The sequence below is a fragment of the Nelumbo lutea genome, chromosome 6 (assembly GCF_056320005.1).
Source record: "Nelumbo lutea isolate HS-2025 chromosome 6, American lotus-T2T, whole genome shotgun sequence".
Lineage (NCBI taxonomy): Eukaryota > Viridiplantae > Streptophyta > Magnoliopsida > Proteales > Nelumbonaceae > Nelumbo > Nelumbo lutea.
In genome coordinates, this window is record NC_142689.1 from 23,333,964 (window position 1) to 23,444,095 (window position 110,132).

The window sequence follows — 110,132 nt, forward strand, 5'->3', positions numbered from 1 at the left end:
AACAACATAAAGCCAAGCTTAAAGGCAGGCGTATGAACACCAGAACATGTCTAATAAATATTATAGAAGGTTGCTTTGATCGGGCTAAGGGTGTCAATGGACTAGTTTTGGATTGGACTCCATCCAGTCCAAAATTAATTTGGATGGATTGGACGGAACAACAAGACATATTGGATTGGACCAGTTCGATCCAAATTGTTTTTTAGATTGGATTGGACCTGGTTCGTTCATAAAAAGTTTATATTGGATTGGGTTGGATTAAGCCAAATCCGGTCCATTAATATAAGATAAGAACATAGGTGTCAATGGACTAGGTTTGAGTTGAAAGAAATCTAATTCAAAACAAATTTGAACAGATTGGATGGTACTGATATTGAATTGGAACGGTCCAAAATAATCATTGGATTGGATTGGACCTGGTCCATTTATAAAGGACTCACATTGAACTGGATCGGATTGGACCAAATCAATCCAGTCCAATTGACACCCCTAGATCGGGCTACTAATGGAGGTCTCAACCCAAGCCCAACTCAAGTTGAGCTGAAGCCTGAGTTTCCAAACTAAAGCCCAATTCAAATTCAAGCCCAGTTGGTGCAAAAGCTTGGGTTGAGTCAGCTCTGCCTACCCATGTTGCAACCCTAGTAATGCATATTTAATTAATGGGTTTGACTATGCGGCTGTTTGGCATTATTGCCGTTTACTGGAGCAACGATGTCACATCAGCGCCACATCGAAAAAAGCGGTGCTCCAGGAAATAGGCATTTGTTTGGAACCATTTTTCCATAAAAAAACAATGCTCCAAGCCATAAAAACAGTACTCCAAGCCAAACAGAAAAACTTGTTGCTCCAGGAAACGTTCTATCTGGCAGCAATGATTCCAAACAAAAATAAAGTCAGAAAAGGGTGCTTTCAACTACACATCAGCAGATAAAATGGTGCTGCTGCAGTATCAATGCCAAACATATACTATAATGTCATAAAGATATGATACCAAAATAACTTATAACCAAATAATCAGCATTATAAAAGTGGTAATCAATCAGGTGGATTTTCATCAAAATTCACGGGGGTTTTGATTGCTCAAATCCTTTCCAGTGTTATATCATTCCACCGTTAGATATTTTTTCTTATTTAAATATTATTATTTTATATGTATCTATTAGAAAAATACAGATATTATCTACGTACATTCCTGTTAACACATGAATGAAATACTAATAATGCAGATATTATTGCTAAGATATATGTATACTTTGAACCTTGATTTAATAGAAATTTATTTAGAGGTTAGAAGATTGTATCCAAGAAAGAGATTTCTAAAGAGAGAGAAGATGGACTTTATTATGTTCTTAAGTGTCAGTAGGCTGAGAGAGAGAGAGAGAGATTTATGTGCATGGTGCAAGATATAGGGCGGGATCCAATTAGATATAGGTAAATTTAAATTTGATTCATTTATATTGAAATTAAAATCTTATCTTATACATTGGATTTGAATTAAATTTGGATTGCAAATGGATATTGAACAATATAAATTAATTAAAATAAAAGTTATCCAAATATTATATATTATTAATAAAATTGAGGAAAATAGAAAGGGTTTAGAATGAGAGAATAAGACTACTGTTCATTATTTGTTAAAAAATAGAACAGGTATGAATCCAATTATTTCCTTTTCCTTTTCCTTTTCTTTTGAAGAAAAACAATAAGTTCATTTATTATTTAACTCAGAGTATGCCCAAAAGCAAACAAAAAAAATACATGAAGAAGCTTCTCCAGCTAGATCATCTTTTATGTGAAGAATATAAGCTAAGATTATTCGTTTTCCTTTGCTTATAATCATTGAAACCTTAGCGTCTGTTTGGCATTGTTGTCGTTGTTCTAGAAAACGGCGTCATGTCGGAAAAAATAGTGTTTTAGAAAATGGTCATTTGTTTGGAACCGTTTTTCCATAAAAACAGTGTTCCAAGTCATGCATTCCCAATTTGGCGTTTCTTGTAACTGCAGCTCATTGCTGCCAATAGGGATGTGAGGTGGCACTAGATAATGGGTACCAGTGCTGAAAACATTTCCTGGAGCATTGGTACCAAACAGAAAAAGTTGTTGTTGTTCCAAAAAACGTCCTACCTGACAACAACGATTCTAAACAAAAAAAAGATACATTTTTCTCAGAAGAAAACAGTACTTCCAACCCACACATCAGTAGCATCTGCAGCACCAAAAAGAAAAGAAAAGGATGGAGGCATTCTCAGAATGCACATTGATTAAGCACTTCATAAATTTTAAGAGAGTTGACAAAATCTTTATCAAGTACTTACTCCGTGTGTACTCACAAGGATGTGCTCATAGGATCCAATCTCTCGTCCAAGTTCCTATTAATAGGGGTGTAAATGGACTAATTTTAGATTGAACCCTGTCCAAATCAAAATCAATTTGGACAGATTGGATGAACCAACAAGACATATTGGATTAGACCAATCCAGACTTAATGGTTCAAGGTATTTATTGGGTTGGATTGGACCTGGTCCATCCATAATAAATTTATATTGGATTGGGTTGACTGAGCCAATATCTGATCTGTTGATAGAGAATAGAATATGTCAATGGACTAGGTTTGAGTTAGAATTAATCTAAATTAAAATAAATTTGAACAGATTAGATGGTCCAAACATTGAATTAGACCAATCCAAAATGGTCCAAAATATTCATTAGATTAGATTGGAGCTCTTTTGTATATACGGACTCACACTGGATCAGATTTGACCAAATCCAGTCCAATTGACACCCCTACCTACTAATACATGCCTAACAAGTAACAATTAATTCTGCATTGAAAACAGTTCCCAGGTTGTTGGTAGTGTTGCCAACTTGCCATGATATCCGTCTATGCCAACTGATATAATTTGAATATGCGATTCGATTCGATGAAATTTATATTTTGTCAGTGATATAAAGAAGCAAAATGAGGCTGCAAATTGGATTGCTAAGGCCAGTACTCACATCCCCTGCACCAAAAACGACTTAAATTTTGAAATGGGGAAGGACAAATTGTTATTTGTCTGGCAGAAATTTTTCTGAGGATGTGAGTTCTTGCTAAGGGTCGAAGATAACATCGATCATAAATATGACAATTGGAGTCGGACTCCTTGTTTTGTTTAGCCCTTCTTCCAAATATAATATATGACCCAAAAAGAAACAAAGAATAAAAGCTGATCTTGCTTCACCCTTAAAATAGGATGATTCTATTACACCCAATTACATCAAAATTACTTAATTCGACCCAAGTAGTAAATCAGTAGCTATTCCTGACACGACCACAGCTTCATCTTTCCTAAACAATTGCACTAGCTCTGAGTCTCTGACCGATCATCTTTTTCAGTTTCAACTGGATTCTTCCATAGTCAGCCTCTCCCTTAGCATTCTCACACCCATGTATCTGCATATTACCAAATTAAATTTAGTGATCAGCAATCAATATAGTATAGTCACAGAGATCACAAGTAGTGATGTCCATGAAGATGAATACCTTCCAAGCATCATAACAGTGGCCTGAGGATTGGTACCAGGAGAGTAATTGAAGGTCGACCCATCAATGACTCTGAGTGCGTCCACACCCAGGACCTTGTAGTCATGGTCGACCACCCTACCAACCTGGCAGCCCCCATGGTAATGCCATATGGTCATCACAGTATCCTTGCAAAACTGCTCCATGGACGTAGAATCGTTGTCGTGCCTCGGCAGCAAGTTCACCGGGAAGTTCGCCGTCATGTTGATAAGGGCTCCCACGGAGATGTATGGGTACCTAAACCTGGAGAACGCTCTGGACTCAATCACCTTCCTGATTGTATTTATGCCATCAACGCACCTCTTCAGGTCCGTGGGGTGCTTGAAGTAGTTGAAGGTAACCGACGGGTTGTGTTCTGGGTTCCTGCTTCTGAGCTCAAGATGACCAGTTGAGATAGGACCCATTATTTTCTCAAGTAGGAACCCACCTCTGAAAGCTTCATCTGGAAGTGCATTCATGGCATCCACTGCCTTAGCTATGGCTTCCGGAGTCCTCTGCTTGGGGGGCACTGTCGCTAGCTGCCCAATCTGCTTCCATAAAAAGAACCCCAATTTGATTTAGTTACCTTAATTATTCAGAGAGAGAGAGAGAGAGAGAGAGAGAGAGAGAGATGAGATGAGATTTGCTTGATTAAATTAAGAACCTGAGGAGAAAACATTCCAAAGTTCCTTGGAATGGCGGAGCCCTGAGCAGCGAAGTTGGCACCACTGGCCGCTTCAATGTAGGTTCCAAAACGGGTAATGCCGACGACCTGTATGAGGGAGACCTCAACGGGGATGGGGGAGGGGACGTAGATGGCATTCATGGGATTGTCTGACATTCCTTGGCCAACCATGGGCCGATCAACCACCACCCTGATCTTATGGAACGTAAGATGTTCAGCTGGTCCTACCCCACTCAACATCAACAACTGTGGGCTTCCTAGAGCTCCAGCTGATAGCACGATCTCATTCTTTGATCCCTTGTTCAGGTATGCTCTGTGCTTGACTCCTGATTCATCTCTGAAGATCACGCCATGGGCAGTTGGTCTTGCTTTCCCTGAAAAGTTATTATGGTGACTGTAATTAACAGTCCGGCCGGCGTTCTTATAACAAATCGACTGGAACAACCTTATAATTAATCAGCATTTTGATGATTTTCATATACAGTAACTTAAGCATACATGATTGCATTCATGGACTGATGGACATTCATGCAAGCAAATTACGTAAACAGATTCTTGCCTTTGATTCTAAACGTGATCTTGTGCACGGTGCCACGTAGAAGAACGGTGAGCCTTCTGGGGTCGGCGTGCTTGAGCAAATCTGCGGCAGTGTGCCGATGGCCACGGCCATCGAAGATGGTTCCACCTACCTTGGTGCCGTAGATGTGATCGTATGTAAACCCATTATAAGGTGTGATGCCCGCTTCAAGCAGTCCACCTCTAACCGCCGATTGCCACTGCAACAACGGCGGCTCATTCGCGACCACCTTCTCGACCCAACGGTAGGACTGGTTGACAAGTTTGTCATCCCAACCTGCTTCCTTCACGTACTCGGTGTCGGCCCGCGTGTAGAACCCGGCATTCAAGCAGCTTCCTCCGCCCAAGACTCGGGCACGGGCGTTACGGACACCGTCCTCGGAGACAAAATGATGTGCCGGCGACGTGGGAGAGTAGTCGGAGAGTGTGTTGGCAAAGGAAGCTAAATTGCTTATGTTGTGGTTCCCGTAAGGAGAGCCTCCTCTCTCAATTAACAAGACACTAGCATTCAAGGACAGAGTGGCGGCCAGAGGACAGCCGGAAGTTCCTCCTCCGATAATTATGTAGTCGTAGTATGATACAGTAGGAGCTGAAGTTGCGTGCTGAACAAATCTGTAATATGGGTCTGGTCGTGAAGTTTATCAAATGCACACAGCGTTAGTCGATTTTTCTTAAAAGAACAAGAAATTCTCAGTGTGATTAAGACTGCTTTAAAAGAGAGAGAGAGAGAGAGAGAGAGAGAGAGAGAGAGAGAGAGAAATACCTTCTTGTGAATTGCAGAAGCCATGAAAGAAGAGAATCGCGGCAAGAAGAGCAAAAGTAAGTCTCGAGAACCCAAAACCCATCATTAATTAGGCACTCAGTTTCCAACTTCAAAATGAATATTCGATCTTATTGGATATGTGTTTGTTGTATACGAAGCAAAGCTAACAAGGAGGCAGTCTCCTATAAAAACATATTGTGGCGAAACTTCAGGGCGATGCAAAGATTCCCGTTTCGGTTTCTCGGCAGCACAAACCTAAAAAATGAACAGTTGACGCATAGCCACTCACACCCAAAGATTCCACCTTCTTCAAATGTCAAATGCAGGAAGCATGACGCCTCTCCCTAAACCAACGCCACACCACTTCTTAGTTCTCTTCCCTCATTTATCTCTACCTAAAAAGTAAAAACTAAAGCACAAGCCCATACGTCAACGGCCAACAAAAACAGAATTGGGCACTTCTGATCTGTGTCGGCTTGGATCACAGGTTGGCTTGGATCACAGTTGCTGATCTGTGTTGGCTTGGATCAATATACCTGGTAGCTGCTACTGCCTTTAATTAATTAATGGTAGCCCACTTATTATCATTTTAATTCAGGTTTATCACCATTCCTTCGTAATTAATTATTAGTTGATTTTTTTGCGCTTCTATTAACTCAAATCTCCTAACCACAACCAGAACAAGGTGAGATTTTGAAGGGCAAAATTTAGTTGATAATGAGACCCGGAAAATATTACGGATAATTTAGTAGTTCAACTCCCCCAAGTTCTCCCCTCCTCCCCCTCTACATGTTTTAATAGAAAAAAGCAGCCCAAGAGAGCCCAAGAGAGGCTGTTTTCAAGATTACCTGATCATCTAGGTTGTAATGGGATCAACCGAACCCTTGCAACCAAGGTACAGCCTCTCCCTACATGTTTAAATAAGGGCTCATAATCCAAGATTTGTTAATTGGGTTTTTAACGACCAATTATTTGAATAAATGACTCGATTAATAAAAATTGCCAACTATGAAGGTTTGGATTCAGCGGGAACAGGATCCATAAACTTTTTTCTGATCAGGCTTGAATTTACACCATGGATATATTAAAATTAGATTAAGGTTCAAAGTATCGACACATATCGGCCCGTATCATGCCAATTGCTTCTCGATACACCCATATTAGGGTTGTATCGAGTCAGACCATGGTTCAGAAGGTAGCTGGGTCTTAAACCGACCCCTCTAAACCGATTTTAAAAAAATAAAACATAAAAAAAGCATTGATACATCCTACTGGCATATCAGCCTGTATTGATACTTTGAACCTTAAATTATATCGGCACATCACTAAATGGAGTCCGGATCTGCTAACCACAACACATTGTTGGCCACGCTCATCCAGCCACATATATGAAACATCAGTTGTGCTGTGTTCACCGGTACTCTTAAAACACGACAGAAAGAGTGTGGCCAGCAATGTGTTGTGGTCAGCAGACGAACTCCACTAAATGAGCCCTACCAATAGATATTTGGTCATAATTCAGCTTGAAATTTGATCACAACTATTTACTTTAACTGGTCAATTATCTATGCATACACTGAATAGTTAGAAAGAAGCTCTTTAACAGCTCTCACTCATTGGGGGTAGACTACTTGCTATCCAATGTCTTTTTTGTCCTTTTTTAGGTGTCCTTTGGCATGTCTTTTTCAACAGTCTAAATGACCAAAACATGTAAAGAGCTTTTGGGTCTTAAATGAAATATTTAAGTCCAGAAGGATAGGAAGCTTCATTTGAAACTTAATATGAAAAATCAAAATTTGGTCTTCCAAACTTAAGATGAAAAATCACCTGATTGTAATTCATCAGTTTCTAATTGCTTTTAATTTCTAATCATATCAACATAGAATACATATGATTTTAGTAAAAATAGAAGTAATGATAGCTCAATTAAAATTGACAACTACGAATACTCTAAATTAACCACTTGTGGTTCGGTGGAGGTTTGTACCTGTGCCCTCTTGTATTTCTTTCTCCTATCTCTGTCCCTTCTCTCTTTTTATTTTAATAAACTTTTTTCTTTTACTATAAAAAAAAAGAAACTTTTTTCCTTCCTTGTTTTAAAGCATTCTCAATTGTTCTAACTTTGCATTCAGCCCATCTCAAATCTCGTTAATCAATGCTGTCATCAAAAAACAGTATCCACTATAAAATCTCCTCTTTAAATGTCTGGAAGATGGTTCATTCATAATTAATGCAAATTAAGAGACAATTAAGAATAATGATGAACTAAAAAAGGTTTTCAGGCATGCTGTATATGTAGCTCACTAGCAAGAAATGCCAAAATGGAGCGTCAAGTGAGGAGATTTCAGAAAAGAAAAAAAATAAGGTGTTGGTCATGTACTAACTACTACAATTTGTATACTTCAAGCTAAGAGGATGCAAATGGACAAAACTTCTCTAAACAAGTATAACATTTCATTTTCTTAGTAAAAGAAATGATTTATTAAAAAAGAAGATAGGAGAAAGAAATACAAGAGGGCCAGAAACACACCTCAACAAGTATAACAACGCATAAAAATACTTTTGTTCTCTATACTGCTACAAATACATTGGATATTTGGAAGTGAATGATACAAATCTTTGCTCACCAATAAGTGGCTACATTCATTGAGTTGTCCTTTGGTGGACTGTAGCGCAGAAATCAAATCAGCTTCCTTATCGAGGCCTTCCAATAACGACCTTTCTTTTGGACTGTCCAAACAACACCGCCATCAAGAGAAGTAAAAAGCACATGCTAACAATTGTTCAGTGTAACTTCAAGTCCTAGAAAACTTAAGACCCTGAAAATAAATTCCTAGATGAATAGAGAGCCACAATTCTCTCCTCTGTGATATGTGCTTAAGCTCTCAAAAGCACGCAACATCTTCTTCCATGGATACCCAAACGTATGACAGGTGGACATATTAGTCGCACATGATTGATGGCAGAATTTGCAATCAATGGGACCTCCATAAATAAGATTGAGAGCACTTGTTACTGAGCCAACCAATGAACTAGCTTTGTGTACACCATTGACAATGACAAAATAGGCTAGGTCCCTTGATGGGAAAAAATCGGATAGAGATCTGGAGACGCTAGGTGATCAAGGGCAGTTTTGTGCAAGTGGGAATTTATCAATAGAGAGAGTTGTAGGTGAAGAAGGTGGCAATTATGGAGCTTATGCAGATGAAGAGGGAAGGGAGTAAGGTGACATTCAAGAGCTTGCTTTCACCCAAGTACCCAGCCAGTGTAATAGTGCCATCAGCGACCACCCGAGCCAAGGTCCCTGCTTCTGTTGAAAGTAGTCCACCATTGTAGGTCCCACGAGAGAGCCTGGATGACATGACCCGAGATAACAGAGATAGGTTGACACCTGCATCAGTCAAGCAAATGAGAGTGGAAGATTAAAAACATGCTCAAACGGGACAACATCAAACCTGATTGCAGAAATAAGATCAATATTAACATACTGATCAAAACAAAAATATCAATAAAACACCTTACACTTTAATTCTGGATAATGTAAATACGATGCCATTAAGGAAACCAAAATAGTAAAAGTAGAGATATTATCAAATTGCACAGAACAAGTTAACACCTAGATCAAGTAATCACCATTCAATATCAGAGTATTTTCAGATGGGGTATGGATAATTTGGGTATAGGTGCATTATTTAGATGCTTGCTCTTGAACTCTTGTATCTTTATTTTATTTTCTTGGTCTTCTGCATTCAAAAGCGTTTCTATTATGTTTCTGCCATCATAGCCTGGCCAAAGGAATGGGGAATTCCTACTGTCAGGGAACAACATTGTTTCAGCGTTATATCATTACATCTATAGGAGCAGGTTTGCTAGCTGGGTCATTTAGTAGATTCATGGAAAAGAATTTGGCCCAAAAGACCTTGCCAGGTGTTCTAGATAAGCTCTCTTTTATGGATGTAGGTGTTCAAGACTGCTATCAGTCTTGACCACTAAGAAATTTCAGGTTCGATGAGAAGAGAAAGTGAAGAAGAAGTAGAAGAAAGAGTGGTGAGAGAGCAGTAGAACACAGATTTTGAGGAGAACAGAATGTCAATATTCTGCCACCACCACTTTAATTTAATATATATATGTTATGCTAGTTACATGAAAGGATATATCTGCCCTTGGTGTTTACATCATAACTGCTAACACATAACAAACAATATAAAACTGAAAAGTAAATAGCAACTAGGAATAACAGAATAACAAATTGACCACAGCTGTGACTAGATACATTCTACACTACGGACAGAGAGGGACCACAGCTGTGGGGCCCACATCAATGTTCTCTACAATGGACAACTTTTAAATTAAAACATAGAACCATCAGAGAGATTATTTATAGAAAAACTTGAATCAGAATTCAGAATAGGGTTGACTTGGATTGCAGATTTCAAAGCATTACCAATCCAAAGGAACCCCCACCTGATGAATGGTCTGGATTGGGCACAAGATCCATCCATGTGGCTAGTAAATCTCCTAGTCGAGTTAAATACAGAGATTCCCTACACGACCAACTCTATTTCAACCACATGGAGAAATTTTGTGACCAATTTATACTGTTCATCAGACGACATTTTTAGATTGTCTGTTGAATCTTGCAGTCTAGGTCAGCCCTATTCACTTGGGGTTAGAGTTTTGTTCAATTTAACCATAGCCCTCTAATTTTTTGATTTTTTATTACCAACATTGGACCTCAACTTGCTACTGAGTATAAACAGAAGAGAACTCCATCTTGCCTACAAACCTCTAAGTCCAAGGGTTCTCTGTCCAGATGAGGTCAACCTTGGATGACCTATCTCAATAGAGACTTACTAACAGATAGCAGCCAACATCCTATATCCTCTATATACCTTTTGAAATTTTATTTCATTGGGTTGCCTGTTTGTAAACAAGATTCTTTCCTAAAGTAACCCGCTTTCCAGAAAAAAAGTGGGAGCACTCCTATTTTAGCACTGAAACTCCATTACCCCTTCATTTGAGTTGGTGAGACTCCATTCCACAGTTTAGGATCATAAGTGCCAACACTCTACACACTGTTCTTTTCTTCACTCTGTTTTCTAGTTTTGTGCAAAATAAACATTAAAGCTCCCACTATCTAGATACCAAATGTAGCAACTTTGTTCTCTTATAGCTATACAGCATCAAATGGTTTCTACACACACTGTTCTTTTCTTCACTCTGTTTTCTAGTTTTGTGCAAAATAAACATTAAATCTCCCACTATCTTGCAATAATACTATTTTCTGTATTTTTTTCTTCTATTCTTTAGCTTTTTAATTTTATTTATTTGAGACAGTATTAATAAGTTAGATTAAGGAGTACAAATGTCAACCACCCACAGCAAGAGTCTTGATCCCAGAGTTTATCTCAAAGATTACAACACAGCCCAAAACAGATTAGTAACTTGGAGTGTTGGGCTTCCTGCTTTGCCAAGGTATCAGATAAACCATTGGCTAACCTGGTCCATGTAAAGAGTGCACCAAACTTTTTCTGTCAGGCAAGAAATTTCCCTCATTTTCTGTCTAAGCCCAAACCCCCAAACTTTTCATCTGCAGCCATCCTACTGGTAACTTGGAGTCTCCTTCCACCTCAAAATTGTGGAATCCACACTGCTTATCCAACCTCAAGCCTTGAAGCAAGGGCATAACCTCAGCTCGTAGTGAGTCACCCACACCCATTGGACCAGAATATAGTGCAACCAGTCTACCCTCCCCATCTCTGAATGCTCCCCCAACTCTAGAGGGTCCCGGTTTACCCAATGAGCTCCCATCAAAATTCAACTTCACCCTTTGTGCTGCAGGGATCCATTGAACCTGAACTACATTCTTTATAGTTGAAGAACTTGCTACCTCTGACTACCCTCTAAAAATGTCCTCAATTGAATAGTTTTTGAATAATTCAATCGATTTCAACCAATGAATGACCTTAATAGTTATGCAGTCAATGACGTGCTCCTTAGATCTTTCAATCCCTTGAAAAATTCTATTATTCCTTTCTTCCCAGATTGACCAGATGATAGTTGCTCTTGTAGCTCTCCACATTACTCTTCCTCTTTTCTTCAATAGTCAAAAAAAAAAAACAAACTTGGGCTAAAAAGGCCTACCACATCTGAAGGAGGATTTGACCTGCAACCAAAGAGAGACAAAAACCAATTCCAAATTTTCTCAAAGAAAAATGCAAGGCATCTCCCTAGTTCATACATCTATAACACTCAACTACAAATATGCATCCCGTCATCACATTCTTCTTGGCTGAACCATCGATTCTCATTTAATCAAATTATAATTTATAGTAACAAAAAAAACAGAAAATAAAATAAAGATCCAAAAAAACAAGAAGAAAAAAAGAATTCCGGAGTAGTACAAGTGACCTCAATACAATGTAGAATTGAATGTTTCGATGTTGGGTGGAACGGTGGAAGAAATTTCGGATCGGGAGGCAAGAGGAAGATTAGAAGAGGGAAGGTAAAGCCATACAACGCAACACAAAAGAGGGACAAGTAGCAGTGAGCTTTGGTCCTGTCGATTTTGGCTGCCATGGCATATTTTAAAATTTGAAGAATAAATAAAGGCCAAAGAGTCTTCCCATCTGTTCCATCCATCTTAACAGCCTCATGTTAGTGAAAATTGAATATCCAAAAGTGCAGGGGCACTTTAAGTAATTAACCCTAATAATAATAACAGCAACAATGACAATAACAGTAACAGTAAAAATAAATAAATAATAATAATAATAATAAATAAATGGTTATATATTTACCTTCAAGAACTTCAGCAGCTACAAATGTGATGAGTGCCGAGCAGACATATTGGGGCACAGAATATGGAATTATTATATGGAAGCTTAGCAGTATTCCTATGCACACTATAATTTCAGATGCCAGCAAAATTTGCCTGCAATTAGTAATACAAAGAAAAAATGATCAACTGATTACAGCAGAAACCACCCCCAGACCTGAAGCATGCCATGCATGAATTACATATATCATAACTTGAATTTCAACCATAGGAGAAGAATTCACAGGTCTCATTGACTGCAATAACCAAACAAAATAAACATATCTTCATTAGTACTTTTACAGCCTAACTTTTATATCTTTTTTACCTCAAATCCTTTTAATTTTGTTTTATATAATTCTTTAATACTATTATATTGGAGGCTTCTTATTCCAGGTCTATTTTAGTCCTTCACAATGATCACCTCAGCACCATGCATGAGTAAAACAACTGGAAAATAAATTCCCTTCCCATTTTTCATAAAAGGCAAATTACAATTACAGAAGATTTTTCAATTGTTTATTGCATCAGTTTGTTTTGCAAGGATACTCCAAAGGTTTCCAATAAAAAGAAAGAAACGAAACCGTGAAAGCACAATCACTCTTCACTTTCACCTGGCATGTTCCATTTTTACTCAATGGTCGTGGTGATATAAACACACACACACGCAAAAGAAACAGCATAAAATAGCAATAAGAAATTTAAAATGAATGGTTATATTAAAAGCAAGGATCAAAATTTCAATACAATAACCCTGTGCCAAGCATATTGCATCATATCAGCAAGCCCCCAATACACCTTATACTGGGCTTTTGGGGATTTGACCATTTTCAGGGAGTAGGCAGGCATAAGACTGACACCCTGACCGTTTTTGAAAAAAATAAAATTATGTGGGTTCAAAACATTCGATGCACATGTTCGTGACTTCATGTGTATTGGGATATCGATACTTAGAGCCTTGATTAAAAGGAATAAGAACATGGATGGAAAAATAAAAACAAAGTAGAAATAACAAAGAAAATCATAGAATCAACAAAAAACAGGGAGCTTTTTTTTTTGTAAATGATCTATTGTCTGACATTATTAAATGACCTTGTGGCAAATTATACTCAATCCTAATAAATAATAAAGAGGTGCTATTCTTCTAGAAGTAATTATAAACACTGATGAAAAAGAAAAATTTTTAAAACATTATTCTTATTTCTAGACTTCTTATGCCAATTAAAAACTGAACAATTAATTCATGGACCTTGGGAGCCCATCCTTCACATTTGAATGATTAGAAAGAATTCCTCTTATTGCACAGTTAGCCTCATTGCATTAGAGACATGCATTGATCTCAATGAATATCAAATAAAATGGCAGAATCAAAAGTTAGGGCTATATATTCAATTACAGATTCTTTCTTGAGTCTCATCAATGTACACCAAAGAACATAACAGAACCAACTAAAAATAGGGAGATTGAAATGGAATTTTAGTTCAGAACACAAACATAAAAGCAAGCATCAATAGAGGAGAGAAAGGAGATGCACCTATTTCCTTTTCTTGTTAACGGAGTAGATATAGAAGAGTTGTGTTTGTTCAATGGTATCAAAACATACACAAGATTGCTCCTGAGAAGAAAGCTGGAGAAAAGTCCTTCCACTCGATTGGAGAATAATTGCCACAGGTGAGAAAAGAAAACAGGAGGTAATATGTTTCTTCAGTGGGTTTGGGGATTTTAATGTGAGGAAAATAAAAGAATAATACCATTTTATTGAGGGTATCTTTGGTCCGGGAAATTCTAAAATTACATTTGACTGCATTTGGAGGTGGAGTGATCTCAGAATTTTAGAGCTGATATACCAGCATTCAGATGAGGATTCCATGGCAACACTGAATGACCCCCAACAGCTGAACAGACATTTTCACTGGTCAGAGGTTCGTTCAGTGCTCTCAAATGCCCCCTTTGTGGACCTAGTTTATCTGTTTCTGCTTCACAAGGTGGCTCCTTGATATCTGCTGTGTAGGCAGACCCAGGTATTTTGTTTGTGAGCTTGTTGGAGATCTGGGAGCTGGTATATATTTCTATGTATTGCTAATGGCTGTTTTTTACTTGAGCCACAGCTTTCACATCTCATGTTTTGCTGGTTTTCATTAATACAATTTTCTTTATTTGTTATAAAAAACGTAAGGCAATAAAGGCATAGTAATGCTTAGAAATGATATATTAATATCTTCTCTATTCATTATACCTAAAAACCAATGCAAGTACTATATCAAAACAATGCCCCATCTAAAATTTTACCTGTCTTCAAACATGTTGCTGATATAGTTGCCAACAACGATATTTACCGGAAGAACTGTTAGACCAAGGCATGCAAGAAAAATTGCCACTGAGCTAGTTGACCAACTAAAGTAGTATGATGTAATGACACTAGATTCAGAAAGTAAAATCTCCATTGCATATTTGAGCATGAAATATATCAATAGCTGGACCTGATGGGAAAAAAAAAGATAGTCAAATTATTTTTTGTTCAACAATAATAACATTTATAAGAAATGAGCGGTAAAAACACAACAAAAGGTGTTCTATAGGAAAAGGCCCCTGAACCCAAAACAAACAACCAAAAAACAACAAGAAAGACCAGAAAAAATACAGAAAAAGGATCTTCCACACAAAGAATAAACTTGGAAAAGATTAGCCCCAATACAGGTCCGACCTCCCAACCCGCTCCAAGCCATCATGGGCTAGGCTGGGCAAGGGCCAAGCTTTCCAGCTTTCTAGGCCTGCATAATCATATGTTATAATAAATATTATGCAACAATATACATGTCAATATTATCATAATCATCATCCAAGCCTTATCCCAACTATATGGGGTCAGCTACATGAATCCTGTTTCGCCATTCCATTTTCTTTAATGCTATATCCATTGTTAAATTATGGACACTTGAAGTCATTTCTAACTATATCCATTGTAATATAACACACACACACATATCCAGGCCAGACTAAGAATGGTTAACCCTAATGCTGATGTGGGACAACGATTCATGGATTTCATCTAGAAAGAATAGGTAAATAAGAAAGTTGAAAAAAAAGTGGATTGCTAATATGCTGCCTTTATACAAGTACAGATTTATATTCCCAAGTTTAGGATAATAAAAATATACTTAGCACATACTCAAACATGAAAATTAGGGCCATTAACAAATGTTGGTCCCAACTATCTGGTCTTGGGAAGGGTGAACTGGATACAGAATTATAGATGTAACCTTCAGATTTTCTTCCGCAAAGAGGCCATTCTCAGACTTAAACCCATTTTCTCCCAAGTTATTTTACCATTGCATCATGTAATGAAACATAGAACATTTCAAGTACATTGAAAAAATGGAATGAACTTCACACCTTAACAGATGGTGTAAGCAAGCGATATGCAGATTTAATTGAAGCAGCAGGTCTGTGTGATTCCTCCGAAGCTTCTTCACTACCATCGCATTCTTGGTCATCATCTTCATCTTGTTCCTTCTCTTCGGAACGTAAAAGCAAAGGCTTTGTGAGGCCATTTTCTACTGTATCTTCAACTTGCCCTGACATTAGAAAGATGATTTTTTTATTATAAGTATTTCCCATTACATATCGTATCATTAATTTTTATGCAGTAGTTAAAGCAAAGGCTTTGTGAGGCCATTTTCTACTGTATCTTCAACTTGCCCTGACATTAGAAAGATGATTTTTTTATTATAAGTATTTCCCATTACATATCGTATCATTAATTTTTATGCAGTAGTTAAATTGTCAATTTTCTGAAATGGCACAAAAAGTGGCATATTAGCATAGAGCTTCACTAGACAGCTTTTCTAGGATTTTTTCCTACTTACTTATCTATTTTGCTGTGGTAAAAATTAAGATTAATTGATAAAGAAGCAAAAATGAAATGCATTCAGAGAAAAGGGTGTGTCATATGGAGTGGACATCTAAATAAAACAACGTGAGTCTATCCAAAGTTGTACAAAGATTACAGCATATAGAAAACGTTTATAACAGTTTAGTTCCAGCTGTATACCACCACCTTATTAACCCCTGATCTAGCTAGCCTTATTAACCCCTGATCTAGCTAGATTTCAAGGTATGGCTCAGATGTAATGAAACCTGAGTTTAAAACCCACCCCAATCTCAATTTTACTTGGAGCCAGGTGCAAAGTAAAGTGGAGATGTAAATTCATGCAACTCTGTGAAGAATATGCAGAAAGAAGAATGCTGGAACAATCCAAAGCAAGATGATATCAGGCAACAACTGAGTTTGTTACTATCACAGTGGTATGGGCACATATATTGGAGATCTTCTCAGTCATGGTAAAGTCAATCATTGAGGAAGTGAGTTACAAATCAAGCTGAAGCAATTCCGTTGTGGTCAAATCATAGTTAGAACTCCATCAACCTAAATTTTGATTATTCCATACTAGGTGTTATAATTCAGGTCTGCCTTAGAGTTCAGCCTGACTGAGTTCAGTTATGTAGAAGAAGAAAAAGTGATAAAGAAAGAGAGAAAGAGAGAGAGAGAAAAGAGAATTCTGGTTCGAACTGAAAGAGTCAACTTGACTTCTCCCAGTCGGCTAGTAAGTATTTATATTATTATTAAAACATAACTGAAAAGACCTATGTGCCCTTACTTAAGTTAAGAGCACATGTTTCAACACAACATTATAGATCAACAACATCATTCAAGGTATAAAGACAGAAATACCCCTACGCTAACACTCCCCCTCAAGTTGTACTCACCAGCATGTTACATATGTAGTCCACTCTTCCCCGACTCAAGCCTTTTGTAAATAAGTCAGCCCACTGATTTCTTGTATTAACACGTGTAGTGTCTAGCTCTCCATTCAGCACCTTCTCCCTCACAAAGTGACAGCCAACCTCAATGTGCTTGGTTCTTTCATGAAACACTGGATTAGAGGAGATATGAACTGCAGACTGATTATCACAATAGAGCTTCATTGGAGTGTTAATGTTGTACCCTACTTCCTGTAGAAGGTTCCTTAGCCACACTAATTCACAAGCGGTATGCGCCATAGCCCTACATTCTGCTTCTACACTGCTTCTTGCCACAACCGTCTGCTTCTTACTTTTCCATGTCACCACCTAGAAACGTGCAATAGCCTGTAGTAGACCGACTATCAGACATAGAATCGGTCCAATCAGCATCAGAATACCCTTCTATTTCAAGTTTTCACCCACTCTTGTATATCAGACCGCAACCCAGGGCCCCTTTTAGATACTTCGCAATTCTCAGAACCGCATTCCAATGAGAAATCAAAGGTTTTTGCATGAACTGGCTTACCACACTAACTGCAAATGAGATGTCTGGTCTGGTAATGGTTAGGTAGTTCTGTTTGCCCACAAGTCGCCGGTATCTGCCAAGGTCTTCAAACACTTCACCCATATCACTGCTTAGCTTGGTATTTGTGTCCATGGGTGTTTCAACTGATTTGGCACCCAACAAGCATGTTTCTTCCAGCAAATCAAGTACACACTTCCTCTGGCACAGGTTAATCCCATACTTGGATCTCGCTACCTCTATCCCCAAGAAGTATTTTAGTTTACCCAAATCCTTGGTCTGAAAGTGATCCTGCAGATAAGTCTTCAGCCCGTCAATACCAATGTTATCATTCCCAGTAATAACAATATCATCTACATACACCACCAACAGTATTTTTCCTCCCGGAGAGACATGACTAAATACAAAATGGTCAACTTTGCACTGTTTCATGCCAAATTTCTTTACCACCTCACTGAACCTACCAAACCATGCTCGATGAGACTATTTAAGCCCATATATAGCCTTCCTTAGTCAGCACACCTTACCATCCTCCCCCTGAGCAACAAACCCTGGAGGTTGCTCCATGTAGACCTCCTCGAGTAAGTTACCATGCAAAAAGGCATTCTTGATATCAAGCTGATATAGTGGCCACTCATACATGGCTGCAAAAGAGATCACAACACGAACTGACCCTATCTTAGCAACCGGTGAGAAGGTCTCTGTGTAGTCAATGCCATAGGTTTGGGAGTACCCTTTGCAACTAATCGCGCTTTCAGGCGTTCAACACTACCATCAAGCAGATACTTAACCGTATAAACCCACTTACGACCAACAGCTTGCTTCCCAGGAGGAAGAGCAGTGAGGTCCCAAGTATGATTATGATGAAGAGCTGAGAGTTCTTCTATGGCACGGCACCACCCTGGAGAGGCAAGGGCTTCCTGGACATCTTTAGGAACAATAACTGATGATAACAAGGTAACAAACTGGCGATGGGAAGCGGAAAGGTGAGTAAGAGAAACATAATTAGAAATGGGATGAAGGGTGCAAGTACGTTTACCTTTCCGCAAAGCAATGGGTGGATCAATCTCAGATGCTAAGTGGGGGTCTGGTGCCGGATCCGTCGACAAAGATGTAGCCGGGGGAGTAGTAGCCAGTGCACGTGGGCGATGTGTATACACATGACGGATAGGTGGGCGTTCAACAGGTGGTGGCACCGGAGGCAAGGATTTGGTCACGACTGGAACAAAGGAAGGAGGATCGATAGCGGGAAGTGGAAAAGAAGGAGGTGATGAGGAAAAGCATCACCAGACCCCAAAAAGAACGGAGTAGACTCAAAGAAACTGACATCAGCACACACAAAGGACCGTCGAGAACCAGGATGGTAACACCTATACCCTTTCTGGGTCCGAGAATAGCCAAGGAAGATGCACTTCAGAGAACGGGCATCAAACTTGTCGTTCCCGGGACCCAGATTATGGACAAAACAAACACACCCAAAAACTCTCGGCGTAAGAGGGAACGGAGACAAAGTGGGAAACAAGACCTGAAACGGAGACTGACCATCAAGGATGAACGTGGGCATCCGATTAATCAGAAAACAAGAGGTAAGCATTGCATCACTCCAAAAAGGTTTGGGAACATGCATGTGATGCATTAGGGATCTTGCTGTTTCAAGGAGATGGCGATTCTTTCTCTTAGTCACCCCGTTTTGTTGTGGGGTGTAGGTACACGAGGTCTGATGTATAATGCCGTGTTGGTCCAGGTATTCCTGAAATGATGAGGATAAATATTCGCAGCCATTATCAGAACAAAAAACTTTGATGTGAGTACCAAATTGGTTACGAATTTCAACATAAAATTTTTGAAAAATGGTAAACAATTCACTTCTTTCTTTCATTAAATAGAGCCACGTCATCCTTGAAAAATCATCCACAAAAATGACAAAATATTTGTATCCATTATATGACATTACTTTATAAGGACCCCAAACATCTGAATGAACTAAAGAAAAAGTACTCGACACACAGTTATCAACCCTAGAACTAAAGAGAACACGATGGTGTTTCCCAAACTGACACGACTCACAATCCAAAACAGAAAGCTGACTCCAGGACGGAACCAAGGACTTCAAGACTTTGAGCGACGGATGACCAAGTCGGCAGTGCCACTGGAGAGGAGAAAGAGATGACTGGAGAGCTTTGAAGTTCTACCACCACCACCGTCAAGATAATACAATCCACCTGCTTCATGCCCTCCACCAATCTTCATCCCCGTCTTGAGATCCTGAAAAACACACAGAAGGATAAGAGGTAATGGAGCAGTTAAGTGATTTGGTCAGCTTACTAATAGACATAAGATTAAAAAGGAAATTTAGGAACATACAGAACTGATGAGAGGGATACAAGATCTAGGTCAACATTACCAACACCACAAATTGAGGATGTGGAACCATTAGCAAGGGTGACAGATTGTGATGTTGAGCAATGAGATAAGGAGGAAAACACACCTGGAGTTCCAGTCAGGTGATCGGAGGCTCCAGAGTCAATGATCTAGGGATTGGGTGTAGATGCCAGACAAGCCATACCTGAGTGAGCAAAAGTCATCGTGTTCTGCTGTGATTGGATAAACCTCTCATATTCATCATGGGGAACACTCACCATCTCCTTCATGGGACCATCTGTGGATGTAGGAGGCATCTGATCAGATGAATGATTCTCCTGTCGAAAGCTGGAACTTGAGTCATCGATCACGGCATGATTGGCCCAGGTTGAGGGAGGACCATGTAGATCATAACAATAGTTGATGGTATGTCCATCATACCACAATGAGTGCACTTCCTCGGGCCAGAGCTACGTCCTCTACCACGGGCTCCCCCTGAATCTCTGCTCCCAGTACGACCACAACCACAATGATAAGTAGACCCACCATTGCCACTTTGGCCATATGCAGAACCACTACCAACACCATGGCCAGACTGAGCTCCCCGAGCTCCACCTCTACCACCACGGCCTCTCGATGCAGCAAAGGCAGATCTATCTGAGATATTAGAGTTCTCAATAGATCCGATAGAAATCCTCCGAAGTCGAGCAAATACCTCTTCTAGGGACGGAAGAGCTGATCCCCCTAATATCTGAGCCCGTACTGGTTCATATTCCGACTTTAGTCCCACCAAAAATCTAGTCACATCAAACTGCTCTCTTTGTTGTTGTTGAATCTTGACATCAGAAGTGAGAGGATGATAGACATTCAACTCATTACGTATGTTCCTCATGTTGGCATAGTACTCCTCAAGACTCTGATTGCCCTGTTGCAGATTAAAGTACTCTTGATAAAGCTGATAAACTCTGGTTGTATTGTCCTGCCCTGAATACAATTTCTTCGCATGGTCCCACACATCTTTGGCAGTATCAAGGAACATGAAGTTCACACTAATCCTGGGTTCCATACTGTTCCACAACCATGTGATGATCTGAGCGTCCTCTTGCTCCCAGTCTTCATACTCGTGAGAGTCAGAGGAGGGTTTCTCCTCTCTTATGTGTTTTACCTTCTTCTTTGCCTTTAGAAAGACTTCAACGGATTTAGCCCAAGGCACATAATTCTCTCCATTTAACTTAATGGAGGTCATCTGAACATTCAGGTAGTCTGTAAGCACCATCACACTTGATTTATAATCATTATTGTCTCCCATTATGTTATCACCAATTCTGCACACTTGCTGAATTCTATTATCACTGAGATCTGCACACTACACACCACTAGGTCACACCTGTCACACTGACTGCAGCACTAATTGTTGCTGGATTGTGTGCTCTTTATACCACAAACCCTAAATCACACCTGTCACACTGATTTCAGCACTTGTTGTTGCTGAAAAGTGTGCTCACACCACAAACCCTACTCCTACAACTACCTGAAATCTCACCACTATATGATCATATCTCTTCCTTCAAAATGCACAAAGAAACCAGCATAAACCCTAGCACTTACTGGCCGAAACCCTAGCAAATGGTCTGAAACATACCTCCTATTTAATCCATAACAGATATCATGCACTGAAATCTCTTACCTTATCGCTGAAGTAACACCCATGCGAGCAGGAGAGCAGTCCACACACACAGTTCGACCCTCTATTCTTCCTCTTCCAAGAGAGGGCGACCTCAGAAATCACAGCAACCAACCACATACGACCTGACTGGAGGCATAGAGACCCCCAAGGAAAGAGGGCGATCACTCCTTTTCAGCCCTTTCCCTTATCTCCAATCGAACACAGAAAAAAAAAAAAAAAAAAGAGAAAAACCCTAGATAGGGTGCGCAGAGAATGAACCCTAGGCAAGCAGAAATCTAGGCAAATTTAACCTAGCTCTAATACCATGTTATAATTCAGGTCTGCCTTAGAGTTCGGCCTGACTGAGTACAGTTATGTAGAAGAAGAAAAAGTGATAAAGAAAGAGAGAAAGAGAGAAGAGAGAATTCTGGTTCGAACTGAAAGAGTCAACTTGACTTCTCCCAGTCGGCCAGTAAGTATTTATATTATTATTAAAACATAACTGAAAAGACCTATGTGCCCTTACTTAAGTTAAGAGCACATGTTTCAACACAGCATTACAGATCAGCAACATTAATCAAGGTATAAAGACAGAAATACCCCTACGCTAACACTAGGAAATCCTGAAGAATCCAGCATGGACGGAGGCTTGAAAGACAATGACGAAATCATAATAGTTCTAGCATATGCTGGCCCAATCAGCATGTATGATCAGTGAGAGCTGATGATTATCCTATGGCCTTGCCCATGGATTCTGATCATCATTATCTATGGTCATCAGAGAACAACAATCAAGGACAACTCTCAGCTTATGATATGATGGATGAGCTGAGATATTACCCCTCCTGACCTTACCCATGGACTCAGATCATCAAATATCTATGGCCACTAGAGAAAAATAATACTTGAAAGAAGAACTGTTTACTGTATTACAAGCTTGAAGAGAAGAAAAGAGAGAGAAAGAGAGAGAGAAAGAGAGAAGAGAGGAGAAAAGAAAGAAGGGTTCAGTGGTGAATGATCTGCTACCCCATACACTCCTTTATTTATAGCTTTTAGGATCCTTAGAGGAATAGGAAATAAACTAAAATTAGAAACAATAAGGCCAGCCAGCCCAACTTAACAGAAATTAGAAACAACTAGGTGTGGATATGAAACCACACACACTAGAGCCTGAATGTGAGTATGGAACCCACACTTGTGGCTAATCAACTATTTCTTCACTCCCCCCTCAAGTTGGGAGTAGATATTTGTCATGCCCAACTTGCACAGATCTGTCTCCAATTTTCCTTTTGTGACTGTTTTGGTGAAGAGATCAATTAACTGCATGTCTAAGGCAATGTAAGGAAGGCATACTTCTTGAGATGCGACTTGCTCTCGAATAAAATGTCTGTTAACCTCGATATGCTTAGTCCTATCATGCTATATTGGGTTGTGGGCAATATTCATTGCAGCTTGATTATCACAATAAAGAATCAGAGCCTTCTCATAATCAACCTCTAACTCATAAAGCAAGGATCTCAGCCATAACATTTCTACAACACCATTGGCCATGGATCTGTATTTCGCTTCTACATTGGAGAGAGCAATAACATTTTGTTTCTTGCTTCTCCAGGAAACAAGATTTCCCCACACAAATGCACAATATCCAAAGGTGGACTTCCTATCATCAACACATCTAGCTTAATCCGCATCTGTATACACTTTTATTTTCATATGACCATTATTCTTGAAGAGTATACCTCTCCCTGGACATCTCTTTAAGTAGGCAAGGATCCTTTCTACTACAAGGAGATGGGTGGTCCTAGGAGAATGCATACATTGACTGACAACACTGATAGCATAAGAAATATCTGGTCAGGTTAGACAGAGATAAAGAAGTTTCCCAAGCAGCCTTTGATACATAGCCCTGTCCTCGAGGAGTTTTCGACTTTCTGCACTTATCTTATGGTTAGGCTCAATGGGCGTATCAACAGGTTTCACTCCTAACTTGCCAGTTTCTTCCAATAAGTCCAGAACATACTTCCTTTGGGAGATGAAAATGCCATGCTTAGATCGAGCGACCTCAATTCCTAGGAAATAGTGTAACTTTCCTAGGTCTTTCACTTCAAATTCCTTGTGAAGGTGCTGTTTAAGGGTTTCAATTTCACCAATGTCACTTCCTGTTATCACAATGACATCTACATAGATTACAAGTAGAATCAGGGAATGACCTATCTTCTTAAAGAAGATGATGTGATCTGACTAAGCCTATATGTATCCGAATTTGTCCAAAGCCAGTCTAAACCTATCAAACCAAGCTCTCAGGGATTGTTTCAATCCGTACAAGGCCTTCTTTAAAAGGCAAACTTTCTTTCCTGCTTCTGTACTATAAAAACCAGGGGTAACTCCATGTATACTTCCTCCTGCAAGTCTCCGTTGAGGAAGGCATTCTTAGCATCCGGATGAAATAGTGGCCATGAGAAGTTTGCAGCAATGGATAGAACTCTAATGGTGTTCATTTTTGCAACAGGTGTAAAGGTTTCTGTATAGTCTATGCCATAAGTTTGTGTGAATCCCTTTGCAACCAATCTAGCCTTATACCTCTCTACAGTACCATCAACATTATATTTCACAATAAACACCCATCTGCATCCAACAGGTTTCTTCCCTCAATTCAGGTATCAAAAGAGCTTCTTGCACTTTTTTTGGTATAGGAATAGCAGAAATAGATGCCAAGTAAGATCTGTAGGATTTTGAGAGACAATTATAGGAAAGGAACTTGGAAATGCAATAGGCAGTGGATGAGGTGCAACGGTGCTTCCCTTTACGAATAGCAATTGGAAGATTAAGGTCATCTGTTGGTGAAGGTTGAACATCCGTAACAGTGGGAGCAGTAGTAGTGTCTGGATTTGGAGCTGTAGAAGATGTTGGAAATGGCCTGGATTGCTGTTGAATACGAGAATCAACCTGCCTCCACCAATTTCTGTGATACACTCACAACTCCCTGCATTTTTGACAACCTTCTTCGCAACTCCCCCCCTCAGTAACCAGGACAGGTAAAGGAACTCTTGGAGCTGAAATTAAAATCCCTTCCTCACTATTCTCCCCTCAAGGAGAAGCCTTATGATAGTAGGGCATATCCCCAAAGAAGGTGACATCCATAGACACAACGCTTCCCTGAAACTGGCTCATAACAGTAATATCCCTTTTGATTTTGTGCATACCCAAGGAAAGTACACCCAAAAGTTTTGAGGGGAATAGTGAATAGGTCCTTATCTGGATATAGAAGACTGAACGGGGTTTGCATGTTTAGGACCCATGAAGGAACCCTGTTAATGAGGTATATGGTTGTACGGATTGCATCACCCCATAAGTGTATGGGAACATTGGAGATGAGCATGATGCTTTTGGCTACCTCTAAAATATGTCTGTTTTTTCTCTCAGCAACCCCATTTTGCTAAGGTGTGTGAGGACAGGTGCTCTGATGAATGATCCCATGATCAAGGAGTTAAGATGCCAAGGGTTTTGCAAAGTATTCCTTGGCAATATCAGATCTAAGAATCTTGATCTTGGTTTCAAATTGAGTTAGGATCATTTGATGGAAAGCTTGGGTCAAGGAAGGGAACTCATCTCGATATTGCATAAGATAGACCCATGAAAAACGGGTATAGTCATCAACAAAAGGAATGTTATTTCTTTTATTACTTAAAGGATAAGGCGATCTACTATGTTTTGTAAGTTCACAACTTTCACATTTTAACCCAAACACTTCTACTGACTCAAACAAGTTTGGAAAAAGACTCTTTAAAGACCCAAAAGATAAATGAACTAAGCGGTTGTGCCAAAGCTTAATCTTACTCCATTCATCTCACGGCCAATCCCAATTACCTTCTTCGTTTTCAGATCCCGAAAAATACACCAATCAGGGAAAAAAGTTACCTAACAGTTTTGGTTTTTAGTAATACTACTAGCTGAAAGTAAGTTAGCAATAAGCTTGGGAGCATGCAAAGCTGAGGATAGGGTGATGGTATTTGATAATATGATGTCTCCCTTGCCAGAAATTGGTACAAGAGAGCCATCAACAAATAGAAACTTTGTCTCTCCCAGAGGATAAACAATAGGTGCTAAATAGAGTAGATATGCTGGTCATATGATCTAAAGCACCTGAATCTATTACCCAAGAAGGTCTAGTATTACCTAGGACAAAAGCATATTAAGCAGTAGCTCTTGTACCTATATGAGCAAGGGCTGAAGTAGGCTGTTGAGCTGATGTAGGCTGAGCTGAATTACTAAATTCATTTTCTAGCTCAGTCAGAGCAGCTCGGACTGCAACTAGGGTATCTAGAGGAGTGTCTCTTGTGCCTAATGAAATTGTATTATCAGTGTTGACAGCCATATTAGCATTCCCTTTCTTATTTCTGAGCTTTGTTGGAACTAGACGATGGTGCAACTTCCAACAGGTGTCCTTAGTATGTTTAGGTTTCTTGCAGTATTCACATATTAAGTCCTTAGCTTCCTTCTTCTCCTTACCCCCCCCCCTCCCCAGATTTAGGTCTAACTGCTACCAAGGCTGATTCGGAGGGTTGTTGCTACAACATAACCTTTCTCCTAGTTTCTTCACTATGCACTAGGGAATAGGCTTGTGATAAATAAAGTCACACTATCTCTTGTCAACAACTGTTGTCTTACAATGTCATATTAGAGTTCAAAACAGCTAGGAACTCAATAACTCTGTTAGTTTCAACTTGCTTTCTATATGTTGTGCATCTTTCTGACTCTCCCACTCAATTGTTTCAAGATGGTCAAACAAATACCTGCTTCTCTCCTTGCCTCAAATTTTAACTCATAAGCCCTAGCAACACTAAGAGGCTAAGAGTAAGTTTCCTTCATAACATCCCATATTTCCTTAGCTATTTTGGCCCACAAGTAGTTTCGGCTAATGTGTGGATGCATAGAGTTGCACAGCCATGTCATCACCAAAAAATTTTCTTGAACCCACCTAGCATAAGTAGGGTCCTCCTTGGAGGGTTCCTTCACATCCCCTAGCAAGAAGTTCAATTTTCCTATAATACCCCCAATAGCCATCATGGCTGATTGGGCCCATTCCAAGTAGATTGATCCATCAAACTTAACAGTTGTAATATGAAAGGTGTTTTCAGTCATGTTACCTGAACCACTAGTCCCAAAAGCACCTTCCCCTTGGTTCTTGTACTCCATTCTAAGTTAAGATGAGGCTTTAAACTAATGTGACAAGAAAAAAACTGTATTTCAAGGCTGATAACAGCCGACCTGGGACAATGATTTTGTAGTTAGATAACAGTCAACTATTGTCCTGGGATTGATATCAATCCTGAGATTTTCTATTCGTACCTCTCTGAATGAATAACAAAGTCCTTCTGAGTATCAATCTCAAGAAAATGTACTTACTTTATGAAGAAAAAAGCCCAGAAAACTGATTGCTACCTTCAGCCTTTAGACTTGATCAATCGATTACTGTCAGCACCTTGAATCTTGATCAAAGAACCAAGAAAAAAAAACTGATCAACACCTCCAATCTTGATCAAGAATCGATCTTGATCACTCAATTCCTGCCTAATTCTTCCTGATTACAAGAAGCTCTCTCCAATCTTAGGACAGCTGCTAAAGCCTTCTTGCAACCTCCAAGAATCAATCAAAATGAGGATCTTTCTGAACTTTCAGCCCTAAACAATTCTCGTGTGGTCGGCAGAATTAAATCCACATGAGAAACCCTAGACCTAAGGCTCTGATACCAACTTGAAAGAAGAAGAAAAACTGTTTACTGTATTACAGGTTTGAAGAGAAGAAAAGAGAGAAAGAGAAAGAGAGAGAGAGAGAGAGAAAGAATGAAGAGAGGAGAAAAGAAAGAAGGGGTTCAGTGGTGAATGATCTGCTGCCCCATACACTCCTTTATTTATAGCTTTTAGGATCCTTACAAGAATAGGAAATAAACAAAAATTAGAAACAATAAGGCCAGCCAGCCCAACTTAACAGAAATTAAAAACTAAAGAAATTAGAAACTACTAAAAAGAAATTAGAACTACTAATAAAAGAAATTAGAAACAACTAGGTGTGGGTATGAAACCACAGACACCAGAGCCTGAGTGTGGGTATGGAACCCCCTACTCGTGGCTAACCAACTATTTCTTCAATAATCAAGGAAGACTGTCAGCTTGATAGGGCAGATGATGGATATATCAAGGAGACCTTGGTACCTTTTCTATTAGAAAAGATAGATGAGTACTTTGACATCTAGGGTAGGCCCTTCATTCCATTGGATTCTTAGATTGACCAGTTCAACAGTCCATAGCAATGTGAGAGAATTGCTATCGAGGAGTGAGAGTTATTCTGAGTATTATCATTACCAAGTTGAGGTTTCTTTTTCCTTTTTGCACGCTCTGAATGAAGAATGCCTATGGACTACGATAGATACTTGTGCAAGGGCTCCATATATAGCCACTTTGCCAGATACTTCAATCTTTAGTTTAAGTTTTGTATCTGAAACACTGTCCAACCATGTCCTTTATGTATCTGGATAACAACGCTTTTGCTTTATTAATGGATGCTGATTTAGGTTAGAAATGGGTCCAGAATAATCAGAGCATTAAAACAACCAGGGAATAAGGGCTTAACCCAGTCTAATCATCATCATAATATCTAAGCCTTATCCCAACTATATGGAGCCAGCTACATGAATCCCGTTTTTCCATTCCATTCTGTTTAGTGCCAAATCCATTGTTAAATTATTAGAGTTTAAATCACTTCTTACGACTTCAACCCTTTTTGGTCTGCCCCTAGCCCTTCCAGCCTTCAACTTGCAACAGATCTGTTAGATTCAACTAAAGAGGGGTATTTTGGTCTTTTCCCCTAAGTAAGGTGTTAGCTGTATGTCTCCTCATATGCAGGGCATTTCAATCTTTGTAATTTTATTTTTGTAATGTTTAAGCATATGGTCAACTGGGTTAGACGAACAGTCTTCTCAGTTCGACACTATTCTTCCTCTTCTCCCTCTTCTCTTCTTTCTTTCCCTTTTCCACAGTTCGGCTGAACAGCACAAACATGGTATCAGAGCGCCATTGACAGCAGTCGATTACAGCTTCCTCAACTAACATTTCTCAGTTCTTCTTTTTGTTCGTTTTTTCTGGTGCAAGAAATCTGGGGTAGAAGACTGCGGCACAACCCAGATTCCTACAGCAACCACTAGGGTTTCAGATGCTTGACTTCTGGTGACAATGAAAGAGTACAGCAGTCGAGTGAACAGGAAAAAAAGGGTTTTTTTTCGTGTGGACTGCTGTCACCATGTGTGTGACAGCTGTGGTGGTCGAATAGGTGCAGTTGTGGTGGTTTGAACCCTCTAATGAGCAGTTTCAAGAGGGATTCTTTGTGGTTTTAAATCTGCATGTTAGCAGTACAGTGGTGTTTGCAGTGGCCAAATGTATGCTAAGGCAAGTACGTGGTGATTGCAAGTGTTTGTGTGGTAGCTGACGAACTGTAGTGCAGTGGTTGGAACTGCTTTTTTGTGTGTGACAGGCAGAACCGACTTTGTAGACTGAAATGGCTTCGATGGGTGATGTGAGTGGTGACCAAAAATCGAGTGTCTAGATGGCCTCCATCAAGCTTAATGGTAAAACTATGTTCCGTGGGCCAAGTCGGTGGAGGTGTTTCTGAAGGCTAGAAAGAAGAAAGAGGATGCTCAAATTATGACATGGTTGTGGAACAGTATGTAGCCTAGAATCAGTGTTAATTTCGTTCTTTTAAATATAGCTAGGGATATATGGGAACATGCCAAGAAACTCAATTATGGACAAGACAACACCACAAGGGCTTATCAGCTTTATCAGGTATACTTTAGTTTGCAGCAGGGAAATCAGACTCTTGAAGAATATTACACCAGTATGAAGAATCTTCGAAATGAACTTAATGTTATCATCCCTTGACTCCAGACGTCAAAGTTCAGCAGCAACAAAGAGAACAGCTAGATATTACTCGGTTCTTGGTGGGACCGAAAGCAGAATATGAACTTGTCAGAGCATAGATATTGGATGGGTCTGCTCTCCCTACTCTAGAATAAGTGTTTGACCATCTCCGTAGGATATCTCTCACCCCCACAGAGTGTAACATACCTTCCAACAGATCAGCACTTGTTGGCACTCAAGGTGGCTCTCATGGACACAAAGGAGGTGGTCGTACAGTTAAGGGAGGCCGTGGTAACCCTATGGGTGGTCGTGGTAGTGGAGGAGGTCGTGATTCAGGGGGAGGCCATGACAGAGGAAGAGGGAGCACTACTAGGAAATGCACACATTGTGGGAGAGAAGGACACAGTTAACTTCTGCTATGATTTGCATGGCCCACCATCAACATGGGCTAAAGATGCAGCTATTGGTGGTAGTGAAGTCAGTGAAATTCAACCAGTTGATCCAGGCTACCTCACATCAGAATACCAGTTGTTGGTGGTAGTGAAGGAGATGATGAGTATTCCAAGAGAGAAGTATGAGAGATTTACTCAGACCACCTCACATCAGAATACTGCCAGCCTTGCTCATTCAAGTATAGCTTGCCTAGCATCCAAACCTTCACCTTGGATAATCGACTTTGCAACCTCTAATCACATGACTGGGACTCCAGGTGTGTTTTCCTTTTCTCCAACCTTTACATCAAATAATGTTACCCTTGCCAATGGATCTACTTCCCCCATCTATGGTGTTGGTAATGTTAACACAACATCTCTTTATTTGACTTCTGTTTTATACGTTCCGAAGTTTCCTTTCAATCTTATGTTTGTTAGTAAACTAACCAAATCCCTCAATTGTTCTATCACATTTTACCCTTCCTCTTGTGTTTTTCAGGATCTAACGACAGGGAAAAGATTAGAGGAGGGCATGAAGCTGACGGATTGTATTATCTTGACGATGGTGGATCTATGATTGCACTTCAAACCTCCTTGACTCCTCTTCAGTGGCATTATAGACTCAGCCATCCACCTCTTAAAGCTCTCAAGCTTCTTGTTCCGTCATTGAGTCGTCTGTCATCTTTATAGTGTAGGTTGTGTCAGTATGGGAAACACCATCGGGTTTCCTTCAGTCTTAGAGTTGATAGTCGTATGTTGAGTCCTTTTGATTTAGTTCATTCAAATGTTTGGGGTCCAATCAGAATTGAGTCTTATAATGGTTACAAGTATTTTGTTTTCTTTGTTGATGGCTGTTCAAGAATGACATGGCTTTATTTAATGAAAGAAAGAAGTGAATTATTTTTCACTTTCCAAAAGTTTCATGTTGAAGTGCATACACAATTTGATGTTTCACTTAAAATTCTTCGTTTCGACAATGGTAGAGAGTATTTTCTTCATTCCAGCAATACTTGGAACAACATGGTATTATTCATCAGACATCTTTTGCTCACACCCCTCAGCAAAATGGGGCAGCTGAGAGGAAGAACCGACATCTACTTGAAACAGCTCGGTCTCTCCTTCATCATATAAATGCTCCTAAATGTTTCTGGAATAATGCAGTCCTGACTGCTTGTTTTCTCATTAATCACATGCCCTCATTTATTTTGGATGGTCATTCTCCGTTTCTATCTTATTTCCCACTTTGTCTCCATATCCTCTGACTCCTAGGATCTTTAGGTGTGTGTGCTTTGTTCAGAATCTTGGTCCTGGGCTAGAGAAGTTGGATGCTCGTTCCATTAAATGTATCTTCCTTGTGTGTTTTGATGTTATATTTTTTGAATCGGTTCCATACTTCTCTCCCTCTGATACCCCTTCTCCTCCTACAGAGGTTCCTCTTCCTCTTCTGGTTGATAATTCCATCCCGGTGGTTCCCATTATGCCTAAGTCTACACCTTCCCCAATGCAAGAGAGTACTGAAAGACCACCAATTCATCAAGTGTAGAGGCCAGCACCTCCACCACCTTCTACTCCGGTGGGTGATCCAACTCTTTCCATAACTAAATTGCCTTATGATCTTGACCTTCCTATTGTGGTGCGGAAAGGTAAACGTAGTTGCACACTACATCCTATATCCAATTGTGTTTCTGTATCATACCTTTTTGCTTCCCATCATGAGTTTATTACCATGTTATCCTCTATATCCACACCTAAGGATGTTCAGGAGACTCTTACCTCACCAGGGTGGCAAAAAGCTGTGGAAGAAGAACTCTCTGCTCTTCATCACAATCATCCATGGGAACTTATCAATCTTCCCCCAGGAAAACATGTTGCTAGTTGTAAGTGGGTGTATATTGTTAGGTGTCTACCAGATGGGAGAGTGGAATGGCTGAAAGCTCGTTTAATTGCAAAAGGGTACTCTCAACTTTATGGTGTAGACTATGTCGAAACCTTTTCTCCAATTGCAAAGATTGGCTCAGTACATGTGTTGATTTCCTTAATTGCATTGCATGATTGGCCTTTCTTTCAGTTTGATATTAAAAATGCCTTTCTCCATGGTGATCTTCTAGAGGAAATGTACATGGAGCAACCACCAGGGTTTGTTGCTCAGGGGGAGGATGGTAAGGTGTGTAAGATCAAGAAGGTGATCTATGGGCTCAAATAGTCTCCCCGTACTAGATTTGGCAAATTCAATGAAGTGGTGTAGGAGTTTGGAATGAGACAATGTCAAGTTGACCATTCAGTATTTAGCTATGACTCGGTGGCCGGGAAGATCTTGTTAGTAGTGTATGTGGATGACATAGTCATAACTGGCAGTGATAGAGTTGGGATTGATATATTGAAGACATTCCTACAAGATCACTTTCAGATAAAAGATCTTGGGAAGTTGAAGTATTTTCTGGGTATAGAAGTTGCTAGATCAAGGAAGGCATCAACCTCTATCAACGGAAATATGTTCTTGACCTATTGGAAGAAACTGGCTTGCTAGGTGCTAAACCAGCTGAAACTCCCATGGAACTAAATGTGAAGTTGGGAAGTGACACAGGTGAATTGTTTGATAATCCTGGAAGGTATAGAAGGCTAGTGGGAAAACTGAATTATCTATCACTAGGCCCAACATCTCTTTTGCTGTTAGTGTGGTAAGCCTGTTTATGCAGAAACCTCGAGTGCCTCACTAGGATGCAGTTCTTAGAATTATGCAGTATTTGAAGGGGGGCCCTAGGTCATTGGTTACTATACAAGCCAGGAGGTGATTTTGAAGTAGTTGGATACACCAACGCAGATTGGGCTAGCTTTGTATTAGACAGGAGATCCACTACAGGTTATTGCACCTTTCTGGGAGGAAATCTAGTGACATGAAGAGCAAGAAGCAAGTTATTGTAGCAAGGAGCAGTGCAGAAGCAGAATACAGGGCCATGGCACATACTACATGTGAACTAGTATGGTTGAAGAATCTACTGTAGGAAATCGGTTTTTCAATAAGCAAACTCATGAAGCTACATTGTGACAACCAGGCTGCAATTCACATCTCATCCAACCCAGTTTTTCATGAGAGAACTAAACACATAGAGGTAGATTTCCACTTTGTAAGGGAAAAGTTCATCAATGGTGAGATAAGTACTGAGCATGTGAGAACAGGTGATCAATGGGAAGATTTGTTCACAAAAGGGTCGAGTTCGGGAAGAGTGAGCTATATATGTAACAAGCTGGGATTATATGATATATACTCTCCAGCTTGAGGGGGAGTGTTAGAGTCGACTAAAGAGGGGTATTTTGGTCTTTTCCCCTAAGTAAGGTGTTAGTTGTATGTCTCCTCATATGCAGGGGCATTTCAGTCTATGTAATTTTATTTTTGTAATGTTTAAGCATATGGTTGACTGGGTTAGATGAACAGTCTTCTCAATTCGACACTATTCCTCCTCTTCTTCTTCTCTTCTTTCTTTCCCTTTTCTCAGTTCGGCTGAACAGCACAAACAAGATCTTTAAAGGTGCTGTAGATGATCAACTGTCAACAGATATTACAGGTGCTGTAGATGGTCTCCTATGTTAAGATGAAACCATCTTACAGGTCCCTACTTATTGACAGTACAATACCCAATCAGGCCAGTTACACATGCCTACTGACATGGATATACCCTGAAACAGGGTGGACCTGCATAATAAGTAAAAAAAATGAAAGAACTACCTAGGAATATGCATCTAGGGATTCTCTAGGAGTCAGCATCTAGAGATGCCATTAGAAATCAGCACTTCTTAAAAGCATCAATGACATCAAAAAAATTAATCACTGGCCAAGTCAACCCTTTGATAAGACTAACTGTTATCTTTGAAGTAGAAAAAGTTTGGAAGACCTGTTTTGATATAAAAACTAAAAAAGAAAGAGAAGAAAAGTTTCTGCTGAGAAAGAAAGAGAAGAGAGATAGAAGAGAATGGGAGCCAAAATTACGTCTGGCCACCCCTTTCATTAGATTATATTCACAAATAAAAGAGAGTACAAAGACAAGTATGCCCTTAGTAAGTTGGCTACTTGTAAGAACTGAATAAACATTCTTAACTTAAAAAAATAAACTAATGGGCCTAATGCCCAATAACTCCCTAACTATGCTATGTAAATAAAAAATAAATAAATAATATCAGCCCAAAACTCAACAATAACTAATCTTGGCTGCTCATTGCTAATTAATCTATATAGATGGTTCACCATGATCAGAGAGAATTTTGAGTTGTATGATATGTTTGTTTTCCCATTTTCACATTCCATGACATGATGCTGTAATATCCAGATTATTTTTTTCTCATATTTTATCAATAGTTTTTTTTTTCTCACTAGTCAGTTAAAAGACTAGTGAGAAACTCTTTTCAGGATACAACCAGGAAGCTTCTCTCTTCAGATTGTAGGAGACCCAGCCAATGTGATTGGCAAGGCAGCCGGTAGAGGCACTTGGAGGTTCTCCCATTTGATTAATGAGACAAGGCATCTTGCAAGGTTCAACACGTAAGTTCTGAAATGAATATCAAGGGATTTAACTTTTCCAGGCTACCTACAATAGCTCTCTTCTCTTTGGATTGAAACAGAATCAGAAATTGGTATAAGCAAGGGGTTTGGAACAGACCCTTTGAGGCTCTCTAATTTGTTTAACGAGGCAATGCATCTTTTAAGGTCCAGTACATATATTTTGAAATGAATATCAATAGAGTTAAAAGCTATAGCTGACAACTCTGGCAGGATCACAGGGAATTAAGAGATGTGTATGGTGAGTCCTAACTACCTCAGGAAGCTTGTACAGCTACAGACAAAAGTCACCATTTTGACTTATATGCATTTCATATATTTTATACTAGTTAATACAACATTTTTTGTTGTTGGCATTCCAGGAAAAAGAAACATATGCTTACAAAATTCCACTCACACCCCTAAAAGACTGAATTGGTGGAAATTAGAGTAGAAAATAGCATAACTTTCTGAGAACTATTAAATAACACTTGCAGCTACAACTGACCATAAAGCAGGACATGAATAAGTAGCACTTGAGAGATGTCATATAAGATAAAAAAAGCATTTCAAATATATGAAAAAATAATCATTTAATAGTTGAATACCAAAACATTAAAGAGCTCAAGGCTTAAAATTTGTGAAAAGTGATGGTAGGTCAAAATTATACCTAACCTCAGAATAGGCATGGTTAAAGTAGTGAGAGATCTAAGTTTACATACCAGAATTAGCATGCTGTGGCACATTGTTCTCATGACTCTCACAAGGAGGTTCTCTAAATGAAATCCACAACCACAGTAAATATATTAGCCATGCCAGAGCCATAACCCAACCAGGTAAAGTATCCTCATTAAATGTGATATTGAAAATCTTAAAATTAGTTTGAAGTAATCCAGCAAGAGCAGGACCACATGCCATCCCAAGAGCACTTGCACTAACAAAACCTGCTGAAGCCTGCATACGTATTTTAAGTGGAACACAATCACTGATATAACGGCGGTTAACAGCTCTTGCAGAACCCAATCTGAAACATTGAAAAATATTGTCTTGTCAAGTCACAGGAAATGAAATAAACATTTACTTACCAAAAATGCTAGCATAAATTTGATGCAACTTGAAAGAGATCTGCTATTACATTAAAATTATTTATCATTACAAATTTTCACAGCCAATGAAATGCCAATTTACATAGAAACCATGATACATTATAGAATTTCAAATGCAGTATGCGATTACGGAGAAGAATGTCGTGATCAGGTAATCTTATACCATCTTAGCTACAGAACCTCAACCATGCAATAGAAAGTTTTTATCCTTTATTTCAATCACCTTCCAACCCTGGTTCTGTTAGTAGAAAACTGATAAGGAAAATCCTACAAGATGCTAATCTAAGCAATCCTAAGTTCTGAACTAAGGTGTCGTTGGGCATTGTGGTGAAGTCCTTATTGTGCTTATTAATGCTATCTGTTGAGTTATTGGGCTGATTTTATTTATTTTATTTATAACTTAGTTAGGAAGTTATTGGGCCTTAGGCCCATTAGTTTATGTTAAGTTAAATGTGTTCTTTAGCTTCTTAAAGTAGCCAACTTGCTAAGGACATACTTTGTACACTCTTTTTTATGAGTATATAATTAAAAGGAAAGGGGCAGCCAGATCTGATTCATTGGCTTCCTCTCATTCTCTTCTATTTCTTCTTCGTTTCTTCTCTAGCAGAAACTTTTCCCTTCTTTTTTCTTTTCACAAAATTTATATCAAAACTTTTCTACTTGGTATTGACTCCTCAAAGACTCCAGGTTCGATTGATACTGATCCAAGTATGCCCCTTGCTTCATCTGATGGTTTAGTTCCTACTGATATTACTAACCCCATTGTAGATGACCTTGACCTTCCTACTGCACTCAGAAAAGGGAAGAGAAAGTGTACTACTCATTATATCTCACACTATCTCTCCTATAATGGACTATCTCCTTCCTAACAGGCCTTCCTTTCCTCCCTCGACTACATGTCCATACCCAAGGGTGTTAGTGAGACTCTCTCCAAACCTAAGTGGAAGACATCTATGCAAGAGGAAATGAAAGCTTTGGTTAAGAATCAGATGTAAGAGATTATGGATCTACCAGAAGGCAAGGAGACAGTTGGATGTAGTTGGGTTTATACAGTGAAATACAAGGCAGATGAGAGTATAGAAAGGTATAAAGCAAGGCTGGTTGCACAAAGATATACTCAAACTTATGGCATAGATTACTTAGAAACTTTAGCACCAATGGCAAAGATGAGCTCAATCCGGATTCTTCTATCACTAGCAGCTACATACCATTGGCCATATTGTAGAAACCAGCTGGAAGATCCATATATACCTCTTTTTGTAAGTCCCCATTGAGAAAAGCATTCTTCACATCAAGTTGGAAGAGCATTGGTTGATTTTGGCTATACTCAAACCCAATTAGATCATACTCTGTTTGTGAAGAGGAGGGGTCTTTGGTGTCAGTTTTGACGGTGTATGTGGATGACACTGTAGTTACAGGCAAGGTTCAAAGTATCGACACGTATTGGCCCGTATTGGTCGATACGTATCGTGTCGAAACCCCTCCGATACGCCCCTATAGTGGGTGAATCAGGGGTCTGACCAGTTCAAGGGGTGGAGGCGACCTACACTAGCCCCCAGAACTGGTTTCAGAAAAAATAAAAAAAATATATAAAAATAAAACTAAAAAAGCAGTATTGATTCGCCTGATACGCCCATACCAGTATATCAGGTGTATCGATATTTTGAACCTTGGTTATAAGAAATGATCTGAGTGAGATTGATACCCTGAAGAAGAATCTGCACAAAGAGTTTAGAATTAAGGATCTTGGGGAGGTGAAATACTTTCTGGACATTGAGGTGGCAAGGTCAAAGCATGGAATCTTCATCTCACAGAGGAAGTATCTTCTAGATCTATTATATGAGACGGGGAAACTTGGGGCAAGGGCAGCTAATGCACCTATTGACCAGAACCACAGGATAAATGCTTCAGAAGGTGAACTAGTGAAGGATGTTGGGAGGTATCAGAGATTAGCGGGGTGGTTGCTATACTTATGTATGACACGACCAGACATCTCTTATGCAGTGAGTGTGATAAGTCAATACATGCATGTCCCACGAGTTCAGCATTGGGAGGCTATTGACAAGATACTTTCTTATTTGAAGGGACACCTAGGTAGAGGCATATTGTTTGCTGACCATGGACAGTTGAAGCTAGAGGCTTACACAGATATTGATTGGGCAGGGTGTCTACTGTCTAGATGATACAAGATCTACATCAGGAGTTTGCACTCTTGTTGGAGGTAATCTAGTTTCATGGAAGAGTAAGAAATAGACAGTTGTGGCAAGGTCAAGTGCAGAAGTTGAATACAGAGCCATGGCACATGGTGTTTTAGAGCTCCTCTGGATCCGTGCCTTGTTAGGGGAGATTGGAATTGAGGCAGAAGAACCTATGATGCTATACTGTGACAATCAAGTAGCAATTAACATCGCCCACAACCTAGTTCAGCATAATAGGATGAAGCACATTGAAGTAGACATACACTTTATAAGAGAAACGGTGACTTTAGGGGAAGTTTGTTTGCCATATGTTGCATTTGATTTGCAGCTTGTTGATGTTCTTACAAAAGGTTGCAAGAAACAAGTTGGAGCATGATCTACGCAAGTTGGGAATGTGTGACATTTATTTCCAACTTGAGGGGGAGTGTTGAGTTATTGAGCATTAAGTTATTGGGCCGACTTTATTTATTTTTATTTACATAACTTAGTTAGGAAGTTATTGGGCCTTAGGCCCATTAGTTTATGTTAAGTTAAATGTGTTCTTTAGCTTCTTACAAGTAGTCGACTTACTAAGGGCATACTTGTACTTGTACCCTCTTTTCTGAGTATGAAATTAAAAGGAAAGGGGCGGCCAGATCTGATTCATTGGCTTCTTTTCATTCTCTTCTATTTCTTCTTCTTTTCTTCTCTAGCAGAAATTTTCCCTTCTTTTTTTCTTTTTCACAAAGTTTATATCAAAACAGCTATCAAAACTTTTATACTCTATCTCATTAATCTGTTTTTATTCTGATATGTAAAGTGTATTTGCCTCATCTTCCACTCTAGTATATTGATAATTACTTATAAAGGGGGAAATTGTACGCATCACTATGTTAGAACTTGCAACAGCAGGTCTAGTTATCCGAAGTCACCCTTGACTGAGCAAAAAAGATGCTAAGCAATGGATAGAGATTGAAACAATGATATATCGAATTGATAAAATATCATTCCTGAACTGGTAACCCTAGGCAAATAAAGCATAGTCCTCCTAGTGAGGGTGAGGCTGTCAATGAAGTAGTGAGCGCAATACATTTCATATCAATTTGCTAGGTTGTAGCAACCATACAAGATATGACATGAAGAAAAGATTTCCATACAGAAAAACCGTAAAGAGACTGGGCAGAATGGGTCCTAATATCTTCTCTTGTAATAATTTTTCTATTTTCCTGTTAGCTAATGGACCTGTTATTTCTTTTTGTTTGATCTCTTTATGTTACTGCCTAGCTGGCCGCCCACTTAAGGGCATACTTGTAATTATTTTAACATTAAGTTTTAGTAAATAGGATTAGAGAAGGGAGGGAAGGATAATTCGAACCATTCTTCTTCTTCCTCCTCTTTTCTCCATCTTCTTCTCTTGTATTGCTGCTCTTACTTTTCTTCCTCCTTTTTCTCTCTAATTTTTCAAGTTTACACCTATTTTTGAGGACTGATTTACATCTTGGTATCAGAGCAAGTTTCTTTCTTCCTTCTTTTCTTCTTCCTCTTTTCCCATACACCCTTCAATTAAGAGAGTGTATGGAGAGATAGGTTCTCTATAGCTCAGAGGATCTCTGGCCTAGTTGGTAGAGGGTTAGGAGAGTTTAAATCTGGTCGGATATTGCCAAGAAGTGGTGTTGTTCTGTTGCTGCCCAAAACCCTAGCCGACTAGAGATTTTCAAAGGTACAGGTAAAAGTGAAGCTTTGGGTGTGGTGCTCTGTGCTTGGGAGGTGTCTTTTGACTCCTAAAAGAGGGCGGTTCAGGTTTGGAAGAGATTGGGAAGCTCTGGTAGGAGCGGCTGCATCTTCTCTCTTCCTCCCCAACAGTCGAACGCAGTAAAACCCTAGTTTTCAAGCATCTGGGTTCTGGTTTGACTTCAAGTAAGTTTATATAGACCAAATTTCTGGTTCTTTGATTTTCGGTTAATTAATGGAGCCATACGGAAGTGGGTTCAAGCAAGTGCCGGTCTCCGACCTTGGCTCGATAGATTCCGTTTTGACTAGTGTGACCACAATCAAGCTAGATGGGACAAATTATCTTGCTTGGGCACAATCTATAAGAATTTGTCTGTAGTAGAGGAAAACTCGGGTATCTCACAGGTAGTAAAGTGAAACCCGAAGAGACGAACCCTGAATTTGAGAAATGGATGCAGGAGAGCTATACAGTCATTGGATGGTTGGTCAACTCTATGCAACCTCATATAAGTCAACATTATCTCTGGATGTCCTCGGCCAAGGAGATATGGGACAATGTTACCGAGACCTATTCAAAGAAGTTGAATGTAGCCAGAGTCTACAAGTTGAAAAGTGACGTGAAGAACCTAAGACAGCGGGAGAAGAGTGTAACAATCTACTATTCTATATTAAAATCCCTATGGAAAGAAATTGATGTTATGGAGACAGTTGTATGGGAGAGTAAGAATGATGCTAAAATGTATAGGAAATTCGTGGAGAGAAATAGGGTGTTTGAATTTCTTACTGGACTCAACCCTGAGTTTGACTTCATTAGGCAAAATATCCTGGCCAAAGAGGAGGTTACTCTTTCCTAGGCATGCGCTATGATAAGCAGTGAGGAGAGTAGGCGACAGGTTCGGTTATAGAGTCCACCTACACATGATGGAATAAAGCTAAAGGGTTCTACTGAGAAAAAGGAGCAAATATGTGAATATTGCAAAAAACTGAAGCATACAAAGGACATTTGCTGGAAGCTTCATCCTGAGCTTCTACCTGACAAGTTTAAGAATAACAACAATTCTAAGAAGGGCAGTCAGACAGGAAAGCCTAAGATAGCTAATGTTGCTACAGTACCTGAAGGAGGAAATAAGAAGAGTGAAGAAAAATCAACCATTAAGCAGTTGGTAGCAATGAAGGTGGATTTTGAAAAGTATGAGAGGCTGCTAAATCACTTGGAGGCTATTGTTTCTTCATCTCACTCTTCCGGCAATACATCATCATCATCAGCATTTGCTCACTCAGGTATTCGTGCTTCTACAAATCATGCTTCAATTTTAGGTAATCATAAAATCCCTTGGATTATTGATTTCGGTGCATCAGACCATATGACCAGCCTGTCTAATCTCTTCTGCTCATACCACCCTTCTCTCTGGTAAAGAAAGAAAATATCCCTTGCTGATGGATCTCTTGCTCCCATTTCTGGTAAAGGGGATATAAAGACCTCTAACACCCTTTATTTATCTTGTCCTTCATGTCCCTAAACTTAATACAAATATTTTATCTGTTAACAGCTTAACTAAATCCATGAATTGTAACATAACATTTTTTCCCACTCATTGTGTTTTTCAGGACCTGCAATCTCAGAGGATGATTGGGAGTGGCCATGAGGCGAACAGAATATACTTGCTGGACACACTGGATAGAGCTCTTCAACCACCTCATGGAATTGCCTTAGAGTCAGTCTTGTCAAAGTCTATTGATAAAGTCATGTTATGTCACTTTCGGTTTGGTCATTTGTCCATTTCTTCTTTGAGTCATTTGTTTCTAGATATGTTTAAGGGAGTGTATTTATCAAGTCTTCATTGTGAGTCATGTGAACTAGCAAAGCATTGTAGACAATCTTATTAAGCAAGCAATAAAATATCCATTTCTCCTTTTCATATTGTTCACTCGGATGTGTGGGGGCCATATCATTTGCCAACTATGGGGGGTTACAGGTACTTTATCCTTTTTATTGATGACTACTCTCGTTACACTTGGATTTATCTCATGAAATCCAAGGATGAAGCACCAACTATTGTGCAAAAATTTCATGAACTCATCCTCACCCAGTTTAACACTCGGATCAAAATATTCCGTTCTGATAATGCCGAGTATTTTGAGAAAACCCCTCTCCGCCTATCTTGAAACTTTTGGGGTTATTCATCAAAGTTCTTGTTCCTACACTCTACAGCAGAATGGAGTGGCGGAAAGGAAGAACCTACATGTGGTTGAAGTTGCCAGATCCCTCCTGTTTGCATCTCATGTTCCTATAAAATTTTGGGGAGATGTTCTTACTGCTACCTTTTTTATCAATCGTATGCCCTCCTGGGTTCTTAACTTCAAAACCCCATTTAGCCTTCTCTTCCCAGATGAGGATCTTTTTTCTCTTCCACTTCGTGTTTTTGGGCGCACTTGCTATGTGCATGTTCACAACCATCAAAGGCACAAATTTGAACCTAAGGCTCGTAAATGTGTTTTTCTAGGATATGCCTCCACACAAAAGGGATATTGTTATTTTGATCCAATTAGTGGCACCCACTTTGTATCTCGGGATGTCACATTTGCTGAGTCAACTCCTTTCTTTAGTATTTCTCCTGAGGGGGAGAAATCTGAAGAACCCTTTGCTATGTCTCCAGTTGTTCCTCTTCCCATTCCTCTTGAGTTTTCTCATGAGGTGCCCACTTCTCCCACTAGACCTATCTCCAATATTCCTATTCCTCCTCCACCTCATTCTCCTATAATTCCTCCTCATCCTGTTCTCCAAAGGTGGTACCAAAGGCACAAATTCAGACATGGGCAAGTTGTTTCCACTCCTACAGAAGAGCCTCTTGCTCCTCCCATCATTACTGAGGTAACAGGCCAGCCTTCCTCTGACCCATCTACATCTTTCCCAGACCTTGACCTTCCTATTGCTCTTCGCGAAGGCAGGAGGAAGTGTACAGCTCATTGTATCTCCAAACACCTGTCTTATAACCTTCTATCTCCTTCCTACTACTCTTTTCTTACTTTTGTTTCTTCCCATGTGATACCCAACCAGTGGGTTGTAAGTGGGTGTTTACCATTACATATCACCCTGATGGATCTATTGAGAGGTTTAAGGCTAGGCTGGTTGCTAAAGGCTACACTTAGATGTATGGTATTGACTATCTTGAGACATTTGCTCCTGTAGCTAAGATGACCTCAGTCCGGGTTTTGTTATCTAGCTGCTAATTTTGATTGGCCCCTACACCAGTTTGATGTTAAAATGCCTTATTGAATGGAGGCCTACATGAAGAGGTCTACATGTCTTTGCCTCCAGGGGTGCATGGGAAGGAAATGCAAGGCAAGGTGTGTAAATTGTCTATTAATGGTCTCAAACAATCTCCTCGGGCTTGGTTTGAGAGGTTCAGGGCTGCTCTTGTCTCCTTTGGTTACACACAAACTCAATCTGGTCATACTCTGTTCATGTAGAGAAATGACTCTGGTGACCTTTTTGATATTTTATGCTGATGATATTGTGGTCACGGGTAATGACACCCAAGAGGTCAGTAAACTCAAAAGATTTCTTTACTCTGAATTTGGGAGATCCTCGGTATTTTTTGGGCATTGAAGTTGCTAGATCTAAGTGTTGTTAGTCAATTTATGCATTCTCCCAAAGATACTCATTTAGCTGATGCAGAAAGGGTTCTGTGCTACTTGAAATTTACTCCAGGGAAAGGTATTCTATTTGCCAAACATGAACACATGAAGCCGGAAGCTTTCACTAGTGTTGATTGGGCAGGATGTATTGATGATAGGAAATCCACCTCGAGTTATTGTGCTCTGGTCGTTGGGAACATTGTTTCATGGAGGAGTTGCTAGATCTTCAGCTGAAGCAGAATACAAGGCAATGGCACATGGTGTGTCAGAATTACTGTGGCTACGATCCCTTTTAGAAGAATTGAGGGATAACTATGAGAAGCCAGTGATGCTCTACTGTGACAACCAAGCAGCTATCAATATTACACATAATCCTGTTCAACATGACAGAACTAAGCACATTGAGGTTGATAGATATTTTATAAGGGAAAGAATTTCCTCAGGAGAAGTTTGTTTGCCATTCATCACATCAGAAGAACGATTGGCTGACATCTTGACCAAGGGAATTCCAAGAGGGAAAATGACACACTATATAAGCAAGCTGGGCATGATTGGCATCTATGCTCAGCTTGAGGGAGAGTGTAAAGTGATTGAGCCAAATGGGTCCTAGTAAAAAGGATTAGAGAAGGGAGGGAAGGATAATTTGAACCATTCTTCTGCTTCCTCCTCTTTTCTCCATCTTCTTCTCTTATACTGTTGCTCTTACTTTTCTCCCTCCTTTTTCTCTCTAATTTTTCAAGTTCAAAACCTATTTTTGAGGACTGATTTACTTCTAAAACAACTACCTTTATCCAACCTCTTTCAGTTTAGCACTATGTTTTGGCCAATATAAGTAAATATTTTATTATTTATCTATGGAAGATACATTTTCCTCCATTTAAGGACAGGTTTCATCCACTCCACAATGCAATTAATTGATATTAATCAAAATAGTTGACCAAAGCTAAAATTTTCATTAAAGAAATTTTTTAAGAAAGTAAAACATCATGTACTATATATTATCAAAAAAAAACAATAAACAAAAAAGGTATTTTCATTAAAGAACTTTCTATGCACATCATGTACTATATATTATCAAAAAAAAAAACAATAAACAAAAAAGGTATTTTCATTAAAGAACTTTCTATGCATGTAGTATATAAAACTTTGGTCAAAAACTTATTTTGGAGGTTTCTATGGAATGTTGTTTAATTCTTTAATAAACTTCATATTTTTCCCAATCTTTCTCCAATCTACCCTGACCATTCAAACATCCGAGTGACATTTCCTAAATCTACCAGGTGATGTAGAACCAGTTCAATACCAATCCTTTGATAAAAATGTTATGGTTGTTGATGATTGCAGTGGCTTCATGAAGGAATAAGAAAGAAGAGAGAGAGAGAGAGAAAGAATACATGGAATCACTCACGAGGTACCTAGGCTGGCGCCGAGGCATTTCCTAGACGACTAAGCACTTTTTATTACTTGCCTCACCCAAATGCCAACTAGTTTTTGTATTATACTTTACATTATTTTACAATACTTTTATATTTTTATACTTTGAGCTCGTACTATTAAAATAGACAGTTATACACCATAACATTCTTTCTTCTCACTTCATACACCAATGTATATCTGTTTGGGTTTGAATGATACAAAGCAGTTCGAAGACTCGAAGAGTGAACACCTAGAGCAACCAGAATCGATGAAACGACAATTTCTTGTAAACAAGGAACACCAATTGATTGCAGGTATGTTCCTCCGTCATCACCTTATTTTTCTGAGATAGGAAATAACCCTCTCAGCTTCTTAAATTTTTTGTTCTTTTCCTTCCTTTTCTGGAACAAAAACAGGGGTTATGCCCCTTCTTCTCTTTCTTCATTTGATGTTTTTTTCCTATCTCTTTCCTGAAACAAGAACATGGGCTATGCCCAAACATCATTTTCGATTTTTTCTTGCATTCTTTTTTTTAGACAAGAAAATGGTCTTTGCCCCTTCTTCTCCATCATTTTTTAGGGTTTTTGCTAGATGTGATTCAAACCAATAAAAAAGGTAGAATAATTTAGATTATAGCAAAAGTAGAGAAGAAGAAGATAGCAAGAAGAAGATGGAAGAAGGGAGAAAGGAGGAGTTCGATGATCTCCTCTTTTCCCACACTAATCTTTTATTAATCTTACTTAAGTTACATAATTTACAAGTTTGCCCTTAAGTGGGTGTCCACCTTATCATCATACTTAGAAAACATAAATAAGAGTTAAAGGCCCATTAAGAACAAATAACAAAAAAGAAGTAATAAATAAGACACTAATGGGCTAGGGCCCATTCGACCCAGTCTCTCTACACTCCCCCTCAAACTGAGCATAAATATCAATCATGCCCAACTTGCATATATAATAAACTAGCTTTCCTTTAGGAACACCTTTTGTCAAAACATCAGCCAACTGTTATTAGAAGCAACAAATGGTAGACAGACTTCTCTTGAAGCAACTCTCTCTCATATAAAGTGTATCAAGTTCTATGTGCTTAGTTCTATCATGTTAAACAAGATTATGTGCAATGTTGATAGCGGCCTGGTTGTCACAATATAACATCATTGGCTTCTCATTGTCTATACCCAGTTCTTCTAAAAGTGATCTCAACCACAAGAGTTCTGAAACTCCATGTGCCATTGCCCTATACTCTACTTCAGCTGAGGATCTAGCCACTACAAACTGCTTCTTACTCGTCCATGATACAATGTTCCCTGCTATCATAGCACAATAACCTAAAGTGGACCTCCTATCATCAATACATCTAGCCTAGTCAGCATCATTGTATGCTTCCAGCTTCATGTGTCCATGCTTAGCAAAATGTATATCTCTGCGAGAATGCATGAACTGGCTAATTACGCTAACTGTATAGGAAATGTCTAGTCGAGTCATTCAAAGGTATAATAATTTCCCAACCAGTCTCTAGAACACTCCCCTATCAGTCAACAGTTCACCATCAGTAGCTAACAACTTATGATTTAGGTCTATAGGAGTAGAAGTTGGTCGAGAACCCAACTTGCCAGTCTCTGCAAGATCAAGAACATACTTCCGTTGAGAAATGAAGATGCCATCCTTAGACCTAGCAACTTCAATTCCCAAGAAGTATTTGAGCTCTCCCAAGTCTTTAATTTCAAACTCAGTCTTAAGAAAACTTTTGAGTTAATCAACTTCCTGAGTATCATTGCTAGTAACAACAATATCATCAACATAAAGAATAAGAAGGGTCACTAAGGAATCTTTCCTCTTAACGAACAGGGTATGATCCGACTGAATTTGTGTGTACCCAAAGGTAACAAAAGCAGCACGGAATCTATCAAACTAGGCTCTAGGAGATTGCTTAAGGCCATAAAGGACTTCTTCAGTTTATAGACCTTCCTTTGCATCTCCTTCCCATACACCCCTGGAGGTAAAGACATATAGACCTCTTCATGTAGGTCCCCATTCAAGAAAGCATTTTTTACATCAAACTGATGAAGTGGCCAATCAAAAGTAGCAACTAAAGATAGCGAAATTCGAACTAAAGTCATTTTGGCCACTGAGGCAAAACTAGGCTTTAAGAGATTGCTTAAGGCCATAAAGGACTTCTTCAGTTTATAGACCTTCCTTTGCATCTCCTTCCCATACACCCCTGGAGGTAAAGACATATAGACCTCTTCATGTAGGTCCCCATTCAAGAAAGCATTTTTTACATCAAACTGATGAAGTGGCCAATCAAAAGTAGCAGCTAAAGATAGCGAAATTCGAACTAAAGTCATTTTGGCCACTGAGGCAAAAGTTTCCAGATAGTAAATACCATACATCTGAGTGTATCCTTTAACAACCAAACAGGCCTTAAATCTCTCAATAGTACTATTTGAATAATACTTAATAGTGAATACCCACTTACAGCCAACCGGTACCTTTCCCTCAAGCAAATTCACAATTTCCTAGGTATTGTTCTTATGCAAAGCATCTAATTCAGTCATCATAGCATCCCTCCATTCTAGCTTGGACAAGGCTTCTGAACAGATCTAAGAGTTACATGTGTGGAAACAGGGGCAAGGAATAGTAGAAAGGGGAAAGAAGGTTGTAGGACAGGTGTTTGGAAATGCAATGAGCAATACATTTCCTTTTGCCTTTGCAAAGAGAAAGAGGGAGATCAAGGTTAGGGAAGATATCCAAAGTGGTAGAGGAAGGCTAACATGTTACCTCAGAAGTGATGGGAGGTGCAAGAGGCTCATCTGAAGGTGTGGAAACAACTTGCACGTCTCTAAGTCTTTGTCCCTAGTACCACCTTTGGATAATAGGATGGGAAGAAAATGTGGGAGGATGAGTAAGATGAGCAAGAGCAGGAGGGGGAGCAAGAACGTGAGAGGAAGAGCCAATAGAAGTCTCGATTGGTAGAGACTCAATAGAAGATTCGATGGGAATTGGAAGAGGGACAGATGGTGACAACGCAAACAACTCCTCTAAATGCTCCCCCTTAGGAGAAGTACCAAAGAAATGAACAAACTCCGCAAATGTGACATCTCTGGAAACAAAGTAAGTGCCACGAACCGGATCAAAACAACAATACCCCATTTGTGTGGAGACATATCCCAAAAAGACACTTGTGTGCTTTAGGCTCAAACTCATGTCTTTGATGACTATGAATATGAACATAGCAAATGCACCCAAAAACTCATAGAGGAAGAGAGAAGAGATACTCATTTGGAAATAGAAGGCTAAAGGGAGTTTTAAACCCCAAAACAAGAGAAGGCATCCGGTTTATCACATATGTAGTTGTAAGGACAACATCCCCCCAAAACTTAATAGGAACATGGGAAGCAAAAAGGAGGCTCCTCGCAACCTCAACCACATGTTAGCTCTTCCTTTCCACCACTCCATTTTGTTGTGTAGTGTAGGAACAAGAACTCTGATGAATAACTCCAAAGGTATCAAAGTAGGAGGATAGGTTCTTCTCAAAATATTCTTTTGCATTATTAGATCAGAATATTTTGATCCAAGTGTTAAACTGGATAAGAATAAGTGCATGAAATTTTTGTACAATATTTGGCACTTCATCCCGGGATTTCATAAGGTAAATCCAAGTGTAACAAGAGAAATCATCAATAAAAATGATGAAATATTTGTAACCCCCCATAGCAGGTAAATGATATAGCCCCTACACATCAGAGTGCACAATATGGAAAGGAGAAACTGATCTTTTATTACTCACTGAAAAAGATTGTCTACAATGTTTTGCAAGTTCACATAACTCATAATGAAAAGTCGATATGGATATTCCCTTGAACATTTCTAGAAATAAATGACTCCAAGCCGAAAAAGACAAATGACCAAATCTCAAATGACATATCATGACTATCAATTGACTCTGATGAAATAGACTCCAAGGCTACTCCACTAGGTGAACCAGTACTTTGATCAGAGACATCCAGCAAATATATCCCATTCGCCTCATGGCCACTCCCAATTGTCCTCTAAGATTTCAAGTCCTAAAAAACATAATAAGTAGGAAAGAAGGTTATGTTGCAATTCGTTGATTTTATTAAGTTACTAACAGATAAAAAGTTTGTTCTAAGTTTAGGAACATGAAAAACAGAGGATAATACAAGGGAGTCAAAGGCTCTAATATTCCCCTTGCCAGAAATGGGAGCAAGAGACCCATCGGTAAGAGAAATCTTCTCTCTACCGGAAAGGAGTTGGTATGAACAAAACAGGTTAGGTGTGCTAGTCATATGGTCTAATGCACCATAATATATAATCCAAGGAATTCTACGATTACCTGAGACTGTAGCATGATTTGCAAAAGCACAAATACTTAAATGGGCAAAAGCTGATATAGAGGGGTTGCCTGAGGAGGAAGCTGTAGTAGTAGTCTCCAAGTGATTGATTAACCGTCCATACCTCTCAAACTCTGCCTTCACTGCTGCCAACTGCTCCATAGTAGATTTTTCTTCACCTTCAGATGTCAGTGTTGTGGTAACATTTGCATTCTTGGGCTTTCCAGACTAACCACCTTTCTTAAAGTTGGTGTTGTTCTGAAGCCTCTCTGGAAGAAGATCTGGATGACGTTTCCAACAAGTATCCTTGGCATGTTTCGATTTCTTACAATATTCACATATCACCTCTTTTTTCTCATTTACCCTCTTTGGTTTTATTCCAACATGTGCAAAATGTTCTGAAGGTGGTGGAGCCTATAGCTTTACCTGTCTCATTCTCTCTTCACTACTCACCATAGAATATGCTTGATCAAGTGTTACTTCATCCTTGGCCAAAATATTCTGTCTCGTAATATCAAATTCATGGTTAAGTCCTATAAGGAATTCAAACTTTCAAACACCCTATTTCTTTCCACAAAATTCCTAAAAGTTTCTACATCTTTGGTGTTTTCCCATACAACCGCTTCCATAACATCAATCTCATGCCATAGTGACTTCAACATCGAGTAGTAAACATCTACACTCTTCTCCTCCTGTTTCAAATTTTTCACATCATTCTTCAATTTGTAAGCCCTTACAACATTCAATTTCTAAGAGTATGTTTCTGTAACACTACCCCAAATCTGCATAGAATTTATCAACCACCCAAACTATGTAGTTATCTTGCATCCATTTCTCATATGTAGGATCAGTCTCGTCCAGTTTCATATTACTACACGTGAGGAACCCTAGTTTACCTCTACTACAGACAAATTTTTATAAATTGTGCCCAAGCTAAGTAATATGTTCTTCCAAGTTTAATTGTAATCACCATATTAGAATGGAATCTATGGGACCAACCCCAAACACCGGGATCTGCTTCATCTCACTTCCAGATTGCTCCATCAATCAAACAAAAATCAAAAAACAATGTTTTCAACCTTTATAGACTTAATTGAGATTAGTCCAATATTTAAAAATCCCAAAACTAGAGTTTCACTGTACTTGGTCTTCAAGGAGAAAGAAAGATGTAGCCGCTCAAACCAAAGCTATCCAAACCACTTCCAACTGCAACCGCCTACTTTTGGAGATAAAAAAGAACACTCCAAGTCTTGAGCGCCACAACCAAACTCTCTTTATCCTATAACTAGAAACTCTCTAGTCGGCTAGGGTTTTGGGGAAAAAATTTGCAGTCTCACTTTCTTGGCAATCTACAACCAGACTCTGACTCTCCAAACCCTCTACCAACTAGGCAAACAAGTTCTCTGAATGATCAACAATTTATCTCTCCATACACCTTTCAATTAGGAAAAGTGTATGAGAAAAGAAAAGAAAAAAAGATAAAGGCAAATGAAGGCCTACTCTAATACCAAGATGTGATTCAAACCAATAAAAAAGGTAGAATAATTTGGATTATAGCAAAAGAAGTAGAGAAGAAGAAGAAGATGGAAGAATGGAGAAGGGAAAAAGGAGTTCAATGATCTCTTTTCCCACACTAACCTTTTATTAATCTTACTAAAGTTACATAATTTACAAGTTTGCCCTTAAGTGGGCATCCACCTCATCATCATACTTAGAAAAACTTAAACAAAACAAATAAAATATTGCAATGGTCTGATGTAATTTAAGAAAAGAAACATAGGTTCGAAGAGAAGAAGAAGAGAGAGAGAGAGAGAGAGAGAGAGAGAGAAGAGAGAAAGAAAGGAGAAGAGAGAAAGAAATAAGCAGTTCGGCTGTATATTACTGCCGCCCAATTAGTTGTTATTTATAAATGTTAATCTCCTTACAAGAGTAGGAGTTACTCTAATACCCTTACTAAAACTCCAACACAAATTGAAAAAAAAAAAGAAGATAAACAAGGCCCAAGCCGGCCCAACTATAAAAGGAAATAAAAACATAATAAATAAGTGTGGGGTTGGAACCACACACTATTAACTATCTCTACACCCCCCCTCAAGTTGGGAGTAGATGTTTGTCATTCCCAAATTGTGTAAATCTGTCTCTAGCTTGCTCTTTGTGACTACTTTAGTAAGGAGATCAGCTAACTGCATGTCTAAGGCAATGTAAAGAAGACATACTCCTTAAGATGCAACTCGCTCTCAGATAAAATGTTTGTCCACTTCGATATGCTTTGTCCTGTCATGCTGCATTGGGTTGTGGGCAATGTTAATTACAACTTGATTATTGCAAAACAGTACTAGAGGCTTCTCATAATCAATTTTCAGCTCAACAAGCAAGGATTTCAGCCATAACATTTCTGCAACACCATTGGCCATGGATCTATATTCAGCTTCTGCACTAAAGCGAGCAACAACATTATGTTTCTTGCTTCTCCAGGGAACAAGATTTCCCCCCACAAATGCACAATACCAGAGGTAGACCTCCTGTCATCAACACATCTAGCCCGATCTGCATTTGTATACACTTCTATTTTCATGTAACCACTATTCTTGAAGAGCATACCTCTCCCTAGACATCTCTTCAAGTAGGCAAGAATCCTTTCCACTGCAAGGGGGTGAGTGATCCTACGAGAATGCATGTATTGACTAACAACACTAACAACATATGAAATATTTGGCCGAGCTAGGCAGAGATAAAGAAGTTTCCCAACCAGCCTTTGGTACATAGCCCTGTCCCCTCAAGAGGTTCTCCGCTTTCTGCACTTATTTTATGGTTAAGCTCAATAGGTGTGTGCGTTGGTTTAACTCCTAACTTTCCAGTTTCCTCCAATAAGTCAAGAACATACTTCCTCTGAGAGAAAAATTCCATGCTTAGATCGAGCTACCTCAATTCCCATAAAGTAGTGCGATTCCCCTAAGTCCTTCGCTTCAAATTCCTTGTGAAGATGTTGTTTAAGAGATTCAGTCTCACTAATATCACTCCTTGTTATCACAATATCATCCACTAAGACTGCAAGTAGGGTCAGGGAAAAACCTTTCTTCTTAAAGAAGAGATTGCGGTCTGACTAAGCCTGTATGTAGCTGAATTTGTCCAAAGCCAGTCTAAACCTATCAAACCAATCTCTCAGAGATTGTTTCAGCCCATATAAAGCCTTCTTCAGTAGGCAAATTTTCTTTCTTGCTTCTATACTACAAAAACCAAGGGGTAACTCCATGTATACCCCTTCTTGCAAGTCTTCGTTGAGGAAAGCATTCTTAACATCCAACTGAAACAGTGGCCATGAGAAGTTCGCAACAATGGATAGGACTCTGATAATGTTCATCTTTGCAACAAGTGCAAAGGTTTCCATATAGTTTATGCCATAAGTTTGTGTGAATCCTTTTGCAACCAATCTAGCCTTATACCTCTCTACAGTACCATCAGCATTATATTTTTACAGTAAACACCCATCTGCATCCAATAGGTTTCTTCCCTTAAGGCTGGTTAACTAGTTCCCATGTGTTGTTCTTAACAAGAGCATCCATCTCTGCTTCCATTGCCTCCTTCCACTCAGGTATCAAAAGGGCTTCTTGCACTTTTCTAGGTATAGGAATAGTAGCAATAGATGCCAAGTAAGATCTATAGGATTCTGATAGACAACCACAGGAAAGGAACTTGGAGATACAATGGGCAATGAATGAGGTGCAACAGTGCTTCCCTTTACGAATTGCAATTGGAAGATCAAGGTCATTTGACGATGGAGGCTGAGCACCGGTAATAGTGGGTTCAACAATGGGAGCAGAGCAATGGTAGTGTCTGGATCTGGGGTTGTAGAAGATGTTGGGATTGACCCAGATTGCTGTTGAGCATGGGAATCAACCTGCCTCCACCACTTTCTATGATACACTCTCAACTCCCTGGACTTTTGACAACCCTTATCATGACACTCCCCCTCAGTAACCGGGACAAGTAAAAGGAACTTTTGGGGTTGAAACTGAAATCCCTTCCTCACCATTCTCCCCTTGAGGAAAAACCCTGTAGTAATAGGGCATCCTCAAAAAAAGTGACATCCATGGACACAAAACTTTTCCCTGAAACAGGCTCATAACAACAATATCCTTTTTGATTTTGTGCATACCCAGGGAAAATACATTTAGTAGCTTTGGGATCAAACTTGGAGCAATGACGTCCAAGGATTTGAACAATACAAGTACAACCAAAGTTTTCAGGGGAATAGTGAACAGGTCCTTATCTGGATACAGAAGGCAGAATGGTGTTTGTATGTTAAGAACCCGTAAAGGAACCCTATTAATAAGGTAAACGGTTGTACGGATTGCATCCCCCCAAAAACGTATGGGAACATTAGAGTTGAGCATGATGCTTCTGTCTACCTCTAAGATATGTTTATTCTCTCTCAACGAACACTTGTTGAGGTGTACGAGGACAGGTGATCTGATGAATGACCCCATGATCAAGGAGATAAGATGCCAAGGGTTTTGCAAAGTATTCCTTGGCATTATCGAATCTAAGAACTTTGATCTTGATTTCAAACTGAGTTAGAACCATCTAATGGAAAAGCCTGGGTTAGAGAAGGGACCTCATCTCGAGAGTGCATAAGGTAAACCCATGAGAAGCCAGTATAATCATCAACAAATAACAAGAAATATTTGTGCCCCCCCCCCGCCCCCATGGTGGGAGTATGATAATGGCCCCCAAACATCAGTATGTACAATTTCAAAAGGAATGTTGCTTCTTTTATTACTCAAAGAATAAGATCTATTGTGTTTTGCAAATTCACAACTTTCACACTTCAAACTAGACACTTCGACTGACTCAAATAAATTTGGAAAAAGACTCTTCAAAGACCTAAAAGACAAATGACATAATCGGTTATGCCAAAGCATAATCTTACTCCAAGACTGGGAGACAAACAATTTCCCCACTTCACCATGCTTCCCCTGTGGATGTGCAAGCAAGTAAACTCCATTCATCTCACAGCCAATCCCAATCACCTTCTTCGTTTCCAAATCCTGAAAAACACATCGATCAGGAAAAAAACTTACTAAACATTTTTTATTTTTAGTAATACTACTAATTGAAAGCAAGTTAGCACTAAGCTTAGGAACATGCAAAACTAAGGATAGGGAGATGGCATCAGACAATCTGATGTCTCCCTTGCCAAAAATTGGCACAAAGGAGCCATCAGCAATAAAAACTGTCTCTCCCAAAAGATAAACTATAGGTGGCAAACAAAGTAGATAAGCTGGTCATATGGTTTGAAGCACCTGAATCTATTACCCAGAAAGGCCTAGTATTACCTGGGACAGAAGCATGACATGCAGTAGCTCTTGTACCTGTATGAGCAAGGGCTGAAGTAGGATGAGCAAGTGTAGTAGTTGAAGACTAAGATGTAGATTCAAAAATACCAGCTTCATTCTCTAGTTGTGTCAGTGCAGCCCAGACAGCTGCTAAAGCATCCAAGGATGTGGTTCTTGTGCTAGAAGAAGATGCACTGTCAGTAGTAATTGCTATATTAGCACTCCCCTTCTTGTTTCCAAGTCTAGCTAGCATTAGGTGAGGATGCAACTTCCAACAGGTATCCCTTGTGTGTTTGGGCTTCTTGCAATGATCACAAAAAATATTCCTTCTTAATTTCCCTTTCCTTCTCCCCTCCAACCTTAGATTTTGTTGCTGCCAAAGCCGCTTCTATAGGCTGAAAAGATAACATAACCTTCCTCCTACTCTTTTCACTGTGGACTAATGAGTAAGCCTAAAGCCACACTCAGCCGATAGATCCTTTCCAAGAGTGCAAACACAATAAAAAAGGTCAAGTCCCTAGTAGACAAACCTGGACTATAATCAGCCGATAGATCCTTTCCAAGAGTGCAAACACAGTCAAAAGGTCAACTCCCTAGTAGACAAACCTGGACTGTAATCAGTCCAATATTTACAGTCAGGTTTTTTTTAGCCGCACCCTCCAAGAAAGGCTCACAGTATAAAAAAACAGTTCTTAGGGTTAAGAATAAACCCTAGAAAACTCAGATTTTCTCAGCCGCACCTTCTAGATAAATCTAACTTATTTCTTACTACTGCTGGCCTCAAGAAGAGATGAAAACTTACCCAGAAAACTCTGATCGCCACCTTCTTGATTCCTCTAACCTTCTCTGATTCTTCCTAATTACCAAAAAACACTCTCTAATCTTCAGACAGCTGCTAAAGATTTCTGGTAACCTCCAAGAATCAGGCAAAGAAAGCTCCTTTCTAATCTTCCAGCCCTAGGTAATTCTCATGTGGTCGGCTGGGTTAGACTCACATGAGAAACCCTAGATCTTGCTCTGATAACAACTTGAACAAAACAAATAGAATACTGCAGTGGTCTGATGTAACTTAAGAAAAGAAATACAGGTTCAAAGAGAAGAAGAAGAAGAAGAAGAAGAGAGAGAGAGAGAGAGAGAGAGAGAGAAAGAAGGGGTTCGATTGTATATTACTGCAGCCCCATTAGTTGTTATTTATAAATGTCCATCTCCTTACAAGAGTAGGAGTTACTCTAACACCCCTACTTAAACTCCAACACAAATTAAAAAAAGATAAACAAGGCCCAGCCGGCCCAACTATAAAAGGAAATAAAAACATAATAAATAAGTGTGGGGTTGGAACCACACACACTATCAACTATCTCTACAGAAAACATAAACAAGAGTTAAAGGCCCACTAAGAACAAATAACAAGAAAGAACTGATAAACAAGACACTAATGGGCTAGGGCCCATTCGGCCCAGTCTCTCTACATTGCTTTCACTTTTCTGAGACAAAAACAGGCGCTTCAGCTTTCCTTTTCTTTATTTTTCTGAAATTTTCTTCTTTTTTCTATGACAAAAACAAAGGTTTAGCTCCTTTTCCTAAGCAATGATATTTCTTAGACATTAGACTTGAAACATCAGGAAGAGAAGGATTGTTTTTGAGAAACAAACCTTGGACACTAGGAAAAGCAAGGTTATATTTGATACACTGACTAAGCGCTCCCCTGTCACCTAGGGTCACCTTGGTGCCTTGAAAACTATGCTCTAGGGTATGGGAACCACTCACCATAATTAGCATAAGCTCAAAACAACTCAATAAACTTCATTGATATTTGTATAAAACGTACATACATTGATAGACTTCGGACACATAAGAATCCTAGGGCTCAAAACAAAACTGTAGACTCGTAATAATCCTAGTAGGACTCTGGACACATACATTGATAGACTCTGGACACATAAGAATCCTAGGGCTCAAAACAAAACTGTAGACTCATAATAATCCTAGTAGGACTCAAACTGAATTGTCATTATTCTATTTCAATTCAAAGAAGACTCCATAACTCTAATCCTACTTATTCAATGACGTTGAAACTTCAAACATGAACAAACTATAAATAGACAATATTCCCATAAGCTCCTGCATCACCAGGACATCCCACTTTTGCATGGAAATAGTCCCATAAAGCTGAAATTTTGAATCATGTCTGGGATTGCTTGTTTAAAATCAGGTTGAGCAGATCTTCTAAATAATTCCAACTTGTAAATCTTGATATAGTAACAATATTAAGACAAATATTATGTTTGCAAAACCAATCAAAAAAGAATGTTCTGCAAAAATTTGACAAAGAGTGACCTGAAGTAGAAGTGTAGAACCTGATAAACATCAAGCACAACGAGCTAGGAAAAAAATAAAGAAAGAACAAAAGAAGTTCCATTAATCATGTCACAGGGAAAAATAGAGGATGCCCTTACCCACAGAAGAGACGACCAATTAGAAGAACTGCCAGAGAGTCGAGATCATAAGCCAATGCATACAAGATATTTCCCACAAAAAGAACAATACTGCTAAAAACAAGAGGTCTGAAGTATGATTTATTTGACCAAGCACTGAAATACACTGAAGAAAACACCTGAGCAACAGCCATTGACCCAATCACAATACCACAAACTGTGGCTGCAGCTCCAAGGCTGAGGGAGTAGTTGTCTGCTGTTGGGACTATAATATATGTGTTAACCATATAAAGGAATGTGTTTGCTAGATTCAAGAGAAGTGACATAAAATGATATCTCTGGTCATCTACTTGCTCCTCCACTTGAGTAGGCAATTCCTCTTGCATGATAAGAGCATGCTGTCCCAAAAATTGAAGGAAGTTTGTTGAATGTGTTAACCTGTCTACAGCTGCTTTTATTGAATCAATAACAGAATCCTGCAAAAACCAATTAAAGCACCATCCATGTAAATATGATTTAAATTCTCAAACAAATGTAAAGCAACAAAAAATATAGTGCTGGTGAAGTTTGAATAGGGGACAAAAGCACCAATTCAATCAATATAATAGAAAACAATACCTGAACAGGAAATGCAGGTTGATCATAAATTGATAAATAGCTTCCTTGACGTTCCTGAAGATCTGCAAGATTGCGAGATACGGCTCCAACAACAGCCCCAAGTCCCTACATGCTCCATTTTATTGGTCAATTAAACATTCATCCTAGGGAAGAGGCAACCCTTTCAGATGCTAATGCATGATTAACATTTACCATAGTTCTTTATATATCATAAGTAAAAATAAATAAGTCTACAAACAAAAGAAATCAGAGTTTTGAAGCCTTAGGGTCCTAACCAAGTATTTGGATCTTAAAAATTCTAGGTGATGAGAAGTACATAGGAGTTGGGCATATTACCACATGCTTGAACACTTGCTGCAGCTGAGAATAAGGATGATTAAAACGAGTTGTAACATAGTAACCTGTGAATCTATATCCAAAACGTTTATCAAACTTCTTCATTATCTTACGGATGCCAATAGCATTCATCTCAACAAAAAAGAGAAGCTTCAAAAGATCTTGTCCAACTGCCCTATACGCTTCTCGTAATTCAGATATTTGGGATATCTCTGGTTGCTCTAAAAGAGCAGCATGCTGCTCTCCAAGCTTAGCCAACCTGCTCGCAAGTCTCCCTTGTTCTTCCAACAGAAACAGAACAATCTTTTCAATCTGAAATTGTAAAAAATCTCAGTTAAGTGCCATTTATCCTTTTATCGATATAACAGAATAAACATTACATTAACCATGAAACAGCATATATACAATTATATTCTAACCATTGTGGGGGATTAACAGTATGACCTTGGGCCTGTTTTATTTCTTTCATGTACTTGCACCATTATTTGGAGTAATGGATCTGGGCTTATATTGATCTACTTATGCTTTATGTTTGTGTTTATGTATCTTGCTGCCACCTAAGCAGGGGCATACTTGTCCATTCATGTAATATTGTAAAGCTCTTATTTAAATACCAACAGTGGACTGTGAGAAGTGATTTCTTCTCATTCTTCTCTTCAAAAATTTTTCTTCCCTTTTCTTCTCTTCTCTCCTCTTTTCCAAACTAGGGCTAGGAATCTTCATGGTATCAGAGCACTAAATCCGCCCTAGGATCTGCACAGCTCTTTCCCTTTCTTTTTCTCTCTTTCAATTTGTTTTTCTTCCTTTCTCCTAAAACCCTAGTTCTAATCATAACTCTCTAGAGTTCCTTTTCTCTCTAGGGTTTTTCCTTGGGGTGTCAGACCAAGGATGCCCTAAGCTGGTTGGCTATGAGTTAGGGGAGCTTGTGCTGCAGGGAGTAGTCAAGCACAACCACTAGAGAGACCTATTGTTGCAGGTCTAGAAGCTGGATGGTCAGGCACAGCAATCAAAGAAGATTTCTGGGTTGCTGATAGAAGAAAAGCTGTGATTCAAGGCTCTTCAATCAGTTCTGGACTAGTTCAAAATCAGATTTTTGGGTTGCTGACAACAGTGCCCTTACAACACTAAATATAAAGAATACATCATTTTCAACACTCCCCCTCAAGTTGGAACATAGATGTCAATCATGCCCAACTTGTCACACAAATCATTATGCTGCAAGTGATGTAAACCCTTAGTGAAGATGTCAGCAACCTGCTCTTCAAAACTAACATAGGGTGTACATACTTCTCCACTAACAAGCTTCTCCCTAATAAAGTGCTTATCCACCTCGATATGCTTGGTCCTATCATGAAGCACAAGATTAGCTGCAATATTGATAGTTGTCTTGTTATCACAATATAAGGACATGGGACTATCCATAGTAAATCCCAATTCACCCAACTAATTCTTAATCAGCATGATCTCAGCCACTCCATGAGACATAGCCCGGTATTCAGCTTCAACACTAGGCCTAGGCACAGCACTGTGTAAGTGTGGTGGTGAGGCTACGTGTGGGGATCTCCTTGAATGACAAAAGAAGACTGGATATAAGAGGTAGGTTGAAGGCTAGGGAAAATGAGAATGATAGGATGATGATTTCATTATGAGATGGACCCCTATTTATAGGGAGAGATCCCGAGGTCCCGAAAGAAAGGAGCCAAAAGCATATGATTCCCACTAGGAAAGGGAATATTGGATTCATCGTCAGTTGTCAAGGAACACTGCTAGGGTTTGACAACGTGTCTTATGAGATATTTCTGGGAAGAACTTTCCTTTCGTCTGAGGATTCTCATAATCTGTGTGTGCTACTTCCTTTCGTGACCCATTTAACTGACGTGGCATGAATGACTTCATTATTTAGCTGGCACGCCTTTATTAGGCCCACAGAGCGTCCCATCACGCACATAAATTAAAGACGCACGTGTTTCTAGCATCTATCCCTAGTCTACAGTAGTCCTACACACACACAAAGGAGGATGTTCAAATGGAATTTCCTCCTGATCTTTCCCTCCTCTAGCCTTTATAGCTCAGGTAAGTTGCTTACAATTTGTCACAAGACTGTTACATTGCTTTAACAGCCTACCCACTTGGTTTAACTTCTTGCTGATGTGGCTTCTTTTCCTTGTAAATCTGATATGTAGGCTGGCTGTTCTCGTACATGGGCCTTGGCTTGCCACAGCTATTGGTCTTAACAATTCCCCCCTGGTTGAGCTGGACCTTGTCCTCAAGGTCAATGTGAGGAAACTAATGTTGTAATTGCAAATAAGGTTCCTATGTTGCATCCTCTTCAGGCAATTGTGACCATACGATTAAAGCTTCTGGAACAATGTGGGAGCCTTTCTTGACCCACCTAAAATCAGTGAAGTGCACTAGCTCTATTTCTAGTATCGCTTGAAAATTTGGGGAGATATGGTTGTGTTATAGCATCTAGTTTCAAACACTTATTGAGAACTAAGACATGGAAAACAGGGTGCACTCTTGAATCCGGTGGAAGGTCCAAACGGTATGCAAGAGGTCCAATCTTCTCCATAATCTTGAAAGGTCCAAAGTAGTAGAGCACCAATTTGTTCCATCATTGTTTTTGTACTGAAAGCAACTTGTAGGGAAGCAATTTCAAGTAAACCATGTCACCCACATGATAGTGTACTTCTCTATGATGTTTATAATATGACTGTTTCATCCATTGTTGGGCCCGAAGCAGGTTCTGTTTAAGTTCTTGTAGAATGACGTCTCAATTAAACAGGTATTTTTCTAGTGGGGTTACTGCTATAGAAATAGAGCCCCTCTCATAGGGAATTAGTGTAGGTGGATCACAACCATATAATGCCCGAAAAGGGGTCATTACTGCTGATATCTAATAGGTGGTATTGTACCACATTCATCCCAATGCAACCAGCTTAACCATTGTGGCTTGGTTCCAGTGAAGCATCGTAAGTATGTTTCCAAGCAACGGTTGACCACCTTTGTTTGCCCATCCAATTGTGGATGGTAGCTTGTAGGTTTGCTCAGTTGTACGCCTTAGAGGCGAAAAAGTTCTTTCCAAAAGAGGCTGATAAAGATTGGATCTCTATTAGAAACAATAGATTTTGGGAAGCCGTGGAGACGAGCTATTTCCCAAAAAAATGTTGGCCACTATAGCTGCATAGTGATTGGATGTGACAATGCTAAGAAGTGGTTGTATTTTGCAAGGCAATCAATAACCACTAAGATGACAGATTTATCAGCGGAGGTTGGTAGGCCAGTGACAAAATCCATAAAAATATCTTCCCAAACTTGGCTAGGTATGGGTAAAGGTTTCAGCAGGCTCGCTGGAGATTGGGCCTCATACTTGCACTGTTGACACACCTGGCACATGGATACGTATTTCATTATGGATTTTAGCATATCCGTCCAATAAAATTGCAAAGGCGCCCCCTTATATGTGCGTAGGACTCCTGAATGTCCACCCAGTGGTGTTGCATGGAAGTAATCCAGTAGTTGGTCCAAAAGGGTAGAGTCTGTTGGTAACTCCACTCTACTTTTATAGTACAGCACTGACCCTTGGATAGAATACCCTGGTTTGAAACCGGGGTGTTGTAGTAACTGGTCCTTGATTGCTTGGAGTTCCTTATTATTGGAATAGGCTATCCACCAGTTGTTTGGGTTGCCATGACAACGCATCAGCAACTCTGTTTGTTGCCCCAGGTTTTTATTCAATAGTGTAGTCGAATCCCATTAACTTTGAAACCCAACACTGCTGATCTAGAGAAAGGACTCGTTGTTCCAGTAGGAACTTCAAGCTTTGGTGATTAGTCTTAATCACAAACTTACGGCCCAATAAGTAGGAGCACCAATGCTGAACTGCCAATACAACTGCCATGGCGCCATCAATTCTCAGTTGTAGACTGAAGAGTGATCTTGAGTCGAAGATAAGGCCTTACTAAAGAAGGCAAGGAGCTGTCCATCTTGCATCAGCACTGCTCCCATGCCCAGACTTGATGCATCACACTCGACCACAAAAGGCTTGTTGAAATCTAGTAGAGTCGGGGCTGGTGGGGATGACACCACTGCTCTTAAGGCTTCAAATGCGACTTGAGCTTTGTTATTCCAAATGAAAGAGTCCTTCTTTAGAAGGGTGTTAGTGGTGTAGTAATTAACCCATATGTTATGGGCCCGCAAATAGGATCTCGTCACGGGTCGGTCCATGGGGAAAACCTCCTGTTTTCCCTTGTCCCTTCCTTTTCTTGAGGTACCTATCTTGGCGCCTTGGTGATTTGTTCAAGAGATCACCAACTCTCCTTACTCTCTTCTTGACTGAATATTCGATGCCTTTATTCAATAATAGTGGCTCCTTAAATAGGAGATTACAAGAGTCCTGCTCTTAGGGAAACCCCTTGCTGAATAGGGAGACCTCCAGCTCTATCTTGATAAGATAAGACTGATAAGATAAGATAAGTCTCTCCTAATCCTAATCTAATAAGATAAGTCTCTCTTAATCCTAATCTGATAAGATAATGCAACCTAATAAGATAAGATAAGAGAAGGTAATCTAATCCATACTACCGAACTGATAAGATAAGAACACTGAATAGATAAGACTCCTACTAATCCCTGCTACTGAAAGCAGATAAGGTAAGAATACTGAATAGATAAGATAGGATGAGAACACTAAATTGCTGCTACTGAGAACACTAAACTACTGGTGCTGCTGCCGGCACCCACATCACCGTAGCTTTTAATGAAACGACAGTAGTACCCTGTCGGTCCTAGAAAAGCCCAGAGTTCCTTAATGTTACGTGGGACTGACTACTGTCGAATAGTAGATATCTTGTTTGGATCTGCTGAGACCATTCCATCTTCCACCACATGGCCCAAATAGTGTACACAGGCTTGCCCAAAGGCACACTTCAACTCTTTGGCATACAACTACTTTTGTAAGAGAATATCTAGAGTAATTTGCAAGTCCACTAAATGCCAGGCCCATGTCTAGAGTAATTTGCAAAGACACTCAGAGAGAGAGATGAGGATGTTCGAATGGAATTTCCTCCTAATCTTTCCTTCCTTTGGCCTTTATAGCTCAGGTAAGCTGTTTACAGTTTGTTATAAGACTGTTACATTGCTTTAACAGCCTACCACTTGCTTTAACTTCTTGCTGATGTGGCTTCCTTTTCTTGTAAACCTGATATGTAGGCTGTCTGTTCTCGTACATGGGCCTTTGGTTGCCACAGCTATTGGTCTTAAAAGATTTCCTCTGAGGGTAATCTTTTTGTCTCTACTCCTACCTTATCCCCGTTTTTTCCAACTACTCCCTCTAAAGAAGCTTCCCCTTCTACTGAGGCCTCTATTTCTAGTTTAGAAGAGATTCCTGTTGATGAGAACCCAGTCGACAATGCTCCCAGCATTATGGCCACTACTCCTATCTTGATGATGAGAGAGTTAACTTTTTGTAGTGGAAAGAGAAAGAGGGATATGCCAACTGAACACTACAATCAATTGTGTGCTTATTGCCTAGGGGTGCAAGTCGGGCAGGCTGGGCCAGGTTTTAGCTCAACCCAAGCCTAAACCTAAAATTTGGGCTCAAAGCCCGAGTCCGAGGACGAGCCCAAATTATCAAACCAAGTCCAGCCTGCACTGGTATTTGATGCACTCGGGTTGGGCCCGGGCCCCAGTTGGGCCCGGGCCCCAGTTGGGCTCGAGTTAGTCAATCCAGCCCATATTAAAACTTGATATACATGTGTATGTATATGTACTGATATATCATATATGTATGGTTTATTAAAAAAAAAATATGCGCATATGCATGTATGCATGCAAATATATGTCTATATATATAAGCATGTATATAATCGGGCCAGGCTTGGGTTGGGATAATGAAGTACGCGGTTTTGTTAAGAGTTTCTTTGTTAATTTTTTTCCTTTTTTTTTAAGATAATGAAGTATGTGCATTATAATTCAAAAAATGGGATACCTCAACCACATATATAAAAGATGGTGCCTCTTTTGATATGCATAGATGATATACATTCAGATTCTTTACGAGAAAAAAAAATCAAAAAAAAGGACAGCCAATGGATAAAAAAAAAGAATTGGCTGAAACACCCATCAAAAGAGTCAAACAGGTCGTCCAGCTCATCAACATCCTTTCAATTCTACCAATAATTGAAACACCCACTTTTTTTATTTTCTGTTTTTTCTTTACCTTCCTCTCCTCTTGTATCTTTCACGTTTCGCTTTTGATAGTTAATGAATTGCATTACCTATCAAGAATACATAAATTAGCTAAGCCCTCCATGCTACACAAGTTGAGGGACTCATAATCTTTTTTTTTTTAAATGTATACATGCAAATCATAGTTATGCATTAATTAAGGTGAAACAAATGGTGGAGTTTCATAATCCAAAGAGACAAGAGATGGGAAAAAGATTACAAGTGATAGCATTTAACTTACTTTTAGGAGTGCAATTAAACAAAAAATTATGATAATCAGTTTTTTATGAATGAATTATGAGAATCATTTATTATTCTAATATATACAATGATATTTAATGTACTATTTACTTAAAGAGAGATGTAATCAAGTAATCAAATAACAATAATACTTAATTGGGTAGGAAAATTTGTCCTTGAAAAATAGGATAAAACTAATTGCCAAGTGCTGTTTTTTTGTATAAACTAATTAGATGTTCCATATATAACTTCCTGATACCTGAATATCAAGCATTCTTGAGAATTCCTTGAGAACATGGCGGCGATCTTGAGCTCCAACTTGAATTTGTTGAGAATATTGTTTCACCTTCTTCTTCATTAGCTTGTAATTGATGTAATAACTGGAGAAAACCAAAATTAAGCATACCAGCTGATAAAATAGAATATATGAATATTCAACTTTAAACATAAATAATTAATGCTAACTTGTATATGGAATTTCTGAGGAAGAAAAAAGCAAAAGAAGATGAAACAGACAAGCTTCTTTTGCATAGACATTGAAATTGCAGGTTCAAACATTTTGCCACCTCAAACTCTTCTTTTGTGCAATAGGGTGTCAGCTTTTTTTATAACCCCCTAAGAAGAGAGGGAAGATTTTATGGAAATGTGCTAGAACAGCTGCTTATGGAGCTTATGGGAAGAAAGAAAGAAATAACATAATTTGTTTTGAGAAAAATAACATAATTTTTGGGGAGAAAAAATAAAAGTACAGAAGAATCATTGAAAATATCATAGTAAGGATAGAACATTCAGCGAAGACTTTCAAGGCATTCAAAGAAATCTCCATAAGATGATATCATCAAAGTTGGCCTCAAGTGGCAAAATCATCATTACTTAATCCACACACCCTTCCCCTAGTTGGTCTCCACCACAAAGAGGATGCATCAAACTAAACGTCAAAGGAAGTGGTCTTGGGAACCCAGAACCAATTGATCATGGGAATTCAACAAGAGCCAAGTTACTGGATGTGTTCCAGGGACATAAACTAGCCAATCTAGGCAGGACAAGTTGAAAGTAGGAGGGAACTCAAAAAGAATAGTACAATGGCTAAAAGAGAGTAACAATGATTCATGGGTTTACAGAAGCATTTTAAGGGAGATTAAGAAACTGACTGAAGAACTAAGAATATGTTATAAGTGGACAACAAGTTTGCCAACAGCTTGGCTGATGCGCTGCCAAACAAAGTGCAACCAGGGAACAAACTTTTTAGGGTTTGGTCCATTGAGGGACCTCTATAATATGATGATGGGTGGCTAGTGCAGTTACTAGGCCAATGAAGGGGTGTATCTGGCACAACACTATGTACACGGTATTCTTTTAAAATCATTCCATAGAAGTTTGGTTACCATCAAAAAATAGAAACAGTTCTTTTAACAGCATTCAACATTGTAATAAATCTATAAAGAAAAGAGTTTGAAATACAAACTTTAGGTAGTAGGCTTAATTCTTCTAATAGTTTCTGAAGCAACTATATGCAGTTTTCAAGTAAAGCCTATTTATCCAAATTAATGCAATCCTTGGAAAGTTTTGTAGGTGTTCATTGATGGATGGTAGGAACTGTTAATTGGAGTTTTCGCATGTTCAAGGTTCATTTGATGTCCTTTTCCTTAAATATTTTGGGTTACCACATTCTACATGCAAGTCTTAAACTATGTGCATGTACAATCACCAACCACAACAGACAGAAGACAGCAGCAGAAGGATAAGTAATGTGCTAATATCTTATAGGGTTGAGAGACAAATTAGCAAACCAAAACCATTTCCAACTGATAACTAAGGATTTATTATATTCAATTGCCACAACTCCTCGATGACAAAAGTCAGGCAGACTAAAAACAGGAAACACTTCAAACAGATAACCAAATAATTTTCTAATAAACAAAATAAGATAACAAGAGTCCAGCAGATGGACACCAAACATACCCTTGCCATTCCTGAATTTGTCTTTCCTTCAACTTTTTCCCGAATTCAACCATCTTTCAGTAAAAACCAATGCAACTAATAGCAAAAAATAACAGATAAGCATGTTTAGCCATTAGAGTGAGAAAAAAAAAAAGAGTATCAAATAAGATGGCAGCAATTGTAGTTCCAGAAGAAACAAGGCAATTCATAAAATTTTACAAAATAGCATCTGGAGAAGTATGCAGGCAACTAGGTTAACATTCTCTTCCCCCCAATAATATTAACAGAAGAATTGTGAAAGGGTATAATTTGCAATGAAATTTCAGTATGAATATGAATTTAATGTTCTTTAAAATAATGATAATTCAAAAGATAAAAGTTTTTCATGGCATGGTACAAATTTGCAACTCCACACCACAGAAATATGCAAATATTCATGAAATTACCAAATTGTTTAATATGAAACTCAGGATTTCAGTGAGATTCCAATAAGAATGTCATTTTGCAATTGAAAGTTTCTTTTCAGAAAACACTGACAGATGAATACAACAACCGCACAAGGGAAAGGAATTAACCAAGGATCAAGTTGCTTTAATGTGCATTGTTGGTAAGGTAATGAACATAAATCTAGATTAGATATATGCTATTCAGCAGTAATAGAATACTGCTACTTATTTAGTTATTTTTCTTAGAGTGCCAGTTTAAAATATAATATAACAGAGTTCATGAATATAAGGCCAAAGAATAGCTAAAATAAAGAAAATAAATAAAATAATGAACTTGGAAAAAACTGTGCTTTCATGGTGAGCCAGATAAGTACAACTTTAATTTGCTCTTCCATCTATTATTTGTACAGAAGAGTCGCTGATGTATGAACACACTCATAATATCTACAAGTATATGTATGTTGTGTGGTGCGTTTCCACTCCATCCAATTGGTTTTGAAAAAGGATTCAGGTAACAAAAAAGACAATGACAACTTCAATCAAATCACTAAAGGAGCTTCTTGATTGACTAAATCCCAGTTAGCTCTGCATCATTACCAAAGAAAATATTGAAAGAGCTCAGTCCCGGTTATGAATCAAGGAACTGAAACTCAGATTTCTGCATGATACTCGACCAAACTTGAAGCTAAAACAAGTCCGATGCCTGAAATGGTTTTTTTTTTGGTAAAGGGTGCCTGAAAATCTGAAATGTATAAGCAGTTTAACATTTACCCTTGAGAGAAGTTGCACAAGGATAAACTAGCCCGTGCGAGTAGAAAACCTGGTAATCAACTTTCTCCAATGGGTCTTACCGGAATTCAGATTGTTCCTAGAGAGTATGAACAACTGAACTTCTTGAAACGACACCTTTTATCATTTCTTTTGTCTTTTTATGGTACAATAGCACTTCTCTCTTTTCCAAACGAGAATATCTTCAGAAAGCTCATGGCCAGTTCGATGGCGTAAAAAGATGACAATGTAAAGCGTTATTAATAAGCTGTTTTGTTATATAATAAAGAGCAGTAGCTCTGTATTGGCTGATTAATGTTGCATATCTTAAACAAGTAAGAGTACCAAGAAATCTTTAGCTGCATGACCAACTGGAGTGATACAATACATTGAACAAAACAGAGCAGACGACATGCAAGGTTTCAGCATACGAAGTCAAAGAAAATATTCAAAACACATATGAAAAAGTTTCAGAAGTTGGGAAGAAAGATATTACCAGGGCGGAGTTCGAAACGAATCGCTCCTCTTCTGGAAGTGGACTCTAGACTTGGAGCAACTTAGATGACCATCAACAAACAAAGAGGTTCCGCAGACAAACCAAAAGAATCAGAGATCTAGCTGCTAACACAAGAAAAACAGAGCTCCTGATTCACCAACGGATGTATCAAACCATTTAGAAAATGGAAATTAACGAGCGTATCAAATCATTTACAAAACAGAAAAACAAGCTAACCTGTAAGCTGTAACATCAGATTTGGTTGAATCTATATTTATAAGAGATGGATTAGGAAAAAAACTAATATATAATAGGGTTTGAAATCAAAACTCTTTTTTGCTGTACTTTGTATATATTTTAACAAATGTTAAATAATTGTTAAGAAATTCAACCGCGTCGGCGTGATCTTCTTCAATAATTTCTACCGCCGTCTCGCCGTCTCGCGGTCTCGCGCCACAGTCGCGTCGATTGAAGGACCGATATGCTGAACGTCCCTACATCCGCCACGTGTATGTAGTCATCAAGAGTTCAGCTTCAATGCTTCATCCTTCAACGGGCCCTGCCTCAAATATTGACTAACGAACAATAAAACATCAACATCAACATCAACGGATGGATCAGGATGACTATGGTCTATGGAGAAAGACTAATACTTCGGATCGCCTGCCCACGGGAACCCTCTCCACGTTTGTCGCAGTCATACATGGACAACATCTCATCATCTGCATAGTGTTATGTAGCGAGAGATTCTCAATTTACGGGAGTGATGTATTGTAGATAGGCGTGGACAGATTCTCGTGGGCAGGAGATCCGAAGTGTTTGGACTCGGAGGGATTCCATTTCGACTCCACGCGATTCGGAGATTGGTCAAAAGTTTTCTGTCTCTGCTCGCCAAACCCCAAGGATCAGTATGGAGCAACTCGACCAGATAGAGGTATGGAGATCTTTCAGATTGTTGGAAATGGAACCATGGACTTTCAATTCCAGAAGAAATTACACATTCACGGAGGAGAATGATCCGATCGAATTAGAGATTACCATGGACGGTGTTCCGTTCGAAATTTTGGATGGAAATACATGGCTTTTCCATTTCAAGATCTGAACAATGAAGGTGTGCAGTGCGAAGGCTAATGCAGGTAGAATTCCGATCTTATTCGGTATTTCGGTTTTAACCGAATAATGCTCACCAATGACTGAAGTGAACACCGCCATTTACCAAAAAAACGATAAACAGTGCCGACAAGTGCCAGCTGAATATTCTCATCACATTGTATTTGACTTGGTTGGCTTAATTACTAGTGGGGATCAGTGCATAAATCTGAAAGATTAATTAACTGATAAATTAATAATTAAAATTTGTAAAAGTATTTAAAGTTATTGTCAATATTTTATTTTTTATTTAATGTTGATTTATAAAAAATAATTATTGTTAATTTAATATGAACAAAATCAACACTGCAAAGTGCCAGTTATTTATTCTTGTCACATTGTATTTGACTTGGTTTGCTTCATTACTAGTGGGTATCCATGCATAAATCTGAAAGATTGAATAGTTATTGATGAAAGAAGATTTGGCTCAACCTCGTAACCACTCAACACGTGACAAAGGCAACAGCTCGGCATAACGGCACACTCAAGGCGCGAGCTTTGAAAGGAGGAACCAGTGGTCCGAACTCCCTACAAGGAGCCCGAACTCCCCGTAAGGAGCTCGAGCTCTCTCTTAGGCCCCAAGCCTTACGAACACAAAGGGCAACAACCCGAACTGGCCTGTCCCATGGCAGTTTGGGCCACACTTCTATCCGAACTCAAGACTTCACATCACACACCACTCCAGCACTTCGCCCCCAGGACGTCGAATTGAACAACCGTACCTGACACCGAAGGAGTCCGTACCCAGGGGCGACGCACCTGATTGACTTGGGATCTGATGCTTGATAGCCGCACTTCAACGGCCACCTGCCACTGCCATCTCCAGTTACAGAGACGACTCTAACAATGAGAGCAGTGGCAGTTCTGCCCCAGCAGAAGTAATGACACCCGAACTGGCAAAAGCGCATAGGCAATCATACCTGACCTGACAAAAGCTTAGGAGTGAGTGCACGAAGTGGTTATAAAAGGCTCTACCCCCCAAGAACAAGGTATGTGAACTTTGCGCCATCTGGTTTATTATCTTGCCCTTGAGGAAACTAACTTGAGCTTCGGAACACTTTCACCGGGTCCATACTTGCTTTCTTCCCCGTTTTAGGCACCTTCTGCTCCAACCAGAGGCAAGATCCTTAATAGCTAGGACCGGCCGGATTGCACACCATCAATTGTATTTACTATTAATTAATTGATAAACTAATAATCAAAATTAGATGTTAATTGACTAAAAGTATTCAAAGTTATTGTTAATATTTAAAATTTTAATAATTTTATTTTTCATTTAATGTTGATTTATAGAAAATAATTATTGTTAATTTAATATGAACACATATTTTTAATAAATTTAATTTTATTAGTCATTTGTAGTATATTTAATAACTGTTATTATTTTTATTATTTTCAAATGAAATTCTGATTGACTTTAAATAAATAAAAATAATTACCAAAGGCCAAGTCTAACATTTTTATTAATTTCACTAATAATTATGAATTATATAGGAATGACAACAAGGCGGGGCACCCCATCCCTGTCCCCGCCCCTTAGTCAAGACACTTTACCCCATCTCAGCCCCGTCCCTAGTGTCATGCGGGTCCAAGGGAAGGCACCCACTCCCCGTTAAGGACGAGGAATCCTCAAATTTCTCCTCATTGTCTTCAATGTTGGGTGATTTTAGGTTAACGCACCCACTCCTCATCAAGGATAGGGAATCCTCAAACTTTCCCCGCGCCACCCCCAATGTTGGGCAAGTTCAAGGCAAGGCATCCACTCCCTATCAACCTAGTATTCAATTTGATGACAAAAATGACCAAAAGGATATACTCAATATCAACCACATTGTAAATTTCTAACAATTAAACCTGGCAATTGGGCTGGATAGGTCGAGTTCGGGTTGGGTCAAGGTACTTCGGGTTGATTTCAGGTCGGGTTGGGTTGTCAAGTGCTAGACCCTAACCCTAAATGTCCGGGTTAGGGTTGACCCATGGGTCAATTTGGGTCATCCCAAAAAATATTTGATATTTAAAAAAATAAAGAAAAATTACATGAAAAATGTTAAAATTAAAAGAATTAACCTTCAAAGTCCAAATATAAAATAAAAAACTTGAACATTTAACAATTTAAAGAGTAAAAACTAAAAAGTAATAGAAAAAATAAAGAGTGGAAACTTCTAACAATGCATAAATAATCTCAATTATACTTGACAATTGAGTCAACAGGTTGACCCATGACCCAACCCAACCTAGTTTTTTTTGGGTTGAGTCGGGTCGGGTCAATTTTACATTCAGGTAGCTAAATATGAGACCCTAACCTTGTTTGTTCGGGTTGGGTTGGGTCGGGTTCACGGGTTGGGTCAACTTTTTCCTAGGTCTACTAACAATACACTAAATTGTCTTTAATTTTCAAAAATATAGTTCTATGAATATTTTGGTAAATTTATTACATGTGTGTAATTTTGAAAAAAAATTCAAATTTATTTTTAAATTGTTTTTAAATAATTTATTTTCTTTTTAAATGGTTTACCTATAGAATTACACTAATTTATCTTATATTTTCTAATATAAACTAATTAATAATTTCCTTTTTCCAATATTATACTAATTTATCTTAATAATTTATGGAATTATTGGTTCAAATTACAATTTCCCCTTTGCCATACTCATTTATCTTTGATAATTTTCAATAATTTACAACGAAAATTAGATAAAATTTCAACAATTTTTCCAAAATCTACCAAATGTAATAACTTCTTCTAAAGTTTCCAAAATATTCTAATAATTTTCAATAATTATTTAATACATTTTAGATAAACTTTCAATAATTTTATATCTTTTAATTTCCAATGTGTTATTTTTTGAAAATGTAGTTTTATGAAAATTTTATTACATTTATAAAGATTTATTGAAATTTATTTTAAATTGTTATTAAATATTTATTTTTATTAGGTAGTTTACTAACAAAATTACACCAATTTATCTTTTATTTTCCCATATAAACTAATTAATAATTTCATTTTCCAACATTATAATATTTTATTCCGCCAACTGCATTTAGTTATTAGCTATAATAATAACAATAACTAAAATTTTATACTTTTTGATAATTGTTAAATATAATTCTCAATTTTATAGAAAATTAGTTAAAGAGTTTTAAATTTCTATAAAATGTTGTTAATTAATATGAATATGATAGTATTTACCCAAAATACTTTAAAAAGTCATGATGAGTTAATTAATAATAGTATTTATTAATTTTTGGTAATTTTCTGTATTTATTAACTTTTTGTAATAACACTATTTAATACTCATTGAATATGGATTGGATTAAATGTTAATCGTATTTAACTATTTATTAATTAATATGAACATTTTAATTGAGAGGGTGGATATAGATTAGGGGGATAGATTTTAGGAAATGATTGGGTGAATGAGGTAACATGATAAGTTCCTAATGACTTAGAGGAGATATCTTAGAAGAGAGATTGTATGAATACTTTTAGTTAGTTGGGTTGGGAATGGTGACATGACTTAATGGGAGTGGTGGAAAGGGGAGAGGAGAGAGAATTGATGAGATTGTAGGGTGGGGGTAATGGAGTAAGGAATGTTGATGAGAATGTAGGGTGGGGGTAATGGAGTAAGGAGTGTCAATGAGAATGTAGGGTGGGAGTAATGGGGAGAGAGAGAGAGAGAGAGAGAAGGAGAGATGGGCCCTCTATGCTCATCACAAATCCTAAAAGGCATTTTCATACCCATTGTACGTCCTAAGTGGCTTTGTGTGCTCAATTGCTCATCACAAGTGTATGAACTTTCCATCATTTTGATAGGGTGTTTTTATACCACTACAGGGGTATCCCAGTTGGGATTCCTCCATATGATTTTTGTAATTCTGATGATGGTAAACTACATGTACTTACAAGTACGTTTTAAAGTCTAGGTACCAAAGTACAGAGTACTAATCTATAATTTATCCAAAAAATATTGACCAATGATAAAACAATATATCAAATTTGATATCTATAAATTTATTATATAAAGTTTTGATGGTAACTGCATAATTATAGGGATTGCAATTTTTCCCATCCTCACTAGGTACCAGTCTCTCTAACCCCATTGGGTTAGAGATGGAGATTGTCTTGGCTAGGGGTGTCAATTGGATTGGATTTGGTCCAATTTGATCCAGTCCAATGTGAGTCTATTATAAATAGACCCGGTCCAATTCAATCCAATGAATGTTTTGAACCATTTTGGACCGGTCCAATTCAATGTCTGGACCATCCAATCTGTTCAAGTTCATTTTGATTTAGATTGGTTTCAACCCACACCTGATCCATTGACACATATATTCTTATCTTATACCAATGGACTAGATGTTGGCTTAATCCAACCTAATCCAATAAAATTTGTTATGGACATACTAGGTCTGGTCCAATCTAATAAATATTTTGGACTGGATTGGTTCAATCCAATATGTCTTGTTGGTCCATCCAATCTGTCAAAAATTGATTTTGGACTAACTGGTCCATTGACACCCTTAGTCTTGGCAGGGGCCAGAGTGAGGATAGGTATTAATAGGGATCCCCGATTATAGGATGGGGGAGTGAAGTCCCCACCCTACCCTAACCCTGATTATATATATTAAATATATATTATATTATATATAATATTGCTTATATATCAAAATATATTAAAATATTACTTATATCTGAAAATTTTATTTTATTTTAAATAATTTTATTTTCTAAAAATTAATTTTAATTACAATATTTCAAGAATTAAAGTCCCCACAGGGAATCCATTTCTATTGAGATTGGGAATAGAGGGTAAGTTTTATCCCTAATAAGGATCGAGGTCGATGGAAATGATTTGTTTCAAAATTAAGGTTGAAGATAAGGAATATGGTCATTCCCAAACCCCTTACTAATGCGAATCAAAGAAAAATAATTAAACAATGTAGTATCTTTAACATGGTCAATTGAAATCTTGATTTAACATGTCATAACTATTCATTAATACACCATAGGTTTTTTTTTTTGGTAAATGTTAATACACTATAGTTGGACTCAGAAACTAACACATAAGAAGTCATAAAAAAAACATGTGACTGGTTATAAATGTGAAATTTATTTGTAATAATTGTTCATGTGACCTATATCTATATTATATAGATGAAAGTGGAAGGCTAAAAGTCCTCTCACATAAATGCTCACGTGGACCTCCCTCTTCTTTCATTTCTCACCACGTGGTTTGTTTTTTAAATTAAGTTATCATTTTATCAAAAAAAAAAAAAAGTAACAATAAAGAAAAAACTCTTAGGTCTTAATTTTCATTAATAAAAACATTATCTATCTCTCTCTTAAATCTCTCTTAAATCCCTCCGTTAAGAGGCAACTCAAGCCACCTTAACTTGACCCAAATTGATGGTAGAACCCAGATTTATCAATCCAAATCTAATTGAATTTTTATTCATCTACATATATTTGCATGGATTTACTTTATTGTTTTAATTGAAAGTAGTATCATGTTCTTGATTTTTTTATTTACAAAAAACTTTTTATTTTCATTTAATAATTTGTTATTCATCATCATCATCGTTCAAGCCTCGTCCCAACTATATTGGCTGCATGAATCCTGTTTTACCATTCCCGACCCATGTCTTTCACCCCTACTCCTTTTTTAACTTGCAACAAATTAATTCTTATATATGGGTGCTGCCAAAGGTCTTCTATGCGCATAACCAAACCATTTTGATCTATTTTCTCATTTAAAGTTTGGCTTCTATCAGGGCAAGTCCATGCTCACACCTTTCGAGTAGCCCTTTGCAACTTTGCATTGAGAATATCTCCCATGAAATAAATCACATAAATACAGAGATATTCCCAACACAAAGCTGTAAAAGCTGTTGGAATGGGCTTTGCCCTGACTGAAGCCGGACTCTCTCAATTTATCTTCTACCAAAGTTACTCCTAAATTTCTTCAAATGACTATTTCTAACAATGCCCTTTATAGTTTTTCCACTCATTCATATCATCATACACATTTTACACATATTGCTCAGCACTCTACTCCATATATCATAGTTGTCCTTACATTTGTTTTATAAAGTTTTCCTTCTAACAATTTGTTATTGTGTTTCATAAATCATATAATACCAGCACTTCCAAAATTTGTTTTCGTCTATTTTTTTAAAACATGAATGATTCTTTACAATAAAATCTAACTTGTTCAAAAAAGAAAAAAATGTACAGTTCAAAGAACACATTTCAACTTCTTTCCGATGTAGCAATTTCAAAAACCAAAAATATTTATGTTGTAGAGCACCGTCAAAATTTTGTCACATTTATTCATATTTTATCTGATTCCTCGAATCATGTGGAAAATCACATTTAGCACTTAGCAGTATGATTATTCGGAAAAAAAAGTAGAGAAAATCAATCATCCCAATTTCCATGATTTGGGATGGCCAATAGCTTGTAGAGATGTCTTAGCCAATCAGGAGAGGGTGGAGATTTTTTGAGTTGATTTCCGACATGGCAATGGCATTCCCATAGCAATATGTTGTGATGGTTGTATTTTTTATTTTTAACAAATCAACTTGAAGGCATTATTTATGTATTTCCTTGAGAAATTATTGGTTTTCCAAACCCCTCAACATCAAAATCACTATTCTTGAGAAAAATGGCTTTGATAAACTAATGGTCTGTTTTGTTCGTAGTTCGAATCAGAATCAAAATCCTTTGAAATCTGAATCAGCATGGTCTATCTTTATAGTCTGTTTGGTTCAAACAGGAATGAAAATGAAAATTGGAATCAACAAAAATGGGATTTCATTCTCAATAGAGGAGGAAATGACCATTCCCTTAAATGAGAGATTGCCATTCCTCTAGGAATGGAAATGAGACTCTGATTCCATCCAACTAAACAATTGGAATTGGAATAGCCTATTCCGATTCTTATTCCAAACCCTTATTCCCATGAACCAAACGAGGCTTAATTCCTCTAACCAAACACCTGCCAAGGCGTTACCCAACTTGAATGATTGTCTACACTCCCATTTCACATAAGATTGGGATCCACAATTAATCATAGAATCTCGTTATTTATGAAGTTAAAATTACATGAAACAATATCATTGTGTTCTATTGACAGTGCATTTTATATGCAAAACTATCATAGTGCAAAGATTTGGGTGTAAATTCTGATTTATTTTTTTTCAAAATTTACCTTATTTTATTTAATTACAGTATTAATTAATGAAATTCAGCACATGGTTTTGAAAATTGGACCGGATTGGATGATTGGGCAAATTGACCTAGGAACCAGTTAAGTAATTGGTTTTGTTTCACCCTAAAACTGCTCATGAGCCAAAAACTGCTGATTTGATCAACGACCCACTGACTCAAACAATCGAATCATTGACCCGAACAATAATTTTTTGGTGTTTTTTAGTTTATTTTTTATTTTTTAAATCAAAATAGGCCATTTATTTGAACCAAATGTCTAAACCGTTTGACCCAGGAGCCGATCCCCAAAACAATTCGGTGTCTAGTCCAAATTTTAAAACCTCGATTTAACATAGAACCAATTTGAGGACAAAGCCTTTTACTATAGGGTTTGGCTATGATAATAAAAAACCTTATAACCAATCAATTGGTATAATAAAAGTGTAATCAAAATTTATGGGGCGTTTTTTATTCTTCATGTATCATGTGCATTCATTATCCCTTTATGCTAACATGTTTTGATAATTTGAGGAATAATCAAGAACAAAGAATCCTTTCATCCCTTTTATAAACGTTTATTCAGAAATTATAGGGAACCTTGAGCCATTTAAGAAATCAGAGGGGTGATTTAAGTATTTATTAGAAACATGATCATTAAAAACATTATCCACTTCTAGAATATTTTTCGTCTCCCTCCATGTGGCATAACCTAACCTAAGACCTCACCAACGACCTCTCTTAGGTAAGGACCCTTAGGTATCGTAGAGGCCCATCATCTAATTAGTTGGTCACTTCAATATTTTCAAAACGGGTCAGGAAGACCTCACCTCACCGATTCCCTTTTACTCTAAAACTGTTGATTTGGTTAATTTTTTGGGGTTTTTTATTTTTGAGAGTGGATCGTCTATTTGGATCAGATGGTTGAACTGTTTGACCCAAGAACTGAATCCCAAAATGATTCCCTATCCAATCCGTTTTAAAAAACATTAGGTCACTTGGTTAGGCCAGTGCCGTGATGCAAACAGAAAACCCATTTTACACTTTACGGAAGTCTTTCTTCTCACACCTCACAAAAGTGGGACCCGATATAGTAGTCACAATATAATAAACACATTCAATGAGCACTTGATAGGGACAACGATCAAAAATGGTTTTCAATGTTTTCAACAATAGACTAAGGGTATTTTAGGGTACATATGTTAAAAAAATTAATTACTCATTTAATGTGATTACAACGTTGTATCTTCCTTATCAAGTAGGATAAAGGCATGAAAAAGAAAGATACCAAACACACTTCTCCTGATCGTAAGAGAAACTTGGGATCGAATCCCACCTGTTATCTGAGTTGGTGGGATTATGGATTTGGGGATGGGCTACCTCCGTTGTTAAGCCCTTCAAAAGATTGAGATTGAGATTTATAAGCAAAAAAGGGTAAAAGGGCAAGAATAAAGTGAAACCAATAAAAATAACATGATAAATTCACAATTAGATCATTTTATAATTTAATAAAAAGAAGTCCTACTTAGTATTAGATCTAATTGGAATACGAAAAATTGGCACGTCATTCATGAATTAGTAGTCAATTTCAACTTTGGCACATTATTCGCTCGTAATTCACGAGTCTTTTGTCAGAGTCGGCTTTGTCAACCAATAACAGAGGGAAGGCTGCAAACCAACAGTATAAGTCATCAGAGACATCGATTGTAAATAGTTGGGTTGGGCCCTATATAAGCTATCCATTTCTGGTGTATAAATCTTTAGAAATATTATAATGTAGATATGGTTTAATTTCTGGTGTCCATAGAAATGTATTGCAGAAAGCTTTTTGGGTTGGGTCCACCTCCATCTTGTGGAGAAGAATAATAAATCTTTATGATAGGAAGAAATAAAAATAAAATTTTGAAATTAATAAATTGATAATAATGAATGGATTTATGATATTTATCAAATAAAAGAGTATTTTACACGAAATTCAGGAGAGGTTCAAAGCTGAAGGAGTTGAGCATGGTTGGGTGTTGAAAGTGATTGAACCTTGTATTTGGAAGAATACAATGAATTAACAAAGAAGTTACATCAGAATAAATTACGAGGTTCTTTGAACAAGAATTTTTATAGCCTTGGTCCCCAAAAGTGAAAATCCTGAACCAATCAGTCTTTCTATAATTGCTAAAAACCTAATAAATAAAACAAAACCAATTTTGGATACAACTATCTCCCCCTTTCAAAGTTTTTTTTTGCCCCTAATAAGCCAATAAAGGATAATAATTTCATTATCCATGAGATGTTTAATAATATGAAGAAAGAAAAAGATAAAAGGGGGTGATGACATATAAAATTGATATAGAAAAAGCATATGACATGTAAGTTTAGATGCCTCCATGGACAGCCTTCATCGAAATATTGTTTGGGGCCAAAAGAAAAAGAAAAAAAATATAGAAAGATGGATAAAACAAGTCATGGAGTGTGTAATTTGTATCATTTCAGGTCCTGGTCTATGATGGTTCCTCAACTAGAGTTTGATTTGATTGGTCCCTGATGCATTTGTTTTAGTGATGTTTGGGGGAGGGTTACCCCTTACCCATAAACCCTCAACCTAGGTACAGACAGGATTCGATTCCAAGTCTTCGCTACAACTACTCGAAATCTTACCAACCAGCTGGTTGGCACATTTTATGTGTAGTTGCTTTCTAACAAAAAGAGGAAGTGTCCCATTTAGCATCTAATTGGAATTTTAGTTATAATTTAAAACCTATGACATAGTCTCTAATCTCTACTATCATTTGATACCAATCAAGTTGTTCGAGTTAGGGCCGTTTGGCTTGTCAATAGGTTTATCATGAGTTACTTTGTAAAAATTAATATATCAAAAAATTATTTAGCATGAATTATTTCTTTTTAGATTAATTAAGGTTGTGTTTTGATAAAATTTTGCTTTTGTGTTTTTCATAAAGGCATAAAACATGTTTCATGTCTTTTTATCGTATACTTTTATAGTTAAGGTTGTGTTTGGTTACAATGCAAATGATGCAAAATCATAGCAGTGCAAACGATTTGAATGTAAATTCTGACCTTTTTTTTTCTTTCAAATTTTAGCTTATTTTATTTGATTATAGTATAAATGAAGTAAATTAAGATATGAAGCAGAATAAAGTAAAATCTAAAACAAAATTAAACAAGTATTTGCATTTTTTTACATTTGCACTCTCATGCATTTGTACTGGTGCAATGCACTGCAACCAAACACAACCAAGTGAATAATACAAAACAAGTTTTTGAAAGTGAAAACATAAATGAGTATATGGTGAAAAGCTTATTTACCACATGTGGCATGATAAATTCCACATGCCAGCTTATTAATATAAAAATGACACATGATTCATAGTTATGCCACATGGCACAAATTAATCCTATGTGGCATATATTTTGTCACGTGTCACAAATTTTGCCATATGACATACATTTTGCCATGTGTAATTATCACATGACATATAATTTACAATGTATCACATTTGCATGTGGCATATATTTTTCCATGTGCCACAAATTTTGTCACAGATTTTACCATGCAGCATATAGTTTGTAATATAAGCGCCTTATTGTATTTGTATCATATGTGGTAAGGTCCACAAAGTTGCACTTTACTTCATTTTGTGAGAAATATATTTAGCCTAAAATGCTTAGTTGAACAGTAAATTTAAGGATTTATCTCATTTTTATGGTTAAAATGTCCCCATGAACACTGAATTTTTAACTGCAAAAAGGAGATAAATCCTCAAAATAAAAAATGTCAAATGCAACCTTTGTTGCAGATTTACATTTAGTTTAAAAAATGTACTTTTAAAAGCTTCCAATATTTTTTTTTTCTTTCTTTCAATATACAAAAGTACTTTAAAAAAGCTTATCCAAATACAACCTAGATTGAACTTAACTATTTATAAAATAAAAGATTAAACATATTATACTGGGGTGATTATCAGTCTCATCCTCATATTCCAGTGGGTCCATTGATAAGGGATGTTAGTGTCCCATTCCCAAGACCAAGTGCTCGATTAATGGCTGGGGATTGTGTTGCCAATAATTCAAGGATAGCAATCAATAATATCAGACAAATACAGATGCCATAGGTCCATAGCCCAGGGTATCAATTGGACTGGATTTGGTCCATTGATAAGGGATGTTCGTGTCCCATTCCCAAGACCAAGTGCTCGATTAATGGCTGGCGATTGTGTTGCCAATAATTCAAGGATAGCAATCAATAATATCAGACAGATACAGATGCCATACGCCCATAGCCCAGGGTGTCAATTGGACTGGATTTGGTCCAATCTGGTTCAGTCCAATGTGAATCCATTACAAATGAATTTGATCCAATCCAGTCAAATGAATATTTAGGACCATTTTGGATTGGTCCAGAGACTCTTCAATCTGTTCAAATTCCTATTAATTTAGATTGGTTTCAACTCGAATCTAGTCCATTGACACTTATATTTTTATCTTCTATCAATGGATCAGATATTGGTTCAATCCAATATAAATTTATTATGAACAGACCAGGTCCAATCCAATATATCATATTGATCTGTCCAGTCCGTCCAAATTCACATGTCCTATTGGTCTGTCCAATCCATCCAAATAGATTTTGATTTGGACGGACCTCTCTTACATGCTTTTTGAAGATATACTTGTCCAAATTCTCATACAAATTATTATGATTATGGATCCTGAATTGTCATTCGGTGATGGTTACGTGATCTATTACAAAAATTATGTATGAAAAGAAAAAAAAAAAGATTGTGTAGCTTTTAATTTAAACAATACAAATTGGCCAAAGTTACAATTGGGGTAATGTGTTTTTGTCGGCAAGTAGTATTTCTTAGGGAAACATTGCCCAGGTGCTTACAAATACATTATTCATTCAGACGATTAGTTATCCAAATAAGATGCGGTAAGAGGGAAGATTTGAATTATGGGTGGATGGATAAATAACTTATCCACCCTCTAATACCCGGATAATCAATATTCTGTGAAAATTTTATTTTTCATAGGCTCTATTATTGTGGTGGCCAAATGCGGGGTTCTTGCAAATCTGTGAGACCTATTGACTTATCCACTCATCTTTACCGAAAAACAAACGATGCCTTAAATTGCTAGCTTCGGATAGCCATGGATATCGACTGATAGGCTCCTTTGGCTTGCCGTTTCCATCTAGAATTCTAAAATCTGCTCTCAAAACCAAGAAAGTAAGTTGGAAATGGACAACAATACATGAAAGATGGACGCTCTGTATTAGACTTAAGGTGACTTCTCTGATTTCTCTGTACCGGAACTACACTGTTTGGGGCTAGGATTCAGGCAATTTAATGATTCACTACTTTCATTTTTTTTAGGTAAATTGATTACTCTAAAACGACAGTTTGTATTTATCTCAGACATCCATGTGATGAGATGAGATCAAAACGCGTGCCACATAAAAAGGTACTCTAATTGAACAGTCTGACCATATCAGCTATAATCGGAGTCTAGATCATCTACAGGGGTGTTAATTGGACTGATTTGGTCCAATCCGATTCAATTCAATGTGAATCTATTATAAATGGATCAGGTCCAATCCAATGAATATTTTGGATCAATTTGGACTGATCTAATTCAATGTCTGGACCATCTAATCTGTTTAAATTCATTTTAATTTAGATTGGTTTCAACCCAAACCTGGTCTATTGATACATATATTCTAATATTATATCAATGGACCAGATATTGGCTTAATTTAACCTAATCCAATATAAATTTGTTACCAACAGACCAGGTCCAATCAAATCTAATAAATATTTTGGACTGGATTGGTCCAATCCAATATGTCTTGATGGTCCGTCCAATCCATCCAAATTGATTTTGGATTCTAAAATCGGTCCATTGACACCCTTAAATCTGCCAACATATATATATATATATATATATATATATTCTAACACTATCATACATGACAGATCCCACTTTTCTGATGACCCCAATTTTATAGTAAAATGTGTAATATCAGATCAAGTTGATAGGGTGTTGGGACATATTTTGTTGGCAGGAGATCCCAGTTCTTATATTTGAGGCTGAGAATACAAATAGATGACTATTATATTGTATTTGCTTACCAACAATATATTATGAGCTGTTCATGCATGTAGGTCCCATGTATATGCTCGTGATTAGTTATACAACATGTTATATATAGCTGAGAAAGTAATAGATCTGGACTCTTATTGGGATTATATCTGAATTCTTAGGAAAACTTATGATACTATAAAGACATGTTATAGAAAGAGTTTTGACCAATCAAAACCCACCCATGAATTCTTATATTGCCCCTTTGGCATGCTATGTACCACAAACAAAGACTTATACAACAAGGTAGGTAACCAATTGGCATATTCACTCTTGATTGGTTATCGGGCTAGTAACTTTATTCACTCTTGCTTGGTTACAAGTAGACTTGTTCATGGGCCAGGCCGGGCTTGAGCCAAGCTTTTAGTGTTGATTAACAAAAAAATAATAGGCCCGAGTCCGAGCTTGGCCCGACCAACGGGCCTAGAACTTGGGCCCAAGCCCAGCCTTGATAAAAAGCCCGAAGCCCGACCTAATAAAAGAAAATAAAAAATTTCTCTATTCAAATAGACATTATCTATTTTAATTCAGATGTTTTTTCTCCTATTTAAATGAACAATGGGCCTATAAGTAAATCAACAACATTCTCAAATCAAAAAATTTATTCAAATGGACATCACATAGGGTTTTTACTTAGCTTTAACTATAGGTCGGGTCGGGCCAGGCTCGGACCGGGCTATTTTGGCAAAGCTCGAGCCTAGCTCGAATTTTATGCGGACCGGACTTTTTGGCTCAAGGTTAAGCCCACGGGTCAAAAAGCCTGTTCAAACCCGTCCAAGAGTCAGGCCGGGCTGGCCTGGTCCGTCGGGCCACCCGGCCATGAACAGGTCTAGTTACAAGTCTATCACACACGGTCGTGGCAGATCCCGGCCTGGCCACTTTGGTCAGTTGCAGTGTAGATGGCTACGAGGGACCATCGCGTGGTTTATATTGTGGTTGAAGAAGGGTCCCAAGCCCCAATGCATTATGTAGCAAGATCAGAGATTTCAGTGCCCATTTTGCCAGGTGGGCCTCACATAAAAGATGTTGGATTTCCTGCACTCGTTTGGTGTATGTCGTGGTGCAGTCCCAATGAGATTGTAACACGTCATGCTTTGTATGACTCTCTTAATGAGATCTAAATGGCCTATTATATTTTTATAATAATAATAATATATTAATAAAACAGACAAATTAGAAAAAAAGCCAATTCAAGAATTAGGAGAGAACAGGGAACTCTTGCATACCAAACCTCATAGCTGTGCAAACGCCATTAAGGATTGCAGACGGCCCTTTCATCTTCAAGCATTGACAAGGGGCAGGAATTATATTTTAAACTGTTAAGTAGCGTTGGGAAGTCTCATCGCTCCTTTCACATTATTAGGCAGGGATCAGAGATCATAAATAGCCTCAAATATGAGAGGACGGATCCCCATCCATTATTTTTCAAAAGGATTCATGAATAACTTATTAATTTCTTAAGAAAAGTTTCGCTTTTTGATGCACCATTTCATTTCTCAACTCTTGGTTTCCTTTTCCTTTTCTTTTTTATTTATTTATTTTATCTAACCATTTTTTCATATATGAGGTTCTTTCGTGGTTTACCTTCTATTTTGTCATTGGTGATCGGTCTACTCCATAATGTCTTCCTTTGTTTTTAATAAATGTTTCAAACTTTTTGATCTGTTGTTGGCCGTTCTTTCCAAAATAGGTTTGAAGACTTTATTTCTATCTTATTAATTCATAAATAATCTTTTGGGTTATTTCTATGTGAAAAATATTTATACAAGTATTTCATATATGTTTCTATTTAATTTGAGAGAAAACCCGCCTGAATTTGGTAACCGAGCGATTTTACATTTTAGATTGATTGAATTTTTTTTCCCACAATCGAGGTGTTAATCAAGGTGTTTTAGGTTACCTGTATTTGTTATTTTGACTGTGTACAGTTCAATTTGTTAATGAACTAATCAGCTTCGGACTTTCGGTAGCTTTGTTGCTATGGCTGTTCTGGTTCATTGATTCAGAGATGACGATGGAGGGAGGAATAGAGGATGGAGAAAGAGGGTAGAAGAAGAAAAAGAAGAAAAAAAAGCCTAAAAGCTATGTTTTTAACTTTTAAAAAGCAAACCATCAGTTTATATATTTGAAACGTGACGTGTTACAATCTTATTGAAAGTGCGCACACAACAAACAATTGCAGGAAATCCGGATTCCACACAAAAAGCCTAAAAGCTATGTTTTGCGAAAAACCAGAAAGGTCATAGGAATTGACTTTTGAGCAGAGTGTTCTAATAGTTTCTTCAAAATAGTTCAGCCAAAGCAGCTCAATCAAAGATGAAGCCTTCACAAATTGACCCTTATCCATTGTAAGACATCTCTAAGACTTTTATTTGTAAAAGTGATAAGCATCAATTGGTATTCATGAAAATTTGCAGGCGGTTTCAATTCGATTAAATAGGCTCTTCTGTTATCATACTTTTTTGGCTTCATAGATTTATCCAACCAATTAATGTGATTTTGTAATTAGTTCATTAATGCTTTCTTTAGTAGGGATGACAATTTCTACCCTTTTCAAAGGGCATCTTCTCTGATAGTTTGTGATTCTACAACTTGTATGGGTATGAATAAGGTACAGTATTAGGAGAAACCCAATCCTCCCCAACCCACATATTGTTGGAAAGCATATAAACTTTATGTATCATGTATTAAATTTAATAAAATTTTAAATTTTATGTGAAGAACAATCAATAATTTATGTATTTCTTTACGCGTCTTAATCAAATAATTGAAAATTTTATTATTTGTTTATGTTATTTTACTTATATATTGCTTATATATAATAATAAATAATAGGAAATTAGATATGATTAGGGAGGATTTTGCATTTTCATTGCAGGAAAGGTTTAAATTCTCAAATTCCAAACTGCTACAGGTTTTAGGGCAGGTATGGGAGAAGGATTTAAAGAGACGGTAGAATCTAAAAATTACAAAATTCTCCCCAAACTTGCTCCATTGCCATTCCGATTTTTTAGCTTTTAAAGGAAATTTCACTTGTGGCTATTGAAGCTATTTTTGTCTGTAATTGAATAGGTTCTTGGGCTTGTGTTCCAGTTTTAAACAATATAAACAATATTAACAAGAGAAAATTCTTAATAGGTATCCTATACTTTAGGTTGAGTGCCAATTTAGTACCCGAACTGCCACAATCTAGTAATTGAACTTTCAATCAGTTATGTATACCATGTGATCTCATACGCAATTTAAGACTTTTTAAAAAATATCAAAATTACCCTTAAAAATAAAATATTGTTTATCATCTTCTCTCTCAATGAAATAAAACAGAGTCCAACTTTTTTACTTTCAATTTCTCATTACCGCCAGAACGTGCTAGTGCTAGTTATCTGCCTCAGCTTCCACGGAAGATTATGGCCTCTCCTGTGAAGCTGAAGGTTCTGATCTCTCTAGAAACTTGTTACGAGTCACTCACAAGAAAGGACACCTGGCAAGGATAATACACCCAAAGGATCAGGCCAGAGGTTGTTACAAAACGGTTGTCACACTTATATCGCCATCATTTGCATTTCGATATTCCGGTACTTGATTCCTATTATAACGGCACAGAGGTGAACCTCTATATATTTTGGACCATCAATGTAATGAGGATATCCATCAATCAATTACTAAACCTTTCTTTTACTTCGTGCCTTTTGAGAGTTGGTCTCGAATTCCCTCTTTGAGCGGCGCTCCGGCGTTATTGCTCGAGGGTGTTACGTATCAGTTATCATCTCCAAAAAGGGTACGTAACAAAACCCTTGTTGCTGCAGATCTCGCACACAAATCTGTTGGTTGCCAATAGAGTTTTAGGGGATAAAGCAATCACTTCAGCATCTGGGTCTGAAACAATAAAATGAAAGACACATATAGGAAGATTAATTAGAATCAGCTGCAAATCCAACACAATATTAACGAAAATTGAGAACAAGGAGGGACATTTACCTGGGTTTCCGGGAAGATTTCTTTTCTTCTTGATCTTCTGTTGTTGCGGCTGCTGAGAAATGGCAAAGAACATAGGATTCAAGCTACTTGAGTCATGAACTCTAGTACCAGAAGAGACACTAGCTTCCTCGGACAAGGAGGTTGAATTGGACATGGTTGCAGGAAACATGCCTGTGAATACAACTCCAAGCAAATAAAAAACAATAGGTTCGTCAAAAGAACCAGGTTCTGAATCGCAAGACCAGGAGGGTCGCTTCTCTGATCCGTCTGTTCGCGATCCTTCCAAGGAATTCGATAGCTGCGATGCGGTTATGCTGGAGAAATCTCAGGATGTAAATGGAGAAGGAGAAGCTTTGGCGTCACCGTCACCATCTTGCTGATGCCGATACGCTTCACTACAGCATTTCTAATCCCGTCAGCCTGCAAACATAGGCCTTTCTGCTCAAGCCCTGACATGTAGTTAACTTCCTTCATGATCATCTCCTGCATCACTGGTAGAAACTCTGTACTAAACGGCATGAACGGCTTCTCAACCGGGCCCGCTGGTGACGCGAACTCGTTGAACTGCGTATGGTGAGGCACCGGGGACACCTGTTGCAATAGTATGGCCGCCGGCGGTGGAAGAGATAGTGGCGATACTAGCTGGCTAGGGTTTGGCGGGTTTGACGCATGGTTGGATCCGGAGACATGATTCGAAACCTCACACGAGTCGGCTCTGGGGAGGGAAAGACTCAGAAAGTGGGAGGATCGTTGGTGGAAGACGATTTTCCAGCTGTGGTTGCGGCGGCGGCTGCTGAGGAGGTAGGATACCGCCTGTCCTCGCCACAGGTCGATAGACGTGAGAAGATGACAACACTGAAAGGCTAGAATCACTTAAGTCGGATCCAGAAGGACTGCTAGGGCTGCTAAGATAGAGAGCAGAGACGGGTGGAATCGTTAAGCCAGCACTCACCGACCTCTTTGACAGCTGACTTGCATGTACATCCACACCGCTAGTCCGAATAGACAAAGAGATTAGAATTGGATAAACGGAATGTTGATGAAGAAAATTAGATGATAAAAGGCCATTTGTGTCTTTTCAATGACATTTAACTGTAAATTAACATTAAGTATTAAAAATCGTCGCAAAATGATAGTTTAGATATTAGATTGAAGTGTTTTAAAATTCCGGTATTAAATTGGCACTTGACCTAAAATACAGGGTATTTATTGAAAATTTTCTCTATTAAAAATGTGTGAATTTTTTTCTTTTTTTTTGAGTATATATAAATCGAGCTGCCAATGGGCAATATTCATATAATGGCTTATTCTGTTATGAGGCGTGTGATGAAGAGGTCTGTTGGGTCATACCCTGGGTGGTGATTTTCTGATGCTTGCACTGATTTTTTTAATGCTTCTTTTGAGTATGTAAATCAGCTGGTTTAAGAGTGCAAATGGGATACCCAACTTGAACAATTTATACAGCATCGATCCTAAGCCTTTGGGTGGGATTCGTTCAAATTTTGGCAAACGCTCAACTTTGTATAAGGTTTATTTACCTTTCCTTTCTTTTTCTTATCTTTTCCTTCAAATCAAACATAATCTTAACCTTTTTGTTTCTCTCTCATTTTCTAACAAATCAAACGTAGCCTAAAAGAAACAGTCAGAACACTCATAGAATTTCCACCAGACACAAACAGCAAAGCGAAAGCCCTCCAAATGGGCACCAAATCTCACCAACTCCCTCCGGGGTAAAAGTGCCAAACTGCCAATGGGTATGAGGTTACTTCGTTACACATATAGCCAACCCTTATTAATTGGGTGTGGGCCACAAATTTTGGATCCATGCCAGCCTAAATGTATCCAATTCAGGCCCATAGATTTACGACCCATAAAGAATTAGTCCATCTCCTCAACGTATAAATCTTGAATTTTATAGTGGGAAAGAAAGCAAATCCGTTTTTTCCATCTATGAAAAAAAAAAAGATTTTGATATTATTAGTAGTGTTTTGTTAAATTTCACATACCCGATTAGTTCCAATTGATGGGTGGATCCGGATATGGACCGAGGCTTGGAGGTTGAGCTGATGCTCCCTATCCAAAACCTCTTTCCGGGGATCCTTATTTGTTAGTGGCGCACATGGGCTGGCCATCAAAATGGCGGTAGGGATGCAACTTGGGCGGGTTGGGTTGAACTTTTATCAAAATTTCAATGGGCTTGGGCCTTCAAGCAGTGTAAAATGCTAATAGGGGCCAACGTGAGTTGCACCCTTAATTGGTGGAATTCAAGCCTGGCTGGCTGGGCCATAAATCTTCGCTGTTGCCAGCCCAGTTGCGTATAATCGAGACCAGGCAACAACCGGCCAAGCATGGTCTGTATCTCTCAGTCCATGATCCAGGTCCAGTACTCTTAATACTCTTATTCATAACCTGTTTCCAAGCCTACAGTGCGTTTGGATCTTCTACCCAAAACACTACAGCTGCACATCGAGAACAATTTCGGAAAATGACAACGGAGATGTTTTTGATGTGTGGTGTGTACGGCTGTAGTGGTATGCATCGTTTTAAAAGGCTCTTGAAGAGAGAGACCAAAGGCCTAAGTCTCAAGGCAATGCTAAGAAAAAAGGCCTGGCCTCAATAGCCTTAGACCCACTAGCAAGGCTTAGGGCTTGAGTTATTGAGGTTTACGCCTTTGGGTCTTAGGCTTAGGCCGTTACTATTGAGCATGTTAATTGGAAAATGAAGGTTTACATAGGGGCAAATATAAATTTAAGACAAAAAAAGCCTTGTTTTGTATACATTGGTGTAATGAGCAAGTAAATAAACATACAAATAACAAAAAATGCATATAAAATGAGTAAGAAAATAACTTGCTTTGTTATTCATACTTTATTCTTACCCATTTGCCCATTTATCTCATACTTGATAATTTATTTCTTCTAAAGCACATGCATAATATAGATGGTCATTCTTCACTAATGCATACTAGTGCAAGAAATGAAATAGGAATGCCTTGTTCTTAAAACAATGTTGGTTCATATCTCTAAATTGAAAGTTTGACTTCTATGCTTTTGTTCTTATTGGGAAAAACAAAACTACTTTGGTAAGATTCTAACCCAAATTGTTTTGTATCTTTGGGGTGCCGATACCCTTTTTTAAGGTATTTAAAAAACCCTTTTAAATAATTAAATAATATAAAACTAACCTTGTACAATTAAAAAAAGCTGAAAAAATGTATTCATGGTTCAAAGTGGCAATACTCAATACATCCCTTTCAACATATTATATGGATACTTTGAATCATGAATCCATGTCTAATATATCATACAAGCCATATAAGATCCTAATTTTATGTTTTTAGGTCTTTATTATTTATCGATTATATCATTTTCTTTTTTTTGCTCAAGGTTTACGCCTCATAATGTCTCGAGGTTTACGCCTCACCTCTATAAGACACAATCACCCTGAACCTCGTTTATGTCCAAGTCGGTTGGGCAGTGCCTTCCATTTTTAAAGCCTTAAAAAGAACCAAGATTTTGAGTGGGATGAATAATGCTAGCTCGTGTTTGATGAGCTAAAAAAGGTACTTAAGTTCCCCACTTTTGCTAAATAGGTCAAAACTCAGAGAAGAACTAAAACTCTACATCTCTATGAGTGACACAGTAGTCAACTCGATCCTAATCCACAAGGTAGACATAGTGTAGCGACATGTCTATTACGTGAGCAAAGTCCTACATGCTAGTTAGACTAAGTATCCCAATATCGAGAATCTGGCCTTTTCGCCGGTGCTAGCAGCCTACAAACTACACCCTTACTTTTAGGCCCACACCATTGTAATCCTAACAGATTGACCTCTGTGGCAAGTTCTTTAGAAGCCCAAGGTCTTGGGAAGGTTGACAAAATGGGCAATCGAGCTTAGTGAGTACGACATTCAGTTTGAGTCGTGCAAAGAGATCAAGGCACAGGTCCTGGCAGGCTTCATCACCGAGTGCACGTTCAACACGACAACACCTGAGGTTGCCAAGCCTATGACCACCTCGGAGGCTACTACCACTGCAACACCTGACTTGACTTGGGATGAGAGCCCTGGATCCTCAATATGGATGGCTCTCCAACTAGTGCGGATGTGGAGCTGGACTAATCCTCTATGGACCCAACAAAGTAAAACTGGAGTACGCTTTTTTATTCGCATTCTGAGCCTCGAACAATGAAGTTAAGTACGAGGTGCTGATAGTTAGGCTATAATTGGCTAAGGAGGTTGGCACGAAGCATCTCGTCATATAGCGACTCATAACTAGTGGTGAACCAAGTAAACGGACAATATGAGGCCCGGGAGACCTCCATGTTGGCCTACATGGCCAAGGTTAGAGCCTTAGGGAGCTCCTACCCAACTTTCACTTTTGGTACATTTAGCAAGTTCCAAAGTCTGAAAACACCAAGGTCGACGTGCTCTCTAAGCTAGTCGGTGCGACAGACATTAAAAAGAGGACAATTTATATCGAAGACCTGCCATGACCTACCATAGAAAGGGTGGCAGAAGAGGTCACTCCCATCATGGCCATGGAACCGAGTTGGATAGACTCGCTCAACTATCTGTGCCACAGGACCCTACTAATGGAACACAGAGTAGCTCGGAGGGTAGAGCGACAATTAGCTCTCTATGTTATCATTGGCGAGTAACTGTATCATAGGTTGTTCATGCTCCCCCATTTGTGTTCCTTGTGCCCAATAGAAGTGAACTAGGTGTTACGTAAGATCCACGAAGGTCTCTATGGAGGACACTTGGGTAGATACAGTGGAGTTAGTTCAGAAGTGTGGTAGGTGTCAGCAACACATTAACATACCACACCAACCCACCGCTGACCTGAGGTACTTGACCAACCCATGGCCATTCGCATAGTAGGGGATAGACATACTCGGTCCCTTCCCACTTGCGATCGGGCAGAGAAGGTTCTTAGTCGTCCATTGAGTTCCAGAATTGATGTGTCAAGATGGAGATCTAACAGAATTCACCGTGGTGGCCCACCCTAAGGCGAATGATCAAGCTGAAGTGATGAACATGGCAATACTCCACAGACTCAAAGATCAGCTCTCCTGAGCTAAGGGTTGGTGGGTGGATGGGCTGCCTAGTGTTCTATGTTCCTACTAAACTACCACCATGACGACGATCGGCGAGACTCCCTTCAACCAAGGTTCAAAGTATCGACACGTATCAGCCCGTACCGATTGATACGTATCATGCCGACGACTTCCCGATACGCCCATCCGGGGGTTGTATCAGGTTAGACCATGGTTCAAAGGGTAGTCGGGACTTAACTTGACCCCTCTGAATTGGTTTTGAAAAAAATAAATAAAACATAAAAAGCATCGATACAAGCCGATTTGCCCTACTGATACCAACGTATCGACCTGTGTCGATACTTTGAACCTTGCCTTCAACTTGATGTACGGGATGGAGGTTGTCATCCCAATCGAGACCAAAGTGCTGATCTTGTGGTCTGAGACATAAAATGATGTAGCTAACGAGGATGAGCTACAGCCTAATCTCGACCTAGTGGAGGAAGTTTGTGACAGCCTACATTCAGACCGCAACATACCATCAGTGGGTAGCTCAGTACTATAATGCTCAAGTTAAGAGATACCGATTTTGAGTTGGAAGCTTGACACTCAAGAAGGTTATGATACCTGAGCCCGACATCGGAAAGCTAGATCCGAACTTTGAAGGCCCCTATAGAGTTCTAAGGGTGATCGGCAAAGGCATGTACGAGCTCAAAACGTTGGAGGGGAGGTAGGTATCCCGTTTGTAGAACGTTGATAATTTAAAGAGATACTACCTATGAGGAGTTTGAAAGTTTCAAGCTGTGTCCGTGAGAGAAAAATTATAGACCGCCCGCTACGGTGACTTGGTCAAATTGCTAAATGAATAAGGGGAAGCCAAACCACTTTCAGCTCAAAGTCCCCTTATGCTGACCTTGGAAGATATTGGCAACTCAGTAGCTTGATAGCATTTCAACTTAGCTGAGGAGATATACAGTTCGACAACATTTTGACTTGGCCAAAATTGTAAGTCTAGTCACTTTGGCATCTAAGCAATTAATGCACCTTGTCACCTTGGCTTGTGTTCTATAGTTAGCCTATTTTAAAAAAATAGAAAAAAAGGTGTAGAGGGTGATATAGAATAAGAAAATGCCAATTTCATTGAAACAAAAAAGGGAAAGAGTACATCGCTACTCAAAAAAAAGAAAAGAAAAGAAAGGGGAAAACAGTGTAAAAAGGGGGGGGGGTGCAAGAAAAGAGGCAGTTTAATCATTAGCATCTCGCTCTCTAACGCCCTCTTCAACCTCGTCCTCACCGTCCTCCATGTTGTCCAAAGTGTTTGGCTCGACATCCATCCGGGTGCTCACATCGTTAGGAACTAACCTGGTCGAGATGTGCTCAAAGTTGATGTTTGGATGCAACTACTGGAGGTAGCGACAACATAGGAGATATCCCCTCTTGAGATAAGGCACAATAGCCTCTGTCGTTGTGCACCTGAACTCGGGCTACCTCTGGAACTCCTCGATGTTGAGTTGCTTCACCCGCTAGATGTCCTCAGCATACTTAGTTTGCCTTTCTTTGAGCTCCCAAGCCTGCTCGTCGATGTTGCTCCTCACCTCCTTAAGTTGGCAAGTCAGGCTGGATGACACATTGAGGAACCGTCAATGGTCTTCCTGGGCTTCCACCCCGATCACTTTCCAGGTGCAACTAAAGGGACTCGATCTCAGTTGTCATCTACATGTTGTTAAGCTCCATAGTGATGGCGCGGTCGTATAAAGCCTGGGTCATACAACTAGCCTACAAAGAAGAAAGAGTTAGCTAGGTGAACATATATGAAGACCAAGTGTTAAGAGAGAAGTACTTATTGACAGTGCATCCCTGAATATCATGCTACCGAGGTCGATGACACTTCGCTAGCTGAAATCCCTCCCGTCCTCAGGAAGAAGTATGCCGGTGCTCACCTCAAAGGTGATGCAATTATCTCGGATCCTATCCATGGTGGTGACATCCCAATTCAAGAGGTAGACCTGGCCACGCAAACCAGACTCATAGGCGACGTCAGGGGCAGAGCAAATTGGTTAGGCAGGGTCATAGGGTCAACGGAGGTCAAACCTAGGGGTGGCAATTTTTCCCATTTCCCCAATCCCCATGGGGATCCACCCCGAATGGGGCGGGGATGGGGATGGGGAAATTTTCATCCTTGCTAGGGGGAGGAGGAGAGCACTCCCCACCCCACGGGGACCCCAATCCTTGCCCCGTGGGATCCCATTAATCGTCGTCGATGTCCACCATGTTGGGCTCCCTAGCTGGCATCCTCTCTGCAAGTTCTTGATCCGTCTCTGAAGCATGAATAGACCCAGCCACCCTCCCGTTCTTTGTGGAAGCCTCCTCATTGTTGCCAAAACAAATGTAGTGTTCAACATACCTGCTAGAAAGGAAATCGATCTGGTCAGATTGAAAAATCTAAAGATATTGGCATAGTAAAGTACCATACGGGTGACCTACCCACGGGACAGTCCGACCCCAACGAGCATCCGTTAAGCCAAGAACTTGCCAACTAAGGAGTGCCATTCTACGAGGAACAAAACCTGGTTTGCTAGCTTGTCATCAAACTCAATGTTAGGGACCCTCCTACCCTCACTCCTTCAAGTGGTATCCATGGGCCAGCCATCTTCTCGGGACAAGAAGAAGTACCTCGACTTCCAGTTCGCCACTTTTGAATGGAAGCTGCTCAACATATTGTAACCAGGTTGGTAGCTCAGATAAAAATAATAAGGCTTTGGCAGAGCTCGTGGAAGATATCAAAGTTGAGCTCGAAACCGAGGTAGAAATAAATAGATATCGTCCCTACAAATGCCCTAGTGGAGTTCGAGTGAAGCCGCGCTAAGGAGATGTCGTAGTGTGAAAGTACCTCGTAGATAAAATGGTGTAATGGGAAATAAAGCCCGACAATAAAAGGGTATGGTTCCAAGTATGTTGATCTTCTCCAGGCAGAATGAAGTCGTATGACTTAGGGGTCTAGAAGGTTGCTATCAAGGCAATCAATTCCTCTCTGCTCAGTTTGGTAGGTCCGAACTCCGACCTAGTCTTAGGTTTTTGAGAGGTTGAGCCTCTCTATGGGACCTTCGTAGCTCTTGAGATGAGGTCCCCACCTCGTCTTGAGTGGCCTGGGGTACTCCCTCTCCGACCCACTAGACATAATGCGAAAATGAGGATTCACCGGGAATTGAGAGAAGATTGACCTTGCAAGAAATTCAAACTCATCTGCGAGCTACTCGAGATCTCATTCAAGCACTCCTTCAAAAGACTCCAAAAATAGTGCAATGGGGACTCGTTGGGGGCCCCCTATTTATATGGAAAGAGCCTTGAGATCGACGGTGGAGATGCATCCCATCCGACGACCTAGAAGGAGAGTGTGCCATTTAGCACTAGGCGGCAAATTTGAATTTCGAATTTGTGCGCCAATCCGGCACTAGGCGGTGAATTCCAATTTTGAATTTGTGCTCCCAATTCAGCCACCTTAACACTTGGCAGTGATATTCAAAATTTGAACTTACACGCCCAATAATTCAAACTTGATGTGCACGACAACTTGCTCTCTAGGTCAGGTGGGCAAATCAGACCAAACTTATAGAAAACTGACCAGACCCGTCACTCCAGGCCAAAGGCTTTGCGACAAGGTACTCCCTTCGCCAAACTTACCTCGACTCAGGAGTGGGGGGCATTGATGAGGGACGATTTGGCCCTACAATTATGTGATGACACGTGGCACCTCAAAAAACCAAGTGACATCTTAGCACCATGTAAGCAGACCATGGGAGCACTTCGGACAACTCTCACTCGCCTTGACGACTTCGGCCCCACCTTCGCAGGCCAAGATACTAACGGCCTGGCAAGACATCAGGTCAATGTAAGGTGCGACATGCTTCCACCGACCTGACTTGAATTTGGTTAGCGACCTGGCTGACGTGCCAGGTGACCTCCTCCTTAAGCGGGCTATTGTCTTCAACTTCCCTAGGATCACGATGCCACGTCGGAAGATTCGATTATCACCCCACCCGCTTCAGGCGCGACTGGATAGGCACTATCCGCTTAAGTGGAGTCCATCTCCAGGTGAGAAGCCACTTTTGGACAAAATGGTCTAGAGATCTCGGACGCACTTCGTGAGCCTCACGGTAGCTTGCCTATATAAAGGCATCCCCTTTCACAGAAGAGGTACGTGCGACTTAGCTCTCTTGCTTTTTGCAATAATATACTAGTTCATTGACTTAAGCATCAAAGTGCTCCCCCCAGGTCAAGCAACCCAAACCCTTTGGTTACCTCTTTCTTACAATTCGGCCACACAACCTACCCAGTCCGAAGTTTGAGTTGTCCATCATCAAGGAGCATTAGATTGCGCTACATAAAGTTCCAACCATTTAAAAAGTTTATATATTATATATAAGAATTAAATAATTGGTCGAATTTGGATATTTATCGAATCGAATAAGGTCATATCTGAATTCAAATATGATTAGCTATTCGGTATGAATAGGATATTCGAATTCGACCGGTTGGCTATTCAAATTAATTGGATTCGATTCGATTATGCTGAATCTTGAATTCGAAATTGGATTTTCGAATACCATTGACACCCTTATATGCATCAAGCGTCCACTCAAGGATCATAGGATCCATTTGGTTCACAGTTGGAATCGAAATCAAATGGAAGCCAATTAGAATGGTTTATTCCCATAGTCTGTCTGATTCAGACATGAATAGAAATGAGAATTGGAATCAGCTTGAATGAGATTTCATTCTCAAGAGAGGGGCAAGGAATGACCATTCCCAAATGGGGAATGTCATTCCAGCATGAAGGGGAATGGAATTCCAATTCCGCTCAACCAAATGGTTGGAACCAGAATAGCCCATTCCAATTCTAATTCCAGACCCCTATTCCCATGAACCAAACGGGGTCTTAAATGCTTTGTGTTCTACATAAAATCCATTGTTAGATAATAGTATAAGGCTAAGAGATATGGATTTGTAAAAGTTTGCATACTATGGTATCTGTTCCTATACTAATATTATTAGGCATTTTCAATTTGCTGTAGTAGGGAAGTTAGACTTGGGTGTCAAAACATGTCTTTTGAGCTCTCAAAAGGATGTAAACAGATAATCTTTAGGCTGTGTTTGATTGCAGTGCAATTTTATTTGCACTAATACAAATGCATGGGAGTGCAACTAAAAAAAATCAAATTCTCTTTTAATTTTATTTTAGGTTTTACTTTATTGTTCTTCATTACTGCAATCAAAGAAAATAAGCTAAAATTTGAAGTAAAAATAAATATTTACACTGAAATCATTTGCACTGCTCTAGTTTTTCATCAGTGTAAATTTGTTTGCATTGCTACCAAACACAGCCTTACTTTCAAACTCGAAGAAAATCAGAGATTATTTCCTGGTCTTTTTTTATTGTTAATTAGTTCTTTAGAATATATAAACCTCGAACCTCTACCTTGGATGCTCATATGGTAGCACTAAAAACCAAGTCTATAGGGGAATCTCATTTTTGTATAACTCAACCTTGGACTGGCTTTTACAGTATTTATATAATTTTGGCTCTTCCTAATATAAAGTTTATTTCACCATAAAAAAGCATCAAACATTCAAGATGGAGTCGAAATATTTCGGCAAACATTCATTTTCTGCTTATATATATATATATATATATACAAAAAAAAACATTTATTTTCTTTACTAAGAAGTCTAATATATAAAATTTTACGGGGCAAGTCTCACTATGTATCTATGATAAAAAAGATAGCAATCTTAAGACTCTAATACTGTGTTTGGTTTGAAAAATAAAAAAAAAAAGGGAAAAGAAGGGAAAGGTAGAGGAATAGAATCTATATAAACACAAACTTTCCCTACCTTTCCCTGTTTTTTTCTTCAAATCAAACACAACCTTTAAGTCCTTTTGGAGTGCACCCCAAAAAATATTTATCCTGTTTCTGATTTCTCTACCAAAACAAGAAGTGCTAGAAAAGATCATAATGACTTCATAACATTGAAGTGAAAAAGGAATGTTGAAATTCCATTAAAAATGAGACCTAAATGAAATTGATCCTTGCTACTTCAATTTTCAATATATTTTATTATTTTATTCATTTTAAAAAAATATTTTGTTAATTTTTAAAATTCTATTAGTAGTAGTTATATTTTTCTTCTTTATAGATCATGCAGAAAGACAACATGGGAAGAGAGTCATTAACGGCAATTAATCTATATCTATATCTATACTACCTATAAAAGAGGGAATGGCCCTCCTTTCTAAAATTTTCATTGAACGTTTTCTATCCCCCTTGTCTAAACATACAATGGGCATATATGTCCTTTACTCTCATTTTAAAAACTGCCCACTTATAACTGTTCAGAAACTGTCTATGAATTATAGATAGTTCTGTCTTAGAGATACTACCACGTGAACATGCACATAGATGTTTACTAATGCTAAAAAAATCAATGACAATGAAAGAAGGAAATATACTTCCTACAAATAACGTAGCCACCGCTCTCAATTCAATAAAATTAAATACCACTATATCATATATCTCCACTTGGCTCCACTTGCTATTAAATCAACTCTTATGTTTAGGATTGTCAGACCAGTTTAAGTATTTTTTTTTTACAAAACAAATAATTTGTTTAAATTAACCAACTATCTACCCTTCTTATATCGTTATAACTAATGCTGCTTGCCAACATATTATTTTGGTCCACTTAAATCCAATAAATCTGTGTATTAAAGAATTGATTTTCATTGAAACCTCAGTTTGCTCTTTATATGGGAGAAAACAGTAAAGAAATGATGGGTGAAAGATGGTGTTAAACTAAGAGAGACCCAGCATTTTTGGAAGGGGTTTCAGCTTTAGATGAGAATGGAAGGGGTGGTGAAGAGGTGCATGTATCCACGTATCTGTCTTGGTTGTGGTTGTTCACGTAACTACCTAAACATGGAGAACCTCCCTCATTTCAAATAATTTTAAAAATAAATAAATTAGAAAAAAAACATAAAAAATAAAAAATTAAAGAAAAAGAGAAAAAAAAGATAAATAGGGTAGAGTGACTGTTGTAAGGGTGCTGATTTGAACGTGATTAGAGGAGAAATTTGTTTATTTTATTTTAAGAGCTGAGATTTGCTTTAGCTACATTAAATCAAAGGTTTGGTGGCATTTGATAAATCTGAAATCAGAAAAATTAAAAAGATATTATTTGGGTCTAAAATCTAAAAAGAAGTAGAAATGATTTTTTTTTTTACTTTTTTAGAGGCTCTCAAAAGATAAGATCATTTGAGTTGGAGCAATTCTCCACCATCAAAAATTATGAAGTTTACTAATTTACCCTTAGAAATATTGTCAGCATCCAATTTTTGCTCAGCTCCTTTGCCTTACATATTTGTTCTTGTTTCCAAACTTTAAAATCATTAAGATATGTCAACTACCACACCCCATCCCAAAATCACGACAAACAATCAAATCCTTCTTAGTAATTCCAAAACCCTAAGTTAACTTACCCATTCAATTTCAATGGTAAATTCCCTCATTTCCTTACGAAACTAGCAATATTCCAAGATGACATCGTAACCTGAGCTAAATCTTCTAATCCAAATCTCTTATCAAAGATCCATCTTTTTCATCAAATCCAAGATGATTAGTAATGCCTACTCACCAAATTTCAGATCAAGATTTCCTCATTTGATCCACCATCAAGCTAAGATTCTATTTCAATAAATCTCATTGATTAAAGCACATCGTGCCATGGATCTCCATCATCCCAGATTTATTTGACCAATCGGAACTCACCACCATGTTCAGAGACCCAAAAAACCCCAATACATCAATTTTATGGCCTAACTCCTCCATCTGATCGTTAAACTAAAAATATTCTATTTCAACAAATCTCATTGATTAAAGCACATCATGACATCATGCCATGGATCTCCATCATCCCAGATTTATTTGACCAATTGGATCTCATCATCATGTTCAAAGACCCAAAAAACCTCAGTACATCAACTTTTACGACCTAACTCCTCCATTTCACTGTTAAACTAAAAAGATTCTAGTTCGATGCTCTAGATTAATTTGCCCTTAGTTGGCCTTATCTAGGGTTTTAAGGAGGTAATGGATGATGTCATTCCTTCACATAATCCCTCTAAACATTTGGACCAATCAGCATGCTCCTAATAGGCCAAATAAACCCAAAATAACCCTTCTTGGACCTAGGAAGTGACATAAAGGCCATTACAACTATCTTCAATTTACGTTTTCTGCTGTTAGCATGCCTAATCGAGCCCTTCAAGGTCAAATACGAAAACCACTTCATTGGAGGGGTCAGTAACCCCAAAATCTCTTCAATCTTTCATGGGGAATCACTAAGAAATGATGATAGGAAGAATTTACAAGCAAAATCTTTGAGATTTCACGCATGGGGAAAGCCCTATTAAGTCTTGGATGCATGGAAAAGAAGTTGCAAGCGTGGTTTGCCTTTTCCCTTTATAAATAGCACATTTTTTAAGGGAAAAGGGAGAAAAAACGAAGGGAGAACACCCATGGTTCAGAGAAACTCGACCTTGGGTGAAAACATATCCAAACCCTATGTCAATGGACATCCTAGGGTTTTGACAGGCGCCTAGATCACTCCAGCTCTCCCAATCTCATCCCTAACTCATAGATGAGTCTAAGAAACTCTAAAATATGCATTTCCTACCATCCAATAATGTTTGGAATCGAACTACCAGTGGGGATCACCTTCAACGTGCATTTCAAAGTCCGTCTTAGTTGCTAGAAATTGTCTGTCAAGGCTACACTCAAGAGGTAATCCTCTTAGCTCATCTTGTTATTATTTTTGCTTGATTTTTAGTATTTTTATTTAATTTCTAAGTCATTTGCTTGCTTATTGTTGTGTTAAGGTTGAATGAATTTAATGTTTATGGAAGGATTCTTTAGTTTTATTAGCCATGGTACTTAAGGGAGAGAGGAGAGGGGTTTGGGGAATTCAATATCCACTCCCTTAAAACATCCCCATTAAACCATGGTTGACATTTTTTTTAAGAAATTGTTTTCCATGAACTTTACAGTCCTTCAACCCTTCCTTATGTTCTAGTCTTGTTTGTTGATTAACTAAATCTAATTTGTTTCCTAGAAGCCTAGATAGATCTTAAACTGAGTTGTGTTTGCAACTAAGGAGAGGGGTGCCTAACCCCTTCCCTCCCCTTATTCAAACAATTCTTGAATTTCTATTTCTAGGCCGATGAAAGAGTGGAGTCCCTAATTGTTTAAAAACCTGAACCGTTTAAAGATGACCCATTTCCTCTTAAACAAAAATGGGTGGCAACTCTATTGGGTTGGCCATGAGCTTTTTGGAGCTCACAATTATAAATAATAAAAAGAATATTAAATAAAAATAGTATTCTATTAATAAACAAATATTATTTAGTTAAAAATAATATTTATTTATAATTATTAACTAATAATAAATAAAAATATTTTAATTATTACTAATAAATATATTATGTAATATTCTTATTACTATATAATTATTAATACTAAATACTATTATTTAGATAAATTAAAATGATATTATTTATAATTTTATAACAATAATTATTTAATAGTAATATATTTATTATTATTATTAATATTAATATTAATATTAAATATTATTATTACTATTATTATTAAATAAATATTATTACTAACATTGTTCTTTATTTAAATACACAAATAATATTTATTAAGTAGTAATAAATATTTACAACAATATTGATTTATTATTAGTAAATAATATTAAATATTATCATTATTAATAAACATATAATTATTTAATAATATTATTTAAGTAATAATAATAATGGTAATGTTAATAAAAAATATATTATAATTATTATAAATATTTATTAAGTAATAATAAATTATTAATAAATATATTAATATTTAATAAAAATATTATTAATTATTATATTATAATAATAATACTTATTATTACCATTATAAATAAGCATAGTATCATTATTAATATTGTTGTTGTTGTATAACGTTTGAAATGCGTGTGATTTTGGTAAAACATGGAACTAGGTCCTACTAATTCATATCTGAATTTGTATTTCGGATCCCCTAATCAGACCTAAACCTAAACACCACCGGCATTTGAAAAGCAAAGTTTTCAGATTTCACACTGATGAGGGTGGATTTGGCCCTCCAATGATATTGTGACACATAGCACCTCGGAACAACTAGGTGACACCTAGAACCACTTACGCAACAACTTGCCTTAGCCAAGTTGATGGTGTCCCACCTAGTGGCATGGTCCAGGCGCGACCTGGTGGCCTGGTCCAGGCGCGAACTGGCCGCCTGGCCCAGGCGCGAACTGGCAGCCTGGCGACCTGGCACAGGAGCGACCTCACCGAGTTAGCCACCCGGGTCCTCTAACATTGATTCCTTGTAGGTCTCTAAAGAACTATGAAGCTCAACAATCAATCCAGCTCGCCACCAAGCAGCTTGACCCTCTGGTCAGCTCGATAACTAATAGGCAGCTCGACCAGAGGGTCAGCTTGACATCTAATAGGCAGCTCGACACTCTGGTCAGCTCGACACCAAATAGGCAGCTCGGCACTCTGGTCAACTCATCACCTAACCTGCCTAGCTCGGCCCATTCAACTCGTCACCAAACCTGCCTAGCTCGGCCCAGTCAATTCGACACCTAACCTGCCCAGCTCGGTCCAGTTAATTCGGCACCTAATCTGCCCCCATATTTGGCCTGGTTAGCTCGGTATCCAGGTTCTCATCCATCAGAAGTTAATTTCAGCCTCTGAGTCATCGGCCACTTGGAAGCAGACCAAATGATGAGGTACTTAGCACAAAAAATTGATACATCACCAAAAATTGATTCATCACACACGTTTGAAAAGTGTTGCCAAATGCCACCTTAATGTTTAGAGGAGATATCTTAAGTGAGAGAGACTTTAGGAGAAGAGAGTAGATTCAAATATTTTAGGAATTGATTGGGGATTGGGGTAATGTGGTAAGTTACTAATTGTTTAGAGAAGATATCTTAGAAGAGAGAGATTATAGGAATATTCTTTGGTAATTGGGTTGGGAATAGAGAAGGAGCATTTGTTGACTTGGCTTAGTGGGAGTGGTGGGAATGAGAAAGGAGAGATAATTAAGGAGAGTACAAGAAGGGGGTTGAGGAAGGAGAGGTTGGTCAACCTTGCTTTTTCTCCATCCTCGATGAGGACCAACTTCCCTGAGCCCATCAGGTCAAGGATGGGGATTGCTTTGGTAGGGCAGTGACGGGGACAAGGATTAATAGGATTCCCCGATCGGGGTTGGGCATGGAGATTGAGGTCCCTGCCCCGCCCCAACCCCGATTATATATATACATACATATATATATATATTAAATGTTATTTATATCAAATATATATTATTATATATGATATCATTTATATATATCAAAACATATTTAAACCATTATTTATATTTTTAAACTTTTATTTATTTTAAGTAAATTTATTTTTCAAAAAATATAATTATCTAAAAAATTTCAGGGATTCAAGTCCCACGACTAACTTGTCTCCGTCAAGGATTAGGGATGGAGGACAACTTTTATCCTCGAGGGGGAATATGATCCCCGCCCCATTGCCATTCCTAATTGAGATTTGCTTTAGCTACATTAAGTCAAATGTTTAGTGTTTAGAGGAGATATCTTAAGCGAGAAAAATTTTAGGAGAAAATAGTAGATTGAGATATTTTAGGAATTAATTAGGGAGTGGGTAATGTGATAAGTTACTAATTATTTAGAGGAAATATTGATCTTAGAAGAGAGAGATTTTATGAATATTTTTACATAATTGGGTTGGGAATAAAAAGGGAGAATTTGTTGACTTGGCTTAATGGGAGTGGTGGGAATGAGAAAGGAGAGACAATTAAGGAGAATACAAGAAGGGGGTTTGGAGAAATGAGAGGCTGGTCAACCTTGCTTTATATATATAGTATAGATTCATGGAGAGACATCCCCAATAAATGGGTGCAAGTGCTATAAAGTGGGTGTGAGGGCCAATTCTGTGAGGAGGAAATCCGAATAGGTTTCTCTATAGCATTTTCTCCATTTCAGTGCTATATAGGTGTTTCACTCTCTTCCTCAATTTTCTTGTTTGGTTGAGTCTTTTCAAGTTATTTCAAACTACATTGGATGCCTCAGGTTCTATGAAAGCCACTTCTAGAAAAAAAAAAAGCATCACTTTGATGTTTCTTAGAATGCAAATATTATTTTCTCTTTTTAGCTTATGTAGTGTCTAGTTGGCACTTGTCACCAAATAGCAATATAAAATATGTAGAGAACCATAATTACTTTACCTAATTTCAAGGCGTAGCTGTTGTAAAAAAATGCAAATAATACCAAACACAACTTAAACCTGGTAAAAAAATTCCATTTGGTAAAACTGGTGCTTGGAGCAATGCCGAATTCAGCGTTTCCCGGAGCTGCAACTCGTTGCTAACAGGGACATGAGGTGGCAGTAACAGGGACATGATGTGACACTGGATAATAGGTACCAGTGATGAAAACGTTTCCTGGAGCATTGGTACCGAACAGAAAACGTGTTGTTGCTCCAGGAATTTCAAACAAAAAAAGACACTAATTTCTCGGAAAATAGTGCTTCCAACCCACACATTAGCAGCAACTGTGCTGTATCTTCAGCATCTATGCCAAACATATACTAGGAATTCCCCAAATCCCTTAACTTCTATGATTCTTAAGGAAATAATTTAGATTAATGGATTCCTCCAACCAAACACCTGCGTAGTGGATTACTAAGAAGAAAAATAAATCAATCTGATTGATGGTGTGGAGACACTCAACTTCATAAGTGGGCCAACTTTTTTATCAACCAAGAATTAAACAGTGGTGTGCCACCACTAATATAAGAGTTAACCCGACAATAAGAACTGGTCGGGTCTATGGAATCCTTATAACTTTCCACTCAAATAAGCATGATAAGCTGCTTAGACCTTTTGATCACTGTATAAATATTTTAATTACTCTAAGAACATAATCTTTTGAGATATTAAGCTAGTCTTTACTCCAATAAGGGAAGGTCCATTGAATGGTGGGTTAAGGGTGTTGTATTCCCAGTAGCGGTGCCAATGGACAGGGTTGAATCTGGTTCGAATCAAAATTAATTTGAATGGATTGAATGGATTAATAAGACATATTAAATCGGATCAGTTCAGAGTTAATAGACTAGGTTTAGATTGGAATCAATCCAAATTAAAACCAATTTGAACAGATTGAACGATCTAGATATTGAATTGGACTGCTCCGAAATGGTCCAAAGTATTTATTAGATTGGATTAGACCTGGTTCATTTGCAATTGACTCATATTGAACCAAATCCGGTCCAATTCACACCCCTAATTCCCGGGCCCCAAAAGATCATATAAAGTAGCTAGACTCAAATATAATATCTCCATACCCATCACACTTTTTCCATTTTATAACACTGTAGAGTTATCCCCTATCCATCGATCAAAATATAAAATCTATGCATGGCATTTGCTGATTTTGACCTTTGGACTGCAATCCCCCGTCAGAAATCTGAACTACAGTCCCTCCTATTTTACTAGTAGCCACCCCTTATAAACCGTATGCCTGTCCATGGATTTGGCATCGATCCAACTCATTTGTACGGTAGAGTTAAGATGTCTGAGGTGGACTAAACAGTAAAAAAACTCAAAAAAAAAAAAAATGAAAAATAAAAAGAGAAATAGAAGAAAAAAAAAAAAAAACGTTTGGTTTTTGAGATAATTCTATTCTAAACTGGCCACGCAACTCAGAAGAATTTCTCATAAGTCATATTGAGGAAAATGACTCGGAAACCACCTTCCCTTGATATGACGCTTTTCGTTATGTCATAGTGATATTCCCTACACAATCTCTCCCGAGTCCTACCTTATTTGTCTTCTCTTCTGGTTTCTACTGTATAAATATTCTAATCGCTTGATTCACTTTTGAAAATGAGGAGCTGCCGTAATTGACCAGACCCGGCATCCAGTTGATTCCTGAACCGGCCACCATTGACCCGATTTCACGTGAGGTAGACACAGGCTTCCGAGACCCTGATTTGGTTCATCGTGGAGATTTAGACCCAGTCAATCAGACCCCAAGAAATAACCCATATGACTTTGATCAAGCCGAACCGTATTTGACCGTCCCTACAACTTTGAAACTTTGAAGCAACATACATTACACGGTCCACCAACAAATAAAGAAATCACTAGAATCCAATCCACCATGGCCACTAACACAAACCGTTACCAACTTCCTCAGTTTCAACAAAGCTGATGAAGTCATGAAACCACCAGTTATATATATTCCTCTTATCTTTTGATCTTTATCTCAGTGCCACCCTCGTCTTATTTGGGCTATAATTTAAGGCGGGGTTGTCTTTGGATGTAAAATTTTTTGGGCCGAAATATTTCTGCTCCATTCACACCAAAAACTTTGTATATCTTACCCCTTAATTTTTTTGGTGTAGATGTCAAGAAAAAAAATATAATTGAAACTTTTCAGCCTGAAAAGTTTTTAACTTTTTATCAGAAACGAGAAAAATGAATACATATTTTGTGTGATTTACAGGGCCTCTCATTCATCCAAAACAGGGGAGTAGGCGTCTTGTCTTTCTCCTTTTCAAATCAACAAGGAAAAGATATCATTTAAACCTTCTAAAGACACAAAATAAAGCTTAAGACAATTCATTCCCCGAAGAGTAATGATCAAAACCGCAAACCACCCAGAAACAAAAAACTGAAGGCCATTTTCCCTGAAACAATCACTTGATTGGATTATTCATTAGCGCGCAATAATATCATTCATTAGAATTCCAACACAAATACCAGTAATCTCTATAACAAACACTTATTGGAGTTTAAGGATTACAGAATTGAAAACATGAAGCAGAGAGCAATACTGTGACGATCATCTCCTCTTATTACAATACAAATAAGATCGAGAAAATTGCAAAACTGTATATATTCTTTTCTTTTAACATGATTATTCTCCTTCAGTATATACAAGGTATCGTGTACGTAATTAAAAGCCCCTGATGACGAAACCAAAATTTTCTATACTCTGTACTACCTCAATAACTTCCTTGGCTTTGAAGGGGTAATTTTGATCACTAATCCAGGGAATACATCATCTGGGTCATGGATATGTGGGTTCTGCTCCACAATATAAGGATCCCCACACTTGTCGCTGATGGTATGGAGGGTCTCGCCTTCTCCGACGACGTAAATCTCGTCGCATGGTCGGCCCATGAACTGGTTTCCTCTCACAGTCTCCCCCGCGACAGAACTCTCAGAACTCTCTTTCATAGAGCTGAGAAACATGAGGACCAGCAGAAAAAGCGCGGAGTACCATGAAGCAGTCTCAGCTATGGCTACTGCTCTTGTTATTATCTTCTTCGTAGCCTTAGAATTCATCAGAAACAGAGAGCTAGAGCGAGAACGAGAGAGAGGGAGAGATAAGTTAGAAAAAACAGACGTTTATGGACTTTATATAATAGAAGGAAGAGGAGAGAGAGAAAGAGAGAGAGAGGCGGGAGGAGGAGTAGGAGTGAGGAGAAGTTTTGGCCGTGTTCGCAGGGTATTGGGTCTAACGACACAGCGACGTGTACTTGGCTAAAGTATTAGGCGAATCACCTATTCACCTTTTTTTTTTCTCGTCTTTGGGCCAAGGCCCCAAATTACCAAAAAGGGTTTAATGCCCATTTCCTTTTTTTTTTTCTGAAAAACTAATGGTCATTTCCATTTTATTGATGATATTTTTTTTTTGTGATATGTCATTTCATTAATTGATGATCTAAGATTTAATCAGTCATGAAACTTGTTTTATTAAAATAGAATATTGCCTTAATTAAATACTAGAAAATGACACCCTACTGAGTTGTCAACTATATCCATTCGTTCTTTTAATTTTTTAGTAATAATTTTATTTAAGATTCACTATTGTAATTAAACTAAATTATTTTTTATTAAATTTAAATAATTAAATCAGATTTAATTTGTAATTTAAAAGTTTTTATATTGACTATTTTGTTTGAATTAAAAAAATTTGAATTATATTTTATTTTGAAGGCAAAAGGCCTATCAACAGTATTGACAGCCGGAATTCATTAGGTAGACTGCTTAGAGATACATTCTAAGAGAAAATATGCGGGGATTGACCAAGTAAAACAATTACCAATTAGTAAAGCATGCTTGACCAGCTTGTGAGCGGCTTCATTAGAAGCGTGTCGAGCTCAAGGGAGCAGTGAGGGATGCTAGAGATGATGATGAATCTGGGGTAAATCACAATGTGTCTGAAGTTACCATTTTTTTTGGAGTTAACTATTCTTAGTTTTTTTGAGAGTGGGTAAACACATGTCTAATGAAGAAAATAGCATTATGAAATGCTATTTCTTAGTTAACTATTCTTAGTTTTCATAAGTTACCACTTATGAAAAGCTTTCTAGTCAAAGGGCTTTGTTTTAATTTATACTAGAAGAGACTTATACTATACACATGGTGGTGTTAAAAGATTTCCCTATTAAATGGAGTGATTACATTCAGTTTCCTAATAAAAAGGAAACCATATCAGTTGTAAGTAGCCCCTATTTGATTTTTTTTTACAAATTAAAAACCACAAAGTTTTTAAGGGGTTAGTAATTAAAATTGAGAAGGTTGATGTGGACAATTGCATTTTAGAATATAATGTATATGTGTATTCTTATTTAATTTAAGTAATTAAATTAGGTTTAATTTGTAATTTAAAAGCCTTTATACCGACTCTTTTATTTGAATTATAAATGGGCCCTATATCATTTGGAGTGAATAACTTTTTTATAAGTACCCATATGTCTAAATTTATCGCTTTTTATGAAAAAAGAGTTAACTATTTCACTCTTGTTTTTAGAATGAATAGATACATGTTTAAGGAAGATGTATTATATTTGATAATAGAGTAAACCACTTCTTAGATGCTATTTATTGAAAAAAAATCACTTATCTAAAATATAAAAAAAAAACTCTCAATTTATAATTCAATTTCTTAATATATAGTAGAAGAGACTTGTGCAATGCACATAGGGTGGTGTTAAAAGATGCACATGTTAAAGGGGAGCAACACGTACTTGGCTAAAGTACAACGTAAATCCCCTTCTTTTTTTTTTCCTTGTCTTTGGGCCCAAACTACCAAAAGTGGTTTAATGTCCATTGTCTATTCTCATTTTTGTTGATGATCTTTTTTCTGATGTGTCATTTTATTAATGATATATGATTTTATTTGTAACGAAACTTCTTTAGTAAAATGGAATATTGCCTTAATGAGATAACCCCGCACTAAGTACAGGGCAACTACACCCAAGGTTCAAAGTATCAACCTTATTGGTGTTTTTTTTTTAAGTTTTATTTATTTTTTTCAAAATCGGTTTAGAGGGGTTGGTTTAAATTCTTGCTACACTCTGAACCATGGTCTGACCCTATACAACTCTTGTAGGGCATTGTCTCGCCCAAAATTATTACCCTTGGCTAAGCGGTTGTTAAAGCGTAGCTTTAGGTGTCGAATCCACAGAGAAATTGATTAAAAATAAAAAGAAGAGCAAAAATATTTGAATAAAAATAACGATGATTAAATGATGAAAAGTAGTTTGTATGAACAAGGCTTCGAGATTCAGTTGATCAATTTGCTTAATTGGCATCAACTTTGATTCCTATTTATTATTCAATTGCAAGTTTCACATCCAAAACAAACAATTGGAAAATGCAACTTTGAAACCAACAACAAGAACAAAAGTATTTGTTCTGAGATAATTATTCAGGGTTTATCAAAATAAATAAAGAAATCTCTCAAGAACAAAATTAAACACTGAAATCTCTAAGGAATCAAAGTAAAATAACAAGAAAAACTCATCGATCAAAATCCTCCCTAGCCTTATTGAAGCTTTAGCCGCACTTGAATATCATTCTCCCCTATTCTCTTCTGTGAAAGACTAAGAAAACAAAGCCAAAATAACCTCAATAATTGACAGATTTTTTTTTTCTTTTTATTGTACTGTCAGGCTCCTCAATCTGCTCAGCCCGGATCCGCATCTTATCCCCCAATTTTTGCCTAGATAGAGATTGATTTAGGGGAAATTAATTGTAGCTCTATCTCTTAGCTATCGATAATCTCAATAATCATCGAATTTTGACATTTGTAGAGAAAGATATTCCCAAAATACTGGACCCTGTTTATAGTAAAGCGGGAAACAAATCAGCACTCATACTTGGGTCATGGAACTTGGGTTTGGGTTTTTTGGACCTATGTTTGGGCTTTCCTCCATTCAATTATTAATTCCTTTAGCATAAAAACTGTACAAATAATAAAATTGACATTTATATAATTATTATGAAAAAATATTACTTTTAAGCTCTTTATTTTACAAATGTCAATTGTTGAGTACACTTAAGATATACATTTTCGTGCTTTCGTCAGGCATATCGGGAAGTCGCCGGCACGATATGTATTGGCTGATACGTATTGATACTTTGAACCTTGGCTACACCTATGTACCCTTTTGTTCTTTAATTTTTTAATAATATCATTTTATTTTAAGATTCACTAGCATATTTAAATTTAATTAGGATTTATTATTTAACTTAATTAAATCATGTTTAATTTGTAA

The 110,132-nt window shown here is 38.1% G+C and overlaps 3 protein-coding genes across 6 annotated transcripts; all 3 read right to left on the reverse strand.

The window, feature by feature from the left end:
• Nucleotides 1-3,190: 3,190 nt before the first annotated feature.
• On the reverse strand, nt 3,191-5,800 carry LOC148847942 (protein HOTHEAD-like). The gene is made up of 5 exons (XM_088951589.1): nt 5,566-5,800; nt 4,786-5,427; nt 4,206-4,600; nt 3,524-4,089; nt 3,191-3,433 (listed from the first exon to the last, which is right to left on the reverse strand). Exons 1-5 carry the CDS (start codon nt 5,648-5,650, stop codon nt 3,379-3,381), a joined length of 1,743 nt encoding a protein of 580 aa, XP_088807715.1. The 5' UTR covers nt 5,651-5,800; the 3' UTR covers nt 3,191-3,378.
• Nucleotides 5,801-8,022: 2,222 nt separating this feature from the next.
• LOC148847943 (SPX domain-containing membrane protein At4g22990-like) lies at nt 8,023-68,548 on the reverse strand. 4 transcript variants are annotated; one of them, XM_088950569.1, is made up of 13 exons: nt 68,270-68,421; nt 68,115-68,145; nt 67,878-67,999; nt 66,189-66,263; nt 64,486-64,606; nt 57,759-58,070; nt 57,423-57,527; nt 56,826-57,280; nt 35,333-35,634; nt 15,776-15,957; nt 14,672-14,862; nt 12,366-12,499; nt 8,023-8,956 (listed from the first exon to the last, which is right to left on the reverse strand). In XM_088950569.1, exons 4-13 carry the CDS (start codon nt 66,239-66,241, stop codon nt 8,718-8,720), a joined length of 2,094 nt encoding a protein of 697 aa, XP_088806695.1. In that variant the 5' UTR covers nt 66,242-66,263; nt 67,878-67,999; nt 68,115-68,145; nt 68,270-68,421; the 3' UTR covers nt 8,023-8,717. The 4 variants fall into 4 exon arrangements, with proteins under 4 accessions (XP_088806695.1, XP_088806691.1, XP_088806693.1 ...); XM_088950565.1 differs by having other exon boundaries at nt 68,115-68,548; XM_088950567.1 differs by lacking the exon at nt 68,115-68,145 and having other exon boundaries at nt 68,270-68,496.
• A 17,996-nt stretch (nt 68,549-86,544) lies between these two features.
• LOC148847944 (transcription factor MYB44-like) lies at nt 86,545-87,446 on the reverse strand (the record flags this gene model as incomplete). Its single annotated transcript, XM_088951293.1, is given in 3 exon segments — nt 86,545-87,105; nt 87,108-87,134; nt 87,137-87,446. Coding segments are annotated over 3 exon segments (765 nt in total), but the record flags the coding sequence as incomplete, so codon positions are not given.
• Between the last annotated feature and the right edge of the window lie 22,686 nt (nt 87,447-110,132).

Bases quoted from the DNA above. Each gene is read 5' to 3' on its own strand.
- LOC148847942 (XM_088951589.1), bottom strand. From the start codon at position 5,650: ATGATGGGTTTTGGGTTCTCGAGACTTACTTTTGCTCTTCTTGCCGCG. The intron at 5,428-5,565 runs GTATTTCTCTCT...CTTCACGACCAG, and splicing joins CTTCTGCAATTCACAAGAAG to ACCCATATTACAGATTTGTT. The intron at 4,090-4,205 runs GTTCTTAATTTA...TTATGGAAGCAG, and splicing joins TTGGAATGTTTTCTCCTCAG to ATTGGGCAGCTAGCGACAGT.
- LOC148847943 (XM_088950565.1), bottom strand. From the start codon at position 66,241: ATGGTTGAATTCGGGAAAAAGTTGAAGGAAAGACAAATTCAGGAATGG. The intron at 15,958-35,332 runs GTATGTAAACTT...TTCTAATGTCAG, and splicing joins GCCACAGCATGCTAATTCTG to GGCAAGTTGAAGATACAGTA. The intron at 12,500-14,671 runs GTAAAATTTTAG...TACTAATTGCAG, and splicing joins AGCAACATGTTTGAAGACAG to GCAAATTTTGCTGGCATCTG.